A 144,179-nucleotide genomic window follows, 5' to 3' on the forward strand; every position below is an offset into this window, starting at 1 on the left:
CTTAGTTCACAACTTGATGATTTAGTGAAAAACTGCTCTCAATGTATTGAAATGAGAGGTAACTGTAAAGAACCATTTTTAAGGGAAAGTTTACCTGATGGACCGTGGCAACAGGTGGGAGTAGATTTGTTTAAATGTAAAGGTGTATGGTACCTTATTGCCACAGATTACTACTCAAAGTTTTTTGAGATATTTCCGTTGAAACAAATGACAGAAGATGTGATAATCACAAAAATGAAGCAAATGTTTGCTAGATATGGTGTTTGTAATGTAATTAGATCTGATAATGGACCGCAGTTTCAGTACAAATTTCGCTGTTTTGCTAAGGAGTATAACTTTATTCATCAGACAGGTTCGCCATATCATAGTCAGTCTCAAGGACAGGTAGAAGCTACTGTTAAAATTGCTAAACATTTGTTAATGAAGAATGATGACATATATAAAGGTTTGCTTGCCTATAGAAATACTCCATTAGCGAATGGTTATTCTCCTGCAGAATTATTTCTGAACAGGAAATTAAGATCAGATTTACCGATGTTACCTGTAAAATTACTACCTAAAGTGTTGAATCGTAGCCAAATTTTGTACAAGAATAAGAATTTAAAAAACAAACAAGCTGACAATTACAACAAAAGGCACAGAGTTGGACATTTAAGAGACCTAAAGGTAGGTGAGAGGATCTGGGTCAAGGATTTAAAACAATATGGTACAGTTAAAACTAAATTGAAATATCCTAGATCATACTTAATACAAACGAATACAGGTACTTATCGTCGAAACAGATGGCTCCTCATCCCTGCTCCTCAGGTAATGAACAGGGATGATATTACATTTCCTGAAAGGGCTCCGCCCAGAGTAACTCCAACTACACCAGGACGAGATAATAATAAAGATAATAAGTTAGAAGAAGCTGAAAGTTTGGTGTATATGCATCCTCGAAGGGAAAGAAACCCTCCAGGATGGATGAAGGATTACGTAGGTTAAGATATTATTTGTGTTTTTGTTAATAGGTATGGTGGTTATGGATAAAGTTGTTAAATGTGTCATTTTTATGTTTTGGTTAAAACATTACTGTTCGTCAATTTGAGTTAAGAGACAGAAACTTTGTTTAAAATGTTTTGTAATAAGATGTAAGATTTATGTGGCATATGTAAACAAACATAGCTTCAATAAAGAAGGGGGATGTTGTGTAAGGTGCTGCCACCTAGGCAAACAAAGCTGCACTATGCCAGTGCCTGGGGCAGTACGTCCTCCGAGCCTCACCGATATACCTCGCTTATCTCTTGCTCCGGCTAGCACGACTAACACTACACAACCGTCGGTGGATTGAAAGAGGTGGTCCAGTGTCTTGGCCTGCAAGATCGCCAGACTTATTGTAAAATGATTATTACAAACAAGCACCCCGATGGTGAGAGGTGAGGGAACTCACCTGAAACAAGCACCCCGATGGTGAGAGGCGAGGGGACTCACCTACAACAAACACCCTGATGGTGAGAGGCGACAGGACTCACCTTACAAAAGCACCCCGATGGGAACAAAATACTGCTACGTCCACGTCTTTGATCCTGGGTTATGCTAAATGCAGTTTCTTATAAAAATTCAACATGCCTCACATCATTTTACGATTAAAAGTGCATTTTTTACCATTTCGACAATATTTATTTTTTGCGATTACAGCGCCATCTATCACAAATCCTAAAAAAGTTTCAGACAAAACCTACGTATTTTTGTCTGTAGAATCCGAATCTGAAATAAAAAATGGGGGTTCCCACTTGATTTGAAAGTTGCCCCTCGCCCCAGTTTGGCATCATTGGATGAGTCTCTTCGAGACGAACAAATTTCATTCAGAACTTTTTTTTGATCAGATGCGTACTTTGAGATATTTTGTTGTGTCAAGCTAAAAAACTCACCTGGTATATTTAAAAAACCTATTGAAATATGAAGATAACACTCGGAAAGAATCGCCCATTCAAAAAAGCCAACTTTTTTAAAAAAATGTTTATGTCTAGTTATGAATTTCATATTGCAAATTGTATTTTACATTTAGAAATGAGTGTAACTTACAGTAAGGAGATAAACGAAAACCATCGAACAGGAAAAATACTGCCACCTCCTGTATTTTCATTGATTTGACACACTTTTGTGAAAAAATGAAAAAAGCCCAATCAAAAAAGCTGCGAGAAAGAACTCCCTTTTTTTCTTTTTTTTCCCTAAAAAAAGCCGGTTTATTTCCGACCACTTCCAACTCTACGCATCAGTAAATACAGTATCCAAAATTTAATGTTCGAACTCTCTCTCCACTACAGAAATCCCTTGACAGTCTAAGATTTAACACTTTATCAAGGGATTCCTATCTCTCTATTTTAATTTAATACTCAATCCTACCACCAAAATTTCCATGCCAATTTTAGACTTACTGTTGACATAGAAGAGTGGATATTGCCTCCTCCAAAAAATTAATTTCAGTCTCCACACCAGAATTTCCACAACAGTCTAAGACAATAGTAATACACAAAAATTAGAAACCCCCTCAATTTAATGCTCAATCCACCTCTAATCAAAATACGGGCCATAAGACCATGAGTTGCATATTGTCCTCCCCAAACGTTTAATTCAGAACCTCCCCCCCCCCAGAACCCACGTGCCAATTAAGGACTAATATGTAAGAGTTGAATATTTTATCCCCCTCCAATCTTCGATAATACCCTCAAATACTTTCTTTTCTTCATCTAATGGATTAAATATGGTGCATTTAAGGTGTACAATTTTTACACATCTATACTTTGGAAAAATATATAAATATTTAATATTCTATTTGAAGGGAAGAAATACCCTCAAAAATCTCGATGGCCCAGCCTGCACCATAATCCCCCTGGTGTTCTGTATAAATTGTTCTTAATATGCTGAACAGTAACATATGGTAAATTGCTCAGGAAAAGCAGAGAAAGAAATGATGACAAATATAAACTGAAATTTTTATCAAACCACAATTTTAGGTTAATAAGTCTTTATTGCTTAAGTCAAGAAACAAAAGATTCAGAAAAAGACATAATCTTTAGTATTCTTCAATCATGCAAGTACGAATCACCATCAGAATATGCATCTGTAATCACAGAATAGTGGTTCTCAACTGTTCTACACTTTCCAGAAGAAACTCCACTGGAATAAGTGTTCATGTTTTGTTCATGCCCTCAATCAAATACCTAGTGTATCTATGAAATCACACTCCTTTGCAGAAAGGCTGTCAGTCAGTAACTGAAAACATGCTGTACTTTTGAACACTCTATTGCAATGTCAAACACACAACTAATCCCCCCTCATTCCAATAGCTCTTTCTTCTTTTAAAAGGAAACACTGCATTTGTCTGCATACCTTTGCAAAACTCATGTTTAGGTACAGAATTGAAGAACACCAGAAAATAAATTAAAGAAAGTAGTATGCATTTAATACAGGACTCTCCCATTCACAATACAGGCAGAATGAAATTACTATTCATTAATATTAATGATTTGCTTCATAGCTCATGAAGGAATCTCATATACGGAACGGATCGAGGAACTCATGGGTGTATCAGGAAAACAATGGAGGTTTGGATAATGGAATCATGTCCCAGGAATCGGGTAGATGGAATGGATTCAGGGGCTGGTCATGAGGAAGCAAGGGAGAATGGGCATTGAAATTTAATGAGCCTGAAGAATCCATGGAAATCACAGTTATTCCTGGATTATAAGTTAATCAGATTAGCTCATTATGTACGCTAAAGATTGTGAAGTGTGAAATCCAATGAACATTGATATGAACGTTCATGTGACAATGGATATTTGAGCTGAAAACTGTTGATACAGACTTTGGTGGGAAACAGTTGTGATATGTAAGTACACTTTATTATCTTCCATCCAAGTGAAAATCATGAGATTGCACCTGTAATTTGGATAAAGTGATATTTCAACACTTCAATTTATATGCTAGCATCCGTGTGACATTAATCATGGCCATGATTCATGAATTCACCTAACCGCAAAACGAGGCGGAAACATAACGTGTCGCACAGCCATCTTGGGGGAAATTTATTGACTAGTCAAAAATTAATGTAAAAGGACAGTAATTGTAATTTACTGCAAGTATTAATGCACGGTGCATTTGCATTCAATGCATAATTCTGTAAAAGGTATTCAGTATAAAATGAAACCAAGTTAATGTGGAATATTGTGATATGAAAATGTCAGCTTTGTAACGGGGATAAAATTTCTCACCTGCTAAAACCAGTTTTATTTGCCTAATATTTGTGTTACTGAAAGTTCTTTAAGAGTGTCAAAATTGAAATCCTACTAGGTTCTTCTTGGTCTCATGCTCCATTGGTAACCAATGCATGTATGTAGAGTGCACGTCAAATCTCCTGCATATGGCCTTGAACGGCTGAACAGCACCAGCGAATCTCAGACGTGTGGCATTGCCTAGTTCAGAACCTGTTTCACCTCGCTACTAAATAATGTACCTGGCGCTCGGATATAAATAGATTATTTCAAGTGTCAGTAGTTCAACAGATGGAAAGATAATGAATTTGCGAGTATGTACGAAAAACAAGCGTGATTGTAGCTTATACCATTCCTTCTGTAGAAGCAATGTTATTATAAACGTATTTGCATTTATCCTTTATGCTCTCCCTTCGTTCATGTTTTTAAAATAATGTTCGAGTGAAGAATAGAGAAGTAAAATTGACTTTAAGAAGTGCCAGGCTCTAACAGCTCAAGTGTGTGGTGTGAATCAAGCTACCGTTTCTCGGATATGATCGGGGGTAAAACAATGTGGATCGGGGCCTGCTCCAATGTTTCAATCACGTAGAAAGCACATTAACGAACCGAAATGAACAACAAACTTAGATGACTTTGAAAAAGACGTAGTTCGTAGAACTGTTTTGAATTTTACAATCGTGGGGAATTTCCTACTGCCAAAAAGATAACTTACTCTGTGACGTTTTTCCTACGCTTTTGTATTTTCGCGTGGAAAAGCATCACAATTCCTCATTTCTTCGTACGCCTTGCATCTTGTTTGTTTTTGGTTGATTATAATAGTCCCCGCTAGATTGAATATAATAAATTTGTGACTTAAAAAAAAAATCTTCGAAATTTGCATACTATTCTGTGCCTCCCCTTTTTTTGTTTATAAACTTCGCGTAAAGAAAAAAAGGAGAAGGAACAAAATTATTATTGGTAAGGAAAACAAGTGATGAAGTTTATGGAGTGATGTTGATTCTATACATGTATTTATATTGGATTAGTGTGCGTATTTTCTGAGTTGCAGGATCTTTTAACAAATTGGTCAAACCTGAGTGAAATTTTCCACGATATTTTGCGACCACATATTTTGAATATAATTCTTTTTTTTTTTTTTTTTTGATTGTGTGAATAGTGGATTACAACCCCTTTTTTTTTTTTTGAGTTCACATAATAATAATTATTGGTTCTCTTTTGAGACTGAGGCGGCAGCGATAAACGCAGGCCATAACCCTCAACAATTCGAGATTTGTAACTGTTGGTTGTAGCTTGACCTTAAGCACGTACATCAAATTGATCCCGGACCTCTCCACGCTTTCCACGAGGCTATATTGCCCTTTATTCCACGTATGCAACCAGCAGGTTATAAACTTCCTGATAAACTTCCTGATATCAGAGCCGGTTTTATTAATTTATACACCCCTAATATTACAAAAATTTTTTTCCCTTACTCACACTCATATTTTTGGTAGTATTGGTGTTACGATCATTCCGCTTCATAACTTTTTTCTTGTTTAATAACTTCCCCTTTTGTTCTCCCCTTTTTTTGTGTGTGTTTAACAATTTTTTTTTTGATAACCCTTACACCCCCCCTTTTTTTGTGAGACTCCTTCGTACCCGTTTCTTTTTTTTTGACCATTGGATTTTTTGCCTTTCATTATCTTACGGTATATCTTGATGTTGCATTCTTGCAATTATCCCGTACTTTGGTTATTATTGGCCTTTCTTTTGTTTTGGCTATTACCTATTGAACATTCTAGATATCTTCGTCGACGGATAAATATCATGTCGCCTCCCTTTCAAGGCCATTTGCATGGGGTTGGGTCAGCTTCTTTTCCCTTCCCGCCCGTAAATATACAACCTTCACCATTTTTACAGACCCCAAACTTACACACACACCCAGAGAACTTTTGTTGCCTCCAGATTATTCATATATTACAAATTATATTAGATACACAACTGTTGTCGATCTTTTACGGGTATTACAACCGACGGATGGTTCAGATCCTGACAAGTTGTTCCATTTTTTGTTGAACCTCCATAAAATTTTCAAACTAAATCTAATAGATTTAGAATCTTTACTGTTGATGGCATTTACATCCACACAAGGACCCCTCCGGGACACTTGGTACGATTCTCTTCACGAGAAATTCCCATGGCCAATGTTTATACGTGTTATGTGGTATCGCTTCGTTCCTTATTCCACGATGCAAAGGTTGCTAGATAAATATCTTCTTCATCCTCAGCGAAGTGGTGAATTCCTCTCCACTTATTTGAATGACATCTATGAGGCTTATCATGTGTTACCCACCAATTGGCCTGAATCTAGTCTATTGGAATTTATGTTATTGAGTTTACAAGAGAGCACACGTTTGCATTTAATGGGCTTTGATCGACCGACTTCTATCGCTAATTTTATTTGTTTATCTAGGGAGATATGGCCCTTAGAGTTGCGTCGGTATGAACAACAACAGGAAACATGTGCATTACATCCTATTGATTCTCATCTTCCACAACCCTTACCAACCTTACCTGTCTTTTCTTCTTCTTCCTCTTCTTTGACTAATGTAAAGATCTCTGAAGATTTACCTTTTAAGGTCGTCCCACAGCAAAATATTAACTTATCGCACATTGAACCTTCTCCTGTTGACATAGAACGACATTTACCATCAGAGGTTCCAACTATACCTCATATAGAACATCCTTTGACAATTATTGACAAGGTTATGCCTATTATACATGCCACCTTGAATTCTACACCGAGTCGTCTTTTGGTCGACTCTGGCAGCTCTGTGTCATTAATTGCGAGGGGATTTTTAGCCACCTTACGTCCCATACCACCTACTCTTCCAGATAATGTTCGTACGTTGCAAACTGTTAATAATCAGTCTATCCACCTTAATTCACGCGTGATTTTGACGTTGAAATTACAGGGCTTGTCCTGGAAATGGACTTTTTGGATTTCCGAAACTTTACCGTTTCCCGTTATTCTTGGCTCTGATTTCTTTTCCCATTCAAAGGGTACTATTTCCTTTGACCATCTAGTGGTTTCATTTCCTTATTCTCCGGACTCCATTCCGTTCGCCTCTTCTGCACCTCCGACAAAGAAACAAGATCAGGTACGCCTAGTTGACAAAGTTGATTGCTCTCCAGCTAATAACTTGTCGGGAGACGGCTTCATAGTGTGTTGCACGGTTAAGTGTGCAAGTTGCCTCGCGGGCGAGACTTAACCCCTTTCTGACGTCTTTTGCACGCACCTTACGATATATTCTCTCTCCGAGTTTGGACGATTCAACGCAAGGCAGAACTCATTTTTCCCTGATAAACTTTATACGCGTAAATGGAAAGTTGCATTTGACGAATGCGTGAACTTTATCGGCGTCCAGTTAGATTTGGGCATTTTTCTCACAACCCGAATCAGGATCCAGATTTGTGACTGAGGATGAGTCGATGGACGTTTCTAGACGTTATGCCAATGTTCTGATGACGGAACGAGAAGGAAGGCAGGACTTCTTTTGACCAACCCTCCTTAGCAGTGTTGAATTGGTGACTGGAACTCCTTGTGCAGCTTAATGGAGGTATGTACAGTGTCGTCTCCCCTCCTTTATTTCTGCGAAGCCTAAAGATCGTGAACTGTGATAGATTGGCATATCGTTAACGTGATTGAGTCAAAGGTTTAAATGAGTAAAAAAGGACTAAAAGCGCGAACGGCAGAAACACTAGCTATTCTAAGTTGCAACTAACGTACATTATCTAATTAAACAGCAACGAGTAGTCATATTGATTGCGTTTCAATAATATAGCGAATGAACTTGCGACATTTGCGTAATTATTAAAGTTTACCAAGGCGTACGCGAGACACTTGACATGCACCATTGCGACTTCTTAAATGTTGAAATAATAATCACGCGAGGTTGGCACAAATTAAATTAAAATACTGGGAGCATCAAATAGAAGTAGGGACTATAGTATTATTTATTGTCTAAAGAAATGATACGAGGCAAAACTAGATCATTTCTTGATTAATTGTAAATGTTTGAATTCTTGGCACATTAGGTTTTAAAATGTGCAATTAAAAGGGTTAATTGGAACTATGTCCGTGTTCTGGTACTTCGTTAAAAAATTGTAATGTACATATATATACATTTTTGACATGTCAAATGACAAATGGTAGGGCGATTGTAAGAATTGTTAAAGTTGCAATTGAGATGAATTGTTAAATGATACATATACTAGGTTTGTACAAGATAAAACATTCTTCATGTTGTTGCTATTTGAGAAGTTAATTGTTCTTGTTCAAAGATTGAATATAATAAATTTGTGACTCAAAAATCTTCGAAATTTGCATACTATTCTGTGCCTCCCTTTTTTTGTTTATAAACTTCGCGTAAAGAAAAAGGAGAAGCAACAAAATTATTATTGGTAAGGAAAACAAGTGGTGAAGTTTATGGAGTGATGTTGATTCTATACATGTATTTACATTGGATTAGTGTGCGTATTTTCTGAGTTGCAGGATCCTTTAACAAATTGGTCAAACCTGAGTGAAATTTTCCACGATATTTTGTGACCACATATTTTGAATATAATTCCTTCTTTTTTTTGATTGTGTGAATAGTGGATTATAACCACTTTCTTTTCTTTGAGTTCACAGAATAATAACTATTGGTTCTCTTTTGAGACTGAGGTGGAAGCGATAAACGCAGGCCATAACCCTCAACAATTCGAGATTTGTAACTGTTGGTTGTAGCTTAACCTTAAGCGCGTACATTAAATTGATCCCGGACCTTTCCACGCTTTCCACGAGGCTATATTGCCCCTTTTTCCATGTACGCAACCAGCAGGTTACAACTCTTGAAAAAAAAAAAAAAAAGGTAAAGTGCTCCCCTGTGCTTAGCACCATGCCATGAAGGCTTATAGGGGGTGTGGGGGTAATGCCCCACACTTTCTTGATCGGGTCGTGAGTGGGGGTGATGTGATCAGCATCACGCCCCTGACCGCCTTTACCCCCCAGGGTTTCCTCCAGGTACCCATGCAATTCGATGCTGGGTGGGCACTGGAGCCGCTTACGGGATAAAATATCATACAAAGGCTCTTCAACTTCCACGTTGAGAACATTGAAACAATTAGGCTTAAAGTACAGGAAAACCAACGACGGTCATAAATTTCTGATGGAGAGAAGTGACATTGTTACGTCAAGGGTAAAATTCCTTCGTACAATGCACGAAATTCGAGTGTCTGGTGATTCGAGACCAATCTTTTACCTTTACGAGACATGAGTAAAACAGAACCACACATTAAAATGTGTAGTTAACTTGTTAACGAAGAACTTCACAATGTAACATAAGAATAATGGGCCGCTTGTGTTAAACATGCACAACAATTACAGGAAAACGATTTTGTAAGGGAGATAGATCGGGACGAAATTTTGGATCCAATTATAATAAATTTGAAGGACGACACAGAGGGCGAAAGTAGTGCGGTCAGTGATGATGACGACAACGACAGCAGTTGTTGGAGTGAAGAGGCGCCCCTGGCAGTCCCTCTGGCATAATCAAGTATGATCTTTTCTCCCATTAAGTTTAATATATATTATATTATCTAATGTTCCGTGCTCTTCGTGACAAGGCATTTCACTCAACCACTCTGTTGATGCACGTGCAATGTTAAGATAGATCGTTTGCAAGGCAGAAACGGTCTTGGACGAACTGACGAGAACAGCCACGTTGGATTGATCACGCATGTTGGTGCGTGGTGAAGCAGAGTCTACGAGTCAAGCAAAGGTAACCATAATGGAATGAGGTTACTCGTTCCCATTGCATAGCGGCCGCAACGGTCAAATTGGAAGGTGTAATTTGGCCAGGTACCCCTACAATGTCGAGTCAAGCAAGGTAACCATAATGGAAGAGGTTACGAGGTGTCCCAAGATGATTCCAGTATAATAAAGAGAAGAATAGGTGAGTTTCCCCACTGCAGAACCGAGTCTTACCAAAAAGTGCTGTGAACGAGAATGAACAAAGCCGATAACGTGGGATTTGATGTTGAGCCAAAAACACGAGGTATGTAAAGTGAACTCTGATTGAAATTGCACTTATTGAGTGCGCCAGTTGTGTTAGTGCCTACCGTTGGAATGATGCGAAGAAATAAGTTTCTTTGACGAGTAAAATGAAACTAGTAGTGTGATGAAATTTCCATCCACTGTCTGAATGAGCCGATTCCCACTTTCGTAGTACTCCTTATTGGACAGATTTGAATGTGTCAATATTGATAAGAGGTTGCAGGCAATGTGTTCGTGTGTTCTTAAAGAAAATAAGCCACGAGTAATAAATTATTACAGTACAAAAATGAGGTAGCATCAAATTGAATCAGTTATTAATTGAAAGGGATCTATAGAGTAAAGATTTGGCAAGGTTCCAATTTGCGTGACTTTTAATGCTGTTTTGGATTGTCCGTTTTGCATGAATTTGGACTTAAACATCCTTGGACTGTACTTTAAATTATTGAGGCTGTTAGGACCTCATTTGTTGTAAAGCATTATGCTATTCAAATTGTTGTTGTTTTGACGCACATCATCTAAATATATTGTGACTGCAATATGAATTTTGTACTTGTTTGAATTAATGACGGACGATGTCCAATGATAATACATGAACAAAACTTTAAATTTATGTTATCTATTCACACCAAAAAATCAATTTGTTAGTGTGGGAATGAATTGAGTAGGTAAACTTGAGGGATTGTAATATTGTAGACAAGTCAATGGGGCTTATGAGCGTTAGGAATGCATCTTTGGGAGAGAAAAAATAAATAAGTAAATTGAAGATTAAGTTTCTTTTCTTAATTTGATCAGTACTATTTATTACTAGTTTCATGTTTGTCCTACACATATGTGTTAGGCTTGTGGATCCCATTTACGGGACTGAAGTGAGACGAACAACGTTTCAATAACTTCACACTCATTATTTTGAACGTTGGTCGGCACGATATTAAATAATCGATTCCACCCCTTCTGGATCTCCTTCCATTAATTTTGTATATTTGCATTGAGTGCACCGATCACGTTACAAAGAAGAATTATGTATGCAGATAAATGGCTGTAAGCCAAGAAGAATTCATGTATGAAGATAAATGGTTGTAGTCCAAGAAGAACTCATGTATGCAGATAGATGATTGTAATCCAAGAAGAATGAATGTATGCTCATCCAAGAAGAATCTACACATACATATGTAAGCAGAAATCTTCACAAGAAGAAGCATCTAGAAGAAGAAGCCGAGAGGTCCATAGAAGTAAAAGCCTGAGGAATTCCATATAGAAGAAGAAGCCGAGAAGTCCATAGAAGAAGAAGCCTGTGGAATTTCATATTAGAAGAAGCCAATTTGTCTTTAGAAGAAGAAGCCAATCAGTTCATTCTATAGAAGAAGAAGCTGTGTAATTCACCATAGAAGAAGATTATTCATAGAAGAAGCTGATTAATCCATAGAAGTAGAAGTCTGTGGAATTTTACATAGAAGAAGAAGTCCATCAGTCCATTCCATAGAAGAAGAAGCCTGTGGAAACATAAGACATATAGATATACTTAAAAGATGGTGACCTACAGAAGAATTTCCTTACAAGTAGACAGTTGAAGAATTAAAAAGCAGACATTCTCAATCTGAAATTGTATAAAGAAATTTAATCAAGTGTCTGAAATGTATTATGTTAACGTTTTCAGAATATATGTCAGTTCATACCTTCTGTAGTGGGTTAAACGAGTTGTTTCCTTTAATTCCTTGTTATCATTCAGTTTTAGTTGCCCTGAGTATCTCATGTTTTACCCTGGCCTAAGCCAGACTGGTGCTACCCTCTCTGGAATGTAGCAGCTTTTGAAAGAGTTTTCACTGTGATGAATACTTAGGTGTGCATTTCAACACCAATCTTCCATGGTATTCATAATAAAATAAATAATACAGTCAGACATAGTGTTTTATTATAAAAGTTCTGGTTATTACATACAGAGTGCAAAATAGATAAAAAACACAACATACTTTGAAGGTTTTGCCATTCCATATTAACCAGCAAATTAAATGCCAATTTCTCAAGAATTGAAATGTTTGAAATATAATGTATTTTGCTAGTTACAGAATTCTTCAACATGTATATAACCAATATATTCTGATACACAAAGAGTAATTCTACAATTAACCCAAATTTGAACACAAAATACATGGTGATCAAAAGTGTGGAACCATCCATATAATTTCTGCAGACATCAATGAACATATGCAATATGTTCGAGACCAATTGCTTCATCCCTGATGCATGTTATACACCTAATGCAACATACTGATTGATTCAACTTTTCATTCAAATGGGAATAGGAGCAAGTGACACATTAACCTGCTGTTACTCACCGGTGAGCGCTGCGCTTACTTTTGGTTTGAAATGCTTGTAATTCAAGCTTCATGGAAGTGTGAGAGCCAAACTTTTGTCTACCTTCCTTTGCGAGTATCCCCATGCAATAAAATACCACAACCTGAAATATGAGCCATTGATAATGCTTTCTGAGCCATCTCTGTCTTTCATATGTGCCTGAGGTGAGAAAACAAAGGAGCACGAAGCTTGCTTGCAAGTATCTGTATTTTCATGTGGCAATGAGTTACAGTTGATTTTATTTGATTCTTAAATAAAGTAAGTGAAGCATTAAAAAATATATTATTCATAAATAAAATATACATATATTGCATAAACATCCTGATCTGACTCAAATTTGGCAACCAAAATCATTACAAATATGAAACAACTTGGTTGCGTGCCATGCTCACCTGTGAGTGATCTGGCTGCAGGTAGTGCCACATTAAAATTAAGTGAAATTTTCTGCCAAATAGAATAGTGAAATTCATTTTACAATATCTTTAACCATTTTTGAAGTTATTCAATGTTAAGAATAAAGACTGCCATTCTTACTTGCATGCTATTCACAAATGTTAGTTCTTGTTATGTAGTGAAAGAAGATGTCATTGATCAAAGTAGAGAACATTAACACTAGCTTACATTGTGGTGGAGAGAGTGCAAGGATAGTTACAGACCTCAACCGCAGACACCCTGAGAGATGGCCAGCCAATTGTTCACAGCGCAGTGATGAAACTCATCAAGAAATTGAAGCAAAGGGAAAGTCTGTGTGGTCGCTATGATGCACCAACTACTGATGGGAAATGCTTGTGAAAAAACTAACAATGATCACTTGACACTAGGCATAATAAGGTGACCCCAGATAAATCTCCACGTGTCTATCAACGCAATTGGAACCATTATCAACTGCAAATGATACATGATATGAGTGAGGATGATCCAGAACACAGTCTTCGGTTTTGCAAGTGGGTCCAGAAACAACTCAAAAGTGAACCAAGCTTCAATCAACAATTTCATTCAGTGATGAAGTCAAATTCTTTTGGATGGGGAGGACAATCCCCACAACACAATACATGGGATTGGATCAAAATCAATTGATATTGGACTACATTAGAGAAGATTCAAGGTGCACCAAAAGTCATAGTGTGATGCGGAATACAGCATACATTGACAATCGGTTAAGATGTTGTCAATAGTAATTTGCTGATGTAAGATATCAAGAACATGCCAACCAAGTTAAAAGCTGTGCGAGATTTAGCACCTTGTTGGGATTGGCATTGCTGGTAAACAGTGTTCACATGCCAGTGACACAAATTGCTTGCAAGGGGGGGAAGCTCCTTGCACCACTATTGTCAGTAAACAAGAAGAAAATGCTGGAGTGCATTTTTTAGCAAGGCGATCTTGGCATTGGTGGCATTGTAAGAAATAATGTAGTTCAAGACCACACACGACAAAGACCAATAAGGAAATTATCAGATCGGGGGTAGCAACCGCCTTCCCTTCCTCACTTTAAGAACTAATATATATATATATATATATATATACAGGGTGCTCGAAAATTCCCCTTACAAACTCCTAGGGCAAGTAGAGGAGACTGAGTAGACAATATATGGAATAGGAACCCATGTCCGGACACGTACCGTTTCCATGCTACAACCATGACAGTGTGTCGGATGTGCCCGTGTTCGTATGCAACCGGGTAGGCAGTACATGACGTCAGAAGATCACCTGATTACCTAAAGTGTAATCATTTATTACAACCAAGTCAAATGAGGTGTTACGTAAGGTACAGAAGTGAATGACGTGTGACTCAGTCCATAATACAAACAATTTTTTTTGGTAACAATACCAAGGGAACAAAAGAGAAAGGTACTATTCATTGATCAACACCTGTGTCGACAGTGGAACGCAACAATTTGTAGACGTCACGTGCCATCAGGTGATCTTCTGACGTCATATATATATAATATATATATATATATATATATATATATATATATATATATATATATATATATATATACAGGGTGACTGGTAATTAGATGTATTCCCTGAAAGGGGTTAAAGTAGAGACAATTTGCAATAAATTTGACCATATGATACCCCGTCCGAAAATTAGTAGTTTTCGAGATAATCGAATTTCAATTGTTTTTTTTAAAAAATGACAATTTTCCACATAAAAAGATCAATTGAGAAAAAACTGCTCATTGTATGGAACTTATTTCAGCGTTTGCTGATAGCTAACAAATAAGTGGTTCCTTTAAAAAAAAAGTTTTCCAAAATAACAATCACATGTAAGTAACGGGTGGGTCTAAACTTACAAGTGATGATAAAAAAATGCACTCTTAGTTTACTTGGCAACGTATTAATAACAAAAATGGTATGACACGAAGCGTACAAATTACTTAAATTACTTCCTTGAGTCATCAGCTATCCAACAAGGTACAAATGTTGCTAACATTCACATTTGTGTACAAGAAATAATACTTCATTCATCTTCATGTGCATGGAAACAATGAACAATACAATTAAAGAACATTACACGTCTTGCTCAAAGTGGGCACCTACGTTACGAATGCAGGCACGGAGGGTTTTACGGACATTTGGTCTCTTAACTCGTGATGTGATGGTGTCCTTGATGTGTTGACCAGCTGTTGAGATCCCCTCCCTGAGCTCTTCTTACGAGTTTACCGGTGTCTTGTCATGTGGCTCCAAATGTAAAAGTCGCAAGGCGTGAAATCGGGGGATCGAGTCGGCAAGCGAATCGGGCAGCCTCGGTCAATCCATTTCTTTGGGTAATTTTCATCCAGCCATTGTCGCACGCCCAGGCAGAAGTATGGATGGGCGTCATCAACAATCATTTGATCCAGCCATTTTTCCTGTCCCAAATCTTAAATGGCATCACTTATGAACATTTTTTGAGGAACGGGATGGCAATGTTGTTGGAGGATGTGCCTCTAGCTACAAGATGTGACATGATTTATCAGCATGATGACTGCCCAGCTCGATCCAAAGATCGATTTGACGCCTGGCGACTTTTACATTTGGAGCCACATGACAAGACACCGGTAAACTCGTAAGAAGAGCTCAGGGAGAGGATCTCAACAGCTGGTCAACACATCAAGGACACCATCACATCACGAGTTAAGAGACCAAATGTCCGTAAAACCCTCCGTGCCTGCATTCGTAACGTAGGTGCCCACTTTGAGCAAGACGTGTAATGTTCTTTAATTGTATTGTTCATTGTTTCCATGCACATGAAGATGAATGAAGTATTATTTCTTGTACACAAATGTGAATGTTAGCAACATTTGTACCTTGTTGGATAGCTGATGACTCAAGGAAGTAATTTAAGTAATTTGTACGCTTCGTGTCATACCATTCTTGTTATTAATACGTTGCCAAGTAAACTAAGAGTGCATTTTTTTATCATCACTTGTAAGTTTAGACCCACCCGTTACTTACATGTGATTGTTATTTGGGAAAAACTTTTTTTTAAAGGAACCACTTATTTGTTAGCTATCAGAAAACGCTGAAATAAGTTCCATACAATGAGCAGTTTTTTCTCAATTGATCTTTTTATGTGGAAAATTGTCATTTTTTAAAAAAACAATTGAAATTCGATTATCTCGAAAACTACTAATTTTCGGACGGGGTATCATATGGTCAAATTTATTGCAAATTGTCTCCACTTTAACCCCTTTCAGGGAATACATCGAATTACCAGTCACCCTGTATATATGTATATAGTCAAAATTTGTACCCAAAGAGTTGCAGACGACTTTCTGTATGTCGGAACTGCTGCATCTGGGTAGGAACAGAGGTTTGCGCCAAAAAGAATAGGATGTCAAGTCCGTCCATTCTTTTTGGTTTGAGCCAGTGTTGTTTCCTGGAGGATCTTTTCCAGAAACAGGGAATATTGAAGCCGAAAAATTACAAAAAGGTAAAAAGATGAAACACATAAAAATGAGCAAGTAACGGGAAAATCAGAAATACTAATTATTGTTAGATATAACAGTAATATTAGTTATAATAATATTAATGTGCTAAACATTTGCATAAGTGGTGTAAGGGTAAATTTAGTGAAAGAAAATTGAACATTTGTAAAAATAAAATTCTAGGAAGCTGTTTTGAAAATAAAATGGAAGAGGGAAGGTGTCGGAAGAATGGGGATAAATCGCTGACCATGCCTGTCCAAAAATCAGTACAGCAGGCAAGATGCTAGACAGAGGATTATCCAAAATTTGCCAACTGATGGGGTAAAATTTGAATTTGGGGGTAGGGGTAAAATGGTAAATTTAGAGTCAAAATGACCATAAATTAGGCCTCAGTAAAAAAAATTAGGAAATGTGTAGCTAAATCACTGATGCTGGGCTTACAATGTTGGAAGGTGGCACTCCACCATTGGACTTTATGTCTTGTTAAAAAGTCTAATTTTACTGCACTATATTTGAGCAAACTATGAATATGGACTCTATTTGAAAACAAGGAACAAGTATCTACATCAGCTTATTAAATTTTATCAACCTTAAAAAACGTAAAAACAACCCATTAAAACATTTCTGTGCATCAACATTTATAACGTCACAATGACATTTTCCAAGCATCAGTGTGTGAAACCAAGAATACAAACTTAAAATTATGAGTTGTATCTCTTGCAACATAATTATCTACGAAGTTCTATAGCAATGCTGATTTTGTTGATATTTATAGGTGCACTTCAGGAAAACGTCAAAAGATCAAATTTAAGATTACCAATTCTAAATACAAATTAAATTATATAATACTGATTTTTCTCGGTGCATCAGTAGAGGAAGGAAGGAGTACAGCTTGGGTTCTTTGTGGTGAGAGAAATATTGTTTCCAGGAGCTGCATCAGTGGTTTTCGAAATACCATTTTAACATTGTATCTAAAGATATCTGTTTGGCGGTTACGCGGAGATAGGTAATTAACGAAGCCTTCAGATGGATGGCAAAATCGATCGCGAGCGAAAAAAAAACTGCAGAAAAATGAAAAGTACGTTTATCAAAGTAAATTACCATTTTAACATGCTGTATTATGTAATCAGCTCTATGAATCTTGTGTCACATAAGAACTATGACCATCTGTACATAGGAGACAGTACATACAGCACAGGGCCATAACATCCTTGACTACAACAGCCAATATGTACAGGCGAGAGTGCCTGCTGTGGCAGCATCATTGTTTGTTTGGTATCTTGGTTAAAGAATAGGCACAACAAATGGTTTGCAATGTTTAAAAACAAACATGGCTTCTATCCTTCAACTACTGGTGACCTCTTTCAAAGTACAGGTGAGATCACTGCTGGATAATAAAGATATTCCACCCGATGTGTAGACATCAAATTGATTTTGATAAAAACACATGTTGAGATCCTAAAGCAAGTGAGGTGTGTTGAGGGTCAAGAGATGTCCATTTAGAAATCTACTTAGAAACACTAATGGTATGATTTCTAAAATTTCAAGAGATCACTGTTTGGCAAATCACTACTTCCTGCATCCATACAGCCTTAATGACTTCTGTTTGATGTGTAATCTTGTCACGTGCATAATAATTTATATTTACAGACAAAATATTTTATGCAAATTGAACCCTTACAAAGTTTATTTTTGTGCATGTCCTCATATGCACACTGAAGATACCTTTTCAGGGAATTCTTTGTCACAAATTCAACATTTAAGATGTTTCTCTTCCACATGAAACTTCCTCATATGTCTATTCAAGTTAAGTTTCCAGCCAAATATTTGCTGCAAATTGTACAATTGAAAGCTTTTCTTTAGCCTCCTACCTAAGGCCCAGAAAACTTTTTTTATTTTATTTTTGTTTAAATATCGATTTTTTAAATATATTTTGATGCCTTTTGTGATGAAAAAATGAAAAAAAAAAAAAATTGATGTCCACAATCATCAGAAACCACAGTACAGTATGCTGTACTCTGGGACTCTGTTCGGTGAATGCTTCTTATAATTTTCGGTGCACTATGGGGTCAACATTATTTGTCTTATTTATAACTAGACATATTCATTGATTGAATATACCTACTTTTCTCAACAGAATACACTATAATCTACACTCATACAGTATTAGATTACATTAAAATATTACATTTGTTCTATTTTTACTAAACATTTTAATGTGATGTGGTACATACTTTTGACTATACTTTTGAATTCAGGATATGCTGGTCTTCCTTGGTAAAATGTAAAAATCTAAACTACGCCAGGAGGGTTCATGAAAACTTTTACACCAACAGGATTTGATTTATTCAGACAGAATCGTTTAAAGGCACATGCAACGGAAAATGGCTCTATCACCTCATCAACAAGAACATCAGATTCTCTATCTTGATTCAAACATCCTAGTCTTACAATACCAATTAAGTAATGTAGCTCTCACAAACGCTCCAACTGTTGTTCTTCTTCTGTAAAGATATCATAATCGAATACTATTTGTAAAGAAATCTAGATAGCAAAGAAACAATTTCGTGTTATATCACTTATAATGTGTACTCACAGTGGTGTGCCATGATTTTTGAAAGATGTGGTTACGTATATTCTTTTTCCTAGTCAGTCCTAATTTTGCATTTTGCCATCTTTGCCTGTATTTTACGTTCTATTTTTAGGAATAATGGGCCAAAGGGGTGGTATGACCCCCACTAACCACCATTTGAGCACACCACTGTGCACACACCACCATTTATCCCAATAAATTCTTATTATTGGTTACTGTAAACAACTCATTACTAAATGTTTTCAATTCAGGAACGTTCTAAATTTAGTGAATGTGCACTCATCTTCATACTGATCTGGCAAGTTACATCAACTATTTGATATACAGGGTGGCCCAAAATTCACGTAACATAAGCTGGAATACAATAGTTGTTCAATATGTTGTCAACCATTGTCAACAACTGTAGGCAGTCACCAGTCACCCAACCCATCGCTAGCAAAATTTGGGTCACCGAGTCCAGCGAAATAGCATGGCAATCAGAAACTATTCACTCACAAATACGCTGTTCATCCCCGATTCCAACAGTGGTGTGGGCTACTGGCTCTTGATCTGGTTGCCCCCCCCCCCCCCCCCGACCTGTGGGAGTATTTTTCCCATCCACAATGACTTCTACCCACCCACTCTTCAGTAGTCAACATGGTTCACCTGCAAGAAGAAAACACAAATATTTCGCATTCTTCATCATACGCCTTTGGTGCGGGACTTTTGGGCCACCCTGTAGAATTTCATCCTCAATATATTGTGCCAAGTAGTGAAAAGTCAAGTTTGCTACAGGAAGCAATACTAAGAGGTGATTACTGATGGTAATCGGAGTAAACTTTTCTCCTCCCCAATTTTCATCTTGAGTTGACAGTGGGATTCTGTAAATAGAGTGTATATTTGATAACGGATCATAACCCTGTATAGAGTAATAATATTAATTGCATTACATGGAAACAGTATTCTAGAGTGAAAGTCGGCATTGTATAATAAAATGAAATTTAGAAAGTAAACAAAAGATATTCCCAATGTCCCTGACATCCCTTAGATATATTTTAGGCGTGAAGAGCTGTACAAATTTTTAGGCTTACAAATGTTCTTATTAATATTAATACACTTTCTCATTAAATTTGTACAAAATGTTAAGTAAACTAATGAACTGAATGCAGTAGAATGATTTTCAAGCTTGTGCTTGCTGAGTGGCAATGGTAAAGTTGGGTGGATTCGAGACTCAGTTTCAGTGGCTATACCACAAAAAAGTTACGCAAGAAAGAAAGCCCACCCTGTATATCCATGATGATATTAGAATCACGTAAAAGCAGACACTTCTTTTTCATCGTCTACACGAAAATAAAGAACAATTCAATAATCAGTATTGCATTGTCGACCAACAATAGCATTCTAAACTCAGAGTAAACATTCTGTGTACATAAAAAAAAAATTATGTGTAAACAAGAAGATCTTGAGACCCAAGGTACAGAATACTGTACTTCACGAAAACCACAATTCAAATGCAGTGAAAATAAAATTTCTGGAAACAAAACATATGTGAAGCTAAACTTTAGCATTTGATAATAAACTGCAAATAACAAAAATTCAAAAGCAAAAGAAAAGAAAACTATAAATTGTACATACTTTTTAGCCTGTTTGAAGTGCCGCCTTGTGTGGTTGATGCCATGATGTTCTTTTCAAGTTTACAAGTGTATCAATGCATGCAGATGACTACGAAGTCAATAAACTTCACACCAGAGGTCAGAGGCTACCAGAAATGCAAAGATATCACACAACTCCCTGCTGCCATCCAGTGCAGAAATTTATAAACATGAAGTACAGTATACTGTACCGTGGGCCTTAGGAGGATAGTGTGAATGCACATATGTGAATCAAGATGTCCTTTGTTGCAAATTGAACACTTCAAAGATTTATCTTGGCTGTGTAGCTTCGCATGTATAGTGAGTGTATATCTCCAGACAAAACATTTATTGCAAATTGAACATTTGAAAGTTTTTTTTTTTATGTGAACAGTCATAAGTATATTATGGTCAGCTTCATGGGCAAAAATTTTCTTGGAAACTGAACAATTAGAAAGCATCTCTGGTGCATGAGATATTAAATCTCTTTTGTCAAAGAAAGTGGTGTTGGAGATGAGACCAATATATTGCTTTCTCCTGTTATTAGTCTTGGCATGGTCTATATGTGCCTTGCTTGCAAGGGTTTCTGGTGAAAGTTCAGCCTCTAATGTTTCAATACATTCTGCAATTTCTTTTGGCTGCTCTTGTTCTCCTAACTTTCCTGCAGATACTGGCAAATGTGGAATTGACATTGGTACATCTTGGTACATTTTCGATTCTTGCATATAGTCCTTGTTCACGTAGCTGAAAAAAAATATGAGATACAAATGTAGATTCACTTTCTGAGTAAGTAACGAGAATGACATACTTTCAAATCATGGAAAAGAAAGGAAAGTAGAATTGACTGTTAATGGAGACATATGCAAGAAAATGTTAATATATTATTTGTTCAGCAATGAATATTAATACTTTTTTTAATACCACTTAGACCAAATATATTAGGGCCAGTCAATAAATATCCATATTGTTGCTGTAATTTTCATTAGGTTCGCCATAATTCTTTGTACATGTCCATGTCTATAGTGTGACAATTTGACATTCATTATTCATTTTCTTTTCTTGCTGTTGCAGGGTAAAGAAGAGTTATGTTAATATATACAAGTGAGCAGAGATGTCCATTTAACTTAGGCCTGGACTGCCCAAGGTCAGACTCTGGCCTAATGTTGCATAAGCCTCCGAGATCAAGGTCAGCTTCTAGCTTCACATGGCCTCTGCCTCAGACTCAGAGCTCAAGGTCGACCTCTGATCATACATGGCCTCACACTTGTAAGTCTCTTGTAGACTGGGTACCATGTTACTTGGCCAATGGGACCAACTCATGTAAGTGGTTTGCCAAAATGGATTAGAGATAGCAGCACAAGGTGTGCAAGATTGAAGATTAACACAAGATACGCGCAAAGTGATTTGGAAAGATGAAAAATAACAGAATCCATTATAAGAAGATAAAGAAAAGATATAAAAACAATAAATTAATGTAAATACTTAATAAATTGAATTGGTACTCATATGTAATTAGATCAGAAATCTAAAGAAGTGAAAACACCAATACAAATTCGTGTCTTTTAACAGATCTCGAATCTGTTAGCTTGATTTACCATCCGCATAATGGAAATTTTGATTATACCAGTGGCAGAACGTTCCAGTCGCGAACCACATTACCTTGGTTGCGTATCACAGTCGTAGCACCTACTTGGCTGCTCATTTCAGTCCTCTGGCACCAAGTATACACTTTGTTGCACTTATTTAGTGTTGGCACGTTCCAGTCGTCACGTCAAGGGAGGAGTTTAGGATATCGCCCAAAGCTCGAGAGAAGAGAGCAGGGGAAAAAGAATAAAGTAATTCCTCAATCGTTGAAAAACAGAATCGTAACCCTCTAGGACTTGGTGTAAATGAAGAAAAAGTGAGGTGTTACCAGCTTGCAAGAATTGAACTTAGTGAGTGGAATAAAGGATCCACGTTCCAGGGATTACATAGAAGTCCAGAAGGAAGTCCATATACCAATTCCCATAAAGAAAGAAGTCCATATACCAATTCCCATAAAGAAGGAAGTCCAGAAAGAAGTCCACAGGGAAGTCCAGAAGGAACTCCATATACCAATTCCCATAAAGAAGGAAGTCCAGAAGGAAATCCATATACCAATTCCCATAAAGAAGTAAGTCCAGAAAGAATCATAGAAGAAAGAAGATTATATAAATTCGTAAAGCATACATTAAGATGAAAATTGACTGTAAATAAGAATCAGAGAAATATGTAGCTCATTATGTAAATATTAAAATCCATGTATCCTTGTATAGATAATATAATCGTTTAAATGTCTGGTTTCATTCTCTAACAAGAACCCTACCCTGAAGATATTTTAGCTGTGGTCCAATATTAAGATTAATGCACCTTGCACAAATAGCGGTAGCAACCAGTCTCTGGAGGCTGAACATTTGTGTGATAAATTCTTTCACAGGAGTCGGAATGGAGGGATGCCTCAAATAATTAAAAAAATGATTCAGGTGTCATATTTGCATGATATTTTCATCTACACACTATGTCTACTCCAATAAAATTTATTAGGCACAAATGCATAAGACTGTTATTCCTTGTAAGCATGAATGCTAAATGTTGTCTACTCTCAATTTCATATTAATAGTAGGAAACGGATTTTAAGGTGCAAAAATATGGTCAGAAAAGGTTCTGAAAATTCTTTCAAACAGGTGCTGACAAAATGCCTTAATTCAGATCAAAACCAGTTAATTAACATTCTTTTTTCAACACTGTAGCAAATAACATAACTAGTTGCATCAATGCCGGATCTACAAGATGCAAAACCCCACAGTGTGGGAGGGGGCAGACACAGGTAAGCCTTTAAGGAGGCCTCAGCCATTCACATAGAAGAGGGCGTGCATATGTAAAAAATAAATGTAGTTACTCAGGGGTACAGAAACTAATACAATATATACAGGTAAAGGTAAAGTTTAGTGTATGTGGGGGAAGGGCCCCTATATGTTCTCGATGTCGGGCATCTTGGAGGTGATGTGATCAGCACCATGCTCTGTCCACCTTTACCCCTGACCAGGTACCTTCTGATTTGAGGCTGAGTGAGCCCTGGAGCCACTTTATAAGGGGAAAAAGCCAAAAAAAAATCCGGCCTTATATCAAATCATGCTACAATTTCATGAGAAATGCAGTGGTGAAGGTACCTTCAATGTATCTTTATTCAGGAAAAAGTTATGACTGTATGATTGTAAAAAATGTATCATTTTACAGGTATGAGAAAACAGTGACATATATCACATCACCAGGGTACCAAAACTGGGGGGCCCAGGCCCCTCCAGTTCTCGTTTGCCCCCTCCCCATAGGGGGCCCAATATTTAACTTTCAACATATGACATAATTTTTGCACACAGAAACTTTGCACAAAGCAGGTGGGAAATTACACAGGACTCTGATCTAAAATGGGCAGAATCAATAACGTGGGACTATCACTCTGAGTGTCTCTCTTGTGATTGTGCATTTACTATTTCAGTACTTCCTTTTTCAAACCAACAATGAATTAAGGAAAATGCATGGTATATTATCAATGAATATGTGCGAGAATAGAAGAAGAATCAGGGGAATACTGTAGTCCTCATGAGCTCGAACGAGCCAGTCTATTGCAAAATACCTTTGTTTTCCTTTGAAAAAGACAAGCAGAAGTTGAAAATATTCTGTATTCAATATGCCACTGTTTTATACAATCAGGATTAGGTCTCTTTGTTTAACATGAATCCGTAAACATGTGTGTGCTACTTAATGCTGCACTGATGTGGCTGAAAGTTGCAGTGTTACATATTTATACTAATTCTAAACCCCCAACATTCAAAAACATGCCGTGTATGTGTGTGTGGGGTCAGTTTAAGGGACTGGCAACCCAGACAATTCCCAGGGCACTGCCCTCAACGTCGCCAGACCTGGACGTCCCGATTTACAAGAGCCAAATACTTTTCTGATTACATAAATGTAGATATTTGTTTCATAAAGATTGGATTTGTGTAGAGAAAAAATAATTGAAGTTATTTCCTAATGACAAATGTATATTGAAAAATCATGTAGTAACTTAAACTAAGATACTATTGTTATTTTGATATCAACCAACAATATACGTGTTCTTTGACATTAAGGCATTGAAAAAAACAAGGCTAATATTTATCGTCATTAAAACCGTAAATATACAACACGATCATGTTTTTTATTGACCAAAGGTGGAAAGTAGTGGGATCAGGGTAGAAAGTTGAGGCGGGGGTTGACAGGGTGGACAGGACAGGAAGAAGTAAAGGAGTTGCTTGGTGGGGTTTAGGGCCTCTACATTCTGTAAAAATTGTTCTTAATATGATGAATAGTGATGTATGGTAAATTGTTCAGTAAAAGCAGAGAAAGAAATGAAGACAAATAGAAACTGTGAACCTTTTATCAAACAACAATATTATGTTAATCAGTAGGGCCTGCTACTTTATGTTATAACATATTTTTTATTTGGCATCAGATCGAATACTCGAGTGAGATCTTTACATATCTGATGAAAATCAGCCGACATAGACGAACTTGATAAGGCAAGGCACATTCTGACATATTTACCAATTTTGTATTTTTACAACATATTTCTTAAATTTTCTCACATAATTGGTTATTTTGTAATTTATTCTTTGTACTTTTAGCACAATGGATAGGTTATATTATTGATGGCAGGATAAGGAAATTAAGGACGAAGAAATTAAAAGCAGATGCCATCTTTTCTTAACAACTAGTACAGAACAATAATTCCCCTCCCCCTCTTTTCTTTTATGGCACCAAATTGATACCCGTGCAAATATTATTGAGGGAAAATGTTCTCAGTCATTGTTGTGCTGCAGGCAGGAAATAAACAAGTTTCAATTGTTCTCTTTTTTTACCTTTTTTTTTTTTTGCTTCTCACAACAATCAGTCAAAAGTAAAAATATTATTCAGTACCTTACAGCTAATAGTCTATCAGCAAGCGAGTATGAGAGTTTCAAGATCATTATTGTTTGAGCCAGGCACATATCAGTGTGTAACAGTGTGAGTGAATGGAATATCATGAACAGGAACCTCAGCAGCAACATTGTAAGTGCATTGTGAAATGGAAACGTATTTACTGTAACTAGGTCTGACCAAAAGTTTGTAGTCTCTTTTTCAAATTCAAATTCCTTAAAATCCCCCTAAAATGTTGTTTGTGAATTGATTGCTGCCACAAGATGTATTGTGGAACAGAAATAATATTGAGTGTAACATGTTCTGACAAATATTTTGTACGCTGCTCTTCAGATTCTATGTAGTAAAGACTTACTTGACTTATTTCCTGTTACTCCGCTACGGAGCATAGGGCCTCAACGAAGCATCGCCAATGGACTCTGTTTCCAGCCATCTTCCTTATCTCGTTTCAGGTCTTTCCTGCTTCTCATATTTCTTGCTCTATTGATCTTCTCCAACTCATTCTTCGCCTTCCTCTCCTACGTTGTCCTTGTGAGTTCCAGCTCAATGCTTGTCTTTCTATTACCGATGGATCTTTCCTCAATGTGTGGCCAATCCACTTCCACTTTCTTCTCTTGATCTGTATTGCCACCGGTTCCATAGATCTTCATTTGAGATAATATCTGGTCAATATATTCCCTGAAGATTCCTTAGGCATCTATTTATGAATGTCTGTAGGTCTTTAGTAATTTTTTGTTACTTTCCAAGTTTCACATCCATAAAGAAGAACCCACTTCACATTAATTCTAAAAATTCACAGCTTAGTTCTCTGGCTTTTCAAACTTTATATAGCTGAATAAATGCCACATTTACTTTCCTAATTCTCGATATATCATCATCTTCTGTTCCCCCTGTATTTGTCACCAAACTCCCTAGATATGTAAACTCCTTAACTTCTTCAATATTTTCCTCATTCAAGTGGAAATTTTCCTTCTTTGTTTTACATTTGTTCTTAATGATCTCGTCTTTGTACTATTTATCTACAAATAAAGATAGTAAACATATCTGCCTTAAAAAGTTTGTGTATTGATTGACTAGATTTACCAGTGCTGTAGCAAGCTGCTAATTATGATGTGTAAATCTGAGAGTAGTAAATGAAACTTAGGATAATTGAAGTGAACCTCATGATATATTCAGTATTTTCCAACTACATTCTTTGGTTAAAGAGATTCTGACTTCATTTAATACACCACCCTAGACGATCTTCCCTGGAAGATACTGAATTCCTGTCATCATCATCCTTCGCCATCTCCTGCCTCTGGTTGGGTCAGCATGTAAGTCAAGCCTCTCTATTTTTTCCTGGTCTTCCACCATTCCTCTCTTTCCACGGTATTCCAATCTCGTCCTCTACTCCTAACACTCTTTCCACAGATATCTTGGTCTCCCCCTAGGCCTTATTCCCACTCCTTGTGCATTGTAAGCTCTTACTGGTAGCCTTTCTGCATGTGTCCGTACCATCTCAGCTGTGCCTGATCTATCCTGTACTGAAGCTTCACCACACCCACTGTCTGTTGGATCTCCTCATTCCTTATACTATCCCTTCTAGTCTTCCCCAATATACTCCTTAAAAATTTCATCTCCACTGCCTGCATCTTTCTTTTATCTCTCTCTGTCATTGTCCAAGTCTCTGATCCATACGCAATTATTGGTACATAGTATGTGTTACATATTACCTTCTTGCATTTCATAGGTACATCCCTGTTCCATATTAATCTTTGAATGCTTTGATATAGTCCACAACCCCATTGTCCTCTTCTGTTTACCTCCTCGTCTATTCTTCCACTTCTCTCAATTATGCTTGCTAGATATTTGAAACTCTCCACTATCCTCAAATCTTCCATGCCCGTCTTTATTCTTGGTTCATTTCTGACTCTGTTTCTTGTTGTTATTAGCACCTCGCTCTTTCCTGCACTGAATTTCATTCCTGCTCTTCTGATTTCCTCATTCCTACTATCAAGCTGTCTCTGTATTTCTTTTTCCCTGTTCCCCAATATTACTAAGTTATCAGCAAACAACAGGGCCTTCATCTCTTCCTCTCCTACCTTCTTCTCCACCTCTTCGTTAATTGCATCCATTGTAATTATGAAGAGCAGTGGTGAAAGAGCAGTTCCCTGTTTTAGTCCATTACCTATACTGAACCACTCTGGTTTCCCACTGGTGTTTTCACACAGCCTTGTATGTGCTCTGCACTCTACACACTATCTCTTCCTCGACTCCTTTCTTTCTTAGAGGTTTCCAAATTTCTGTTCTGTCTACGCTATTGGATGCCTTTTCAACATCTAGAAATACCATAATCAAATCATTTCTATACTCATAGTGCCATTCCTGCATTTGCCTTATGGTGGATATCAGATCTACTGTTGATTTGCCTCTTCTAAATCCATACTGTTCCCCTCTCATGTTCACCTCTGTTACTTCCCTTACTCTTTTTCTAATATTTTCTCATACATCTTTGCTGAGTGGCACAAAAGTGTTATTCGTCCATAATTTAGACATTCCTTTCTGTCACCCTTCTTGAATATGGGAACTATTAGTCACTTTATCCAATCTCTTGGCACTTCTCTCTCTTGCCACACTGTCTTCAACACTCTGTACAGCCACTGCACACCAATCACTCCTGCTCCTAGTATCATTTCCACTAGCACTTCATCTACTCCAGATGTTCTACCTCTCTTAATTCTATTCAGACCTTCCTCCACTTCTTTCCATGTGAGATCAACTTTTTCCACCACCCATTTGTCCTCATCTGTTTACCTCCTCATCTATACAGTAAGGAAAAAATATACATCTAATATGGGACTTCCCCTTCACAATATAGGCAGAATTAAACTACAACTATTGGCAAAAAAAAAAATCTGCTCGTGCAGATCTCAGTTCAAAAGTGATAAAAGAGGAACTCTACTAGATTGATATACAAGTGGTCATTCTAGGATCATGATAAAGTTCAAGTATAATTCCCAGGTATTCAAGGCACACTATCCAAAAATTTAAGGGTACAAGCAGATGCTCTATTTTAACATTATGTATTATCACTTTTCACCACCCACACACATGTTAACAAAATAAAGGGCCTGTGTGATTCTATTGAATCCAAAAATTTTATTTTAATGGAATGAAACGGTATGGTGTGTATATATACTATCTGATATATTCAATAAGGTGTGGAGTTTACATTTATCATTTCACATACTCAGACTTGTAATACGTCTACAAACAGAAGTAATAAATGTTACGGAATATACTATTCTACGAAGAATTGTTAATTGTATAAGAATTTCAAACTCAAATTTACACAATCAACTTCATGATATCTTGCAATAATCTGCTCTCAGATAGATTGTTCTGGAATGGGCACAAACAAAGTAAAAGTATTGAGAGAGAATTCTGTTATATTTCAATGCAGCTTTCTTTTCTATTCTTCCTCGATAAAAATAAAAGCGAAACTGTGAAAACTTACCTCGGGGCATTTGTAAATGTATGAATTAATTCGAATTTATAATAGTTGCAATTTTTTATGTAGAATTCACACATTATTCCCCAATAATTCCCAGAATAAAATCTATGTTCAAAATTAAACAATTAAAATGCTTCTCCTCGATGTGAAATCTAATATGCAAATAATATGTGGAACTTTATTGTGCGGGATTCAAAAGCGTTCTCATTGTGATGAATACTTACAACTGTGTTTCAACACCAATCTTTTGAAGAATTCACAATTAAATAAATAATACAGTCATATATATATATATATATATATATATATATATACACTAATGATGAAGGAGACAGTAAACACCACACGAAGAGAAATTATTCTATACTTCGCGATCTATGTCGCATTTTCAAGTTGAAGAAGAAAGATCGGCGTTACTAAGAGAAGAGGCACAGAATACTGACCGTAGCGTCTCTACGATCAGTGTTGCCAGAAACAGTTGATAGATGACGAGAAGTACTTTCACCAGTGTTTACTGTAAGGTGGGTGGGTAATTTTGGGGAGGAGAGGAAAGGGTTACTGGTTGGCTAGGTTGAGTCCGGGGGGTATAGTGGCATGCGTGCCTGTTATGTAGGCCCTTTCCCAGCGCCTGCGGAAAAATGTGTCAGAGCGGGGGGGGGGGGGGGGGGGGGTAAAAGATGGATGATGGCAACACGGAAGCAGTTATTGAAGGTGGTGTTATGGCTGTTGGTGTGGATGGCAACTCTTCGTGTGGTAAGTGTTTACTGTCTCCTTCATCATTAGTGTTTATCCGCCCTTCTGGCACCTTTTCGGATCCTATTCCTGTGTTTTTATATATATATATGCCCGACCCTGTGGCCGAGTGGTTAGCACATCGCGCTGTGACGCCAAGGGTCCCAGGTTCGAATCCCGGTCGGGCTTGGTTGTTTGTGAATGTCCATTCATCAATTTCATCATTTCATCACTCATCCCCATCTTCGCAAATTAGCCAAGGGGCACAAAACGCGAAGTAAAATAAACTAAATCAAATCAAATCAATATACATATTTATTTTTAAAAATCGGGATATTACATACATAGTGCAAAATAGAAAACAAAACATAATTTTAAGGTTCTGCCAGCTCACATAGAAGCAGTGAAATTATATGCTGATTTCTCACGAATGGAAATTTTTGAAATATATTACAAGTTATAACTTACAGAATTCTTCAACATGCATAAAACAATATATTCATTCTCATTCACTCAGAGTAACTCTAAAACAAACCCAAACTTGATCACAAATTCAGTGTGATTCAAAAGTATGGAACTATTCATATAATTTCTTCAGATATCTCTGTACATGAATGAAACCACATGAAGTAACTGGAAGACAAATTGCTTCATCCCAGAGGTACGTTACAAAAACAATACAACATCTTGAATTCAACTTAATTTCTTCAAATGGGAATGGGGGCAAGTGACACATCAAAATCATGTGAAATTTTCTGGCAAAGAGAATGGTGAAATACATTTAACAATGTCTTTAAGCATTTTCAATTTACTCAATGTTAAGGATAAAGACTGCCATTGTTATGTGCATGCTATTCATCAATGCTTGTTCCTTGTTATGCAGTGAACCATGATGCCATTGATCAAAGAGCTCATTGACACTAGCTTACATGTGGTGGACAGAATGCAAGGAAAGTTGCAGATCTCTTCAACTGCAGACACACTGAGAGGTGGCCAGCCAATTGTTCGTAGCGCAATGGTGAAACTCATCCAGAAATTGATGCAAAGAGAAAGTGTGTGTGTGCTCACTACGAAGCAGCAACCATGGTTTTGGCAATGCTTGTGAAAAACGTTGTGTAGGAACGTTGATATTGTTGATATTTAGATGCACATCTGGGAAAAAGTCAAAAGACGAAAATTAAATTCATCAATTTTAAGTTCAAATTACGTGTTACAAGATTACAACACAATACTGTTGGATTTCGCATTATTTTTAGTTGTTTAAGAACATTTCTTTAAAAAAAATGTGAAAATGCAAAAGTTTGCATTTTATGCCAAATTCGCATCATTTTGCTATCTCGGATGGGTGAAAAACGTGTCCAGATATTACTGCACATTCATAAACAGGCGTTTGCAGCAATTAACTTATTTCAGTGTTATCGCGTCAAGGTCCCTACTAATCGGAACTTACCTAGATGCCCCTCGTATAAATCAGTAGAGGAAAAGTGAAAATTTATCAGGACTGACAGAGAAATGTCAGTTACTGAAGAAAGTACACTTTTAGGATTGATTGATTCAAGTAATTATTATGTAAAAATATATACCTATTTATTATTATTATTATATTTCAAACATTGAACATTAACTTCACTCAATGGCAGATTAACAATCAACTATCACGAATCAAAATGAACAGGGCAGAGTGGGGAGTGGGGGTGAATTGTAATGCGACTGTAGCAGAAAACTGAGGTTGGGAGCATGCATATGTCAAATTTTGTTAACGTTTACGAATGCAGATATCTGTTCCACTTTGTTCTGATATTATTCAATAGATATATCCCGATTCGCTGGATTCTTGATAAGGAATAACAGTTCAATGTCAATGTAAACGTGTGTTAAGGTGTATTATGTTAAGGGGGTGAAAGAAAACTTTAGTGTGCACTGGTACATTAAATAAGGTAAAGTAAGCCAGAAGAGTAATATAATTCTAGCAGCATATTTGAAGTGGTGCAGCAGTGTAAGGTTCTATTGATGAATTTTATTTTTGTTGGATGTTGCATCCGACAAACATCGTAAACTACAAACATTGTTATTCTGGGACATCCAAGGAACATCGGATTAATAAGAGCGCAATGTATACGATTATTTTTGGATGTTGCATATGACAAATCTATTTATTTAAAAATAATAGCATAAACTATTATTGCATATCATAATGTAACTTGCATGTTTTTACTCAACAGCCTCCTAAAACGTGTCTGATTTTCAAAAATGTCTATTTTGTTTGTTAAATTATTGAAGGGAAGAACTGCTATGTCCAACATGCATAAAAACAAGTTTGTTCAATGAAATGTGGAACCACACCAGACAAACTCAGATGTACAGTCGTGGACACCTCTGGGCTGTAACTATCCCATTAAAAGTCAATGAAATTGTTACAATTCAGAATTGTCCATGACTGTACAAGGCTCCGTATATGCATGCAATTTTTGTCAGATTTCGCAGTCTGAAGACATTGAACAAAAATTCATTCCATAAGTGATTTTTGTCATATGCTGTAGTAAAATATTTTGTCAAAGAACAAAATTTGCATGCATCAATACTTGCTAAATGTTTGTCTGACAAATGCTGTACCACGACATTCAACAAATTTTAGTGTTGCATAGCATCCTTATTTGTTTCCATGCTCCCTCAGAATGTCAGACAAAACTGCATTTCTAACAGACAGGTTTTCTTTGACCTCTCAAATTCCCTGACTTTTCCCGATCTTCCAGGTTCTCCAGGTCTGTCACCACCCTGATCCTAGCAAATTCAACATTGGAAAAGATTCTCCGTAGTGTGAATGCTCACATGTTAGCCCTTATGGGTAAAGCCTTTGTTGCAAATTGAACAATTAAAAGGCTTCTCTTTTGAATGAACACAAACATCTACTTTATGGACAAAACCTTTGTTGCAAATTCAACAATGGAAAGGCTTCTCCTTTGTGTGAATGCTCAAATGCGCATTAAGTTAAAACTTATAGGTAAAACCTTTCTTGCATATTGAACAACTAAAAGGCTTCTCCTTTCAGTGAACACTCATATGTACAGTAAGATCATCTTTACGGGCAAAATTTTTATAGCAAATTGAACAAATAAAAATTCTCTGTTTAGTGTGAACCCTCATATGCTCATTAAGATGAACTTTACGGGCAAAATCTATGTTACAAATTGAACAATTGAAAGGCTTCTCACCAGTGTGAACCCTCATATGCTCATGAAGATAATGTTTATGGGCAACACCTTTGTTGCAAATTGAACAATTGAAAGGCTTCTCTCCAGTGTGACCCCTCACATGTATCCTAAGATCTCCTTTATGGGCAAAATCTTTGTTTCAAATTGAACAATTGAAAGGCTTCTCTTTTGAGTGAACACTCATATGTACAGTAAGATCTCCTTTTCGAGCAAAAGCTTTGTTGCAAATTGAACATTTGAAAGTCTTCTCTTTAGTGTGAACCCTCATATGCTCATTAAGAGAAAACTTACGTGCAAAATCTTTGTTGCAAATTGAACAATTGAAAGGCTTCTCTTTAGTGTGAACCCTCATATGCTCATTAAGAGAAAACTTACGTGCAAAATCTTTGTTACAAATTGAACAATTGAAAGGCTTCTCACCAGTGTGAACCCTCATATGCTCATTAAGATAATGTTTATGGGCAACACCTTTGTTGCAAATTGAACAATTGAAAGGCTTCTCTCAAGTGTGACCCCTCACATGTATCCTAAGATCTCCTTTTAGTGTGAACCTTCATATGCTTATTAAGAGAAAACTTACGTGCAAAATCTTTGTTGCAAATTGAACAATTGAAAGGCTTCTCTTTAGTGTGAACCCTCATATGCTCATTAAGAGAAAACTTACGTGCAAAATCTTTGTTGCAAATTGAACAATTGAAAGGCTTCTCTTTAGTGTGAACCCTCATATGCCTATTAAGAAGAGATTTACTGGCAAAATCTTTGTTGCAAATTGAACAATTGAAAGGCTTCTCACCAGTGTGAAGCCTCATATGCTCATTAAGATTATGTTTACTGGCAAAATATTTATTGCAAATTGAACAATTGAAAGGCTTCTCACCAGTGTGAACCCTCATATGCTCTTTAAGACTATCTTTACGGGCAAAATCTTTGTTGCAAATTGAACAATTGAAAGGCTCTTCTCTGGTGTGACCCCTCATATGTAACCTAAGATCTCCTTTATGGGCAAAATGTCTGTTGCAAATTGAACAATTGAAAGGCTTCTCTTTAGTGTGAACCCTCATATGCTCATTAAGATGACATTTGCGGGCAAAATCTTTGTTGCAAATTGAACAATTGAAAGGCTTCTCTTTAGTGTGAACCATCATATGATCATTAAGATGAAATTTACGGGCAAAATCTTTGTTGCAAATTGAACAATTGAAAGGCTTCTCTTTAGTGTGAACCATCATATGCCCATTAAGATTATGTTTACTGGCAAAATATTTATTGCAAATTGAACAATTGAAAGGCTTCTCTTTGATGCGAGCACTCATAACAATATTACGGCCAGCTTCATGGACAAAAACTTCCTTGGAAACTGAACAATTGAGAGGCATCTCTGGTGTATTAGCTGTGAAATGTCCTTCGTCAGAGAAAATTTTGTTACAGATGGAACCTATATATTGCTTGCTCCTGTTATTAGCCTTGGCACTTGCAATGTACACCTTTCTTGCAAGGGTATTTGGTGAAGGTTCAGCCTCAAAATTTTCTTCTCTACTGATACATTCTGTAACATCTTTTGTCTGCTCTTGTTCTCTTAACATTCCTGCAGACATTAGTAAATCTGGAACTGACCATGGGACATCTTGTACCTGTTCTTCCACGTGGATCTTGATCAGGGTGCTGAAAAATATACGATATAAATGTAGTTTCACTTTCTGAGTAAATAATGAGAATGACTGACATGTGCAAATCATTGAAAAGAAAGGAGTAGAATAGACTGTTGATGAAGACTTACTCATGAAAAGGTAAATACATGTATATTATTCCTTCAAGAATGAATAGTAACATTTATTTTTTACCATTTAGTCACAAAATATTAACTTTTTTGCTGTAATTTTCATTAGGTTGGCCATAAAGCTTGGTGCATATCAATAGTGTGACAATATATTGTGATTCCCTCTCACAGTAACATTCATTCATTCTTCCTTTTCTTCCTCTTTCTGTTGCAGGGCAAACAAGAGTTACTACATCCACATCTACTTGTGACCAGAGATGCCCATTTGACTTATGGCTGTCACTGCACAGTGTCAAATCTCAAGGTCAACCTCCAGCCTTACATGAACTCTGAACTCCTCCTCATCTTCACTCTATGCTCAAGGTTGACCTCTGATCTTAGATGACCTCACACTCATAAGTCCCTTGCAGGTTGGAGGCTGAACATTTGTAAGAGTAATTCATTCATAGTAGTCAGAATTGGGAGATGCCTCAAATAATTCGAAAATGATTTAGGTGTTGTATTTGCATGTCATTTTCTGCTACACACAAATCCACTCCAATAAAATTTATTAGGCACAAATACAAGTTTCAGTTCACCCTTCTCTTTCTTAACAATGTTTTCAAGATTGTAATACCTTGTAAAGATAGAAATTACAAATTGCATCTATAAATATTTTGTACATATTTACAGGTAAAATTTTAAAAAAATCATTTTAAAAGGGCAAAATTCTCTTTAAAAATTTGACAGTTGGAAAATAGAGCTTTACATATTTCAGGGGTTTTTTTTCAACAGTCTGTACATGTTCCTTTATATTGGTGCCCACATCCCTGAGTTCAAAATTCTACTTAAAGTATTCTGATATTTAAAAAAAAAAAAATATGTCACTAATATTAGTGTGACATATTTTTTTGGAAAAGTTCTTAGTTCAGTGAAATGATTATCAATCCATAAGTATCACATGTTTTTCTGAGCAATCTTAAAAATGGCCATCTCCATAAGCTTCAGGATACTCTTTTGTTTTTACCTACCAGGAAATGGATTTGTCTCGCACTGTGGTCATGTGGTCTAAGACATCAGGCCTTGGGCTCAGGGTATGGAAACATGGTGGAACAAGTTTCCTGGGGTTAGTGTAACAACTCTATTCATGAGATTTCGGATAGTGCATGGGACCATGGTCACCCACCATCGTGAGAAAATTGGGGAGCTATGAATGAGTAGCATACAGTAACAAGGCTAATGTTTATGTTCATAAGGAAGTTCATAAACAGAATATTCGATGCTTTTATCTGATAACCCATTCTCGACAGATCAAAGCTGAATGGTTAGTGCTGGTAAGTTAACGGTGTGGCGTGCTTTGTGGAACATGATTGGTTAGTCAATTTTCCATCAACGAAACCTTAAATGCTTACAGCTACTTGGATTTGTTAAATAAACAGGTTTCTTCATCCTTGCTTATGGAAGAAGGTTCTTTTTACAGAGTTTTTTCAATAGGGAGGAACACCAGAACACTATGGAAATGTTGTGAAGCAGTTTCTGTCCAAAGTTAGTTATCAGATAACAAGGGTTGCATATTCTGTTTATGAACTTCCTTATGAACATAAACATTAGCCTTGTCACTGTGAAGGACTTTTAATTCAATGGAAGCATCACAATGTACATTGTTCGCGACAACCATTCATAATGTGCAGTTCTTCATGGATGTATACCATTAAATTCGTGTGCAATGGCATGAGAACTTCTCTCCCTAGACATCACTTTGATCTCGATGTGTTACCGATGCGCTAAACAAATTTTAAGGCATTTTTTCTAACACCTCAAAAAGGAGCAAATTGGTACAAGAATTCAGTCATAACTTTTTACTGGTTAAAGATACGTCGAAAAAACCTTCATCATTTCTCGTGAAATTCTAGCCTGATTTGATATTTCATATCACCCCCTTCCATTTAAAATTCTGATGTTGAATTCAAGATGGCCACCGAACGCGTGGGTGATGTCAATGTGGTTCCCCCTTGGCCTGATAATGATTGGTCATCACCATTTCCATGTTGCACGCTGCAGTGGCCTTGTACCAGGGGTGTTAAGTGACTTTTTGAGCCACCTTTATAACGTACTGAACGTGTATAATTGTTACAGTGTTGTGACATCATGATCAAAAGGGGGAATATTATTGGAAGTAGTCTCACATCTGTCCTGATTATGATATTCAATAAATCTGAGGTTCAAGTAAAGTATTCATTCATTTTGTTGAAATATCTATACAGAAACTACACATGAATGCTATAGGAAGACAAAATTGATAATTTCTGTATCATGCTGTCCTTTCTTCTTGTGCGCAGGTCACATTTTTCAAAGTTGCATAGTCATTTGCTATGAAGTCTTATATGTATATTAAGTTTCTTCATGGGTAAAATCTACAGTATGTTCAAAATTAAACAACTAAAAGTATTTTCATTGATGTGAAACCAAATATGCACATAATATATGGAACCTTAATGTTGGGATTTAAAAGGTTCTTCATAGTGATAAATACTGAGAACTGTGTTTCAACACCAATCTTTTGAAGTATTCACAATAAAATAAATAATACAGTCATATATAGTGTTTTATTATAAAAAGACAGCATATTACATACAGAGTGCAATCAGGGTGGCTACAAACAAGCAGAAATGAAATTCCCTGACTTTTCCAGGTTTTCCAGGACAAAATTTATATTTTTCGCTGACAATTACAAACTAAACTAACTATGATTTGAACTCAAACAGCAAAATAGTGAATTTGGAAAATTATTACAATTCACAAGCTAGGGAAGGATTACGGAATTTTATCATACGCAGTAAGATTAAAATAAAATAGGTTGATTATTTTTAAAGTTGCGACTAAATGAGGTAAGAGTGAAGAGTGATTGATTAAGAAATACAATTTGTTATTTATCAGTCTCCTTATACATTTTCAGTATTATATGTTATTTCCACTGAGGTTTGGAACCCTCTGCTTGCAAGAACCATGAGTGATGACTCCTTTCTCGATGCATAAAGCTACTTCTCTCTTCTTTGTAAAGCAAACAACTTAACTCTTGCATATAAGTAAAACAATTGAATTGTACAAAAGAAAGTGTCATATTTCCTTACACTATCAAAGGGATTTCTGCTTCAGTACAATATATCCAAGTGAAGTACTGTGAAACTGACAACATACAGTTATACCATTATTGCTGACGAAAAGGGTATGTAGGTATTAGAAATTTAACACAAGAAATTTATAGAATTGCATTGTATAGGTACCTTATTTAGCTAACCACATATTAAAACAGGAACATTCTGTTAATAACAGCTCCTGAAAGTTCATATACGAGGGGCATCCTGAAAAAAGCTCCAATGGTGCCAATACGCAGCACTAGTGGTCGGAGAGCGACACACACACACACACATGCAGGCAGGAAGAAGTGGCATGCAGCCGTTTTAGGACAGTTCTAGGTTATAGATTGCAGCTCTCATACAGTCCCCCACCGACTGTGATGTAGCCTACGTGGCGGTGATTGGGTTCCAAAACCAGGGGGGGCAGTGCCAAAACTGGGGAGGCAAAGACAGTTTATATCCCTTTGTAGATAAGGTTTAGCACAGTGTGCCCCCCCTAATCGCCGCCACTGCACGTGTAGTAATCAGATTTTTGAACGGTCAGAATTTGGCACAGAGCCACCGTGTGAGGCGTGCAGATCGCACGTCGTGAGTGATAGTATGGTCAGACGATGGTGCAGACAATTCACGGAAGGCCAATCGAATGTGCACAACCCCATACAGCTGAGCACATGCGGGCCCTTTGCATTACTTCAGGTAAGAGATCTTGGACCACTCCCTGTACAGCCCTTGCCTTGTATGTACAGACTTTCATCTCTTTGTTTAACTGAAGAGGTTTTTTCTGGCAGGACAAAGATATGACAGCTACACTGCGGTAGAGATAGTTCCAGTCTTTGCTGTCAGACACATATGCCATGGGCATACAAAAATTTAGTGCCATACTATGACAAATGACAGACCAACGGTGGTGATATGCTGAAAATTAGGTCAGGACTCACTGTCACTAATGCAATAATTTACAACTGATATTCTTGTTTCATTTATGCCAAATCGGTAGGGACCTTGATTTTTTGTTATTTATTTCAAATTGGTGTATTTTTATTTTTATTTATAATTATTCCGTGTTATTTTTCCCAAAATTCACATTTTCATTTTAGCGTATTTTATGGCAAATATCTGAAATTGTATCTTCATGGTGTTTTTAAACTACTGTTTCAAATTGTAAGTCACAGGACCTACGACTCTTCGTGAGAGTTTGATATCTTGAAAGTTATTTTGGAAAAGTTATTTTCCATACTTCCTTTTTAATTTTAAATTAAGGGTTTTTAGATAATGGAATTTTCCCCCTATATACTGAAGGGTGCATAAGGACCATAAGTGGCGATGCACCAAAAAAAATTAAATCAATCGATCTCACATGACAGATACTGATATATTATGGCACTAAAAATTGGCATTATCCTTTTTTGACTTGTTAGTGTTACGTTTCCCAAAATTCACGTTTTTCTTTTAGAACATTTTTCTGTAAAATACACCAAAACTTAATACTCCATTTTGCTTTTAAACTATTATTTTAAATTGTAGATCACATGGTCTACGTATTTTCGTGACAGTTTGATATGTTGGAACAGAAATTTGAGGAAGTAAAAGTAAAGTGCTCCCCTGTGCTTAGCACCAAGCCATGAAGGCATGTAGGGGGGGTTGAGTTAGAGCCACACACGTTCTTGATCACGGCCAAAGGTGGGGGTGATGTGATCAGCACCACGCTCCTAGCTACCTTTACCCCCAAAGTGTCCTCCAGGTACCCGCTGGGTGGGTGCCGAAGCAGTTTGTACACGTGGAAAAGATACCGGTTCGGCCCCACAGGGTATCGACCCCGGATCTCTGCAATGGTAGTCAGACGCCCTAACAACTGAGCTCCATTATTTCTCACTCGACAAATGCAGGTGGTGCGTACTTAGCTCGGTAATTCAAAACACATCTCGGCGGCGCAAATACTGAAGATATGGCTCCCGTGTGACTCGATCCCTGTTAGAACCCTTACACTTTGCTCTGTGATGCAAATGGTTTTGATAGAAGTTGAAAAAATCGTGGGAAATACATGATTTAATGTGGCTGTCGGAATTATTCCACGTACGTATAACTCTATAGTTTACTCTTGAGTAAAATGTTGGAAAAATTGCATGTTCTATGTACACAAACATGGCCTAGAAAAGACAAGAATGTTGGATTTCATGGAATTGTTCATTGTTTTAGGACATTTCTTTTTAAAAATATCGCTAAAACCGCCAACAATTCACATTTTATGCCAAACTCACATTATTTTGATATTTCGAATGGGCGAAAAATGTGTCCAGACATCACTGCACATTCAGAAACACAACTTCGCAGCAATTACCATTTTTCACGGTTTTCGAGTTTCGAAAAATCAATGTCCCTACTAATCGGAAATTACTTTCTGGCCACACCTCGTATAAATCAATAGATAGAAAGTGAAAATTTAGCAGGGCTGGCAGAGAAAGGTCAATTCTTGAAGAAAGTGATTTGCTTTTATGATTGAATGATTCGAGTAAATATGATATTAAAATATTTACGTATTTATTATTAGTATATTATTTGATAATGTTGGACATTAACTTGACTCAATGAGAGATTACTGACCACCTCTAACGAGTATAAACAGACAGGAAAGAGTGTGGCATTAATTTCATTGCAATACTAGTGTTGCAGTAAACTTGAGGTTGGGAGCATGCACTTGCCAATTTCTATAAAGTTCACCAATGCAGAATTTAGTTTGTGCAAACAAAATTAATTCTGTTCATGATGAGAGTTTGTTTCACTCTTTCATGATAGTATTCATTATATATCCCGTTTTGTTGGATTCTTCTTGATATCTAAGAATAGTGCAATGTCATTATAAACGTATGTTAACTTGTGCGAAACCAGTATTATGTCAGGATGATGAAAGAAAACCTTCATAAGCACTGCTACAGTAAATAAGATGAAGTGAGCCAGAAGAGTAATGAAATGTCAGCAGCATATTTGCAGTCTAAAACTCTTCTTGTTTATGCATGCGATTTTTGTTGGATGTTGCAGTCCGAAAACATCCAACAAAAATCAATTCCATACGAGTGCCATGCATGCAATTTCTGTTGCATGTTATAGTGAGATACTTTGTCGGGTGGCGATATTCGACAAAAATCGTATGTATCAATGGAGCCTATATGTTTCCATGTTCCTTCAGTTTGTCCAAGAAAATGCCTTACTACGATGTCCGACAACTATCGGACGGCGCCATCCACTCCCATCCCCTCCATCTGTTGACAGTTCTGTCCCCTTACTACTCCCATAAGGACAAGAAAAAATGTTAATTCAATGCATTTTCCACGTAATATTTAGAGGCTTAACACATTTTTCTGCCCCTCCAGAAAGTTCTCTCTCTCTCTCTCTCCTCCTGCCATCACTGGTTTCTGGTGCCGTGGTTGTGTTGTGCATAAAAGGGACCTAAAAGTTGAGGCCGAAACTTAGCAACAAGATTTACTGTTCCCGTGCAGAGTTCCATAACGATATCTTAAAAAAAGTCAATCAATACAAAATTCCTTGACATTTCCCCGACTTTTTTTGACACCTCAAATTCCCTGACTTTTCCCGGTTTTCCAGGTCTGTCGCCACCCTGGCAATATAGAAAACAAAACATATTTTTAAGGTTCTGCCAGTTCACATGAAGCAGTGAAACTATATGGCGTTTTCTCAAGAATTGAAATTTTTAAAATATATTACATGTTACAACTTACAGAATTCTTCAACATGCATAAAACAATATATTCATTCTCATTCACTGAGAGTAACTTTAAAACAAACCCAAACTTGATCACAAATTCAGTGTGATTCAAAAGTGTGGAACCACCCATATAATTTCTACACATATCACTGTACATGAATGGAACCATATGAAGTAACTGGAAGACCACTTGCATCATCCCAATCCAACATCTTGAATTCAACTGGGAATAGGGGGCAAGTGAACAAGAAAATCATGTAAAATTTTCTGGCAAAGAGAATGGTGAAATCGATTTAACAACGTATTTAATCATTTTCAATTTATTCAATGTTAAGGATCAAGACTGCCATTGTTACGTGCATGCTATTCATCAATTTTTAGTGCTTGTTATGCAGTGAACCAAGAAGCCATTGATCAAAGAGCACATTGATTCTAGCTTACATTGTGGTGGAAAAAGTGCAAGGAAAGTTGCAGATCTCTTCAGCTGCAGACACACTCAGAGGTGGCCAGCCAATTGTTCGTAGCGCAGTGGAGAAACTTGCCAAAAATTGATGCAAAGGGAAAGGTGAAATTTAGCTCTTTTATGCGTACCAGGTTTGGCCCCACTGACAGGAGACAAGGATAAATGCATAGGGCATATGGGAATATTTTTTGATTTGTTATCTTGGGAATATCAAACGTCCGATGGAATAGAAAATGATATCAACGGAAAGAGGGGAGTTTGAAGAAGTTATTGACCAGTAGAAAAGTCGAAACTCTCATTTGATTAACTGTAACTTGATGTTGAAATTGACTCTTCATAAGGAATACATGGGATTCCAAAAATTCTTATTAGTCATATTTTTTTTTTTCACAGGTCGTACCTAGATTAATAATCAACTTTGAAAAATGCTTCGACCTGCCACAAGTGGAGAAATTCATACTCTCTTGTACCCTCAACGTTTTCCTTCAGTAGCATTGCCCATTCCGACGATATTCAAATAAATGCACACATGGTGCGTAACTGTATCTCCTTGCCTTAAGTTCACATTAAATGTTACAATATTATTTTTTCTCAGTGCACCACCAGCTGGTGAGAGAAAGATATGTTTACGAGCTACATCAGTGGTTTATAAATATCAGTTTAACATGTTGTATTATGTAATCTAATAAAATATGATCATGTGTACATAGGAGACAATATGTACAGCTCAGGCAAATAAAATCCCTCTCCACAATGGTCACAATGTACAGGTGAAAGTGCTGCTATGACAGCTTCCTTCTCTGTTTTGTATTTTGGATAAGGAATAGGCATAAGTATTGGTTTGTCTGTTAAAAATCAAATATCGGTATTATCTTTCAACTACTGGTGGCACTTTTGAAAGCATGGTTGAGATCCCTGATAGATATAGAGACATTCCTCCTGATGTGCAGTCAATTGATTCTGATAATGCAAATGTCAAGATCCTAAAGCATGTGAGATGTGCACAGAGTCAAGAGATTTCTATTTAGAAATACATTTAGAAACACTGATGGTATAATTTCTAAACATTCAATACAGATCACTGTTTGCAATACTTCCTTAATGACTTCTGTTTGGTGTGTAATGTCCTCACATGCAAAATATAATAACTTTATGTTTGCAGACAAAATATTTCATTCAAATTAAACAATTAATACATTTCCGTTTCATGTGTATGTCTCCAGATGTACTTTGAAGTTACCTTTACAGAAAAATCTTGTCACAATTTCAGTTTCTCTTTGAGATGAAACATCCTCATATCTATTAAAGTTATCTTTCCAGACAAAACATTTATTACAAATTGAACAATTGAAAGGCTTCTCTCTAGCATGAATGCACATATGTGAATAAAGACGTCTTTCATTTCTAAAACCCTTGTTGCAAAATTGAACATTTAAAATAGCTCTCTTTACTGTCAAGCTTCATGTGTACATTAAGTGTACACCTCCAGATAAAACATCTTAGCAAATTCAACAATGGAAAAGCTTCTCTATACTGTGAATCCTTACACACGCATTAAGCTGGCCATTACAGCAAAACTTACGTTGTAATTTGAACAATCGAAAGGCATCTCTTTAGTGTGACACCTCACATGATCATTAACTTGAACCTTACAGCCAAATTTTTGTTGCAAATTAACAATTTGAAGGCTTCTCCTTTGAGTGAACATTCATATGTACATTAAGATCTTTCTGGACAAAACTCTACAGTGTGACCCCTCACATGGTCATTAAGATGAACTTTACGGGCAAAACCTTTGTTGCAAAGAGAACAATTGAAAGGCTTCTCACCAGTGTGACCCCTCACATGGTTATTAAGATGACCTTTATGGGCAAAACCTCTGTTGCAAATTGAACAACTGAAAGGCTTCTCTTTTGAGTAAAGCCTCATATGTACATTAAGATCTGCTTTACGGGCAAAATATTTATTGCAAATTGAACAATTGAAAGGCTTCTCCTTTGAGTGAACATTCATATGTTCACTAAGATTTCCTTTCCGAACAAAATTTTTATTGCAAATTGAACAATTGAAAGGCTTCTCCTTTGAGTGAACATTCATATGTTCACTAAGATTTCCTTTCCGAACAAAATTTTTATTGCAAATTGAACAATTGAAAGGCTTCTCACCAGTGTGACCCTTCACATGGTCATTAAGATGAACTTTACGGGCAAAATCTTTGTTGCAAATTGAACATTTGAAAGGCTTCTCTCCAGTGTGAACCCTCATATGCGGATTAAGATCTCCTTTACGGGCAAAATCTTTGTTGCAAATTGAACAATTGAAAGGCTTCTCTTTAGTGTGAACCCTCACATGCTCATTAAGATGATCCTTACGGACAAAATCTTTGTTGCAAATTGAACATTTGAAAGGCTTCTCTTTTGAGTGAACACTCATATATGTATCATCATGGACAAAAGTTTTCTTGGAAACTGAAAAATTAAAAAGCATCTCTGGTTCATGGTCTATCAAATCTCCCTTGTCCGATAAAGTGTTGTTGGAAATGGGACTTATATATTGCTTTCTCCTGTTATTAGCCTTGGGAACATCAACAAATATCTTGCTTGTAAGGGTTTTTGGTGAAGGTTCAGCCTCAAAATTTTCTTCTCTACAGATACATTCTGTAATTTTCGTTTGCTGCTCTTGTTCTCTTATGTTTCCTGCAGACACTGGCAAATATGGAACTGACCTTAGGACATCTTGTGTCTGTTCTTCCACATAGATCTTGATTAAGTAGCTGAAAAAAAATATGATACAAATGTAGTTTCACTTTCTGAGTAAATAATGCAAATGACTGAAATGTGCAAATCAACAAAAAGAAAGGAGAGTAGAATAGACTGTTGATGGGGACATACTCATGAAAAGGTAATTACATGTATAATATTACGTAGAACATTCAACAAAAAATGCAGGCTCGACCAGGACTCAAATCCGGCTCTCTGGCATTCCATGACATTGCTCTATCACTGAGCTAGCAAGCCAACATAGCTTCACCTTATTTTTCGCTTCCGCTGTTTCACCTGTGTGGAATCCATGGAGTCCTGGTCGAGCCTGCCATTTTTCGCTGAAAGTTCTACGTAGTACGTACATCCCATGTGTGTGCCTAATTTAATGTACGAGGATTATTTTTTAAGTAAGGTCCGTTTTGCAATAAAAATGAAGCAAGTAAATGTTTTTCAAAGAAATATTTATTTTCTGAATTTACATACATTTCTCTATTTGTCTACATAATTTCCTTGCTGGTTTAAACATTTATCGTAACAAACTATGAGTTTTTGGATACCCTCCTCATAGAACTCTGCTGCCTGTGATGATAGCCAGTCACTTACGGTCATTTTTCACTTCTCCATGAGTGTCTAAACGCTTGCTGCCCGGAAAGGTCTTCAGATGACGGAAGAGGTGGTAGTCACTAGGCGCAAGGTCCGTTTCTGAATACAGTTTGAAATTGCGCATGGGATGAGTTCGCATGCAAGGTCCTGGCATTCTTTGAGCAGCATCATGGCAACTGTGGACTTCTTGCCGCAAGGACCAACAAGTAACTCTGCTTCCATTAGTGACTGGCTATCATCACAGGCAGGAGAGTTCTATGAAAAGGGTATCCAAAAACTCTTAGTTCATTACGAAAATGTCTAAACCGGCAAGGAAATTATGTAGGAAAATAGAGAAGTGTATTTAAATTCAGAATATATATATATATATATATATATATATATATATATATATATTTTTAAACCTTTATTTCGTTTTTATTGCAAAATGGACCTTACTTAAAAAATAACCCTCATATATTATTTTTTCAAGAATGAATATTAATATTCCTTTACCATTTAGTCAAAAATATTCACATTTTTGTTGTTTTTTCATTAGGTTGGCCATAAAGCTTTGTGCATAGCAATAGTGTAACAATATGTTGTCATTCCCTCTCACATTTACATTCATGCATTCTGTTGCAAGGTAAGTTGGAAGCGGGCCAGGCACCCACCCAGCATCAAATGACATGGGTGCCTGGGGGAAACAATGGGGGTAAAGGTGGTCAAGAGCATGATGCTGATCACATCAGCCCCACTCATGACCAGATCAAGAAAGTGAGGGGCATTGCCCCGACACCCCCTATACACCTTCATGGCATGGTGCTAAGCACAGGGGAGCACTTTACCTTTTTTATATCTACTTGTGACCAGAGATGGCCATTTGACTTAGGGCTACCACTGCACAGTGTCAAAGCTCAAGGTCAACCTCCAGCCTTGCATAGCCTCAGCTTCTCAACTCTATCTAGGCCTCGTTCTCACTCTCAGTGCCAGGAATGCATCGAGGATGCATCCCCAAAAAATCATTCATCAAATTGCCCCACCCCCCCTCCCCAAATGTTCTTCATACCCCCCACATAGATAAATATACTTTGGATAAACATTCAGTAATTGATTTTTGTTTGAATGTCGATAATTTGATTTCATTTATAAAAAATAAATAAAAATATTAAAAAAGCTGACATTATGTTACAATTATCCAGTCAGTCTTAGCACAGGAACATATACAAGCAAAAAAAAAGTGTTTGAAATCATCCAACACTGTAACTGAAGTCCGCCAGTCCGCAAGTCGGAAGTTCCGAGCTGACTCAGAACTACCACAGAGAAACACCAGACAGTTTACCACTGGCCGAGATGCCAACAATTGAAACGCACATGACAATCAAAACCTTTCATTGAAGTTGAAATTGAAAGACTAAAGGAAGAAAAAGTCTGACTCACTTTCATTGATTGGTTGATTTGCTTTATTTTACTTCACTTTTTGTGCCACTTTTGGCTAATTTGCAAAGATGAGGATGACACAAACATTCATGCCCATTGCGGGATTAGAACCCGCAACCTCTGGTGATGTAGCATGATGTGCTAACCACTTTGCCACGAGGGTCTCACTTTCATGTTTGCCAACATAAAACATACAACACTGCTCAGGCTCACTGTCATTTTTAGTGTACTGAACCTAATTCTTATCAGTTTATCTGCTTGACTAACCTTGTATTAATGCAATCAGCACAGCCCCTCCCTTTCAAACATATTTTAAAGGCTTAATTGGTGGTTTTTCATTTCAACCCAATAGCTGCGATCAACTACAGGTAGGAAGAAAAGTTAATAAACACAACTACAAATCAATAAGTCAATCAAACAAAAAGATTTCCCCATTTTTGTGTGAAAATAGGTAGCTAAACTATAAAATTTTGTCCCCCAAAAAATTCCCACGATGCAGATTGACACGTCCTTTCCCTATTTATTGTTATTAATTACCTTCTCTCTTGTACAAATGTTTATTGTTCTTTAATCTTAATTTTTGTAATTACCTATCACTGATAATGTCAGGATAGTGACTAACTTGTATATACTTATCTTGTTAAGAGCTGTTGCCATGGCAATTACGATTGTGTTTTGTCTTGATTTTGAAGTTTGGGCTTGGAGTTGGAATAGAGTGATCAAGTTGAATTATAAGAAGTTTAATTTCTTGGAGTGAAATGGATTTTATGTTAGGTTCATAAGTAACAGTTGGGCTGAAAAGTTCGTAGGCTAACATAGTAAAAAATATTTTTTTGACAAAATTCGATTTTATTATTCAATATAGTTGCCTTTAAGGGCGATACAACGATTATAGCGGTCATACAATTTTTCGATGCCATTTTTATAGTACGATTTCTCTTTAGCCTCGAAATAGGCCTCAGTTTCGGCGATTACCTCTTCATCAGTGCTAAATTTCTTTCCAGCGAGCATTCTTTTAAGGTCTGCAAACAGGAAAAAGTCACTGGGGGCCAGATCTGGAGAATATGGTGGATGGGGAAGCAATTCGTAGTCTAATTCATATAATTTTGCCATCGTTTTCATTGATTTGTGACACGGTGCATTGTCTTGATGAAACAGCACTTTTTTCTTCTTCAAATGGGGCCGTTTTTTCGTGATTTCATCCTTTAAACGCTCCAACAACGCTATGTAATAATCGCTGTTGATGGTCTGGCCCTTTTTGATAATATTACTTTACGATCATTTAAAATTATTTTGTGGACCTTTTTGATTTTTTCATCGGTAACAGCCTCTTTGGGGCGTCCACTGCGTGCATCGTCTTCGATGCTCATTTAGCCTCGTTTAAATTTAGCAAACCACTTCTCAATGGTTGATTTTCCTGGTGCAGAGTCCGAATAATGTTTATCAAGCCAAGCCTTGGCTTCAACAGTATTTTTTTTCGCCAAAAAGCAATGCTTTATTAACACACGAAATTCTTTTTTATCCATTTTTTCACAATAACAAAAGCTGCTTCACTCACAATGCTATATCTCACGAACTAATTATCCGGCAGCTGTGAAATTTATACATGTATCTTTTGAAGGTTAGTACTAAGTAAAAATCACATGGATTTAATTCTAGTAACGCCATCTATGAGTCAGCCTATGAACTTTTCAGCCCAACTGTTATTTAGTTTGTAAAGGAAGTAAAATATACTTTCTTTTCATAGTGAAAAGTAAAATATACTTTCTTTTCATAGTGAAAACTTAACATTGATTTTTATTTGACGAACTAACAGAGAGATATTACCCAATACCCTGAGAGGCATCACATGAATGTGAACTTATTATTTGCTCTTTTAGTTAAATCATGTTCTTTTGACTAAAAGAATGAGTCAAGATGCATCATGAGCCGTGCATGTAGGCACCCCTGCTCAGTGTTCAAGTTTGACCTCTGGTCTTACATGACCTCACACTTGGAAGTCTTTTGCAGGTTGGGAAAAGTAACTCATTCACAGTAGTTGAAACTGGGGGATGCCTCAAATAATTCAGAAAATGATTTAGGTGTTGTATTCGCCTGACATTTTCAGCTACACATTACAAATACATGTTACCATTCACCCTTCTCTTTCTTTACAATGCTTTCAAGACTGTAAATCCTTATAAAGATAAAAGCCATAGAAATTACAAATTGCTTCTATAAATATTCTCTACATATTTACAGGTAAAATTAGAAAAAGTCATTGTAAAAGGGCAAATCTCTTTGAAAACATTGGACAATTGGAAAATAGAGCTTCACATATTTAAGGTTTCCTGAGTTTTGAACATGCCTGCACGTGCTTTTATTTTGAGTCCACACTCCCAGAGTTCAAAATTCTGGGTAAAGTATTCTGATATTTAAAACATTAGTGTGACATTTTTTTTTAATTTCTTTTAAAGTTATCAATTTAGTGAAATGATCATCAATACATAAGTATCACATGTTTTTCCTGGGCAATGTTAAAAATGGCCATCTCCACAAGGATACTCTTTTGTTATTACCTACTAGCAAATGCATTTGTGTGGCAATGTCATCTAAGACATCAGGCTTTGGGCTCAGGGTATGGAAAGCATGGTGCTTCAAGTTTCCTGAGGTAAGTGTAACAACTTTAATCATGAAATTTAGGTGAGTTCATGGGACCATGGCCACCCAACATCGTGAGAAAATTGGGGAGCTATGAATGGGTAGCACAACACAGTCAAGGAGACCTGCAACAACGCTGGGGGTTTGTTGTTCTGACCACACAACATTCCATAGCTGGTTGGATTATTGCCAACCTCTGCGGAGGCATGTGGGAGTGAGGCAGGCAGTCATTACGTAGGCCCTGACCCTTACAGGCTGTTGCACCACAGGTTGAGAAAATAAATTGTTTTTAAAGATATTATCAATGTACATTAATATTTCTATTTGGTGCCTGTTGTTATTGAGAATCTCATATTAATAATAACGGAACCTATTATCTAGTAAGTACAAGTGCTAAGCAATTATTTTTAATATCCACATTGTTGGTTTATTTCTTATGGAAAAGTAGTCAAGCGGCCAGAATCACACAGAACAAAGTGCCTTTTGGAAAATGTATATGTAGCTGTAACAAAGCTACATTCTTGGAAGATTACCTGTAGCTAGTGATCAGAACGCTACATTTTAAAAGTAGCTCGCTACAGCTATCGCTACTAGTCCAAAAATGTAGCTTAGCTACAGCTACATTGAACAAAAAGTAGCTCACTATGCTACTCACTACTTTGATACTTTTACGCTACTTCTGCATAAGAGAAAAAAAAACATGAAACAACCACATGGATATTTAAAAGAAGCCCCTAGTATGGTAATTGTACTTTATGGAAAACAGATCGTTATTTATTACCCTGTAATTTGTTAGATGTTTGCTCTAACATTGCAAATAGCTGGGGGGGGGGTGCTTCTTTGGTACAGCTAAATGAGCAACAGGTGGAGCAATGCTTTACATTAAGTTTCCTGTTGGGAATGCTTCCCTGAAGACACAATGGAAATTTTGTCACCTTGTACTCCATGGGCACCAGTGATTCGGATCCAGTCTCGATTAGATGATCTGTGCATAAAGTGGAATCAAAAGAAAAACTAGGAAAGATGCCGAGTTGGGAGGATGAATCCCCCTGCTCCTGCATTACCCACACTGCTCATCACCACCATAATACATCATTCTTCCTCATTCTCACAATTAGCCAAAAGTGGCAAAAAGTGACTACAGATAAAAGAATAACAAAATAAACCATTCATCCTCATTGTCATTATTAATAAATGTTACAGAAAAGTGACATAAAATTAGAATAAATACATACATTTGGAAACTGTATATTAACTAAAGAAAATTATAGTTTCTGCAGAAAAGTCAATAACTCTTATATTTGTACAATATTATAAAATATATTGAGGAAACTAATGTGTAAACCCAAGTGTTCTAAACTTATTGCAATTTTCAAATTTGGGAACAAATATTATGACAAAAATAATTGTACGGCTATCATTCTTGTAACAATAATTTCTTGCTAGTGACATCCTATGTACTAACAATGGTCAATGCTGTTAACGTACTGAGCCGTTGAATGCTGGCACTACTGCTTTGTCATTGTCCATCCATCGATCGCTCATTTTTACACTGCAAGATGTGTTTTACACAGTAATTTATGACGTTTACCTGTCTCTTACACCACAGAAATCCACAGGATTTGTTCCTGGGGTGGTGCAAATGAGGCATTTTTCTCCCTAAAATAACGATGCAGCTCAAAAAATGTAGCTGTTAGCCAGAATATATTCATATATGCCAGTTCAGTTTAGTTATCTGGATATTAGATTTATTCTGTACTAATGAAATAAATTACGCCGATATCTATAATCTGCGATATCAAGATATTTATAATCTAGATTATTCGTATTTCCATTTAATAGACACTGTCTTCATGAACCACCTGCAAAAGAGTTATTGTTGAATATTTCTTGGACGCTGTAGTCACAATCAAAATTTTCCTCAAAACTCAGAAGATATGTAGTTGTAGCAAATTCGCTACAACTACAGGAATTTTGTAGCTACGCTGCGGCTACATCTACAATTTTCAAAATGTAGCACCTCTACAGCTACCACTACAAATTTTGTACCTACTACAGCAGTGATGCTACAAGTAGCTCGCTGCTTCCGATCATTGGCTGTAGCTATAGAGAAGCTACTTTAAAAGTGGAGCCTTCTGATTACTGATAATATATTTGCTCAATACTGGTGCAGTACCAAAGCAAAAATAGTGACAGAATAAAATTAAATGCTATCTCCCCCAAATTGTATACTAATTAGATACAAATAAATTAGGTATATACAAATTCATAAATATGCAAAGTATGCTGTATTTGATGAAAGAATTAACTTAGATTTATAGCCCAGTGTAGGTGTGAGAACATAGAGCTTTAGCTCTGACAGTCAAAATTGGACAGGCCAGACTCCAGATTTGTTATTGAATGTGAATGCCGATACTAAAAATTCTTGGAATCTTGCCACCTTCTGGTGTGGGGATACTCAACTTTGGGCTAGGAAGATGTAAAGGAGTCGCTTGGTGGGGTTTATTGTCTCTGTGTTCTGTAAAAATTGTTCTTAATATGCTGAACAGTGACATATGATAAATTCCCCAGTAAAAGCAGAGAAAGAAATGAAGACACATAAACTGCAAACCTTTTATCAAACAACAATTTTATGTCTTCATTGTTTAAATCAAGAAACAAAAGATTCATAGAACGACAAAATCTTTAGCAGGGTTCGAAAAATTCTGGTCGCCTGGCGACTGTGATGTCTTTCTGTAATATTGCCGTATTTTCATTAGCCATTGATTTTCTTTCCTGGTGCCTGATTTTCAGAGCTGGCACCTGGCTCCAATGAAGATTTTTCAAGCACTGAACTTTAGTATGTTTCAAAAAGACAAGTATGGATCACCATCAGGATATGCATCTGTAATCACAGAATGCCAGTTCTCCAGTGTTCTACATTTTCCAGAAGGAATTCCACTGGAACAAGTGTTACCTTTTGATTCTTGGCTTCAACCAAAGAACTAGAGTGTCCGTGGACTCACACTTTTTGGTTGACAGGCTGTTAGTCAGTGACTGTGAAAACATGCCGAACTCTTGAACACTATTTTACTGACTGAAAAATGACCCACTCCCACACCCCATTCCATTAGCTATTTTCTTCCTTGAAAAGGAAACTCACTATATTTGTCTGCATTCAACAACAGATCGTTTTGCCTTTGAAAACCCATGCTTAGGGTACAGAATTGAAGAAAATCCTTTATGTAAAAAAGTATGCATCTAATATAGGACTCACAATATATGGAGAATGAAATTACTACTGTTTAATACTAATGATACACTTCAAAGTTCATTGAGCATTTAAAATATCTATCCCTGAACAATGTGAGTAAAAGAAAATTCCAAAAGGTACAGTGCAGCTGGGTAAAAAAAAGTAAAGTGTTCCCCTGTGCATAGCACCACGCCATGAAGGCGTATAGGGGGTGTGGGGGTAATGCCCCACACTTTCTTGATCCGGTCGTGAGTGGGGGTGATGTGATCAGCATCAGACTCCTGACCGCCTTTACCCCCCAGGGTTTTCCCCAGGTACCCATGTTATTCGATGCTGGGTGGGTGCCGGGGCTGCTTCCACCGTTAGAAAAGTTCCCGGATTTGAACCGGCAAGGGATCGAACCCGGGACCTTGAGCATGGTAGTCACACGCGTTACCGACTGAGCCACCGCAGCTGGGTATTGGGGGGGAAAAAAATAATGGTACAGATCTTTGTACAAAAGTGATAAAGAGGAACTCTACTAGATCAACATACAATATGGTCAATGTTGGATCATGATAAATTTCAAGTATAATTCCCAGTTTTCATGGCAAACTTTCCAAAATTTCAAAGGTACAAGTAGATGGGTTATCTATTTCAACCTTATGTATTACCGCCTTTCCCAACAACCACACATATTTAAAAAATAATGGGTCTGTGTGATTCCATTGGATCCAAAAATTATAACTTAATTCAGGGTCATTCCACATCAAATCAATGCAAAAACTAAGATTTTGACACCCATAAATTCTGATTTCGATTAAATTTGGTATACACCCTTTCTTTATGGTTGAAAGAAACCCCCTAAATTATTTTCACTCTATCTCAAACAGTTTTAGGTTTACAGCACTTTGAAATGTCATCAAATCAGTGTTGTCTGTCACTCTTGAGACCCTCAACACAAGATACACTTGCTTATATTTTATTTCTTTTCTCCTTAACCAATCATCAGATCTCTTTGAAATTTTACACAAAGTTCAATGAAATATTGAGGATTTCAGAAAAAAAATACATCAGCACTCAAAAAAATTTACAAATGCCTATAAAAAGACTAATAATGGATTTATAGCCTAATTTTTGTGGTTGGAAAACTAGGTTACGAAAATCTGAATTTTCATCATGTGGGCATGATGGAACCAAAAACTTTTGATGTTGAAAATCATTGCAAAGACATGCTCTTTCTCTACAAAAAATAAAGTTTTTTGTTTTTTATTCCTTCTAACGAAAATTTCATGATTTTTGGAAATTGCCTAAAATTTCAGGGTCAATCCATAGTAAATGGTCCAGCACTGGTCGTTCGACCATTTTTAAAATTTTTCATTTGTCTGTCGTTGTAACCCCTGTACAAGGGTAGTACAAAACAGGCATTATTTTTCTAAAACTAGATTTAGTTTGAAAATGGCGGCCATTTTTGTTTCATGACTTACAACATTTTTGGCCTATGCAGACAGTTGCGATAATTATGATAACTCAGCTAAGAAAAATTATAGAAATCTGGGGTAAAAAACATTGTTTTCAGTACATTTCAGGCTACATTTTATGTTCCGTATCTATTTTCACCACATCTAATGCAAATGGCTGAAATTTAGGGTAAAAACTGACTGATATTCAATTTTCAAGGGAAATCAATGTATAGGATATATTTTTTTTAGTAGGTAAGCAATGAAATATCAGAGCTATAATTTTTTTTAGGGGAAACATGTACAAGATGTGGCTAGAAAAAAACCGGACTGTTGCTACAAAATCTTTTATTGGTAATTTTGTACAATACGAACATTATCCCCTTCAAAGTACTCCCCTGAACTATCGATACACCACTCCATACGAATCTTCCATTTGTGGAAGCAGTGATGTAAATCATTTTCTGAAACCATGTTCATGACTTCAGTCGCTTTTGTTTTCACAGGTTCTACGGTCATAAATCTGTTTTTTTTTCAGTGCTGATATGACCTTTGGGAATAAAAAAAAGTCGCACGGAGTGATACCCGGCGAATAGGGTGGATGTTCTAACACTGGGATCCCATGCTTGGCCAAAAAAGCCTTGACTGACAATGCCGTATGGACAGGAGCATTGTCCTGATGAAGAATCCATGACTTGCTTTTCCACAAATCAGGTCGACGTCTTCTTACTCGCTCACGAAGGGTCGTCAGCACCTTAATGTAATAATGTTGGTTGTTTTGCAATAGCTCGAATACTCAAGCGACAATCCTCTCGAATCAATTCACCGACATTTGTAATGTTTGATTCAGTTTTCGATGTACAAGGCTGTCCAGGACGCGAGTTGTCTGCAATCACTTCTCGTCCCTCTTTAAACCTTTGAAACTACTCAAACACTTGCGCACGTGATAAACACTCATCTCCGAATACTTCCTTCAACAAACCATAAGTTTCTGTGGCAGATTTTCCGAGTTTCATAAGAAACTTCACATTGATACGCTGTTCCACTTTCACACTTAACATTTTGCCGACGGAGCACAGATGTACGGTTCACTTCGTCGACAAGCTATAGCAGAACTGAGCGCCGCGCACCCTGGGAAATCACACAGTCGATAGGCAGGATATCACGTTATACACTCATGCACCGCTTGACCTTGACGCGCTTGCCGTTTGTCGCCAGCAACACCAATCCGTTTTTTTTCTAGCCATACCTCGTACATTCAAAGTTTCAGCAGAAAATATTTGAGCTCTGTTACTGGTTTCCACATTAAGTTAAAACTCTTTGAAAATGCTAATTTTTCTCAATATTTGGGCTCCAAAAATGTGTCTGGTTCGAAAGGTCTTCCCGATGGCATAGTGGTTACATCGACGTTTTGTAACCAAGGGGTCCCTGGTTCGATACCCAGTGGACGCACATACTGGTTCGGATCCCACTTTAATAAACTGTTGGTCTAATCTCAATTAGCCTTCCGTGCATTAAGTTGACATAAAACTGAAATCAAACAAATATCTGGTTGGTCACCTAATAAAATTTTATATTTACTGCATAAAGAGGTACCTGTAAAAAATTTCGAGATTGATATTATATGATAAAGTTACAACAGGGGGAAGCTTGGTAAAAGCAGACAAATTTACGTTATTACTTACAATTATAATTATTTACTTTTAATTAACTATCATGCAATTACAATTATTGTACGTATTAATTAATTGCAACATACGAATGGCATAGAAAGCCCGTTTGTAGCTATTATCAAAGAAAAGGCATGTACGGCTGTCAGTAGCGTACGCAGGATTTCATCAAGGGGGGGGGGGGTTGTTTCTAAAACTTTATCTAAATTCACATTACCATTGTTTTATTATACTTTAATTAAATAATAATACCCCTAATAAAATTATAATGCTCATAATTAATTACTTGAATTACTACTAGTAATATTACTAATACAACTATTAATATTAAGTAGTAGAAGTCTACATAAATATAGTATTTATTTTTTATTTAATAGAACGAAATTACTTTCTAGTCATGCGATTTTTAACAAATTCTAGGGAGCATTTTCTTTGTTTGTTACGAAATAATTGTGTAGTCAACGAGGTGAGACATTTTAAGTGCGAAGAAAATACATAAAAACAAAAAAAATATATTAAAATAAACTGAAATAATCAAAGTATGGAATTCATCCAAAGGGTCTGGCCTGTAGGGCATCTAACAACCACGTGGGAGATCCAGGTTCGATTCCTGGAATTGGTTGTAATTTTTCCAGTTTTGTCCCCGATAATTCACATCTGGATTGTGTCACTGTTCTTACCAACAAAGCATTTTTAAATAGTTAAGCTTATTGTCATCTGAATTCAGAAATTCAAACGTGCCGTGCCGCGATAAACAATGGGAAGGTGACTGGTGACTATTCTTGTCTGCCTAGCCTTTGTCTATGCATTAGCCGCTTATATCGAACCAAGAAATTTATTTAGTTAATGCTCATTGTTCGCACACAAAAAATACATGTTCATTGGACATTGAACATTGTTGCAGCTGAGATACAAGACAACTTTTTTCTCTTTTAAATCATAGTCGCCCTCATATTTTATTTTCAAGAATTCGTGATTATTTTCAAGAAAGACGCGTGTGTTTGGAATGCTGTGATTTTCTCTGTGCTGCATAAGAATAATAATTCAAATTATTATTATTATTATTTGTAGTAGTAGTAGTATTGTCGCAGATTTTTGACTGTGATGCATTGGCCATTTTTAATTTTTTGCACATTTTTCATAACATTTCAAAAGCTCAAGGGGGGGGGGGTTTAAATCCCATAACCACCCCCCTTGCGTACACCACTGACGGCTGTGTATCAAATATTTTCTGCTGAAACTTTGGATGTACATGTTTCCTCTAAAAATATATCCTATACATTGATTTGACTTGAAAATTGAATATCAGTCAGTTTTGACCCTAAATTTCAGCCATTTGCATTGGATGTGGTGAAAAAAGATACGGAACGTAAAATGTAGCCTGAAATGTACTGAAAACAATGTTTTTTACCCCAGATTTCTATAATTTTTCTTAGCTGAGTTATCATAATTATCGCAACTGTCTGCATAGGCCAAAAATGTTGTAAGTCATGAAACAAAAATGGCCGCCATTTTCAAACGAAGTCTAGTTTTAGAAAAATAATGCCTGTTTTGAACTACCCTTGTACAGAGGTTACAATGACAAACAAATGAAAAAAAATTTAAAATGGTCGAGCGACCAGTGCTGGACCATTTGCTATGGATTGACCCTGAAATTTTAGGCAATTTCCAAAAATCATGAAATTTTCGTTAGAAGAAATAAAAAAAACAAACTTAATTTTTTGTAGAGAAAGAGCATGTCTTTGCAATAATTTTCAACATCAAAAGTTTTTGGTTCCATCATACCCACATGATGAAAATTCAGATTTTCGTAACCTAGTTTTCCCACCACAAAAATTAGGCTATAAATCCATTATTAGTCTATTTATAGGCATTTGTATAATTTTTTGAGTGCTGATGTATTTTTTTCTGAAATCCTCAATATTTCATTGAACTTTGTGTAAAATTTCAAAGAGATCTGATGATTGGTTAAGGAGAAAAGAAATAAAATATAAGCAAGGGTATCTTGTGTTGAGGGTCTCAAAGAGTGACAGACAACACTGACTTGACGACATTTCAAAGTGTTGTAAAACTAAAACCGTTTGAGATAGAGTGAAAAAAATTTAGGAGGTTTCTTTCAACCATAAAGGAAGGGTGTATACCAAATTTAATCGAAATCGTAGTTGGTGGGTGTCATGACCTCGTTGAAATGGGTGGAAATACCTCAATGAAACGGTATGGAATATACACTATTTAATATATTCTATTTAAGGTGTGGACTTTACATTTGCCATTTCACATACTCAGGCTTGAAATACATGTACAAACAGAAGTCATAAATGTTACGGAATATAATATTCTACAATAAATTGTTAATTGTGTAAGAATTTCAAACTCAAATTTACACAATCAACTTCATCATGTTTTGATTAATTGATTTGGTGTTTTAAGTCCACTTTATGCACTGTAAAGCTAATCGGAACTGGACCTACAGTTTAAAGACGTCATGATATCTTTCAATAATCTACCTGTCAGATAGATTCTTCTGCAAAGGCAGTAACAAAGTAAATGAATTGAGAGAGAATTTTGTTATATTTTCCACGCAGCATTTCTTTCCTTCCTCGATAAAAATAAAAGATAAACTAAAAAACTTACCTTGAGGCTTGTAAATGTATGAATTCGTTTGGATTTACAATAGTTGCATCTTTTTACACAGAATTCATGCATAATTAGCCACTCTAATTTAGTATAGTTGCTGCAGAAAACATATATTTCAGTATGTATAAATGTTCTTAACGTGTATAATTGTTACTGTCTTGTACCATCATGATCAGGTTGGAGTGGGGGGAGACTATAAGATAATTGGAAGTAGTCTAAACTCTGTCCTAATTATGACATTCAATAAATCTGAGGTTCAGTAAAGTATTAATTCATTTCATTGAAACAACTTTACAGAAACTACACATGAATGCTATAGGAAAACAAAATCAATAATTTTTGTATTATGCTGTTCTTTCTTCCTGTGTGCAGGTCACATTTGTTCCATTTGAATTTTATTTTGCTTTGAAGTCTCACATGAAACAATTAAAAGGCTTCTCCTTGATGTGAAACCTAATATGCAAATAATATGTGGAACTTTAATGTGGGGAATTCAAAAGGGTTTTTTCATTGTGATGAATTCTTAGAACTGTGTTTCAACACCAATCTTCTAAAGTATTCACAACAAAAAAATAATAAGTCATACATTGTGTTTTATTATAAAAAAAAAACAGGATATTACATACAGAGTGCAAAATAAAAAAACAAAACATATTTTTAAGGTTCTGCAAGTTCACATATGAACCAGTGAAATAATATGATGATTTCTCAAGAATGGAAATTTTTTAAATATATTACATGTTATAACTCAAAGAATTCTTCAACATATAAAACTAATTCACTCAGAGTAACTCTAAAACATAACACACAGAATCCTTGAACATGCCTAACTCAATCACTCAAAGTAACTCTAAAACAAGCCCAAATTTGTGTTACATACCCAAATGGCCAGGATCAGTTATACAGTGGATGATAGATGGCAGTGTGTAGCAAAAGGTGAAAGAACGCTGATTATTGGAATAACGTGCAGGGAAAACATATGAAAGTAATTGTAGATACTAAAGTTAATAATGAATGTTTAATCTGTGAATGTGTAATAATAATGAATTGAATGAAGGTGTCAGAAATAAAGGATCATCATGAATATCATAAATGGTTTGGCAGGAAAGGTAAAGAAGCCAAACGACAAGTATGATTCTGGGTCCTTACTGTTTAACAAAAAGGAGCTTTTTTGTTAGACCTTTGGTTGTTTGTCCCGCGGTGGCGCGAAATTCTCTGCACTCTCGTGTGGTGCATATATTGCAGCACAATATTGAGGTTGAGCACGGGATTGGTGGCGATCTTCGATTACCCCTTTTTGGTTGGTTTAGGCAGTGGCGTAGCATGTCAAGCAGCGACCCGAAGGAGGGGCCATAGATATTTGGGGCAGATGCCTAAGGTTGCTACAGAAGAAGAAGCCTGTAGTCAAAGAGGAAGCTTGTAGCCAAAGAAGAAATCCATATATGAATATAGAAGGTTGCTACAGAAGACGAAGCCTTACAGAAGAAGCCTGTAGTCAAAAGAAGAATTTCATAGAAGAAAATTTGGAAACACAAAACTCTAGATTGAAATTGGAAACAATTTATTATGTGTGTGGACAGTATATAAAACACGTCTTTCAGAATATATAACGGTTTACTCCTTCTGTAGTGGGAAAATATGGTGTTTCCTTTCTCAACCTTTAATGTTGTTGTTCAGGTTTAATTGCCCCGAGGTATCTCATGTGCTAAGCTGGCAGGAGTCCATGTACCCGAGGAGAGGGTAGCACTTGATCACAAATTCAGTCTGATTCAAAAGTTTGAACCAGCCATATAATTTCTACACATATCGCTGTACATGAATGGAACCATATGAAGTAACTGGAAGACCAATGACTTCATCCCAGAGGTATGTTACAAACCCAATCAAACATCTTAAATTCAACTTAACTTCAAGCTGGAATAGGGGGAAGTGACACATCAAAATCATGTGAAATTTTCTGGCAAAGAGAATGGTGAAATACATTTAACAATGTCTTCCATCACTTTCAATTTACTCAATGTTAGGAATAAAGACTGCCTCTGTTACGAGCATGATATTCATCAATGTTTGTTCCTTATGGAGTGAACTAAGATCCCATTGATCAAAGAGAACATTGACTCTAGCTTACATTGTGGTGGACAGGGTGCAACATAAGTTGCAGATCTCTTCAACTGCACACACACTGTGAGGTGGACGGCCAATTGCTCATTGCGCAGTCGTGAAACTCGTCCACAAATTGATGTAAAGGGAAAGTGTGTGTGGTCACTATGAAGCTGCAACCATGGTTTTGGCAATGCTTGTGAAAAAAATTCTGTGGGAAAGCTGATATTGTTCATAATTAGGCACATCTGGGAAAAAGTCAAATTCATGAAAATTAATTTCATCAATTTTAAGTTCACATTAAATGTTACAATATTAATTTTTTTCACTGCTGGTGAGAGAAAGATCTTTTTACAAACTACATCAGTGGTTTATAAATATCATTTTAACATGTATTATGTAATCTGCTGAAATATGATAATGTGTACATAGGTGACAAGTGCAGAGATCAGGCCAATAAAATCCCTATCCACAATGCTCACAATGTACAGGGGAAAGTGCCTGCTATGACAGCTTCCTTCTCTGGTTTGTATCTTGGATAAGAAATAGGCATAAGAATTGGTTTGTCTGTTAAAAATCAAATATCAGTATTATCTTTCAACTACTGGTGGCACTTTTGAAAGCATGGTTGAGATCTCTGCTGGATATAGACACATTTCTTCTGATGTGAAGACAATTGATTCTGATAATGCAGATGTCGAGATCGTAAAGCATGTGAGATGTGCACAGAGTCAAGAGATTTCTATTTAGAAATACATTTAGGAACACTGATGGTATGACTTCTAAACATTCAATACAGATCACTGTTTGCACTACTTCCTTAAAGACTTCTGTTTGGTGTGTAATCTCCTGACATGCAAAATATAATAACTTTATGTTTGCAGACAAAACATTTGATTCAAATTAAACAATTAATAGAATTGTGTTTTACTTTTGTGTCCCCATATGTAGTCTGCAGTTATCTTAGCAGGAAAATCTTGTCACAAATTCAGTTTCTCTTTGATATGAAACATCCTCATATGTCTATTAAAGCTATCTTTCCAGCCAAAACATTTGTTACAAATTGAACACTTGAAAGGCTTCTCCTTAGTGTGAACCCTCATATGCTCATTAAGATAAACTTTGCAGGTAAAATCTTTGTTGCAAATAGAACACTTGAAAGGCTTCTCTTTTGAGTGAACAATCATATGTACACTAAGACCTGATTTACGGGCAAAATATTTATTGCAAATTGAACAATTGAAAGACTTCTCTCTTGAGTGAATATTCATATGTACCCTAAGATCGCCTTTACGGGTAAAATATTTACTGCAAATTGAACAATTGAAAGGCTTCTCTTTAGTGTGAATCGTCATATGCGCATTAAAATGAACTTTGAGGTCAAAATCTTTGTTGCAAATGGAACAATTGAAAGGATTCTCTTTTGAGTGAATATTCATATGTACACTAAGATCTCCTTTGCGGGCAAAATATTTATTGCAAATTGAACAATTGAAAGGCTTCTCTCCAGTGTGAACTGTCGCATGCGCATTAAGATGAACTTCACGAGTAAAATATTTATTGCAAATTGAACAATTAAAAGGATTCTCTTTTGAGTGAATATTCATATGTAACCTAAGATCTCCTTTACGGGCAAAATCTTTGTCGCAAATTGAACAATTGAAAGGCTTCTCTTTAGTGTGAACCCTCATATGCTCATTAAGATAAACTTTACGGGCAAAACCTTTGTTGCAAATTGAACAATTGAAAGGCTTCTCCTTTGAGTGAACAATCATATGTACACCAAGATCTCTTTTACGGGCAAAATATTTATTGCATATTGAACAATTGAAAGGCTTGTCTTTAGTGTGAACTCTCACATGCTCATTTAAATTATTTTTACGGGCAAAATTTTTGTTGCAAATTGAACAACTAAAAGGCTTCTCTTTTGTGGGAACACTCATAAGTGTATTACGCTCAGCTTCATGGACAAAAGTTTTCTTGGAATCTGAATAATTAAAAAGTATCTGTGGTTCATGGGTTATCAAGTCTCCTTTGTCAGATAAAGTGTTGTTGTAAATGGGGGCTATACATTGCTTTGTCCTGTTATTAGTCTTGAAACCATCAAGGGTTCTTGGTGAAGGTTCAGCCTCAAAATTGTCTTCTCTACTGATACATTCTGTAATTTCTCTTGGCTGCTCTTGTTCTCTTAAGTTTCCTGCAGACACTGGCAAAAGTGGAACTGACCTTGACACATCTTGTATCTGTTCTTCCACATAGTTCTTGATCAGGTAGCTGAAATAAATATGATACAAATGTAGTTTCACTTTCTGAGTAAATAATGAGAATTACTGACATGTGAAAATCATTGAAAAGAAAGGAGAGTGGAATAGACTCTTGATGGGGACGTAATCATGAAAAGTAAATACCTGTATATTATATCTTCAAGAATGAATATTAATATTCTTTTTTGCCATTTAATCAAAAAATATTCACATTTTTGCTGTAATTTTCATTAGGTTGGCCATAAAGGTTTTTGCATATTAATAGTGTGACATTATGTTGTCATTCCCTCTAACATTTACATTCAGTCATTCTTCTTCTTTCTGTTGCAGGGTAAACAAGAGATACTACATCCATATCTACTTGTGACCAGAGATGTCCATTTTAATAAGGACTGCCACTGCACCGTCAAAGCTCAAGGTCAACCTCAGCCTCTGAACTCCATTTAGGCCTCATCCTCACTGAGTGCTCAAGGTCGACCTCTGGTCTTAAATGACCTCACACTCAGAAGTCTCTTGCAGCGTGGGAACAGGTCTAAGGATTGAACATTTACAAGAATAATTCATTCACAGTAGTCTGAATTGGGGGATGCCTCATGTAATTCAGAAAATGATTTAGGTGTTGTACTCGCCTGACATTTTCAGCTACACACAATGTCCACTCCAATAATATTTATTAGCCACAAATATATGTTACTGTTCACCCTTCTCTTACTTTACAATGCTCTAAAGATTGTAATTCCTTGTAAACATGAATGCCATAGAAATTGTAGCGTTTGCGATCTTATATACAAATTTACGGTGTCTATTTACTAAGGTAAAAGAAATTGAAGTAGATTAACCGAAAACATAGAAATGACTAAGCATCGCCAGTTCACACAGCAACAGCACGCATGTTTTGGCTGAGAACTGCCTGGGCTGGTGCTTGTGGGGTGGGGGGATGCTTGATTGTTTGACTCGGATTGCTTCGTGCGTATTACTTCTAAGGATTTTTTCTCATGCTTTGGAGTATGTTCTTGAAGAAAGCTGCATATAAAAGGATTGCGGCATTCGCATATGAGTCAGTCTACAAATGTTAGCGAAGACCTGTCAGTAATCGCAAGTTTCTGTTCAGGCCTTTGCATATTGTCGGGTAATGGTAAAGTTACTTCTCGATATTTCCACGGTGAATTTTATGCTTGTGGCTTCTGATATAAGATGGGCCGCTGGATGAATTTGGAACGAAAAAGTGCAGATTCCAATGATGAGGGTGTGTCAAGTTCGAAGCAATGTGAACCTACCAGTCTTCTTAGAATGTGTCGCAGTTATAGCAAGGAATATCTGTCCATGGGTTTCACGTGTTCAGGCCCAGAAGACAAGCAACTTCCACAGTGTGTGTTGTTATGACGTATTGTCCAATGAAGCCATGAAACCATCTGCAAAGGCATCTTCAAACTAAACACAAAGAACACATCATAAAGAGCATTGACTTTTTTAGAAGTAAGGAGCAGGAGCTTCTCAGAAGCAAGAAAATTGTGAAAAGATATACAAGTGGGTGCAACAACGAGAATGGCGTGAGGGTGTGACGCTCCAGGAGACCTGAGAACTCCAACCAGTATTTTCCTTAACTTAACCAAGAAGGCACCCTGTAGGCTTAAACAATCCACCTGTCATCTCTATGCGACATCCACTACAATTTCCTTTCAAACCTGAGTTCTCACTGTTATCACCTTATTTTCAGGAAGCTCCCCACAGGTCACACTCGCAGCGCCTGAAAGTGCAGGTGGGAGGAAATTTGCCAGGAGGATCAACTACCCCAAAGAACAATTTGAATTATTATGTGACGTCAGAAACCACAATTTGAGTCTCCAAAGTCTTTAATATTTTCCGAGAAATAGACACATCAAACGCTAGTAAGCAACAACTTTAGTCGCGAACACAACACACTCGAAGCATTCTAGCTCTGTAAGGAACATAAAAACATTAGAACAGAATATCTCACCAAATATACATATCATGACTCGTGTATTTTGGGTTGAAATAGACCTTAGATTTCTTTAAACATATTTATTGATATGAAACTTTACATATCCACCACATTGGAATACGCAAGATACCCCACTACTTTGCGAACTAATATTGCAATTTATATGCAACATGAACAGCTGATTCCTTTTACTTCAAGGAAACTGGATCAAAGCTGTGAATGGCTTGACCCACATGGCAACACCGCATCTAGATACCCGAATTGGTCACTATCAATTACAGAACCACAAGTCAAACATTGAAAGATATATTCAACTTTCATTACTCAACTACTTCCGAGTTGTACGATAAATTGCACGTGATTTCTTTTAGTTTTGTTTTTACTGCAATATATACCCATATATGGTCACGTGACCGCAAGAAAATTTAAATTACCATATTTCCTTAACCATTCATGGTTTTCAATGTACTAACAATTGAGTAAGATACTATACAAAGTTCAACTATTTTTTATAGAAATATATAAGATTCTTGCTTCTTTATATATGTGTACTTGAACCAAATAATGAAAGCGTCACCTGTCAATTATTATCCACCATGGGGTTCAACACGAACTTTGTGAATTAATCCTGAGACACACACTTCACACGAATGCATGCATTTACCGACTATGTCAATTTGGTAGATCTACCTATTTTGCGACGACATGAGCTCATGCAGAAATGTTTAGATAACAGCTTACCTTGTGAAGCCGGGAAAAGATGCCAAGCCACAGTCCTTATGCGAACTGTTTGTGTATGATATTTTCATCATTTAACTTACGCATCATCGTTCTCTATTATCTGCAGACATTCATCGTCCATTAGCGGTATGGAAACAATCCTCACTTTTCGTCCCGCAAATGTGTGACCGCCGAAATTCCACGGAAATCCTTTATTTCCTCTCTTCACCACAATGATCTTTTTGTTACCATTTTTTCCAGACAACTCCCGCTTTTTCTTCCTCTACTCCTTCCACCGTCTTTTTGTGTACAACACAATTAACTCGGATAACTTGTCAATTTACATATTTATATAATATCACAATACTTGCAGATGTATGTGTCAAGGATATTTTTGCAATAAATGTTTGAATAAACTTTCTATCTTTATTTATGCGATAGCATGGAGAATATCACGCTGTAAGTTTTATAATTTATCGCCATCACTGCAAATTGTCCTTGCATGCAGCCACCGTCACATCAAAATGTCCTTGTGCATAAGCGACAGAAAACTTTTTTGGCGGTAAATTTTATGACAATGCGATCTTCAACAACAATAGATCAAAATTTGTTACAAAGGTGCTTATATAAGAATGACTGAGTTTAACTTCAATATAACATTCACGTAAAATGTGATTTAAGAATTTTACAATTTATAATAACTTTCAAATGGTGCCATCTAGCGTTATTTTCTAGAATTGACGTGATTATAAGTATACTTTACCGCAGTTACGCTCCATCTATCGTGAATTCTCTGAAATTCATATTGTACAGGTTTATGGATGTGCGTTGGTTATCTAAATGTTCTTAACATTCATTACATTCTTTTAACCTTATGATGCCATATGACAATAACCGTCATAAGGGTGTCATTTGAAATTTTTCACCTGATAGCAAAAACTGGAAAACCTCACACAATTGCTGAAGAACTTGTATTATCAGCTGCATTGATCAGTGCCAAAGATCTCTCTTTGATACCGTTGTCAAATGATACCATTAAGAAGCGAATCGTCAGTTTGTCCGAAAATATTAAGGAGCAGTTATTAGAAGAGTTTGCATGTAAAGATAGAAAAAAGCTAGAAAATGTAACAAAAACTAAAGTATACAAAGAAAATGTCTTTATTAATAATATGACAAATTGTTTATTCATTATTTAACAGTGCTACAATGCTTTGGATCGGACCAACGGAACGCACTTCCAATATTCTCGCAGGCCGCGTAGTGAGGCGGCAACGCTGTGCAAGTCACCTGCAGCCCACTGAGTCTGAGATTGGCTGCATCTCGCCATATGTCATCCGTGCGTTTTCCATATTAGGAGTAGTCGATATTAATTTATATCTGTGGTCATACTTGAGATACACACGATAAACTTCTGGATTTGGATCACGTGTGTCATATGAAGGGCTTTTTACAATTTCATTGAATTTGCAATTATGCATTTCAAGATTGCACGTTTGCCTAAAATTTCAATTTTTTAAGAATCTAGTGAAGATCCTCATTTGACTTTTTCCAAAGAGATGACAAAATAATCCGTCTTTAAGTACAAAAAACCTCAATTTTATATCAATAGTTGATTATGAACTGTATGATGTTAAGTTCCTCGTTCTTGCAAAATGGAAGAAAAAACTACACTTTTTAGTAAATTTTTCATTATAAAAAGAAAATGCAATGAAGAACAATTTTCAGATGACACTTATTAAAAAATAGACAATTGAAGCTTTCCAATGAGGTATATTTGATTATTTTCCACCTACGGAATACAATTTTACAAGTATGTAAACAGAGGGCTCAATATTTTTGTCACTGACAGTAGGTTTAAACATACCTCTGGGATGAAGTTACTTCATATGGTTCCATTCATGTACCATCTGAAGAAATTATATGGGTGGTTGCACACTTTTGAATCACACTGAATTTGTGATCAAGTTTGGATTTGTTTTAGAGTTACTGTGAGTGAATCAGAATGAATGTATTGTTTTATGCATGTTGAAGAATTCTGTAAGTTATAACATGTAATATAGCTATTTCAAAAATTTCCATTCTTGAGAAATCACCATATGATTTCACTGTCTCATGTGAACTGACAGAACCCTAAAAATATGACTTGTTTTCTATTTTGCACTCTATATGTAATACACTGTCTTTTTATAATAAAACACTATGTATGACTGTATTATTTATTTTATTTTGAATACGAGTTCATAAGATTGTTGTTGAAACACAGTTCTTAGTATTAATTACAATGAGAACCCTTTTAAATCCCAACTTTAGAGTTCCACATATTTTTTGCATATTAGGTTTCACATCAAGGAGAAGTGTTTTAATTGTTTAACTTTGAACATAGATTTTACCCATGAAGATAGTACTTGATATGCATATGAGAGATCATAGCAAAAGACAATGCAAATGGAAAAAATGTGACCTGTACACAAGAAGTAAGGACAGCATGATATAAAAATTAAGTGCCTATGCAAATTATCCTAGTGGTGGGGATGTAATGTGGGAATTCTCTAAACTAGGATAAAGCATCACCCCACCTTTCCTCCACTTGATGTACTGCTGGCCCCCCGCCTGAGAAAAATCTTGTGAGTGGCCTTGATTAAGCAAATAACGTCCAATTATAAGCATGCATTGTATATTGGTAAAAGGGAAGTTCTGCATGTGAGGTTTAAATGAATGGAAACTAGTTACAGCCTACTAAATAGTATTCTGGGAGCTCTTTGCAAACATTTATAAGATTATTAAGAAAATAAACCAACTAAGTTCATCTCCTCTCTAAGTTCATCTTAAAGTTTCCCTCATGACTCTAGTCGCAAGTAGTTCTTAGTTGTAGTAAAATTATGAAAATGCAAACTTTTGTTGCGTAGAAGTTAAAGAAATTTAAATTTTTTACTAAACCATTATCTATGCAGATTGTGCTTTTAAATACCTTGCAGCATTATAAATTGCTCAGTACCATGAACATAGGATTACCCATTAATATTATCACATATTAAAATTATATCTTCTTTATTCTAAAGAAGAAATGTGTTCTTTAATAAATTTACAACCATCTATAATAGCATATTTATTCCTTTTAACGATTCCATTTCGTTTGTATAAGATGATGTGGGGATCACCTGTCTCCCAAGGAGAATGGCTGTGATGATTTTTGTAATGGATAAAAGCATGAATAAAGTTAGCCCCAGCTAGCTGTGCTAGCTAGAATTGTGCTGGAGAATGGGCAATTCAAGGAAATATTGTAAACTATACGAAGAAAATTGAGGTTTTTGCTTTTTAAAAATATATTATTTGTATATTCTTTTAAAAGTTCATGTTTTCATTGTCCAAGAAACATTTTATGAAGCTTTTAGGAAATCCTTTCCCTTGTGTATTCTACTAAGTATTGCAGTTCTGAATAGGTTGTGTGTTCGCACAGTACACATTTAAAAAAAATAAAAAATAAATTGGTGCTTCCCAGCAGCAAACTTAGAATTTAAAGAAAACAATCCATTTTTATAAGAATTAAATATCAGTAATGAAAAAGAGCACTTATTTATTGAACTTTCAGACATTTATCTTTTGGAAAGCAACCTTCAGAAATAAACACAGTCTCATGTGTCCCTCGGTCTATTGGAATACACGAGGAATGCTTGCTTATAGATTGAAGGGGCTGTATCATTTGTCACTTCAGTATGAAATTCCCATGTCTCTTGTCGATTCACAGGTGACAAGCAATATGTGTTGCTTGGAAACGAACCCTTAATAATACATGAAACCTTTCTAACTGTATACTGTCTTGCCTCATTTCGTTATTCGTGGGGTGAGTGCATGCAGCTCGACTGAAGAGTCATTTGTAGTTTCGGCGTGAAACATCTGTGTTGCTTGTTGCCCATCTCTTCAGTATGCACGCTCCATTAAGGGAGAATTTAGATTGAAGTGACAAGCGACACAGGCCCCTTCAGTCTATAAGCAGTCTCGAAAAGTCTTGAAAAGTCGAGACCGAAAAAAATTTCCCATCCCAATCCCGACTTCGGTAAATGACTTCCCAACTTATTGGGATCCTGAGTAGTCAGGAAATACCGAATGGTCATTTTAAAAAGTTGTTAATTCTCTACGTTTTCTGCATTGGAAGTGTCTGGAACTTATAGAAAATTGTTTGTTTTTTATTGCAGAAGTGCAAAACCAATCACTTAAGTTGAAGATGAAGCGTAGAATTCTAGATTTTCAGAGCTTCGGGAAATTTGGGAAATTTCCCGACTTTGTCATGAAATGTCGAATTTTTCCCATCCCGAATGTTGGGATTAAATTTCCATCCCGATCCCTTCCCAACCAAAAATTTTTTGTCCCGCACACCCCTAAAGATTAATGTTCACATACCTGTAGGTGTTGATGAATGGTTTGCAAGCAGTAACCATTTACCACTGCAGAAAATCAGCAACAAAGTACTTGTATCCTCTATCGCTATCACAGATCAAATAAAAGGTCTCCTTGTTTTGAAGCTATCAGCTGAGTGGACCTGTATGTTGCCCCCTAGGCAACTTCATGAAGCAGTCTCCATTTCCAGTATGAGGAAGGTTGATATCTGGAAATCTTTGACAAGACAAGAGACCTGGCCCTGGGAAGGATTAAATTTAGTTGGCATCTGTGCTTTCAGTCAGCCTTGAAATTTGGCTTAAGTGATTCCACGAAAATCTTGAAAGGTGCAAAATTTAGCTCTTCTCCTCCGTCACAAGTATTCCAGATAAAAGTACATGTTGAAACGTTACTTCTGCTGAAAAAAGTAACTCTGTTAGAGTTACAGCTACCTGATTTTGAAAGTAACTGTTACTTGTAACTAGTTACTTCTAAACACTGCTAGTAAATTACACATAATTTACGTAAAAAAAACATAATGAGTCAATTACCTTGCCAACCCTACACACAGATAATCACGCTCATGTTTGTCCATGGTACTTTGACTGCTGCAAATACCTTGTATGTTTCAAAAGATGATCCTCACATGCATCACAAATGAAGCAGGTGATTTCAATGATTGGAACAGAATGATGCAACTCCAAACTACACTGCATTTGCTTGTGCGCAACTTGGGCTGAAAATCCCTGTTCATTTTTTATTGGATGGGAGGTGCTAATTTATTAGCCACTTTGCTCACAGGATTTAACACCAATAAACTTTCTTTGGTGGTAAGGGTTACGTAAAAAGTAAAGTTGGCGTAACTCTGGTAAGAGGTGTGCAGTATGGTATTCTTGTGTGACATCCAGCCTGTTCAAATCAGTTCATATGGACTGGAAATTATGTTTGTAGATAAGTGTAACCGAACAAAAACAGCATGCAAAATTACCTTGTAAAATGATGTTTGTACAGTCATGGACACTTCTGGGTTGTAACAAAACTCACAAAATACCATGAATCTCATGAAAATACACACACTGATAGTAACAACAAGAAACACACCTCGCCACAAAAGGTCCAGGCTCAAGTTCTGGCTTTTTTGGAAGGTGTTTATTTTTGTACATCTAATTAATCATCTTAATCTAAACCACATTCCTCATATTTGCCGCAATTAACCTGAGGAGAAACCAAAGTGACTCAAAAATCATAAATACAGAAAATGCAACACACACTTGCCTATGTATGTTATGTACGCTCTGATGGTTCTTCTTCATACTCTTATCTCAATTCATACGGCTCCACTGCTCTGCAGTAACAGATGAACACCATGCATATTCCAACAAACAAAATCTATTTTCCTGCACTGTTGACATTTTGTAACAGCACTGCACTTGTGCTGCCACCTTGTGTGTGTCACATCCAAACTTGGTGAGTTTGGTGCAATACTTTGAAAAACCTGTAAAATTTTCACTTCAAATTTTCTTTCTCTTCAAATACATTTTTCTACAAATTTACTTCCACCGTTCACATTACTTCAATTAAGAAAATGAATAGTCTAGTGCATTCATTTTTCCCACAGCCATTTAATTTGACTTGAAAAGTAAGAAATTTCTTGAATGCAGTGATCCGGTTGCTAGTAGATGTTTTTTTTTTTTTTTTAAATTTAACTTCAGGTGTACTGACATGTTTGATCGCCTACAAAGCTGGAGTTTAACATAAAGGTGTGTGCCCGTTTATTTGAATTCAAGTGCAGTACCCTTTTATCCCTTAAACTCCTGATGTGACATGTGTGTCAAATTTTGGTCAGGCCGCAAACTCTGACATGTGACACATGGAGCATTTTACACTTTCGGAGCATACTGTAATGTTCAGAAATACAATATTTTGAGTGCTACATAAGTCTTCAGGGGGAAATTGCATTTCCCACAGAAAACAAGCATGGCTTTTACATTAGAAAATATTTCTTTCTACAAAAGTATCAGCAGCAAGTGCAAAATTATTGGCACAAGAATGGAACAAATACATCAGGCAATATGCAGGTATCATTTTGAAGACTCGCTTCCTGCCATTGTCCATGTGAAAACCTGACAAATTTCAAATTTTGTATAAAAAATGTGTATTTACTCTCATCATGTTCTTCTTGGTAAATGATTTTTTTTTTTTTTTTAGCCTAGTCTGCACTGAAGAAAATGTGGTATAATTTGGCTCTAGCATTCATACAGTGCATTTGAAAAGTCCCCGCACTCATACTTTAATTATATTTAGAGCAGTGCCGCTGTTACAGTCCTCGGTGTGAGAAGTACAATCACAGTTTGTCAACAATGCCTTTTAAGCACACAACCCACTGAGATGCGGAGAAACATGGAGTAATGTGGCAACAGGACTTCTGTTGTCTGCTTCTACTGAAATCAAATGTTGTAATGCCCACTACAGGGAAACGTGGTGAACCGAAGCACGAAATTTCCATCACAGAAGTCTGCAGGTTATGTTAAAGGTTATACCGCCCATTGAGATGTGGGAAATGTTCAGTTGCTTTCTGATTCTGCATCTATCTCCGTTTCAATGGGCGTTAAGCTTTACGCGCACACAGTGAATAACATGTTGAAAGCATATTTTGAGAACGTCATATGAAAGATGTGTGGAGACATGGAGAAGTCTAATTCCAGATGATCCAGCACCACGTAAAACTGCAATGGATGATTGTTTCAAATTTAATTTCAATATTCTTTTCGTGTATTTCATCCACGGAAAGTGGTTTGCCATCTTGTCAGTGTGTTACTGACCTCAGAGACTGAGGTATTACTCACATTTAGTCTACAAATTGTTATTTTGTATGTATTCATTAAGTTGACAAGTTCAATGAACTATATGCAAAAAATTCTCAAACTTTGAAGGCAGAGACTTTTTGAACACTCCGTAGTTTGACACATACAATTTTATTAAAGAACCTTGCAGAATTTTACATTTCCCACAGAAATGAAGCATCGCTTTTGTTACGTACCCAATACGACCAAGTAATGTAAATAGTTTGCCAAAGAGGAATAGAGATGGCAGCACCAGGCATGCAAGATTAAGAATTAGCATAATGTATGTGAATAACTTTATAAATAAGAACAAAGCAAATTGGAAAGATGAAAAACAATAGAATCTATTATAAGAAGACAAAGAATAAATATAAAATAAATAAATTAATGTATATACTTGATAAATCAAACTAGTGATCATATGTAAATTGATCAGAAAACTAAAGAAGTCAAAGCACAGCTAGAAATTTGTGTCCTTGGACAGATATTGCATCTGTCTGATTGATTTACCATTCCCATAGCGGAAATTTTGTTTACATCAGTGGCAGCACGTTCCAACCGTAGCACCTACTTGGATGCATGTGTCAGTCGTTTGGCACCAAGTATACACTCTGTTGTACCCAGTTAGTGTTGCCGCGTTCCAATCGCAGCCGCAAGGGAGGATATTAGTATAATTCCCAAAGCTTAAGGGAAAAAGCTGGAGAAAGGATAAAGGAATTCATTACATCATCAAAAACATAAATAAATGGAAATCCAGAGGGAAGTTCACAAAGAAGACAAGAAGGAAGTCCAGATCCAGAAGATCCATTAAGAAGGAAGTCTAGATCCAGAACATCCATTAAGAAGGAAGTCCAGATCCAGAACGTCCATTAAGAAGGAAGTCCAGATCCAGACTGTCCATTGAGAAGGAAGTCCAGATCCAGATCGTACCTTACGAAGGAAGTTCAGAGAGAAGGATATACAAATCAACAAAAGAAATAACAAAAAGCATATTGAAATGAAAATTGACTGTAAATAAGAATTATAGAAGAATGTAACTTATCATGTAAATATTCTGATCCCATGTATCCTGTGTTTAAATAATATATTCGTTTAAACAAGTCCATTGGAAGGCATCCTGTCTGGTTTCGTTTTCTACAAAGAACCCTACCCTGATGATATGCTAGCTGAGGTTTAAAATTGAGCTTTATGTACCTTTGCACAAATGGAGGTAGCACTTTTACACTAGAATACTGCTAGCGTATGTATCATTATTTTTTTAGAGTGGGCTGGGACTGTAAAAGTCTGTTTCACATAACTACTTTCTAGGTAGGGGCAAAATAAATTATAAAATATTTTGCAATCAGCGCTATAAATCTTCCATTTAAAAGCTATCCAAAGACAAAAATGGTAATCAGAGATCATTTTAAGGGGTGTTTGCATTTAACACTTTTTTTTCTTTTTTCTCTAAGAGTTCTTCACTGCTTTCAACCGAAACTCAAAATTTCAAGATGGGATGTAGCCCCCATCAACTCCCTGCCCCCAACCTCCCGTACGCCACTGCTTGAAATAACAAAGCACAACTGATCCTTCACAATGACTGCTTGACAATGAACTGCGCAAAAAAAAATTGTGTCAAAATCTGTAAAGTTATTCGGAATCTTTCTTCTTATACTGAGAAGACAACACTTGCCGTGCTGTGGATCTGGGTAGCACGCTAGAAGACAAGTTTTCTCAAGCTGATTGGCTGAGACCCTAATTCCCCCACACGAACAGAGGTGCTTTCAGATGCACCGCGAGGTGGCGAAAACGTACTATGAAGCCAATAGCCCAGTATTCATTGTAGCTTGTCAGCGTGCGGAAAAAACCTAGCACGCTGCAAATTGTTGAGCTTTTTAATGTGAAAAGTTTCATTTCACTTCAATGTTTTACTTAACTTCTTAAATCTATGAAATTTGTCCCTTTTACTTTTCATTTTAGCAAATCGAGTGATGTGCTACAGCTTGGTAGTACGTATTAAGTAGCCACCACTGCAGACAAGACATGATCCTCTGTTTGCGGTAGTGATATGAGTACTGATGATTGATTGCTTGATGACTTGCCACCCACTACCCCAGATAACCCTGCACTGCAGCCACACTTGGAAATCCTATTCCCTCTTTTCAATCTACACACATCAAACAAGAGACAAAAAAAACATAAGAAACCTCAAATGTCAGACTGTAAATGAACATGACAGTAATAATTTAGGTCAGCTTTTATACATCAACTTAGGAACGGTAGGCTGACATTACGGTGTAAAAATCTTACAAAATGTTGTCTTCCTGGTTTATGATGAAAGGATAATATCCAAAACTTCTCAGTAATGCTGGCTGAGCCTGGAGTGGAAGAATTTGAACAAGAAACACTGTGAAAGAGCGAGAAGGTATTGAGATTTGATGGAAAATTCCTGAACAATCAAAAAGAATATCAACCGGGGATAATTGTGAAAGGTATTTTCACAACTCACATATTATTTTTCTAATGATATCAAACAGTGCTCATTACTTTAAGGAAGGTACACATTTCATGTGATAATTATTGCCAAAATTCTATGATAATTATAATTAGTCTTCCTTCTAGAGAATTTGAAAAAAAAACAAGATAAAACAATCAGAACCATTACCCCTGCATGATCTTGTATGAAATAGCCCACTAACACTGTAGCATTGATGACAATATTCAATAAATTAATTGCATTGCAACTCGTAAGTAATAAGGTCCAATTTTGAACTTTAGTACTGCCATGTTCACTTTCAATCCTTGTACTAAAATTTCCTTCACCTACCTTTCTGCAGGATCTGTCCCTTGGCTTTCCACCTCTTCGGTGATCACTACATTATTCTTCTTGTCTTCATCATCACCTAATACTAATGCATCATTGTCACTATCGTCAGCTGGCACTTTCTCCACAAATTGTTCACAATCATACGGATAAAATCCTTCACTTCCAGAAACATTTTGTCCACTAGGATCTTCCTCACTTGTGCCTTCAAAATGCATCAAATCCTCATCATTCTCACTTTCAACTTTATCAACTAAAGCGCTTTCAACTTTACCAACTAAAGTTTTGCTGTCAACAGAGATGTCAACATCAGGAGGCTCCTTGATTGATTCGGTTTCAGTCTTAACACACGACTCATCTGGAAGCCATACATTCTCCAGAGATAATTGTTCACAAACTAATGCATCCGTACTTTCCACTTCGGATTTTATTGTCCCTTCTGGAGGAGGGAAGCCCATATCAGATACTGGAGCAGGTACTGTTTCTTCACTACCACAAGATGACGATGCAGAATGCTTCTGAAATACAATCATAAGGTACATAAATTTTATGATATTGCCTTTGCATATATAAAACAACCCTTCCCTCTTAATACATATATCACTATCCTAATTGTGCAGCTTAGAAGCAAGGCTGCTTCAGTGTTCCCAGTCACCCCTCAACATTGAATGAAGATAACCACACAACATAAGATTGCATCTGCACTGTTTATTTGTTAGCATTTACTTGGTATGAAGGCTTTCAATAAGTATCATGACTCCTCAGTAGAGTTGGAAGTGGTCGAAAAAAAAACAGCTTTCTTGCAAAAAAAAACAGTTATTTTCTGCTGCTTTTTTGGTTGGGCTTTTTTCACAAAAGTGTCTCAAATCAATTAAAATACAGGAGTGGGCAGCATCTTTCCTGTTCCATGGTTTCGTTTATATCCCTACTGTAAAATAGACACTCCTGTCTAAATATAAAATACAATTTACAATATGAAATTCATAGCTAGACATAAACAATGCTTTTAGATGAGCTGGCTTTTTTTGAATGGGCCGTTCTTTCAGTGTTATCTTCATATTTCGGAAGCCTTATTAGATATATCTATGTAGAATAAACATATTCAAGTAACTACAGTAGTTTTGTATGGGTTTTTAAAAGAACCTAATAATATATGATTTTCAATGTTTGAATTTCTTATACGAACATGCACATCAAGCAAAAAAGAAAATAATGATCTACCTTTTGAAAATCTAGTATCAAATCTCTTCACATTAAATTTTGTGTTCAGTAAAATATATATTTGTATTCTGGCTTTCCAGTACGTCATGTATAATTTGGTTAAATGGCCTCTAAACCTGGTCATAGAGTGATTTATTTTGGCTGCTAGGTGCAGCAATTCTTAACCTTTGTGAGACCACAACCCAGTAAATTTATTTCTTACAAGCCAATGCCCTGATCCCAACTATTTCACTCATATATACGTTTCTGATCTTTAAACTTTATATGGAAATTAATAATAATATATGAGTATGGCATAATAATAGTTCAATTATGTATAGACTTGGTGTCAAGTAAAATTAGATACAAAAATTGTCGTCAAACCCTGACTGCAACAGACCTTTTGCACCATGGCGGTTGAAAAACACTGGCACTAAAACTGAAGTATTGAAGCCAGTGGTGAAGCGTGACATTTTTACGTAGTCATCACAAGACTTGCCAAATGACAGGGTAAATCTTTCAACCGTGGAGAAGGGGTGGGGATTCCTACATTGATAATGATGATAACAGTGTTTGTACAGACGTGTGAAGTAGAGATGGCCAAATCCATTTTTTCTACGGAGTATATGATCGTAAAATAAGAAAGACAAAACATTCTTAATAAATTCTACCCGATAAAATGGAAAAATTGTTAAACCTCTCTCTCCGAAATTCAGATTGCCTCCAAAATCTGGGAAGTACAATTTCCGAATCTAGATTTTTACATTTTCCGATATCCTGATATTTTATGCCATTCCTAGTGTGAATGTGAGATATGTTAGGAAAAAGGTTATGTCTGAGTAACTATGTCTGTCACCTCGAAAACAAAAATCTTGATCAGTCATGTCATTTGTAAGCATAGTAAACACAAAACAACAGGAAGTACTTCGTGTTTTGTAAAGCAAGAACATTTATCTCTAAAATCGATATTTGAACCACAGGATCCAAAAAAAGGAGGAGAAATACTATGAAGGAAATACAATGGATCCAGAACTGCTTTCTTAATTTAAGTTCTTTCTAGCACTAATCGTGGGAAAATTTATGCTTTTGCTTACTTATATTCTTTTTCTAAGCATCATTACTTTCATGTATTCTATGCAAGTTGAAATGCGATGCTCTTCAATATGTGTTTTTCTCTTAAAAACAAGAGTGTTTCATGCTTTATACGAGTAGTGCTGGACATTCTGAGAAGTTTCATCTTGATGATGTCTCAGAAACTCTGCCATGTTTGTAAACAAAAGGGCTGAAAAAAAAAAGGTCTCTTATCCCCAAACCTTCAAGAGTGGGGGGCAAGTGGTCGAAAGACCTTGGATTCGCAGACCTGCTGCGATGACCTGGGCTGCCTGACACCATTGCACTCAACAGGAAACATAACTGGCCGGTTGGACACAGGGGGTAGAAATGGGCTCTCCTTTCGATGCGCTAAACTTAACGAATCTCTGACGTATTTCTAGCTGTTTTATGATGTCGCTTGACTAATTTTGCTCAAATATGCAAATATTCTGACTTATTTTTCACTTCTTCATTAAAATATTTAAAAAGTAATATTTTTATTATTTTGCTTTGTCATCGCCACATCTCCCGATGATTGGACGCCTCGCCTATGATAGAAGCAAATCTGGACTAGACCTACAGTTTGAAATGAAGCACACTGCCTCCACTGAGGATTGAACCTCAGATCTCTTCTGATTACAAGGCAACAGCACTACTTTATTCCACTCCAAAGGGTCATTCATTATTATATGAGGAACCTTCTATAAAAAAAGCCTGCTTTTTCCATAAAGAGTACTTCCAATTTATTGTCTGTGATTTACAGGCTAAATGAAATCTTAATCTCTGATGAAGCAGCTAACAATCTTGTCAAGTATAAAGAACATTTAGACTGAAGGAACACATGACAGGGGAGGGGGGGTGTCACATTGAAGTGACAAGTGACATGGACCCCTTCAGTCTGTAGGCAAGCATCCACCAAGAATGCACAAAGACTGAGGCTACATGATGCGTGCCAATGAAGGAACTTTCAGACTGAAGTCACAGATGACAAGCAACGCAGTCTCCTTCAGTATAAAGCAAAACGTTCACCGTGCATGAAAGAACAACAGACCGAAGCGGCATGATGCACGTCATTGAGAAAACAGTGTAGTCCGGACAACATGCAAGTGACATGTCTAGCTCGTTGTCACGTTTCGGTTCAAAAGGTTAATGGATTACTGAGGGTCTGCTTCCACGTGACACATGTCACTTGTTACTTCGGTTTGAAAGTTCTCTGAGAAAACGGTACAGGCCAAGTGACAAGCGACACTTGCAGCTTATATTGCTTCGGTTCAAAATGTTGCAATTACTTCTAATGGTTGGTTTCCAAGAGACACGTGTCGCTTCCATCTCAAATCTCTGCTAAACAGGATATCCACAAATTCACATAATACATATACTTCTGCATATGTGTTGTGAACAGTAAACATTTTTAATTGTCCCGAAACATCGAATATTATGATATTAACATTTGTTCCATATATTATGACTAGAGCCCGGAACTTCAGGCATTTATTTTCATTAAAATAGGCAGGCAAAAAGGCATTTATAATGTGGTAAATAGGCACTAAAAATGAAAAAAAGGCAAAATAAACCGAAAAAAGGCACATTTAGAAGTCACTTACTTTTATCTATAATTTCTTGCAAAATGTTAAAATCTAAATTGGGAAGAGCATTTCAATTTTCTCCATCTTGATTGCACATAACTACAAGGTGCTTTTTAAGTTCTCAACATTCATTGATAGTCGTCTGTCAGAGAGAATGTTTTCCATAAGAGAAAATGATCTTTCTACTTCGACAGAAGTTACTGGAGCATACATATAACAAGCAAATGGAGCTGGACTCATTTTGGTAACAGCATTTTCACCTTTTAGAATATCACAAATTGTTTTCAATTGTTTCAAGTCTTCATTTGCACTCACTACCCGTTAGCACTTTTCCGCAACAGCTCACCCCTTTTCTCCTGGCACTTCCATCATCTGCTGCATAGATTCCTTGAAGATTTTCATGGATGCTATAATTGTAATTGTCTCTGGCAATGCACCATAATGTGCAAAAGTAAACTTGAATAGCACAGGAGTTTTTTCACTTCACGAATTGAAGCCGCTTCATTTTCTGGAAGAGCATCGATCACCTCACTGATTTTTTGAAGGTTGTTAGCATAATATATAGCTACTGATATCCAGGTTCCCTATCTCGTCAAGACTGGTTGTTGAGGTAAACTAAGCTCAATCGCAACTTCCTGAAATTTTCGGGTTCGAGAGGGAGATTTCAGAAATATTTTCTTTGTGTTCGAAATCAACCTGTCCACTTCAGCAGTCAATCATACACAAGAAATGTTAACTGAATGGCAATATCCTGACTCAGCATGAAATACTTTTTTGTCACACTTTTCTCCTTCAGCAATGTTGAAAGATGCGTGAGTTCAATATTACTTAAATAAGGCGAAAATTATTCACATAATAAACGGAAGAAAAATAAATGACAACAACGTTTTTTGGGAGAAAAATAATTTATATACACATTTTTTTTTAAAAAAAAATGTCAAATTTCATTGAAAAAGGCAAAAAAAGGCATTACAATTAAAAATAGGCAGTGGGGTCCCAAATAGGCAAACTGAAAAGGCTTCCAAAACATTCGAAACAACATAAGAAACATATATCCAGAAAAATTTTATCAATATATGCAGAAGATAAAAAGAGGCATCTTGCCAAACTTCCGGGCTCTAATTATGACATCAACATTTAAATTCAGACACAAACATGTAAAAGCTTGTTTTAAGTCCATTACACGGTCAGATGTGCTCATCAGGACTACATGTTTACAGGGTGGCTACAAACAAGCAGAAATTAAATTCCCAGACTTTTCCAGGTTTTCCAGGACAAAATTTACATTTCTCCCTGACAATTACAAACTAAACTAAATCGATGTTTTTGCAAAATGGAAATAATAAACTCATACAGATCCAGGTATGGTTTTGTTAAGTACCAATATTATCTTCTATGAAATTGACTTAATTTGTCTATTCTCTATGATTTAAATTCAAACTGAAAAATAGTGAATTTGGAAAATTATTGCAATTCACAAGCTAGGGAAGGATTATGGAATTTTGTCATACGCAGTAAGTTTAAAATAAAATACTTGATTATTTTTAAAGTTACTACTAAATAAGATAAGAGTGATTGATTAAGAAATACAATTTGTAATTTATCAGTTTCCATATATATTCTCGGTATTATATGTTGATATTTCCACTGAGGTTTGGAACCCTCTGCTTGCAAGAACCATGAGTGCGGACTCATTTTTCAATGCATAAAGCTACTTCTCTCTTCTCTGTAAAGCAAACAACTTAACTCTTGCATATAAGTGAAACAACTGAATCGAACAAAATAAAGTGTCATATTTCCTTACATTATCAATGGGATTTCTGCTTCAGTACAGTATATCCAAGTGAAGTACTGTGAAACTGACAACATGCAGTTATACCATTAATGCTGGCGAAAAGGTATGTAGGAATTAGAAATTTAACGCAAGTAATTTATAGAATTGCATTGTATAGGTACTTGATTTAGCTAACCACACATTAAAACAGGAACACTCTAATAATAAAAGCTTCTGAAAGTTCATATACGAGGGGTATCCTGAAAAAAGCTCCAATGGTGCCTATACGCAGCACTAGTGGTCGGAGAGCGACACACCACATGCAGGCAGGAAGAAGTGGCATGTAACTGTAATCTGGTACAGTTGCAATGCAGCCGTTTTAGGACTGTTCTAGGTTAAAGATTGCAGCTCTCATACAGTGTCCCACCGACTGCAATGTAGCCTACATTGCACGCTCAGAATTTGGCACAGAGTCACCAGCAATCGTGTGAGGTGTGCAGACCGGATGTCGTGAGTGATAATATGGTCAGACGATGGTGCAGACAATTCACGGAAGGCCAATCGAATGTGCACAACCCCATACAGCTGAGTACACACGGGCTCTTTGCATCTCTTCAGGTGAGAGATTTTGGACCACTTCCTGTACAGCCCTGGCCTTGAATGTACCGACTTTCATCTTATTGTTTAACTGAAGAGGTTTCTGGCAGGGCAAGGATTTGACAGCTACACTGTGGTAGAGATAGTTCCAGTCTTTGCCGTCAGACACATATGCCATGGGTATACAAAATTTAGTGCCACGCTACGACGAATGCTAGAACAACGGTGGTGAATATGCCAAAAATTAGGATAGGACTCACTGTTACTAATGCAATAAATTACAACTGATATTCTTGTTTTATTTATGACTAATCGGTAGGGACATTGATATTTTTTCTTTTTAAATTGGTGTATTTTTTTTATTTTACACTATACGGTGTTATTTTCCCCAAAATTCACATTTTCATTTTAGCACATTTTCTGGCAAATATCTGAAATTATACCTTCACGGTGTATTTAAACTACTGTTTCAAATTGTAAGTCACATGGCTTACGCCTCTCCGTGAGAGTTTAATATCTTGAAAGTTTTTGGGAAAGTTATTTTCCATACCCCCTTTTTAATTTTAAGGTAAGGATTTTAGATAATGGAATTTTCCCCGTATATACGTAAGGGTGCATAATGACCATAACTGGCGATGCACCCAAAAAAATAAAAATCAATCAATCTCACGTGACAGATACCCGTATATTATGGCACCAAAAATTGGCATTATCTTTTTTTGACTTGTTAGTGTTAAGGTTCCCAAAATTCGTATTTTTATTTTAGAACATTTATCTGCCAAATATATATGTGCTTTTAAACTATTATTTTAAATTGTAGGTCACATGGGCTACGTACTTTCGTGACAGTTTGATATGTTGGAACAGATTTTTGAGGAAGTAAAAGTAAAATGCTCCCCTGCACTTTTCCATGGCGGTGTACAGGGGTGTGGAGTTAGGGCCCCTCACTTTCTTGATCACGGCTGAAGGTGGAGGTGATGTGATCAGCACCACACTCCTGGCTACCTTTTTCCCTCAAAGTTTACCTCAAGATAGCAGCTTCATATGATGCTGGGTGGGTGCCGGAGCATTTTGAATAGGTGGAAAACATCGCGGTTCTCTCCTGCAGGGGATCAACCGGGGGTCTCTCGCACAGTAGGTCAGATGCCCTACCGAATGAGCTCCATTATTACTCGCTGGACAAATGCCGATGGTGCGCACTTAGCTTGGTAATTCAAAACAGATCTCGTGCGACAAATACAAAGATGTGGCTCCCGTGTGACGGTAGATACGCACTCGATCTCCTGTTAGAACCCTGCCACTTTGCTCTGTGATGCAAATAGTTTTGATAAAAGTTGAAAAAATCATGCGAAATACATGATTTAATGTAGCTGTCGGAATTATTCCATGTACGTATAACTCTATAATTTAATCTTGAGTAAAATGTTGGAAAACTTGCATGTTCTATGTACACAAACATGGCCTAGAGAAGACAAGTAGATGGAAAGTGAAAATTTGGCAGGGCTGGCAGAGAAAAGTCAATTCTTGAAGAAAGTGATTTTTTTTTATGATTGAACAATTCGAGTAAATACGAGTATGATATTAAAATATTTACGTATTTATTATTAGTATTTTACTTCATAATATTGGACATTAACCTTACTCAGTGAGAGATTAGTGACCATCTCTTACGAGTTTAAAGAGACAGGACAGAGAGTGGCGTTAATTTCATTGCAATACTAGTGTTGCAGTAAATTTGAGGTTGGGGGCATGCACTTGCCAATTTTTATAACGTTCATCAATGCAGATTTATGTTTCACTTTTTCGTGATAGTATTCAATATATGTATATCCCATTTGGTTGGATTCTTCTTGATATCTAAGAATAAGTGAGCCAAAAGAATAATAAAATTCCAGCAGCATGTTTGCAGTCTAAAGCTCTTCTTGTTTATGCAAGCGATTTTTGTTGGATGTTGCAGTCCATGCAATTTCTGTCGCATGTTGTAGTGAGATACTCTGTCGGGTGGCGATATTCGACAAAAATCGTATGTATCAATGAAACCTATTTGTTTCCATGTTCCTTCAGTTTGCCCAACAAAATGCCTTACTACAACGTCCGAAAACTATCGGACGGCCCCACCTGCTCGTATCCCCTCCATCTGTTGACAAGTCGTCCCCTTACTACTCCCATACGGACAAGAAAAAATGATAATTCAATGCATTTTCCACGTAATATTTAGAGGCTTAACCTTTAATCCCCCGATGATACCATATGGTATCATCAGAGTAAGGTCGTACTGGCCCGATGATACCATAAGGTATCATGGTGCTGATTACGAAATGAATGTGCTTTTTGGACCTTCATACTCTTATGTTTGGGTGGAAACTCTGACACAGGTCTGGAACAAGCCTGGGAAATTCATATTGATGACCAACCTCCCCCCTCTCCGCAACATATCCATGCCACATTTCCAAACAGAGTTTCACATTTTGGCTCATTATTCAACTTGTATGGCACCCAGGAATATGAAACATGTTTCAATCTTTTTGGAAACGTCCATTCTTTGAAGAGAATACTAAGGTTTGCACCCTCTTCCCAAAATAGTGGGAGAAAAGGGGGCAAATTCCAGATTTTTTTTTTTTAAATTCGGTGGTCGCGCCCCCAAACCCTCCTTCCTCAGTTCGGCATTCTGAATTGTACACGGTTGCATGCTATGATGTTTTAGCTGAAAAACAAAACTTATTCCAAGTAGATTGCTCCCATAGTGCCAGAGTTATAAAAATTTTCCTCCAAAAATGCAAATTACATATTTTTCATTAAAAAAAAATCACATTTTGGCTTATTATTCAACTTGTATGGCAGCCAAGAACATGAAACATGTTTCATTCTCTTGAGAAATGTCCATTCTTTGAAAAGAATACTAAAGTTCTCGCCTTCTCCCCAAAATAGCGGGAGAAGAGGGAGCAAACTCCAGATTTTTATGTTTTTTCCATTGAAATTCGGGAGACGTTGTCCCCACCACAAGTCCCCCTTCTTCAGTTCGATGTTCTGAATTGTACACGGTTGCATGCGCTGATGTTCTAGCTGCAAAACAAAAGTTATCCGAAGTAGATTGCTCCCATAGTGCCAGAGTTATAACAATTTTCCTCCAAAGAGTTTTCGAATTTAAATTTCCTGCCGAGAACCCCGGGTGAGAGAAATTTCTCTCTCTCTCCTCCTGCCATCACTGGTTTCTGGCGCCGTGGTTGTGTTGTGCATAAAAGGGGCCTAAAAGTTGAGGCCGATACTTACGAACGAGATTTCCTGTTCCCGTGCAGAGTTTCATAACGATATCTTTCATGAAGAAAAAAAAAAGGGCAAATTTCCCTGACTTTTTTTGACACCTCAAATTCCCTGACTTTTCCCGGTTTTCCAGGTCTGTCGCCACCCTGTGTTTAGTTTTAACCCTAGCTTACCCGTGCCATATGAGAAACTTACATACCGGGGGGCAGCTCACAAGCCCATACTTTTTTTATCACTAAAATTCAAGAAAACATTTTATTATTGAATCACTGCTTCCTTTGCTGATTATGTGCAGTTATTTATTAATTATAATAATTACAAACATTACTATCATTAATTAAAAATAATAACCAGCTATTGCATAAGTCTCTCACTAAAACTCAAAAAATTCATCTTTTTTTATTAATGCTTTTTAGTTTGTAAAATTGTGGTTGCTTATTAAATATAATAATCACAGTAATTACCATCATTACTAACCAATTGTACACTGTCACTGGCATGAGTGTCTCCTGATATGCGCATCAAGTGCATTTTGTCTCCTAATTACATTACGTTTGTTTTTGTGAACAAAAGTAATAAATAAATATTGGGAACATCCTAGGAAACAATGTAATTTATTTCAAACAGTTGAAAAATCTAAAAAATAGAGGTGGTGGGCCTGCAAACTCCCCCCCCCCCTCCTATCGGTAAGCTATGATTAAAATTGTATCTGAACAGTTATGCAATATGTGTCCTCTGGGATTGATCAATATCTGTCTCTTGGCTGCTACATCATCATCATATAAATTTCTTTTACCTGGTTGTAAAATATGTCACTACAAACCTGTAAAATCAAGTGAAATAGGTTAGCTGTAAATGGTAAAAAGCCAAAAAAGCCACAATTTCAGTTTTTTTCCCCAAAAAATGCAGCTTTTTATCGGGAAAAAAAGTCCACTCAAAAAAGTTAGCTTTTTGCAACTCTACCCCTCAGTAATATTTTTTCTACTTCAGATGCCAAAATGAACACACACACTGATGTAGAAGTTGATATATTGTCTGTTACAGTACTCTGTGAAAGTATGCTCTATAGCAATTATGGGACTTAGTTAGAAGGCTGCATGGGTTGTTTTTACAGAAATTATAGTTGATTCCCAGTGCGAGTGATCTCAGGTGGGAATTTTCAGGCAACATCCCAGCTCCAGGGTTCACACAATCTAATCTAAGGGGTTCTGGTGAGGCTGGGGGAGGGGGGAGGCACTGGCTAGAGCCTCTTGCTGATGACATCACCTTGACTATGGCTGCATCTGAATCGGCAGCAGATGTTGCCTTGAGCAGCATTCCAGCCTTGAAATCCGCCTACCGATGTTGTCTGAATTGGCAGCATAGGTGGAGTTGGAGGGGAGAGGTGGAAGGTTTGACAGGTGCACGCTTCAACTCACTGTGGCCCTGCACCTGGCAGCCATAATGCCATTCCACTTTGCAGAGGCAATGTTTACAGAATAGATGATGTACAACTCAGTGCTACTTCGATATTTTTTCGAAAACACTGTATGTAGAAAAATATTAAATGAAGAAATCACATGCCACATTTTTAATATGAGTAGCAAATAGGTGGAAATCGTTGTGATTTTGTTTCACGTCTGCCTTCTGCATCTGTAGTGCGTGCCTGCACCCCAAAGCATGGTGGGTAACATTAGAGCTGATACCTGGCAGGAAAAGTGGCAACCGTACTGCAAGGGGACATGTAGATTTGGACGACTTCGACAGCACACGAAAGCAATGGGACGGAGCACTTGCCAATTTGGACATGGCCTATGACAGACTGAAATACCTGGGACCTACCTCTGCAACTTTAATATGCATTCATGGCACAGTGCAGGACACAAGGAATAGCTTTACTTTTTAATGTAACAAAAAAAAAAAGAGAGCACTTTAAAAAAGTGATTAACAAAATGACCCCCCATTTGCCATTGGTAGTAATTTATGAATCATGGAATCAGATAATGACTTCTTCCTGCCTTGACATGTCAAATTTCCTCAGATTGACATTTAGTGGCAGCACTATACTGACTGTAGCCTTATTGTGCACTATTAAACAATGTTCGCATGAAAAGCACTAATTCTGTTCATCAAAATTCAAATTGTATGTGGAAGAAATGCTTGTCACAGAGGACTTGTAGTGATGAAGCACTTCCATATCCAACAGTGGTTCGCGATACTAATTTGCCACAACTGTGGAAGTTTAGACAAGCACCCAGCAACATTTAGGTGGTGCATCTCATTGCCTACAACTACAAGGTCATTTTCCTTTGTCACTGTTAACAGTGGATATTGCAGTAACTTACTGGATATTGATTGATTTATTGAATTGCTTTATTTTACTTTGCTTTTTGTGCCAATTTTTGCTAATTTGCAAAGATGAGGATGAGTGATGATATGATGAATGTTCACTCACAAACATCCATGCCCAGAACAGGATTCGAACCTGGGGCCCCTGGCGAACTTTCTGGATATGTCCAGTGATGTCAGAAATTACAAAAACTTCTAGGTAGGCATGTGATTGTGCTGCACCGTAGCCCAAAGAGCCATGGTACAAATTTAGTGGGCCTACTGCTTCGGAAGTGCTAGAAAATCCACTACAGTGACGTCAATGACACAGTGCACATCATAGACTGGTACTTCAGTGATATATAGAAAAATTAGGGATGAGTTGATATGAAATTTACCGAAACTGATCCCATATAAAATTTTAAATGATCCTTGAAGAATCTAAATGGTTCATTCATCTCCTTAATAAGTGTGTTACCACATGACTGCAATGCAAAAGAAGCTGCATATTTAGAGATTTACTTTCAACAAAAGTAGGGCATGGAGATTATATGTTTATATCCCATAAAAATTATAAGAAAATGGCAGAATATTGCAACATATTATTAGAAATTTATAGATACATTGGATGCGGTAATTTTATCAATAAACCGACATGTCTGTATCAGCTGATACAAACAGTGTACCGATTAATCTGTCCCACCCCTGGAGAAAAATGATTCTGCTGGCAGCATGAGATTATTGCCAGAACTTTTGGCAATATATGCCACATTTAGCTAAAGACTATGCAGTAATTTCATCCCCCACAATAATATAAGTAGTCAGTTACGAGCATGTAATCATTAATTTTTAAAATGATCCTCACATATTTCACAACAGGCAACTTTCTCTGGAACTGTGCAGAGATCCCAATAAAAGCAGCTAGTCGAAATTACATTTACAGATTTAAAGATATCCATTTAATACTTGATTGATTCATTTGATTTATTTTACTTCACTTTTCTGCCACTTTTGGCTAATTGCGAAGATGGGAATGAGTGATGATATTATGACATTGATGCCTATGCCTAAGCCAGGATTCAAACCCGGGGCCCCTGGCATCGTAGTACGATGTGCTAACTACTCAGCCACAGAGGCCAGCTATTCATATAACAGATGTATCAATAGGATAAGAAACAGCATGTGCTGGTACACACACTAATTGGTTAATTACGTCTTTGGTTCATTGTGCCTGTGCTGTATCTGAACTTTTCATGGTGCTCTTTGTCAGAAAATGCATAACAGTTATTGTATTTACAGTGTAACTTAGAATAAATATTCCTCGGGGGACAGGAGTACTGGACTTAAAAGATGTAAAAATAATAAAAATAAGAACTTGAAATTAGGGTTCTACTGTATGCTATCTGATCTTGTTACATAAATTGCAAGACACACTGGGAGCGCATTAAGATTAGTCACACACAGGAGATGTACTACATAGAATTTTCATTACTGTGTATGCCTAATCTTAATGGATTTACATCTCTATGCTGGGAGGAACCAGGCAACGTCGACGTCTACACCGTTTCAAAGACAACAGATCCCGTTGCAGTAGCACTTGCAGAGACGATTCCACACACGCAAAACAACGACAGAGAAAAATGAGGCTGGCTTGGTAGCTCAGTGGTAGAGCAATGGCACGGAATGCCAGAGACCTGGGTTCGTGGCTTGGTTGAGCCGGCATTTTTGCTGAAAATTCTACTTAATACTGGGAGTGGTTCATAAAAAGAAAGTTCAGTGTTTAGATCTTCTACAAAGATCTCTATCAGGAAAGTGTTAACACAAGACTGCTTTAGTCCTTCTCCAAGTTAGCCTTCTAATCTCATATGGCATTTTTATTATCCATTCCAGGTATAACTTTTATTAATATTTTATTATGATGAGTGCAGTGACACTGACATATTAGGTAAAATATTTATGCACGTCATGCAATTTTAGTAACTTCATTGAATTAAATGACATTTTTCAATATTGCAATAATTAGTTCAGGTTATTTATATATACGGAATGTTTCTAAAGTTCACTTCCAATGCGTAGGAGGTGACTATACAAGTGAAAATAAACACAGAAGTTCATGTGATGAAATGCCGAAAATGCCACACATTCAGATTTATTGAAGTGGGAAAAAGTGTGAAAATTATGTTTACAAGGAAATAGTGGCACAAAAGCCAACCATACGACCACAGCAAAGAGCGTCCCACAAAGAAATGCAACATGCTCTATTCAAAAAAGCACGTGGCAGATGTGTGAAGTTGATGCACAAGGGATTCCCCAAAGGAAGCGAATGGGTATGTTGAAGTCATGGGGGTAGGGAAGGTTTTTATGGAGTGATTAGCATGGGTGATCCGGGCGTTGTTTTTGGTTGTGATGTTGTGTTGTCAAAATTTGTATGTGCCCACATGCAGAAAGGCCGAAGCGTGACCTTGACTTTAGTGTTTCCGCTAGGGGTGCTAACATAGTAGTTTTCTTCTGGCAGGGAAGTACCGGTTGCTGCCATTTGTGCTTCACGTACTGGGATATCAGCATCACCGTGCATCAGGTTACCATCACATGTTTGTGGTTGAATACGTACGAGTGGAAGGATGCGAACTTGAAAAATTGGGCAAACCTCGCAATAGGCACTGCTAGGTGTTATCGATAGGCACGACCCATCATGTACCGTGCACTAGTGTTCGTCCTCTACAGGTCGGCAGATATCCAGCAATAGGGATGGATGCATACAAATCGTGGGCTCCTCATAAAGTGTGTGTGCAGTGACTCCATGATCTATGCTTGTGGCTCAACGGAAAGAAGACTGCATTACGCTCTGGAATTCCTATGACATGGAGGGAGCCGAGAAACCACTGTGATGATTGTTACTTTTGTGCCTGCCATGTCCGTGGGTATAACCGAAAAAATCACAAGCTAATCTCTTACCCTGAGAACATTCTATCGGCCATACGGCCCGTTCCTCGTGGACCTGATGTGCCAGTGCCTTTGCCTCCAACTGAATTACCAGTCATCTCTTCAGAGTCTTCAGACTCGGAACATCCAGACGGTCACGGGTCCGATACCGAATATATCCCTCTGGAGGCGATTACCTCAGCCCTTCTCTCAGGTTGAACTTAATGATCTGACTAGAGATCTTGGCCTTTCGAAAGAGGCAGCTGAATTGTTGGGCTCCAGATATAAAGAAAAACATTTATTGGCCAAAGGAACCACGTTTTATTGGTACGGGAATCGAGAAAAGGACTTTGTTCAGTACTTTGAGGAAGCGGAGAACCTGGTCTATTGTTCTGATGTTCCCGGATTGATGAGCAAATTTAGTATCACCTACAATAAAGATGAATGTAGGCTGTTTATAGATTCATCGACAAGGAGCCTGAAAGCTGTCCTTCTTCATCCCGGAAGCCAGTATGCATCTGTACCAGTTGCACACTCGGTACATTTACAAGAATGCTATGAAAACCTGGCTCTCGTCCACAACAAAATAAAATATGCCGACCACGGTTGGACCATTTGTAGTGATTTGAAAGTTATCTCCATGCTTCTTGGTCAACAAGGTGGATATACAAAGTTCCCATGTTTCATATGCGAGTGGGACAGCCGTGCAAAAACTCAACATTGGGTCAAGAAAGAATAGGCTAAAAGACAAAATCTTGAACCAGGCACCAAGAATGTGGTTCGGAACAGCTTAGTTGACAAAAAAAAAGTATTGTTACCCCCGTTGCATATCAAAGTAGGTGTATTGAAGCAATTTGTCAAGGCTATTCCAAAAGATGGCGATTGTTTCAAATACCTGTGCAAAAAGTTTCCAGGTTTATCCGCAGCCAAGTTGACAGAGGCAATCTTTGTTGGTCCAGATATCCGCAAGCTCATGAAGGATAAAGACTTTGAGACTAGCATGACAACAAAGGAGAAAGAAGCTTGGGTTGCCTTCAAAGATGTGGTCGGTAAATTTCTGGGGAATCACAAGGATCCTGACTATAAAGCAATTGTTATGAATATGAGGGACAAACTTCAAGCGTTGGATTGCTCCATGAGTGTCAAACTACATTTCCTTCACTCACATGTGGACTATTTCCCAGAAAATTTAGGAGCAGTCAGGGAAGAACATGGTGAAACGTTCCACCAAGATATTAAAGATATGGAGCGCAAATATCAAGGACGATGGGACAAGAACATGCTTGCCGACTACTGTTGGATGTAAACACGAGAGAGGCCTGAGATTGCACATTAAAGAAGAACGTCAAAAAGAAGTTTCAAAGGCAAAAGGGTATGTACGTAAATATAAACTTTGTTTGTGTTTGGTTTTGTTGTTTGTTCAGTTTACAATTTGTGTCAAACGTTCATGTACACATACATTGCTCCTCGTGGTCAATCGTCTATTTTATGTACGTTACCTTAATAAACACAAATGAACATAATATGTTGGTGATTTTTTCTAGAAACTTCACCATAATGGGATGTTAAAAGTGTACATGCAAGGGAACTTTGTGTTTTTCTCTCGACCAGCGGCGGCTCGTGCGATCTGGCAACAGTGGTTTCCTTCCATTTACACATATAAAAAATAAAATCAATTGCTAAAAAATCAATTTGCATCACCAAGCATCGATTTTACATAGATTTAAATGGATCAAAACCACTGTTGCCAGATAGTGCATGCAAAATTGTTCGCGAAAATTCCTTTTCACATAGGATTTTAGCAAAAATATCGATATCGATTGTACAAAAAATCCTGACGTGATGGAAAAAAATGGAGGACATTTTCGAAATCAGCACACACAATAACATAAAACTCAGATAACACGTCTCTTGTATTTTTCAACAACTTCAATTTCGCAGGGCTGTGTAGTTAGTGCATGATCATTTGATTGGGCCGTACATTTTCCCTGTTCACCTGTGTAGTGGCACATATCATGCATTTTTCGTGATGTTTTGCTGAACTGTTGGAGGACGTGCACTTGGCACTGAGGCACGGACTATGACTCCAACACGATGGTGCACCACCACATATTGACCAAAATATGCATCACTTCTTCAATGGCTTGTATTGGTGTATTGGTAGGGGTGGGCCTGTTCCATGGCCAGCAAGATTGCCAGACATCACTCCCCTGGTCTTCTTTCTATGGGGAGAGATGAAATCCCACTGCAATAAATCTGAATGGGTGCTGTTTTCGGCATTTCATCACATGAACTTCTGTGTTTATTTTCACTTGTAGAATCATATCCTACGCGTTGGAAACGAACTTTAGAAACACCCTGTATATTTCCTTCTGAATGTATTTTGCAATAGTTTACAATGAGGCCCATGTTTCATACAAAAATGAATGAATGATTCATTTTACTTCATGTTTCTGTCACTTTTGGTTAATTGCAAAGATGATGAATGGTGATACGATGAAGTGGATGAAGAACAATCGCAAACACACATGGACGACAACACAATACCTACAAAGGATTATACTGGCTGCAGGTTCACCTGCTAGAGCCTCGTTAGTCTGCTATGCGTAAACGAGGTTGTCATTTGGATGGATTTGGAAAGGGTTGGTCGCCCCTTACATCCATAAAAATGCATACCTATTCAACATTGAGGAGAATACAGTAATAAGAAAATTTTATACACAAGAGCCAAGAAACCCACATACCACTGTCACTATGGGTCTTCACGAAAGAATACATGATTCCATTCTTACTAATAGCAGGTGTACACATTTTAATTTTTAAAAATGCATCTATTATCACGCCATGAACAAATGAAGTTTGACTTGTCTTTTCCACATGGCACCATTTGTTGAAGTATAAAATTATCTTTACCTTAACACTCGACTTCCTCTTGCGCCTCTTTTCTGCAGATGACAGGTATTCCTTGAGAAGGTCTTCAGATTCATGACACATGTTGTGGAAATCCTGGAAATCTTCTAGCTTGTCTACACATGAACAACACACAAACTTTGGCAGACTGTCATCCTCTGTAACCTGAGATGGAGAAAATTGAATTCATAAGTAGGGTTGGGACATGGGTATGTACAAACTGTGTAGGCAAATAAAATTTTTGAGCTTATAATACTCAAAATAATTGGTTTTCTCAGGATACTTTTCTCAAACCATGTAAGAAATGGACTTTTAACAGAAATAATACAAACATACATTCAAGAAACAAAAAAGAAGAAGTGTGCGAAACGTTTTAGATAAAACGTTTGCATTGACTGATGCAGTATACTTGAACAAAGCTGATAATTTTGAAATGGGGTTGCACTTTAGTTATCAGTCACTTCCGTATGTGGGGGAAAAGAGTTTCACCTGTGATGAGCAACTGCTCCAATACATTTTTGCATTACAATGGAGAATTGAGTATATTTTATTGAAATGCTGTGAACATAGAATAAAATTAATTGTGGTGTAATTAAACTGGAACACTTCTTAAACGATTCTTTTCATTTCTCAAATATAGATAATGTGCAAATGTTTTCCATGTTCTGTTTTCTCTCCAATGCCAAGCACTGAGATAATGTCCCCTCCCTCCAGTTCAGAGCATTGAGTGAACATTACGGGTTGCTTGTCTATGTCGAATAAACGTTATTTGTGGTTAGGGGCTCTATACCAATATAAGCAGTGATCAGAACGCTACATTTAAAAAGTAGGTTCGTTGCAGCTACAGCTACTTTTACCAAAAAGTAGTTTGCTATGCTACTCCTGTTTGCTCTAGCTACTTCTGCATAAAAAAAAACTTAAAACCACCATATGTATATTCAAAAGAAGCCCCTAGTATGATAGTTGTACTTAGTGGAAAATAGATTCTGTTATTTATTATCGTGATTCCAGTCATTCGATAATTTTGATAGCAGTGCTTCAGTTATTTATTTTTTACTGTAGTGTTTGAGGACAATGTACCTATGTAAGCGATATATGAATTCAAATTTGACATATCAGGTTGGCCACTCTAGGACCATGATAAAATTCAAGCATAAATCCCGGTTTTCAAGGCAATCATTCCAAAAATTCAAGGTTACAAACACACATATCTCAAATATGTAATTTAAGGTGCAGAGTTTACATTTGCCATTTCACATACTCAGATTCAAAATACATCTACAAAAACATATGTTACAGGATATACTAATTTACAATAAACTGTTAAATTGTATAAAAACTTCAAACTCAAATTTACCTAATCAACTTCAATATATCTTACTATTCAATAATTTTCAGTCTGTTACATAGATTGTTCTGTAAAGGACACTAACAAAGTAAAGGAATTGAGAGGAATTCTGTTTTTTTTCATGTAGCTAGATAAAAAAATAATGGCTAAACTGTGAAAACTTGCCTCAGGGCATTAATAAATATGTATAAAGTCAGTGGGGGTGGTAATAATGCAATTTTTCACATCTACGCGAGACAAATTCACGCAGAATTCCCGGTGAGTAGCCACATTGTATCTTAGTATTACAATTAGGATGATACCCAAATGAATGATTACAAGGAGACAAATAAAATATTATAGTATTATTTACGTTTATATATCACCGTATTTTCCTTGAGAATAAATATTGAGTCGAGTCACACAGTGATTCGGAACCAGTCTCGATTAGCATATTAGCATATCTGTATCCACACTGCTTATCATTTATCATTTTTCTATTTATCGTATGTACTTTTTGCAATATCATAAAATATATTGAGGAAACTGATGACGTATAAATCCGAGTGTTCTAAACATATTGTAATTTTAGAATTTGTGAACATAAAGTATGATGAAAATAATTGTATTCCATTGTATTCTAGTAACAATAATTTGAAAATATACTGACAATGATGAATGCTGTTAACATACTGAGCCGTTGATTGCTGGTTTGTCATTATAGTGGAGAATGAATCGCTAGTTTCTTAACTGCAACATGTGTTTTGCACAGTAATTAATGACATTTTTCTGTCTCTTACACCATGTTTATTCACACGATATGTTCCAGGGGGTAGCGCAAACGAGGTATTTTTTTTTCGAGGGTGCCGCAAACGAGACATGTTTCTCCCCCAAATAGAGATGCAGCTCAAAAACACGTGTCTGTTAGCCGGAATATATTCACATATGCCAGTTAGTTATCTGGTTATTGGAATTACTCAGATACTATAATAACAACCCATGGTGCTACAGCCCTCGAAGGGCCTTGGCCTATCTCCTGAATGCCAGTCTCCATCCCACAATCCTACATAGAGGTGTGGGGTTCTTCAGCCAATAATGGGGTGACGTGTGGTCAGCCCTTCGAACTCCCAGCCATTATAGGAGATATCCGCGACCAGGTTACGCTACTCATTCGTAGCTCCCTAATTTCCATACGATGGTGGGTTGCCACTGGTCCTATATACAGGTCAAGAACCCAGGTGGACTCAAACCCATGCCGTCCCGCAGTCGGAGCTCAAAGCACAGGGCCATAGATTGCACGGCCACGGAGGAGGACTATTCAGATACTAATGAAATAAATTACGCGTATATATCTATAATCTGCGATATCAAGATATTTATAATCTAGATTATCCATATTTCCATGTAATAGACTGTCTTTATAAACCTCCTACAAAAGAAAGCGTTATTGTTGATTATTTTTTTTTTGCTGTTGCCACATTCAAAATTTATCTCAAATTGCTGAGAAGAAATCTAGCTGTGGCTAAATTTTCGCTACAACTACAGGAATTTTGTAGTTTCTCTACCGCTACAAGTACAATTTTCAAAATGTAGCGCCGCTACAGCTACAAATTTTGTGGCACTACTTCCAACCACTGAATATAAGTCATGCATTCTCATAATCTACCACAATTTCATTTTTTAATGGGGTACTCAAGTAAATATAATGCATACAAATACTTTCATATTTTGACCATTTTGACATTTTCAAACTCTTTTTTTATTACAGTTTTGAACTTTGTGCATGAAACTTACAGGAGCATTATTATATTACTTGCACTATACTTTGACATACAATTATCGAACTATAATGCACAATTTAGGAGCATGGGTGGGGTTGATGAGCAAAGGATAAGGAATCTATTTAGTAATCATAACAACATGTTTATGCAGCTAAAAAACTTGATAGACTGCAATGGTATTACATGTGAGTGATATTGAACAATGTGATTTTCCTCACGTTGCATGCTCTATGCCATGCTATCTTCTCTTTACAAAACTGTCTAGAATGCATTTTCGAAGTATAAGGAACTAACCTGTCATTGTAGAGAATTTGTTGGTGTGCAATTTAGCAGTAAAATTTTAAAAAGAGAGGTGTGGTTGTACAATTGCAAACATACATTTTGCCATAAATGTAAAGCTTTTGAGTTGTAATTTATAGAGTTGCAAGATAACTTGAAGGAATGGTGTCATATTGTATTTGAGAAAAATTGTCCCAATGTTCAAACCTTCATGAACTAATAAATGGAAAGCAATGCTTACAAATAATAACATGATTTTACAATACCGGACACATCCCCAATTTCTTTCATATTTCGCACACTCAATAATTCAGGCCTCGTAATCACGTATCTGCAGTTAAAATTTGATCACGTGTAGCACTTGTGGTATAATTACAGAATACCGAGAGTATCTCCAATTGATTTCAAATTTGGTATACTCGCTAATTTTGACCTCAAAATCACGAATCTGCAGTTAAAAATTAGCGGTCACATCTAGAACACGCAAAATACTGTGCATACTTTACTGCTATGATTATCGATACTAATGGTCGCCATGTTTGATGTGAACAAGTCAAGTTCGCTATCCATTCCATGGAGTGTTGCTTTAAATGTGACAATATGGCATCTTCAGTAAATTTGGAAAACATACTTGCCACACGAACCATTCACGTAAGGTTAGGTTAGGCAAGCATAGTTAAAATTCAGGGTATTCATAAACATAGTTTTTGATCACTAATCATTGCAAAAAATTGTTGTTTCCTTCATAAATCACCGGTGTTTACTTTGTTCACAGACCCCCTTATTTCTACTTATTTTGCATTTTCTAGACATGACCGCCAATTTTTAACTGCAGATTCGTGATTAGGACGCCAAAATTAGTGAGTATGTCGAATTTGAAAGCAATTGGAGATACTCCTGGTATTCTGCAATTGCTCCGAACTAGCAAAATAACATGTAGAAGTTGTAAAATAACTTTCTCAATTACCACACAAACCATGCACGGGTAGCCCCACAAACCATTCACAGATAGCCCCACGAACCATGCACGGCTGGTTAGGTTAGGCTAACATAGTTAAAATTTGGGGTCGTAGTAATATCAGGAATATATCTTTCATGGTAACAGTTTCATACATCGGAGACACATTTCTTCATTTTTACAGAAGAAACTACTTATGGAAATGAGTTTCTGCAAGCTTTCCAACGTTCGTCAAGGTATTTTCTTTCATCGTGGAATATATTTGACAGAGAAATCATGTATTTTTCAACAGAAATAACTCACCGACGCACAATTGCCATTGCTTTCGTTATGTGAACTGCATGCTGCGTACGTTTGATGATGTAAGCCCGTCAGTGTTTCCAACCCCATTCTTTTTCACTATGCTTGCCTAACGTAACCGCCTAACCTTATCGGAAATGGTTCGTGGGCTATCAGTCAGCTAACCGTGCATAATGTACAATGTCCACCGGTGACGAACACGATAGTAGGTATTTTTCGGTGAAGAGGGTTGGAAACACTACATACCCACAACAAGAGTCAAGATGTGGCCACTATATTGTGTGTTAAGGAAGCGAACAAATGAATAACAAAAAATTACTCTGTATGTGAAAAATTGTGTTTGTTTTCGTGTAAACGGCATGGTCTCACTGCAGAACATGGGCTGCTTTTTTTCTCTAAATAGAACAAAATTTATATCCCCTGAAAGTACGTACCTTCTACTTCCATTTTCCGGTGTTACTTTTACGATTACTATTATATTATTGCACGTAAAAATGTTTTCCCTGCTACTAAAAGCAATGCATTTCTACATTTGTTCGATATTGTTCCATATTGTTTACGCACAGTTGCTGTCATTTGTTTCGGGGTCTTCCTCTCCGCACAAGAGTTTTGCTACCTTGTGTTCAGACGTCAGACAAGAAATGCCTACGAGGTTAGGTTAGGTTCCATTAGCATAAATACAATGAAAAATTATTCCTTGGGCTAAGAGAACTAAACCAAGCCAGCCTACAATAAAAATGTTTTTCCCCGTGGTGCCAGAACACAAGGTTGCTCAAGTGTTGTGCGAGAAGTGAGACCCTTCGTTTCGCTGAATTAGAGTTGATTTGTCGCTCCAGATTCCACCCACTCACGCACAGTTTCTTTCATTATTTCAGATGAGGAATGCTTACAAGGTTAGGTTAGGCCTGTTAGGTTGGGTTCCAATAGCATTGAAATATGATTTTCCTTCTACTAAAAGCAAGGCATTTCTCTATTCATACGCGTCCATATTGTTTACGCACAATTTCTTTCATTGTTTCGACGAGAAATGCCTACAAGGTTAGGTTAGGTTTCATTACCATAAATACAGACAAATTATTATTCAGGGTGAGAAAACTAAACCTAGCTACCTAACAACGTAGGCATTTTCTGCTTTCACTAGATTTTTGCAGGAATGTGCGCGGTACTAGTTTACTATCCTTCGGACACATTTATTTATTTTTACAGAATAAACTACTTACTGTAATAAGTTCCTGTAGCATAGTCGAACATCGGGAAGGTGTTTAGTGTGATGTGGGAATGTTTCATAGCTGAAATTCATGTTGTTTGTTGAAAATTAATTCTCCGACGGAGAATAGCTAGCCCCACAAACCATTGGCGCGTGGATAGGTTATTTCTGTTAGGTTAGGAAACATAGTTAAAATTTGGTGTCGTGTTTGTATCAGTATCTAGAAATTGGAAATAATTGCGAACCATTGGCGCTAGCCCCACGAACCATTGGCGCGTGGTTAGGTTAGTTCTGTTAGGTTAGGAAACATAGTTCAAATTTCATCAAAACAATGTTGATACACCTTCAGGAATGTTCCGCGAAGCAGATATGTAAGTACGAATGTCAAAAATTGACGAAACGAAAAAATTAGAGGTGTCCGAAGGATAGTAAATTTTTACCAAAAAAAATTCCGCACCTTCAAAGTTCAAACTTACTTTTCCCGATTACTAACTACAAAACATGACCAACAAATTATGAACCGCGTTCCTCCTAAGCAGCACACATTCTGCACATTCTGCAGTCTTACCGTTGGTTGCGATCACAGGCCCGCTTATTCTAAACGTGAGCGCCAAATTTTAACTGCAGATACGTGATTATACGACGTCTCAATTATTGAGTATGCGAAATATGGAAGAGATTGGGGAAGTGTCCGGTATAGTAAAATCGTTCCAATAATAAAATATACTCACAATGAGGGATAGACAATTTAATATCTTCCCTTGAATATTTCGCCGTTGTCCTTCATCTAGGCAGAAGTTCAATTTCGAACTAGTGTTTGTCAAGCAAAGCCTACATAAATTACGGTAATCCTCTCCGATTTCTGTGTGCTGATAAAAATTTCTATTCAGTAATTTGGGTCCCATGATTTCAAACTTTCACAAAAGTATCATATTTCAGTGAAAAATACAAAACAAAGATTGCTTCCTGGAAAGTTCGTATACTTTGACTACAACGTAAAAACTAAAAAACCTTCTGTCAAAAGCATTCGCGCATTTTCCCTGTTGTTGTCGGTGCTCGGTGCAGTGTTGCAAGGTCATACTTGAAAAAAATCAGGAGATTGTTCCTTGAGAAACCAAAAGATCTGTTACAAAATCCAATGATCTAATAGTAGCGGATAAACGACGTTGTTTGGGGGTTTGGCATGGCGTGCGCACTTGGAGGCAAGGGAACGTCCGCAGCTTTTTTTCCAGCGAGGGGGAAACAATGTTTTTTTTATGTTTTGTTTTTATCAGGCGGGTAAACTAGGCATGTTAACCCGTGATAGGGTTGCCCTCTCAGAAAACACCACTTGAGATTGAAATTACCACGTTCCTATAATAATAATGGATGTAAATTACTGTGACTGAAATAGACTCATAGGTATGAAATAATAACATTACAAAGCTCACCTAATGTACAGAAAGAAAACGTGTTGACCAGAAGTCATGTGCAGGCAAGGAGAAGGTACAAATGGAACAAAGCAACGAACCTTAAAAGTGACCATGTTTACTGTTGCAAAATGACAAGAACGGCATCCTAGGCCTGCTTTAATAGCCAATACCAGGATTGGCAAGATTTGTGTTTTTTTTTCTTTAAAAAAAACTATTTTTTGTTTAAAACATGTTTTTGTTTGTTTTAAAAATAGCTTTAAACATGAGTTTAAAAAAACATGTTTTAAACAAAAGAAAGTCAACCTTTTCCCAGTAAATTATTGTTAAAAGTCGTTAAAGATAAAATACTCATTTTTATGAGTACAGTGGCGGTAAGGACAGTTTATTTCCCTTTGGAGATAAGGTTTACCATACTGCTGGGCAGAATTTTTTGGGTCGGGGCGGTATATTCTTTAAATCCCGACATTCGGGACGGGGAAAATTCTTAATTTCACGACGAAATCGGGATATGTTCGAAATTTCCCAAAGCTCTTGAAATCTCGAATTCTACACGTAATTTCCAACTTAAGTGCTTGTTTTTGCACTTCTGGTACAAATACTAACAATTTCCGATAAGTTCCAGACATTTACAGTTCAGAAAACATCGAGAATTGACGACTTTTTAAAATGACCATTCGGCATTTCCCCGATTGCTTGAGATCGCGAAAAATCGGGAAGTCATTTTTTTCCCGATCCCGACTTTTCGAGATCCCGCACACCTCTACTGCAGGGACAAAAGTTGGGGGAATAGCACCCCTTTTTCCGCCACTGCTGAAGTAGGTTAGGATTCATATTCATCTAAATTTCAAGAAACTAAATACAGTAGAGCGTCGATTATCCGAAGTAATTGGGGGACATGGGTGTTCGGAAAACTGGTTTGTTCGGATAATCGAACTGTACATGTTTATTTGCCAAAAAGAAGTACTGTACAGTAAATTTATTCATAAAAACAGGCATCTCTTTAAGTATGTATTACAAAGTAACGTACAAAGGCAACTTTAGTAGGAATATATAGTATGTGGTACAGTTTATTAAACAAAAATACGTACATATTACATACGCATTTTGCATGAACAATACACACAGTACACAATATTAACGTTTAAAAAAATCCTTTATTTTGGTCTGTCTAAGCAAGCCTACACGCTTACGAGCAGCTAAGTCACGTACTTTTTTCATTACAGATATCTGAAAGTGAGCGAGTACACAGTTCGGTTAAGCGGTCGTTCGGTTGACCGACGTTCGGATAATCGACGCTCTACTGTATTATAGAATTACTATCCTCGTTCTGGAAAAATCAGAGTGAAATATTTTTCTCTGCCTGAACAGTTTATATAGCAGAGAACAACCTGCAGTGTCATAATATATTCTCCAGATCAATTTATCTTTCCAAGTACAAAATTATGTTACCAAAAGTAAGCATCTCCACTTCATTCAGTTATACAAACCATTGAATCGTATCGCAAGAGAAAAAAAATTCACGTCCAGATCAAAATCACGAATTGTGTATTCAGATATTAGTTTTCAGCTTCCACCAGTCTCAAATTTATAGGACGGTACGAAACAAAGAACTAAGAAGTTTCGAATTCTACAGTAAAGCACGGGTCTTTCTTGTCGCGCAACAGTTTTGCTACCGTCTTGCCTTATAAGTATTTCTCTCCTAAAATTATCGTCACATTATTGAAGAAGACAAAAACCTAATTTTATCTCGTGTAAACTGAAAAATTTCCTGGGGAAGGGGCTTGAGACACTTGATTCCCACCTTGCATAGGCACTATTGACAATAACAGGGTTATAGAACATTCTCCGTCTCGCGTCGATAATTATATATCTCAAATTATTATCACATTATTCAAGAAGCCAAAAACCTACATAATTTTATCTAGTGTAAACAAAACAATTTCCTAAAGGGTGTAACGTTTATATCCTTACAAGGGGGGGGGGAGGGTTCGAAACCCTGATCCCCACATTGGATACGTGCCATTAACAATAATAGGGTTATAGAACATTCTCCGTCTTGTCTGGATAATTATTCCTCTCCTTAAATTATCGTCACATTATTCAAGAAGTCAAAAACCTAATTTTATCAGTGTAAACTGAAAAAAATCCTTGGGGAGCGGGGGGGGCTCGAGCCACCTGATCCCTACCTTGGATATGCGCTATTAACAATAACAGGCTTATAGAACATTCTCCGTCTTGCCTAGATAATTCTCTCTCTCAAATTATCACCATATTATTCAAGAAGCCAAAAACCTAATTTTATCTAGCGTAAACTGAAAATTTTCTGAAGGGGGGCTTCTTCTCTCCTTAAATTAACGTCACATTATTTTATTTGACACCACAAGAAACGAAAAATCTCATTTTATCTAGTGTAAACCGAAAACTTTTGGGGCGGCTCCAGCCCCCTAAGCCCCCCCCCCTTTGGATACGTGCCTGGGAAGCAGTCACTTTTATTACACCCTTACATTTACATACAATATTAAAAAGTTCTGCTTTTAGATCTCGCACAATGCCTTTTTCACAAAAATGGGAAATCCCGCATTTTTTATATCAATCAAGCTGTGATATTTTAGATTTCTTCCGTTAGTTTTCTGATAATAGTTTTCACAGCTTTCCATAGCATGTAGACATGATTTCAGTTGACAAGAACAAAATAATCTTATTTCAAAACATACAGCAAAAAGAAATCCAACGCGCTTAAGTTAAAACTCCCTTACATTGGAAGCCTGGAGAGAATAAAACAGGGGTTCCTTCGTAACAGGATATCTTGAAAACCATTTTACACATTTGAATCAACTTTGTGATAAATTGATTAGAAAGGATGAATCATAACAGTAAAAGTTGTAACTTTTCCCCTGCTACTATATTTTAGAAGATATTCGTTGTCAAATATCTCATTATTTGCATAAGGAACCAGCCTTTTCCGTGCCGAGCGTTTCGACGATGACGTAATGCATCCACGGACAACTGCGCATACGATCTGCGCCGCCGAACGAGCATCTCTTGAATACGTCACGCCTTAGAGAGAGCTCGTTTGTCGTCTGCTTCGAGTGTCCTGTTTACTGCGGGTAGCCAGCGGTGACCGAACATGTGCAGCAGTTTTACAAATATGTACAGATTTAAATAATGGAAGAAGGAAGGATAGTGGAAAGGAAAGCTATGCTTTGTAATGATCATTCTTCCATGAAATATCCCTGCTGCTCACGTGCAAGATAAATGAAAGGGTTCTGCTGCGTGCGTGCAGGTCATGCGAAAAATATTGCTTGTAAAATTGGTTGCTGACCAAACTGTCAAAAATATATATATTTTAAACTTATATTTATCGAAATTTACCGTAACCTATGTAGTGCAAAATAAGAATTTTCACATTCTTCACTTTATTTATAAAGCCTATTTTACTTTATATTCCATAAAGCAATTCCAGTTTGTGTTTCATTTCTGTTGCGCAAGTTATGATCAAATATAGTATTTGGGCAATTAAGAGAAAATACACTGAGAAGATTACATCAGTTGCACAGTACATATTAATACTTAGTTTATGTATAATTATTACAAGGAAATAATGTGTATAACCAAGGGCGTATTTAAGGGGGGGTTCAACGGGTATACCACCTTTGATTCAGTAAAATTGCCAGAGTTACCTATTCATTCGCTTGTTCATAAAAATTTCTTCGGACTTATTTTATTCTCTTAAACTAGAGACGTAAGACGGAATACGGATGGTAAAGAAATTACGTAATTCCACACACCAGATGGGACTGCAGACCAAATGTCTGCAATTTCCTGATAGTTTCGGAATTTCTGCGATAAGAAACTGCATTGAGACTGTCAAATCAGTTACTTTTTCCCCCCTCGAGTCATCTTAAACATATTTGGTTTTTAAAAACGCAGTGACACAAGATGAACAGAAAAGTATCAATACTAGCGTGACTTCGTGACTACATACACACAACTTTGTCGGTACAGCGCACCCTGCTCCCCAACAAGTTTCCGGCCAACATGTCCTGGATTTTCACTTACGAAATAAAGCAACCCTAATCATACCAAAAGTTGATCCATCCCCCTTCCCACGTGAACTATATATACACCCATGTGCATAACAATATCCCATACTGAAATGGTACGATATATTTTGAATTTTGTACTGGGAAAAAAGCCGCCTCATCTCGTTACCCCGAACGCATTAATTGGTTGGTTCACAACTTCACCACTAAGGATCCTATCGAGACGAGACAAGGCAGCCTTGGTCTCGTTATCGTTGAGAGTTGTAAATGTCTGTCTCGTGTTTATTTGTAAATGTCTCATTGACAGTCTCGTCTCGGTTTGGGAGGACAATTCTCGTTCTCGTCTCAAGTCTCGAAAAATATAGAATTAACTACGTATGCAAAGGCTTATATGTAGGGCTCGGAAGTCGAAGACTTATAAAATTGCCAAAAAAAGACCTATAAAAAGACCTAAAAATACCAAAAAAGGACCTAAAAACGAAATATGAACGTATAAATGTGATCCAAATTAATTAATAACCAGTTTTAATTACATTTTTAATGAATAAAAAAAATCAAAATTTTGGTGGTATGGAACACATAGTGCGAAAAAACTATATGCATGAAATGCATCTTCTTCCAGACATTACATATTTTTTAGATTAACAGTTTGAAAAATCATATTTGAAGGGGGGTGTCCTCCTGCACCCCAACTTCGAATACTGCTTGTAGTCATTCATCTTCATTGTAGCGATTAGCCAAAAGTGGGAATAAATGTGATGTTAGAGAAGATACATACTAAATTAACCATGTGTTCTCATCGTTGCGGTTAAACAAAGTGACGGAAAAGTGACGTAAAAGTAGGATAAATACAAAAATTTGCAATATATATATTAACTGAAGAGAACTGTCATTTACTGAAGGACATATAGAAACACACCGTACCTTTTTTATACTGTATCACCTCTTATATTACAGAAATTGGCGTGTAAACGAGAGTGTTCTAAACGTATTATATTCAAATTTGTGAAGAAAATATTATGACGAAAATAATTGTAATTCCAGAAAAGGCATTCCTATAACATTAAGTTCTTGCCAGTCAGAAGCAACCTATGTATTCGCAATGAACAAGGCTGTTCACGTGTTCAGCCATTGACTGTTACAAGTTTTGCTTTGTCACCCTAATCGGAAAACCCTCTACCGAGTGGCTGAATTATAGTAAATACTGCTATACTGCTAGGGCATAATTCATCTAGAAATGGAGCACAGCTTTTTGCACTGGAAGTTACAAGATACTTGTTTTACACAATAACAAGTGACGTTGCTGTCGGAAGTCAATCAGCTGGTAGTTGTGGTTCTTCCATTGTGTGGAAATGTAAGTAAACAAGTTTTTAAAATACTATGTAATTTTATTTATTGGTTTTATTCATATGTTTGTTGCATTCCTCACTTGTGCTGGCGCTGCAGTCGAAGTGCAGTTCGAAAGCTTTCCGCTTCCAGGCTTCAAGACCGCACTGCGAGTATGCTCTCGAAGTATGCTCGCTTCAAGTATGGTCTTGCAGCTTTCGGACACAGCCATAGGAGGTGAATTTCAGCGGTGTTTGAAGGCGTGTTTCTCGAGAAGCAAAACAAATATCGCCGAGATATTTTGCTCATCTCATGTCTGTGTCATTCTCTGTAAAATGAATGGATTTAAAACTTTTTCATGTCAAAGTGGAAATGTCCATTTTAGGCTAAAAGCCTATGTATTCACAAGGTAGCAAAACTGTTGTGCGACAAGAAAAATCCGTGCTTTACTGTATAATTCGAAACTTCTCAGTTCTTTGTTTCTTACCGTCCTATAAATTGGAGACTGGTGGAAGCTGAAGACTAATATCTGAATACACAATCCGTGATTTTTTTTTCTCTTGCGATACGATTCATTGGTTTGTATAACTTAATGAAGCGCATTTGCTTACTTTTGGTAACATAAACTGTTCAGGCAGCAGGAAATATTTCACCCTGATTTTCCAGGACGAGGATAGTAATTCTATAATATTTAGTTTCTTGATATTTAGGTGAATATGAATCCTGGCCTACTTCAGCAGTGGCGGAAAAAGGGGGGCTATTCCCCCAACTTTTGTCCCTGCAGTAGAGGTGTGCGGGATTTCGAAAAGTCGGGACCGGGATCTGGACAAAAAATTTCCGTCCCGATCCCGACTTCGGGAACCGAAGCAGTCGGGAAATGCCGAATGGTCATTTTAAAAAGTCGTCAATTCTCGATGTTCTCTGCATTGTAAATGTCTGGAACTTATCGGAAATTGTTAGTATTTGCACCAGAAGTGAAAAAACAAGCACTTAAGATAGAATTCGAGATTTCAAGAGCTTTGGGAAATTTTGAACATATCCCGTCCCGAAAATTTCCCGACTTCGTCGTGAAATTGAGAATTTTCCCCGTCCCGAATGTCGGGACTTAAAGAATTTACCGTCCCGACCCAAAATATTCTATCCCGCATACCCCTACCCTGCAGTATGGTAAACCTTATCTCCAAAGGGAAATATACTGTCCTTACCGCCACTGTACTCATAAAAATAAGTATTTTTTCTTTAACGACTTTAGAAAAGGTTGACTTTCTTTTGTTTAAAACATGTTTTTTAACTCATGTTTAAAACTATGTTTAAAACAAAAAAACAAGTTTTAAACAAAAAAAACAGTTTGTTTTGTTCTTTTTTTTTTAAAAAAATGCAAATTTTGCCAAACCTGCTTAAATTTAACTGTGCAGTGTAACTGCAAATTAATACTATTTTCGCTGCCAGGTGGCAGCAGGAACTTAAGCTGTCAAACGGGGGCTGCCATCTCATGGCGGGAAAGATAACTTCATCTATTTAATGGAAGAAGAATGTTCCTTTATTTTACCTGTAACGTTTTTCGAATATTATATAAGGTCGCAAACGCCACAGAATATAAAATTGATAATTTTCGTATCATGCTGTCCTTTCTTCTTGTGTGCAGGTCACATTTTTTCCATTTTAATTTATTTTGCTATGAAGTCTCACATGTATCTTCATGGGTAAAATCTTTCTTCAAAATTAACAATTAAAAGTATTCTCTTGGATGTGAAACCTAATATGCATGGACGTCCGCAGGATTTTTTCCAGGGAGGGCCAAGGAAGGTATTTTTGTCCAGGGGGACAAACATGGCATATTTTCCCAATAATAGTGTTCATCCCTCCAAAAAAAACAACAAAAAACAACATTGCTTAAATTTGAATTGATCATGTTCGTGCAATAATTAACACACATTATTGTGGCTGAAATTCAATTATATGTGAGAAATATGCTATTTTTGGTTGACTTTCGTTTTCCAGGGGGGGCATAGCCCCCCTTCCGGATGCCCATGCTAATAACCACATAATATATGGAACTTCAATGTTGGGATTTAAAAGGTGTTTCATTGTGATGAATACTTAAAACTGTGTTTCAACACCAATCTTCTGAAGTATTCACAATAAAATAAAAATACAGTTATATATAGTGTTTTATTATAAAAATACAGGATATTACATAGACACTGCAAAATAGAAAACAAAACATATTTTGAAGGTTCTTCCAGTTCACATGAACCAGTGAAATTATATGGTGATTTCTCAAGAATGGAAATTTTTAAAATATATTACATGTTATAACTTACAGAATTCTTCAACCTGCATAAAACAATATTTATTCTCATTCACTTAGAGTGTAACTCTAAAACAAACCCAAACTTGATCACAAATTCAGTGCGACCAATATAATTTCTACACATATCACTGTACATGAATGGAACCATATGAAGTAACTGGAAGACCAATTGCTTCATCCCAGAGGTATGTTACAATCCCAATCCAACATCTTGAATTCAACTTAACTTCTTCAAATAGGAATAGGGGGAACTGACACCGCAAAAGCATGTGAAATTTTCTGGCAAAGAAAATGGTGAAATCCATTTAACAATGTCTTTAATCATTTTCAATTTAATCAATGTTAAGGATAAAGACTGCCATTTTTATGTGCGTGCCATTCACCAATGTTTGTTTCTTGTTATGCAGCGAACCAAGATGCCATTGATCAAAGAACACATTGACACTAGCTTACATTGTGGTGGACAGAATGCAAGGAAAGTTACAGATCTCTTCAACTACAGACACACCGAGAGGTGGCTGGCCATTTGTTCGTAGTGCAGTGGTGAAACATTTCATTTGATTTGATTTAGTTTATTTTACTTCGCGTTTTGTGCCTCTTGGCTAATTTGCGAAGATGGGGATGAGTGATGAAATGATGAAATTGATGAATGGACATTCACGAACAACCAAGGATTCGAACCCGGGACCCTTGGCATCGCAGCGCGATATGCTAACCACTCGGCCACAGGGTCGGGCTCAGTGGTGAAATTGATGCAAAGGGAAAGTGTGTGTGGTCAGTATGAAGAAACAACAACCACGGTTTTGGCAATGCTTTGTGAAAAACGTTCTATAGGAATGCTGATATTGTTGATATTTAGAAGCACATCTGGGAGAAAGTCAAAAGATGAAAATTAAATTCATCAATTTTAAGTTCATTAAATTTTACATTCTTATTTTTTCTCAGTGTATCACCAGCTGGTGAGAGAAAGATCTTTTTACGAGCTACATCAGTGGTTTATAAATATCATTTTAACATATTGTATTATGTAATCTGCTGAAATATGATCATGTGTATATAGGTGACAATGTGCACAGCTCAAGCCAATAAAATCACTATCCACAATGGTCACAATGTACAGGTGAAAGTGCCTGCTATGACAGATTCCTTCTCTGTTTCGTATCTTGGATAAGGAATAGACACAAGAAATGATTTCTCTGTTAAAAATCAAGTATCAGTATTATCTTTCAACTACTGGTGGCATGTTTGAAAGCATGGTAGAGACATTCCTCCTGATGTGCAGACAATTGATTCTGAAAATGCAGATGTCAAGATTCTAAAGCATGTGAGATGTGCACAGAATAAAGAGATTTCTATTTAGAAATACATTTAGAAACACTGATGGTATGATTTCTAAACATTAAATGCAGATCACTCTTTGCAATACTTCCTTAATGACTTCCGTTTGGTGTGGAATTTCCTTACATGCATAATAACTTTATGCTGCAGACAAAAATATTTGATTAAATTAAACAATTAATAGATTTTCGTTTGATCTGTGTGTCCCCATATGTACTCTGCAATTATCTTTACAGGAAAATCTTGTCCCAAATTCAGTATCTCTTTGAGATGAAACATCCCCCTATGTCTATTAAAGTTATTTTTCCAGCCAAAACATTTGTTACAAATTGAATGATTAAAAGGCTTCTCTTTACCATGGATGCACATATGCAAATTAAGATGTCTTTCATTTCCAAAACCTCTTTTGCAAATTGAACATTTAAAACATTAATCTTGACTGTCAAGCTTTATGTGTACGATCAATCAATCAGTATGTTTATTCATCATTAAGCATTACAATAATGCAACAAGAATAGTATAAACATAATACAAGAATAGTATAAACATAATACAAGAATAGTATAAACATACAAATATTAGACATACCTAATACAAGAATAGTTTAAACATACAAATATAAGACACAATACAAGACTAGCATATATATCTAAATATAAAACTCAATACAAGAATAGCATAAACAAGCCTATATATATATAGTAAATACATAGGGTGAGTATGGAGAGAATAGTATTGCACATATTAAAAGTTCTAGAGATTTAAATCTTCTTTTGAGTGTAGAATAAATGCATCTATTGAGTAGAAAACCTTTTCTCTTAGCCAGTCTTGCAGAACCTTTCTAAATTTTTCAAGAGGTGCATAGTGGGCTATCCCTGGCAGCTGGTTGAAGAGTTTTTTTCCCATGTGTTTGTCATTATTTTGTACTTTGCTTAGCCTGGTTGGTAGTGTGTCCAACTTATAACTGAATCTTGTGTTGTGTCTGTGTACAGAGTGTCTTATGTTGAATTTATGAATATTTTCTTTGATAAACATTAGGCAGCTAAATATGTATAGGCATGGAACAGTCATTATTTTATATTGTTTGGAAAGAGGTTTGCATGAAACAGATTGGTTGAATATTCCAGCCATATTTTTTACTGCCTTTTTCTGCCAAATGAATACATTGCCAGCAGTTGAGGAGTTACCCCATAATAAAACCCCGTACGTTAAATGGCTATGAAAAAAAGCATAATAAGATTGTACCAATAAATTTTCACTTACACAGGATCTAAGTTTATTTAATAAAAAGATGACTCTGGCCAGTTTGAAGCATAATTTGTTTGTTTGCACATCCCAGGATAATTTTGAATCTATATGTAGACCAAGAAGCTTTACTGAGGTACATTCAATCTCCTTATTTAGGGTGAAGATTATTTTCACTGTTTTGTTTTGATTAATAGTCAATTGATTAGTTTCAAACCAGCGAGTGGACTTCTCTTCTACTTCTTCATCCAGTTCTTCAACTATGTATTTATTATTGCCAATTGTGATGAAAGTAGTATCGTCTGCATACAAAACTGTTTTATGGGGTATGAAGCTGGGTAGATCATTTACATAAATGTTAAAAAAGAAAGGACCAAGAACAGAACCTTGGGGCACTCCGCTTTCAATATTTAGGAGATCTGATTGTTTACTGTTTATACTGACCATCTGCTGTCTATTTGATAGATACGATTTTATGAGAGAGAGAGTTCAGCTTCTAGGATACCATAAGAGTGTACCTTTTTTTATAAGCATTTGATGTGAAACTGAATCAAAAGCCTTACTTAAATCAATAAGTGTTGCACTCATAGAAAGTTTAGATTCAAAAGCATCCAGTACTGTTGCAACAGTGCTTTCATTTGCTTTTGAGGTAGATGAATGAGCTCCAAAACCATACTGAGTATTTGTGAATAAATTATTATTTGAAAAATACTCATCTAGCTGAATATGTATGCAGTGTTCTATAATTTTTGATAGAATAGGCACAAGTGATATTGGACGGTAATTACTTGGATTGGACTTATCTCCCTTTTTATGTATTGGAACAACAACTGAGACTTTAAGACATGTAGGGAAACACCCACAGTCAAACATCCAATTAATAAGAGTAGTAAGTGGGTACTACATAATGTCAATAATTCTTTTTATAACAAAGTTTGATAAACCATAGAAATCCTCAGATTTTGAATTGTTTAACTTTTGTGTTGCTTTAATAATATCCATTGGCTTAACTTCATACCATCTGAATCTAGGCAGATTACTACTATTGTCATGTGATATTGGTACACCATTTACATCACCGTGGATACAATCTTTTCCTAAGTTACAGAATGGGAAATATTACAATAATAAGAAAAAATGCAAGAAAGAATACAAATAATCATTAGGTTAACAGTTATATGTCTGTTAAGTACAGTTAACATAATTTATACAAGATCAGATCACAAATGCTAAATTTGTAAAAAGAAAAATACATTACAAAATTTCAATATTAAAATGTAGTATTTCAATAATCCAGTTTACTACTTTAATTCTTTAAGATTGTTTGGTTTGTTTTGGTTTGATTTGCTTTATTTTTCTTTGCTTTTTGTGCCACTTTTGGTTAATTTGCGAAGATAATATGATGAAATTGATGAGTAGACAAACATCCATGCCCAGGCCAGGATTCGAACCTGGAACTCATTAAGGTTGTATAGTGCTTTGTCTTTTAGATACTGTTTTATTCCTTTCAGTCTCAGTTTGATGTGTGCGGGAGTTTGTTATAAAATGTTATTCCTGCAACAGGTGCTTTGTTCTTGGTGTGTGTTGTACTGATGGACCATCAAATTTTTATCCATTTTACCATGTTTTAGTGCGAAAGCAGTTACTTTATAAATATATAAGGAATATATAGTCATTAGTTTATTTTCTCTAAATGATTCTCTACATGAGCTTCTCATCGGTATTTTAAATTAAACATATACCGTATTGCTCTTTTTTGCAGAATAGGCAATCTTTGAGTGTACTCCTGTGCAGCTCCTCCCCATGCTATTATGCAATATTCTAGGTACGGATATACAAGTCCATAGTACAGACATCTATTTTGCTAGGAGTTATAAAAGGTATAAATTTTCCCCTACTTTTTTGCATACATAGTCAATATGATATGTCCATCTTAATTTATCATCAATAACTAAACCTAAAAAATTTACTGGATTTTCATAATTGATTTCATTGTCATTTATTCGTACATTTATATTACCAACATTGTGTTTGTTTCCAGGTTGAAAACCATATACATTGTTTTTTGATAGTTTATATTCAAGCTATATAAGTTTGGGTATAGAGTTATTATATTTACTGATATGTAGGTTTGTATTTCTAATTGTTCTTGTTTTTGGCACTGCAGGATATGGTTGTGTCATCTGTGTATGTTAAACTTTTTGTGTTGTCTGGGTTGGGTATATCTTTGATGTTCGATTGTTGACTCGAATCCGGGACCCCAGGCACCATAATATGACCAGTAGTGGGCCTAGTATGGAGCCTTGGGGAACTCTCGTTTTTGTATATTCAGGCTGATACAATTTTTTGAGTTTTCAGTGTGTTGTATCTGCGTACACTGTGGTCTATCCGTGAGAAAAGATTTTATCAATTTGTGTGTGTTTCCTCTAATGCCAAGATTGTACAGTTTTTGCATTAGAATAGAGTGGTTTAAGGCCTTTGAAAGATCCAAGAAAATATCACAAGGTATCTCATTATCTTCTAAAGCATCCATAAGTATCTCAATAAATTGTGAAGTAGCTGTACTTGTCGATTTACCTTTTCGAAACCCATCTTGTAGAGGATTTATTTCTGTGAAGCGTATCATGCCAAAGGCATGACTCGAATCCAGGACCCCAGGCGCCATAACCCGATAGTCTAATCATTTCATAAAAAGGGCCCGGTCTCCCAATGGCCTAAAGTTTGAATTTCATTTCAATAGCTCGAGAGAATATTTCTCCCCCCAGTTAATATCTTAAATCTATTGCAAGCACAGTTGGTGCATCAGAATTATACAAGTTGTTGAACTAAGAAAGTTATGGCTTGAATAGTTGCTGCCTCCGACTTAAAGTCAGATTACCGGACGTTACAAAAGGAGTTACAGTGAGGAGTAGTACACTTTTGGAAAGGAGTTTTATTTCAGTAGTGTTTCATCAGTGTTCATCTACGCATCAGCGAGTCGACCATCACTTCGAGTTCTACAGGTAATGAATGATTCCTATATCCTTGTCTATCATTCTCTCACACCCCTGCCAGACCAGTCAATTGAAGTGTTTAAATTTAATCGTGAGTGTAGTTCGTATTCATGGGACAAGCCCCTTGCTTGGTTAAGTGTAGACGTAGCTCCTCAGAGCTATACACCTTTTACGATACACCTCTCGTAGCCAAAAAACATCAAATATTAGGCTTTCACATAGCCTATCAACGATCCTGAAATATAAACAAACTCTTGTTTATAAGGAAGAAATCATATATTTTATTAAACATGATTTTCTCGAGCAATTTAGAGAAAGATGATGTGATCGTTATTGGTCTGTAGATTTTTTATTTCAGTCTCCAGTCCTTTTTTGAGTATTGGTTTAATTATACTTTTCTTCAATACTTTTGGGAATATACCACTTTTTATTGAGGAGTTTATTGCATATTGTAATGGTAATATAATGTACTGTGAACATTTTTTAATTAGATAATTTGACCAACCAACTGGACCTGCTGATTTCTTATTATTTAATTTTCTTTATAGTAGTATCTAGTTCATTTATAGTCATTTCATCTAAAAAAAATGGAGTTCAATACTCTATTTGATTTAAATTCGGTTGTATGGGCACTTTTTGGGGTAATAGGACAGTTTACATATAAGTTTGTGAAATACCTGTTAAAAATATTAGCAATTTGTTTGTAGTTTGTTATTTCTATTTTATTTACAACTAATGTGGTATTTTCATAGCATTTATTGAATATTTTGTCTCTCTGCTCATTTATGATATTCCAAATTGCCTTTGCCTTATTCCTATTATTTCTAATATTATCTGCGAGGTGTTTAAGTTTTTCTCATTTTATTTGTTTTTTATATTAATTTTTCTTTATTTTGTATAACTCACATTTTTTTTTCGTCATATGCATTTCATCATAAATATTTTATTTGTGACCCAAGTTTTTGTTTTCTTATTTGGTTGAACATGCTTTATTTTTATGGGACATACAAGGTTCATGTAGTAAGTTAGCGTGTTCATAAACTTCTCCCATGCATTTTCGGTTCCACATTCTTGAAATACCTGGGACCAATTTTCTGTACATAACAGATGTAAAAAATGGTTTACATTATCTTCCCCAATGTTTCGGCTTTCTATTTGTATGGAACTTTTTATGTACTGACTCAGTAATGTGTGGCTGGGTGACTCAATACGTTTCCCTGCTTTAATTGGTTATGCCATATTAATTTAATGAGTTGGGAATTCTTCTGAATATTTACATAATACTCTTGAATTACTTTACATAATGCATTTGATACTTTTTCTTTACCAAGCATATTTAAATGCATTCCATGTTTTGTGTGGCTATCTCTGCTTAAGTTGCTTACATCTATCATATCTAGATTTCTAAAATTTTTACACAAGTGTTTGATCCTTTTGTTTGTATCCTCTACAGCAATGTTCACACAAGATTTAGGCATGAGATCATGTCTAGCTGGTATGTTTACAACAACAACTTTGCATTGCTTAAGTTCAACAAGTTTTTGTTCGAGTGAACTCACTACATCATGGCCTTCATTACATGCAATATTATTTGTGCCCGCCATTATAACAATGCAGTCATTATTCATATTTTGAGGTACAATGCTCCTCACAACTTCTTGTATCTTTGCACCGGGTATGACAATACTACAGACGGGGACTTTATCTAACTGAATTTTTATTTTTTCTGAAACTAAAAGGTTTCTGTCTTGAATGAACATTCATATGTACACGAAGATCTCTTTTACGTGAAAAATATTCATTGCAAATTGAACAATTGTAAGGGCTTCTCTTTAGTGTGACCCCTCACTTGCTTAATAAGATTTCCTTTATGGGCAAAATATTTATTGCAAATTGAACAATTGAAAGGCTTCTCTTTTGTGTGACCCTCACACGCTTAATAAGATTTCCTTTACGGGCAAAATATTTATTGCAAATTCAACAATTGAAAGGCTTCTCTCCAGTGTGAACCCTCACATGCTCATTAAGATGATATTTTTGTGCAAAATCCTTGTTGCAAATTGAACAATTAAAAGGTTTCTCTTTAGTGTGACCCCTCAAATGCTCATTAAGATAATTTTTACGGGCAAAACCTTTGTTGCAAATTGAACAATTGAAAGGCTTCTCTCCAGTATGAACCCTCACATGCACATTAAGATTAACCTTACGGGCAAAATTCTTGTTGCAAATTGAACAACTGAAAGGCTTCTCTTTTGAGTGAATATTCATATGAACAATAAGATCTGCTTTACGGGCAAAATATTTATGGCATATTGAACAATTGAAAGGCTTCTTTTTAATGTGAACCTTCACATGCTCATTAAGATAAGTTTTATGGGCAAAAACTTTGTTGCAAATTGAACAATTGAAATGCTTCTATCCAGTATGAACCCTCAGATGCACATTAAGATTAACTTTACGGGCAAAATTCTTGTTGCAAATTTAACAACTGAAAGGCTTCTCTTTTGAGTGAACATTAATATGTACACAAAGTTCTCCTTGATTGGCAAAATATTTATTGCAAATTGAACAATTAAAAGGCTTCTCTCCAGTGTGACCCCTCACATGCTCATTAAGATGATATTTACGTGCAAAATCTTTGTTACAAATTGAACAATTGAAAGGCTTGTCACCAGTGTGAACCCTCATATGCTCATTAAGACTATCTTTACGGGAAAAATCTTTGTTGCAAATTGAACAATTGAAAGGCTTCTCTCTGGTGTGACCCCTCATATGTATCCTAAGATCTCCTTTACGGGCAAAATGTCTGTTGCAAATTGAACAATTGAAAGGCTTCTCTTTAGTGTGAATCCTCATATGCTGATTAAGATGAAATTTACGGGCAAAATCTTTGTTGCAAATTGAACAATTGAAAGGCTTCTCTTTAGTGTGAACCATCATATGATCATTAAGATGAAATTTACGGGCAAAATGTTTGTTGCAAATTGAACAAATGAAAGGCTTCTCTCCAGTGTGAACCTTTGCATGTGCATTAAGATGAACTTCACGGGAAAAATTTTTGTTGCAAATTGAACAATTGAAAGGCTTCTCTTTAGTGTGAACTCTCACATGCACATTAAGATGATCTTTTCTGGCAAAATCTTTGTTGCAAATTGAACAATTGAAAGGTTTCTCTCCAGTGTGAACCCTCATATGAGCATTAAGATGAACTTTACGGGTAAAATATTTGTTGCAAATTGAACAAGTGAAAGTCTTCTCTTTTGAGTGAACATTCAAATGTACACTAACATCTCCCTTACGTGCAAAATATTTATTGCAAATTGAACAATTGAAAGGTTTATCTTTTGAGTGAACCCTCATGTGTACACTAAGATCTCCTTTACGGGCAAAATATTTATTGCAAATTGAACAATTGAAAGGTTTCTCTTTAGTGTGAACCCTCACATGCTCATTAAGACGACCCTTGTGAGCAAAATCTTTGTTGCAAATTGAACAACTAAAAGGTTTCCCTTTTGTGGGAACACTCAGTCATAAGTGTATCACACTCAGCTTCATGGACAAAAGTTTTCTCGGAATCTGAATAGCTAAAAAGCATCTGTGGTTCTTGGGTTATCAAATTTCCTTTGTCAGAGAAAGTGTTGTTGGAAATAGGGCCTATACATTGCTTTCTCCCGTTATTAGGCTTTGAACCATCATCATGTGCCTTGCTTGCAAATGTTTTTGGTGCAGGTACAGCCTCAAATTTTTCTTCTCTACTGATACATTCTGTAAATTCTTTTTGCTGCTCTTGTCCTTTTAAGTTTCCTGTAGAGACTGGCAAATGTGGAACTGACATTGGGATATCTTGTAGCTGTGGTTGCACATAGTTCTTGATCAGATAGCTGAAAAAAATATAGTACAAATGTAGTTTCACTTTCTGAGTAAATAATGAGAATGATTGACATGTGCAAATCAATAAAAAGAAAGGAGAGTAGAAGCTGATGGAGACATACTCATGTGAAAAGGTAAATACATGTATATTATTATGTAGAACTTTCAACAAAAATACAGGCTCGACCAGGACTCGAACCCAGGTCTCTGACATTCCATGCTATTGCTCTATCACTAAGCTACCAAGCCAGCATGGCTTTGCCTGATTTTCTGGTTGCGCTGTTTTACCTGTGTGAAATCCAGTCAAGCCTGCATCTTTTGCAGAAAGTTCTAAGTGGTACATCTCCTGTGTGTGCCTAATTTAATGTATATTATTCCTTTAAGAATGAACATTTGTAAGAGTTATTCGTTCACAGTAGTCGGTATTGGGGGATGCCTCTAATCAGTGGCGTGCCCAAGGGGGGGTTGGTGGAGGTTATAACCCCCCCCCCCTTTGGCCCAGTATTCCTAAAAAAAGAACGTCAAAGTTAGGAAAATATGACAAAATTAGAGCTAACTACCAAGAAAAAGTATACATAGCCCCTCCCTTTTGAAAATCCTGGGCACGCCACTGCCTCTAATAATTCAGAAAATTATTTATGTGTTGTATTCGCTAGACATATTCAGCTACACACTATGTCCACTCCAATAAAATTTATTAGGCACAAATACATGCTACTGTTCATCCCTCTCTTTCCTTACAATGCTCTCAAGATTGTAATTCTTTGTAAACATGACTGTCATAGATATTACAAATTGATTCTATAAATATTCTCTACATATTTACAGGTAAAATTAGAAAAAGTTATTGTAAAAGGGCAAAACTCTTTTAAAACATTGGACAATTGGAAAATGAAGCTTCACATACTTCAGGTTCTCTAAGTTTTCAACATGCCTGTACGTGCTCCTTTAATTTGGTAGTAAAGTGGCCAGTATCACATAGAACAAAGTGTCTTTTTGGTAGATGTAGCTGTAACAAAGCTACATTTTTGGAAGATAAGCTGTAGCTGTAGAGAAGCTAAAGTGTAGCCATTTGATTACTGCTAATATATTTGCTCAATTCTGGTGTGGTACCAAAGCAAAATTAGTGACAGGATAAAATTAAATGCTATCTATTAATTAGATAGAAACAAATTTTATAAAAATTCATAAAAAAGAAAACTGTGCTGTATTTGATGAAAGAATGAACCTAGAATTATAGCCCAGTGTAGGTGAGAGAACATACAGCTTTACCTCAGACAGTCAAAATTGGACAGGCCAGACTCCAGACTTATTACTGAACGTGAATGCTGAAACTAAATAGCCTTGGAATCTTGCCACCTTTTGGTGTGGGAATACTCAACTTTGAAATAAAGGAGTTGCTTGGTAAGGTTTATTGCCTCTGTGTTCTATAAAAATTGTTCTTGATATGCTGAACAGTGACATATGCTAAATTACCCAGTAAAAAACAGAGAAAGAAACAATGTCATATAAACTGGGAACCTTTTATCAAATGGCAATTTTATAAGTCTTTATTGCCTAAGTCAAGAAACAAAAGATTCAGAAAACGGCAAAATCTTTAGTATGCTTCAAGCAGACAAGTACAGATCACCATCAGGATATGAGTCTGTAATCACAGAATGTCAGTTTTCGAGTGTTCCACACTTTCCAGAAGGAACTCCCCTGGAACAAGTGTTTCCGTTTGGTTCTTGGACTCACACTCCTTGGTTGAGAAACTGTCAGTCAGTGACTGTGAAAACATGCGGAATTCTTGAACACTATAGCACTGACTGAAACATGACTCACTCCCCACCCCATTCCATTAGCAACCTTGTTCTTTGAAAAGGTAACTCACTGCATTTGTCTGATTTCAAGAACAGACCGTTTTGCCTTTGAAAACCCATGTTTAGGGTACAGAATTGAAGAACAGGAGTGATATTCAGAAATACTTTATGTAAAAAAGTATGCATCTAATATGGGACTCACAATATAGGCAGAATGAAATTACAAGGTGGCTACAACAAGCAGAAATGAAATTCCCTGACTTTTTCAGGTATTCCAGGAAAAAAATTACATATTTCCCTGACAATTACAAACTAAACTAAATTGATGTTTTTGCAAATGGAAATAATAAACTCATACAGTTCCTAGTATGGATTTGTTAAGTACCAATATTACCTTCTATGAAATTGACTTAATTTCTCTATTCTCTATGATTTGAATTCACACTGCAAAATAGTGAATTTGGAAAATTATCACAATTCAGAAGCTATGGAAGGATTACGGAATTTTATCATACGCAGTAAGTTTAAAATCAAATACTTGATTATTTTTAAAGTTATGATTAAATTAGATTATAGTGAAGAGTGATTGATTAAGAAATACGTTTTGTAATTTATCAGTCCCCTTATCGATTCTCGGCATTATATGTTGATATTTCCACTGAGGTTTGGAACACTCTGCTTGCAAGAACCATGAGTGCGGACTCATTTTTCGATGCATAAAGCTACTTCTCTCTTCTCTGTAAAGCAAACAACTTAACTCTTGCATATAAGTAAAACAATTGAATTGTACAAAAGAAAGTGTCATATTTCATTACATTATCAAGGATTTCTGCTTCAGTACAGTATATCCAAGTACTGTGAAACTGGCAACATGCCGTTATACCATTATTGCTGATGAAAAGGGTATGTAGGTATTAGAAATTTAACGCAAGCAATTTATATAATTGCATTGTATAGGTACCTGATTTAGCTAACCAAACACTGAAACAGGAACACTCTGCTAATAACAGCTTCTGAAAGTCCATATATGAGGGGCGTCCTGAAAAAAGCTCCAATGGTGCCTGAACGCAGCACTAGTGGCTGGAGAGCGACACACATATGTGGGCAGGAAGAAGTGGCATGCAGCTGTAATCTGGCACAGTTGCAATGCAGCCGTTTTAGGACAGTTCTAGGTTAAAGATTGCAGCTCTCGTACAGTCTCCCACCGACTGCGATGTAGCCTACGTGTAGGCTACAAATACTGGAGTTGCAGCTTCCGTGTGATGGTAGATACGCCCTCGATCTCCTGTTAGAACCCTGCCACTTAGCTCTGTGATGCAAATTGTTTTGATATAAGTTTAAAAAATCGTGGGAAATACATGATTTAATGTGGCTGATGGAATGATTCCATGTATAACAAGGATTATAGTTTACTCTTGAATAAAATGTTGGAAAACTTGCACGTTCTATGTACACAAATATAGCACATATTGTTGCTTTAAGCCTAGAAAAGACAAGAATGTTGGATTCCACTGAATTTTTCATTGTTTTAGGACATTTTTTAAAAAAAAATCGCTAAAAATGCCAAAAATTTGCATTTTATGCCAAGTTCGTGTTTTTTCGATATTTCGAACGGGCGAAAAATGTGTCCAGACATCACTGCACATGCATAAACACAACTTCGCAGCAATTAACATTTTTCACAATTTTCACTTTTGCGAAAAATCAAGGTCCCTACTAATTGAAATTACTTTCTGGGCACTCCTCGTATAAATCAGTAGATGAAATGTGAAAATTTTACAGGGCTGGCAGAGAAAAGTCAATTCTTAGAAAGTGATATGTTTATATGATTCGAGTAAATACGATATTAAAATCTTTACGTATTTATTATTAGTATTTTATTTCATAATATTGGACATTAGCTTCAATCAGAGAGAGATTAATGCCCATCTCTCACGAGCTTAAACAGACAGGACAGAGAGAGGTGTTAATTTCATTGAAATGCTAATCTTGCAGTAAATTTCAGGTTGGGAGCATGAACTTGCCAAATTTTTATAATGTTCACCAATGCAGATTTATGTCTCACTTTGTCGTGATAGTATTCAATATATATCCCGTTTTGTTGGATTCCTCTTGATATCTAAGAATAGTGCAATGTCATTGAAAACGTATGTTAACTTGTGCGAAACCAGTAATATGTCAGGATGATGAAAGAAACCTTCGTAAGCACTGCTACATTAAATAAGGTGAAGTGAACTAGAAGAGTAATAAAATTTCAGCAGCATATTTGCAGTCTAAAGCTCTTGTTTATGCATGCGATTTTTGTTGGTTGTTGCAGTTCAAAGACATCAAAAAAAAATCAATTCCATAAGAGTGCCATGCATGCTGTCACATGTTGTAGTGAGATACATACTTTGTCAGGTGGCGATATTCGACAAAAATCGTATGTATCAATGGAGCCTATTTGTTTCCATGTTCCTTCAGTTTGTCCAACAAAATTACGACGTCCGGCAACTATCAGACGGTGTGACCTGCTCCCATCCCCTCCATCTGTTGACAGTTCTGCCCCCTTACTACCCTCATACGGACAAGAAAAAATTATAATTCAATGCATTTTCCACGTAATATTTAGAGGTTCAACACATTTTTTTGCCCCTCTGGAAATTTCTCTCCCTCTCTCCTCCTGCAATCACTGGTTTCTGGCGCTGTGGTTGTGTTGTGCATAAAAGGGGCCTAAAAGTTGAGGCCAAAACTTAGCAACAAAGATTTCCTGTTCCCATGCAAAGTTCCATAATGATATCTTAAAAAAAAAGGGCAATCTAGACAAAATTCCCAGACTTTTCCCTGATTTTTTTTGACACCTCAAATTCCATGACTTTTCCCGATTTTCCAGGTCTGTCGCCACCCTGAATTACTATTGATTAATACTAATGATACTCTTAAAAGCTCATGTAGCATTAACAACATTTATCTCTGAACAATATCTGAGTAATAGAAAATTCCAAGAGCTACAGTGCAGCTAGGTATTAGAAAAAATAAAAACTACGGGAAAGATCTTGGTTCAAAAGTGATAAAGAGGAATTCTACTAGATCAATATTCTGGGCGGCCACTGTAGGATCACTATAAAATTCAATATAATTCCCACTTTTCAAGGCAAACTTTCCAAAAATTCAAAGGTACAAGCAGATGCTTTCTCTATTTCAACCTTATGTATTACCACCTTTCACCACCCACACACACATATTAACAAAATAATGGGTCTGTGTGATTCCATTGAATCTAAAATTTCTAATTTAATTTAATATAACGGTATGGTATATACATATACTGTTCAATATATTCAATATAAGGAGTGGAGTTTACATTTGCCACTTCACATACTCAGGCTTGAAATACATCTACAAACAGAAGTCATAAATGTTACAGAATATACTATTCTACGAAAAATTGTTAATTGTATAAGAATTTCCAACTCAAGTTTACACAATCAACTTCATGATATCTTGAAATGATTGACTGTTTTGCAAAGGGCACTAAAAAACTAAACATATTGAGAGAGAATTCTGTTATAATTTCGACGCAGCTTTCATTTCTTTCCTTCCTTGATAAAAATAAAAGTTAAACTGTGAAAAACTTATCTCGGGCATTTGTAAATATATGAATTCAAATGGATTTACAAAGGTTGCAATTTTTTTTACATAGAATTTACGTATAATTATCCACCCTGATTTAGTCTAGTTGCTGCAGAAAACATATATTTCAGTATGTATAAATATTCTGAACATGTGTAATTGTTACAGTATTGTACCATCACGATCAAAGGGGACTCTATAACATTATTGAAAGTAGTCTTAACATTGTCTTAATTATTCAATAAGTCTGAGGTTCAAGTAAAGTATTCATTAATTTTGTTGAAACTTCTTTACAGAAACTACACATGAATGCTATAGGAAGATAAAATTGATAATTTTTGTATCATGCTGCCCTTTTTTCTTGTGTGCGGGTCACATTTTTTCCATTTGAATTTATCTTGCTATGAACTCTCATATGCATATTAAGTATCTTCATGAGTAAAATCTATCTTCAAAATTAAAAGGCTTCTCTTTGATGTGAAACCTAATATGCACATAATATATGGAACTTTAATGTTGGGATTTTAAAGGTTGTTCATTGTGTTGAATATTCAAAACTGTGTTTTAACACCAGTCTTTTGAAGTATTCACAATAAAATAAATAATTCAGTCATATAGAATGTTTATTATAAAAGGACAGTATACATATTACATACAGACTGCAAAATAGAAAACAAAACATACTTTTAAGGTTCTGCCAGTTCACGTCTTGTACACTCACATGCGTGACCTTCGACCACGTTGTGGGCGCAATCATGTTATAGATGGGGTTCTTTATAGATCTTAATGACTTTGAAAATGTCTGAATGTTGTATTGGATGAAGGGGAAAATGTGTATAAGTTCGGTTATATGAAAAGCTTAGAAAGTAACTTTATGTGTGGATGTGCTCTAGTATTGTACAAATATTCAACATATTATTTTTTCTATTTTCATAATAACAAATTGGGTAAATATTGTCCGTTCCAAATAGTTAGATATTTCATATAAACGAATTGAATAGCTATACTATATTGGAATAGTAATATTTATATATTGCAAAAGCAATATTTATGTCTTTTGTCATTTTCACATTTTTAAACGTAATTTAAAAATAATTGTTTTCCGTCATTTCGTCCGCTCACCGATGTGGTTCACAGATTTGGAAAGTTTTGTGTGTACGGGCTCTAATATGGTACTAGCATTCAAAATAGTATTTTCTATTTTCTTAATAATAAACTGGGTAAGCAATATCCACTTCAAGATAGTTAGATAATTTGTATAAACGAATTCAATAGCGACACTAAATCAGAAAAGCAATATTTTATGTCTCTTGTCATTTTCACATTTTTGAATGTAAATGAAATATATTCTTTTCCATCATTCCCCTTAAATTCCTACCTCTCCTCTGTAATAAATTCTGATGCTCATATTTTGAAATTCGAAAAGTGTAGCATAACTCACTTACAGTAGTTTCCGGGGTGAAAATAAACGTTCTTGGACTAAATCTTCTTATGTACATGTCACTCTTGTCTAATGCTTGTTTTCTAACTAGGAATTTAATCATACGTGATATTGATTACCTCGAGGATAATAAAAATGTCCGAAGGCACTAAAAACTCTCAACTAAGAACCGAAGGATACAAAGTGCAAGTTATTTTAATTGTTATTATTTTCTTGGGCACCATGTGTCACCTCAGTCGAATATGACTGTGTACATTTTTAATCTAACACTGCAACATCTGCGCTTTTAATCAGTGCAATTCATAAAAATCGAAACATATGCAGGAGATTTGTTGTTATTTTAGATATCAAGATTAACTATTCTCCAATTTAGTTTGCAATTAAAAAAATATTTAAAGAAGGTATGACAATTTCAAATTTAATTATTGTATGTAGAAGTTGTAAAAGCCATGAGGGAAAAATGACGGATTTGTAGCCCCTGCATGGAAACAGATGTTGCTAGGGAGTATGAAACGGGTATTTTCACTCTTTGAAAAGGCTAAGTGAGCGTCTCATGCTCTCGCTGACGTGGTTCGCTTATTTGAAAAGTTTTCAACGTAATGTTATGTGTGTATAGTCTCTAATATGTTACAAATATTGTCTATTTTCTTAATAATAAACTAAGTAAGTAATAACCGTTTCAAGATAGTTGGTTGGATGTTTTGTATAAACAAATTTAATAGCGACACTAAATCGGAAACATCTCTGTCATTTTCGCATTTTTAAACGTAATTGAAAAATAATTGTTTTCCGTTATTCCCCTCGAATTCCTACCTAATAAATTCTGACGCTCATATTTTAAAGTTCAAAAAGTCTAGCATAATTCAATTACAGTAGTTTTTGGGGTGAAAATAAACTTTCTTTAAGTTCCCTAGCAACATCCATTTCCATGGTCAAAAACTAGCACTCCAAGCTCTAAAGAATTGTTTGTCATTATACCCCTAAACATTTAGTTGAAACAAGCATGATGTAGATATTTTCACATTGAGTATAACAATATATACATAATTGTATCTGGGCTGAATCATCTTCTTATGTAGATGTCACCCTTGATTGAGGCACCTTTTCGAAACCAGGAGTTCATTCATCTGTGTGTGATCTGTGAGAAATATAATGTAGCTAGACAATTAAGAATTAAAGGGAACAATACGTGCTGGAAAAATGCCCATGGAAACAGTTGCTAAGGACATGGAAAAGGGCTAATCGAGCAATTTTTTAATTTTCTGCCTTTTGGAATAATTTCATGGGGGTCATAATCAATCATTTTTCGCCTCCGGGGCTTCCTTCATGGAGACCATTTATGTCAGTGAGTCAGTCAGTCAGTGGTGGGATTGGGGCTTTATATATATTGGATTTATCAAAAATGGAAACTTTTAAAATATATTACATGTTATAACTTACAGAATTCTTCAACATGCATAAAACAATATATTCATTCTCATTCACTCACAGTAACTCTAAAACAAACTTGATCACAAATTCAGTGTGATTCAAAAGTGTGGAAGCACCCATATCATTCCTTCAGATATCACTGTGCATGAATGGAACCACATGAAGTAACTGGAAGACCAATTGCTTCATCCCAGAGGTATGTTACAAACCCAATCCAACATCATGAATTCAACTGAGCTTCTTCAAATGGGAATAGGGGGCAAGTGACACATCAAAATCATGTGAAATTTCCTGGCAAAGAGAATGGTGAAATCCATTTAACAATGTCTTACTCAATGTTAAGGATAAAGACTGCCATTGTTATGTGCATGCTATTCGTCAATGTTTGTTCCTTGTTATGCAGTGAACCAAGATGCCATTGATCAAAGAGCACATTGACACTAGCTTACATTGTGGTGGACAGAATGCAAGGAAAGTTGCAGATCTCTTCAATTGCACACACACTGAGAGGTGGCTGGCCATTTATTTGTAGTGCAGTGGTGAAACTTTTCCAGAAATTGATGCAAAAGGAAAGTGTGTGTGGTCACTATGAAGGAGCAACTATGGTTTTGGCAATGCTTGTGAAAAACGTTCTGTAGGAATGCTGATATTGTTGATATTTAGATTCACATCTGAGAAAAAGACGAAAATTAAATTAATTAATTTTAAGTTCAAATTAAATGTCACAATATTAATTTTTCTCAGTGAGAGCAACATCATTTTACGAGCTACATCAGTGGTTTTTAAATATCATTTTAACATGCTGTATTATGTAATCTGCTATAAAGTGATCATGTGTACATAGGTGACAATGTACACAGCTAAGGCCAATAAAATCCCTATTCACAATGGTCACAATGTACAGGTGAAAGTGCTGCTATGACAGCTTCCTTCTCTGTTTTGTATCTTGGATAAGGAATAGGCATAAGAAATGGTTTGCTCTGTTAAAAATCAAATATCAGTATTATCTTTCAACTACTGGTGGCACTTTTGAAAGCATGGTTGAGATACCTGCTGGATGTAGAGACATTCCTCCTGATGTGCAGACAATTGATTCTGATAATGCAGATGTCAAGATCCTAGAAGATCCTATTTAGAAATCCATTTAGAAACACTGATTGTATGATTTTCAAAAATTCAATACAGATCTGTTTTCAATACGTCCTTAATGACTTCTGTTTGATGTGTAATCTCCTCACATGCATAATAACTTTATGTTTGCAGACAAAATATTGGATTCAAATTAAGCAATTAATAGATTTCTGTTTCATGTGTGTGTCTATATATGTACTCTGAAGTTATTATTAGAAGAAAATCTTCTCACAAATTCAGTTTACATCCTCATATGTCTATTAAAGTTATCTTTCCAGACAAAACATATCTTACATATTGAACAATTGAAAGGCTTCGCTTTAGCATGAATGGACATATGATAATTAAGTTGGCCCTTACACGTAAAACCTCTGTTGCAAATTGAACAACTACAAAGGCTTCTCTTTTGAGTGAACATTCATATCTACACCAAGATCTCTTTTATGGGCAAAATCTTTGTTGCAAATTCAACAATTGAAAGTGTTCTCTTTAGTGTGAACTTTTATATGAACACGAAGATCTCCTTTACGGGCAAAATCTTTGTTGCAAATTGAACAATTAAAAGGCTTCTCTCCAGTGTGACCCCTCACATGCTCATTAAGATCTTTTTTACGGGCAAAACATTTATTGCAAATTGAACAATTGAAGGGCTTCTCTTTAGTGTGAATCAACATATGTGCTTTAAGACCATCTTTACGGGCAAAGTCCTTTTTGCAAATTGAACAATTAAAAGGCTTCTCTTTTGTGTGAACAATAATATGTACACTAAGATCTTTTTTACGGGCAAAATATTTATTACAAATTGAACAATTGAAAGGCTTCTCTCCAGTGTGAACTTTCATATGTGCACTAAGATCTGATTTACGGGCAAAACCTTTATTGCAAATTGAACAATTGAAAGGCTTCTCTTTAGTGTGAATCCTCACATGCTCATTAGCATGATATTTATATGCAAATTTTTTTTTGCAAACTGAACAAGTGAAAGGCTTCTCTCCAGTGTGATCCCTTACATGCTCATTAAGATAATTTTTACGGGCAAAATCTTTGTTGCAAATTAAACACTTGAAAGGCTTCTCTCTAGTGTGAACCCTTGTATGCGCATTAAGATGTACTTTACGGGCAAAACCTTTGTTGCAAATTGAACAATTGAAAGGCTTCTCTCCAGTGTGAACTTTCATATGTGCACTAAGATCTGATTTACGGGCAAAACCTTTATTGCAAATTGAACAATTGAAAGGCTTCTCTTTAGTGTGAATCCTCACATGCTCATTAAAATGATATTTATATGCAAATTTTTTTTTGCAAACTGAACAAGTGAAAGGCTTCTCTCCAGTGTGATCCCTTACATGCTCATTAAGATAATTTTTACGGGCAAAATCTTTGTTGCAAATTGAACAACTGAAAGGTTTCCCTTTTGTGGGAACACTCATAAGTGTATTACGCTCAGCTACATGGACAAAAGTTTTCTTGGAAACTGAAAAATTTAAAAGCATCTGTGTTTCATGTGTTATCAAATATCTTATGTCAGAGAAAGTGTTGTTGTAGACAAGACCTATACATTGCTTTCTATTGTTATTAGCGTTGGAACCATCAACATATGTCTTGCTTGCAAGGGTTTTTGGTGATGGTTCAGCCTCAACTTTTTGCTGTCTACTGATGCATTCTGAAATTTCACTTGGTTGCTCTTGTTCTCCTAAGTTTGCTGCAGACACTGGCAAATGTGGAACTGACCTTGGGACATCTTGAATGTGTTCTTCCAACCAGTTCTTCATCAGGTAGCTGCAAGAAAAAAAATACAAATGTAGTGTCACTTTCTGAGAAAATTATGAGGATGACTGACATGTCCAAATCAATGAAAAGAATGGAGAGTAGACTAGACTGTTGATGGTGATCAGAGAGCTGCACATCGGCCAGATCTCTTACTAGGCCCACCTGGCTGACGAGTGGGCGAGTAAAACTGTATGCCTGGAGTTTGACCCGTCAAGCAGCGAAAGCCCACGGGAAACTGGAAGGCCTTGCAAAATGAAGCTCGCTTATCTTCAGCAAATGCTCATTCCGGTTTTGCACTGTCTCCAGATACCTGGGTCACGCAGTCACCGTTGCCAACTTTTAGATTCTAAACTCATCAAGGAGCACTTCAAATGGTCATAACTTTTATCAATTTGAAATTGCAGACACTTATTCCTTGGTAGAAAACATTTGTATCACTCACACCCACTGGCGGCGATTGGGTTCCAAAACTAGGGAGCCAAGGTTCAAATGTGGGGGGCAAGGACAGTTTAATTTCCCTTGGTACTTGAGGTTAGCATGGAGCAAAAGTGGCAAAAAGTGGGGGGGCAACTGCACCCTCTCGGCCCTACCCCTAATCGCCGCCACTGCTGACACCTGTAAAGGAGTACGAACCAAGTTTCGCAAAAAGTGCCATCGTAAATATATTTGGGAATTGGGGGGGGGGGGGGGTATATTGGCGTAGTGGTAGTGTCATCACCTTGTAATCAATGGGTCCTGAGTTTGATATCCAGTGGAGCACATGGTGGTTCGGATCCCACTTTAAACTATAGGTCCAGTCCCAATTAGCAATATTGTGCATAAATTGATCAAATAAATGAATCAATGAATCAAACAGATTTTCTCTCTGGTGTAATTTTGCCAATTCAATATCCGAATTAGTTGCTCAAGATCCCCCCCGAACATTCAGGCACGATGGTCCATAAAATGGAACATGAAATCAGAATTTGCATTATAAAAGGTTTTTGAATATTGTCATCTCTTTCAACAAATCGTTGTTCGCTCATGTTGTTGCTAGTTATCTAGTTCTACACACCACATTGATAGTAATACGATGCAAAATATAATTCTTAGCTTGTATCATCATACGGGTGCAAATAGCAGGCAATGCTATTTACAGATTTCAAGAAACAAACAATGTAAAAATCAAACCGAGAGAAGATTTACGATTTCAAGACCAGAAAAGTGACATAAAATGAACAAGACACACAAACCTATTTCAAGACCTTCGAAACAAATTTGCAAACTATGTGGTACTTGGTTTGACATAATAATGAAACTAATTTGATAAGTTACAAAATCTTATGTACGGTGGTGTAGCAACATATCGCGAGGCCCTGGGTGAGATTAGAATGCAAGGCCTCATCTGTTCTTTAAGTTTGAAATATCAATGTGAATCGATACACAGTCATCAAGGAAACGTCAGCAAATTATCATATTTATATAATAGCCTATAATAATAATAATTAATTTCTGACGAAAATTATATTTAATAGTACGCGACAGTAACATGCTGCTGGAATTTTCATTAACCAAAGTAGTAGTAATAGTACATTTTTTAAGATGTTCTTTAGGCAGTAAGACAACTGAAATATCCTTAAATGTGCTAAACCTTTTTAAAAAATAATCAGAATACAAACTAAGAATCTTTAAATATAACCTATATATTATTTAATGAGTCGTTCTTTGTTTCCTCATTTCAAAGTCTGTAGGATGTAAATGTCACAAACCATGGCTTAAGTAGAAAATATCGAAGGACGCATATAAAATGTCGGTGCTTAATAGAGCAGGGGGAAGGGGTGCACTAAACCACAATCCTGTCTAGGGGCCCAAAGTATCTACCTACAAGCTCTTCGACACAATCGGTTTCAACATCAACAAATCTTAAAATGATAGTTATTTGCTCCATAAGTGTGAAATCTTTGGTGTTATCAATTAATACAGCTAATTTGACTTTTTTAATTAGCAATTTTGACTTTGTTGCACATTAATTATACCAATTTACTTTGAATAATTGTGAATCTCATTTTGTTGTTACGTCTTAATGTTCTAGCAATATTAAATATTTGTCGCAGTGGCGTAACAAAATCGTAAGTATGCATCTGCAAGAAAAAATTTGGGTCCCTCAATTATTCAGATTCTTCCAGGAAATTTATGTAATTACTTAGAATGGCTGGTTGTGACTACCTCTGAATTTTCACATATTACAACATATCTTTCTTTGACATTTATCTATTCAAAAGAAGAAAATACAAATACTTACTTATCCCCTCCCCCGCCCCTCTTAACAGCTGGGTGGATAAAAATAATGATTTTATAATTTTTGATATTCTTTAATTAAATCGATCTTTTTTTTGGCACCGTACACATAGACATATTTTTTTATATATAGAAAGGCTTTTTCTGATAAACGACCCTGTAAAATATTTGAACAGTTTGATTAAAGCAAATAACAAATTACATGTAAATATGCATTTCTCCGTTTTAGGAACTGAACATAATGAACCTAATATGAAAATGTTTGTTGAGTGTGTTAATGAAACTATTATAATTTCAGTAACTTTTCTTACAATGAAAATAATAAATTCTGGATGTACTTTATAATTTTAACTTAAAATATTTTTACAGCCTTTGTAGGCGAATTTTAGTGTTTTTAATGATAGTTAGTCAAATATCAGCTGCCATATTTATTTACAGTTTAATGAAAATGACACTATTTACGGTTTAACATGATTAGTATTTTGTAAATTATTTTATTTAAAAAAAATGTGCTATTTTTGCTTATAAAAATTATTGAATTTTAAATCAAGGGCAATTTAAGTGGGTTTTTTTTTCAGATGACATATTACATTTACTTTCGTATGAGCTTCACCCCATCAGTGCATATATTTTGTTTCCTTTATTTCCTTTCTTAGAGCATAATAAACACCATTAATTCATTACGAGATTAATATTCTTTCACAAAAAGTGATTCTGATATCTACACATTTCTTACTATTGTGTAATTTAAAGTGATTTCAATAAGTTATTTTTTAAAATAGAATTTCCCAATTTAAATCAACCTGATTTAAATCGAACCACCTTGCTTAACAGAAAGCTGGCCTCTGGGCAGTGAATGAAACTTTTACATTAGATCTTGCACTTTCTTGTTCAAGAGTGAGATTACTGAGCCCGCTAAATTTGGGCTGAATCATACCATTCGACACTACTGTCCAGAAGTTTTTCCTAAGTTTCAATTTTGAGAAAGATAGTTCCTCTTTCGTGGTTGTTACTTGAAGAGTAGTAGGAAACAAACGGAAGGCAGTACAGGATACAGAGAACACTGGAAGCTAGTATAGAGCTATTTAACACAAATTGCTACACAACTTAAGATAAAGATTAAAACTTCAACCTTGGCAAACCAAATAACATGCTCCGGTCATATGACCAATTAAATTATTGTTTCATGAGACATTACAGAACCCTAGCTAAAATATCTTAAGATCAGGGCTGAAATATAATACGATTTCTCTTTCAAAGAACTCCCTCTTCTTGGGGTAAATATAATTATTTTAGTAACTCAACGTAACAATAATTACGTGGATTTTATCTTCAGTGCAAATTGAACTTGTTAAAGTAAAAATTTCCTGTGACAAGAAAAGTTAGAAATGCGAATTCGATATATTTTTGTTCCAAATTAAGCACCTGCTTTAAATTAAACAGTATACCAACACTAAGTATTATATTTTAAGATGTGAGGTTATTAATGAATATCGAGAATATCGCTGATCTTCTAATGCAGCTATAGTATAAATCTTCACTTCCATCTCGGAAAAGCATCAAACACACATTGTTGTAACACATAAATGCAAGTGAAGCGAGTATGAAATTTTTTACATCCATTCCTTTACAGGCTTTCAAGAATATTGATTTAATTGGGTGTCAATACTTTCTTAGGATCCCAAGATATTTTGTCTTTTCCAGTTTTCTCTTTTGGCACGTTCCGGGTTGAAAATGTGTGGATAACGTATCGCTAAATACAGTCTCCAAAATTTAATGTTCGAACTCTCTCTCCACAACAGAAATCCTTTGACAATCAAAGATTTAACACTTTATCAACTATCCTATCTCCCCATTTAAATTTAATACTCAATCCCACCACCAAAATTTCCATGCCAATTTTAGACTTACTGTTGATATTGCCTCCTCCAAAAAAAAATATTTCAGTCTCCACACCACAATTTCCACAACAGTCTAAGACAATAGTAATACACAAGAATTAGATACCCCCTCAATTTAATGCTTAACCCTTTCTAAAAAAAAACACGGGCCATAATATTCAGTTGGATATTGTACCCCCAAACGTTTAATTCAGAACCAATGTGTCAATTAAGGCCTAATATGTAAGAGTTGGATATTACTTCACCCCCACCCCCCACCTTTGATAATGCCCTCAAACACTTTCTTTTCTTCATCTAATGGATTAAATATGGTGCATTTAAATATAAATATTGAATATTATATTATTTGAAAGGAAAAATCCCCCCCAAAAATCTCGATGGTGCAGCCTGTGCCATAATCCCCCCTGTGGGCACCCCTGGTGTTCTGTATAAATTGTTCTTAATATGCTGAACAGTGACATATGGTAAATTGCTCAGGAAAAGCAGACAAAGAAATGATGACAAATGTAAACTGTGAAATTTCTATCAAACCATACTTTTATATTAATAAGTCTTTATTGCTTAAGTCAAGAAACAAAAGATTCAGAAAGACCTTCCAGAAGGAACTCCACTGGAACAAGTGTTCACATTTGGTTCATGCCCTCAACCAAATAACTAGTGTATGTATGAAATCACACTCCTTGGTTGACAGGCTGTCAGTCAGTGACTGAAAACATGCTGAACTTTTGAACACTCTATTGCAATGTCAAAAACACAACTTATCCTCCCCCCCCCCACCTCCATTCCAATAGATCTTTTCTTCTTTGAAAAGGAAACTCACTTCATTTGTCTGCATACAAGAACAGATTACTTTACCGTTGCAAAACTCATATTTAGGCTACAGAATTGAAGAACACCAGAAAATACATTAAAGAAAATAGTATGCATCTAATACAGGACCCCCCCTCCCCCATTCACAATACAGGCAGAATGAAACTACTATTCATTAATACTAATGACTTGCTTCAAAGCTCATGTAGTGATAAGAACATTTATCTATGGACAATATCTGAGTAAAAGTAAATTCCGAAAGGTACAAAAGAAATAGACACTTTCAATGCTTTATAAATCCAAAACTATTTATGTTATGAGGTAACACTTTCCACTGTTTTATAAAGTAATTCTTTAAGTTTTGTTTCTGGAACTGACAGATGTTCAATATGTGCTTCTTCTTCATTACGTTGCTGCATTTCAATGCAGAAATCTCGATGTTTAACCTTGTCATCTTCCTTTAGATGCTGTAATATCTGATCTGTTAGGTGTCATTTCAGTCTCTTCCGTAAAAGTTTCCACACAGTTTGTTGTGACATTTGTAGTTCCAAACTCGCCCTTGCTGTAGACTTTGCTGTAAAACAGCACGGACACGATCCACTTTTTCTTCTGACACGATGGGTCTTCCTGGACTTTGCCTTTACATAAACACCCTGTTGTTTCAAATTTTCTGTACCAATCGTAGATCGACTGTCTACTAGGTGTTGGTTTTCCGAAACATGTTCGAAAATGTCGTTGTACAACAGTAACAGAGTTTGTTTTGGCTAGTTCAAGAACACAATATGATATTTCAACAGCGTTTGCAGCCATCTTAGCAATTGTTGCACCAGAACAACAATCAGTGACAACAAACACCAACAATGTGTCTTAACGAAACTTGCACAGTTCATCAACCTAACAGTGCAAAATTCATGCCGATATTACGAATAGTTTTTGTTTTATACAACATTGAAAGTGTCTATTTCTTTTCAAGTAGCCCTGTACAGTGCAGCTGGGTATTGGCCAAAAAAATCTCCCGGTATGGATATGGATACGAAAGAGACAAAGTGGAACTCGACTAGATCGATATAGTATAGTTACAAAAGAAAACAAATATCTATTTCAGTACTTATAAATATTCTGAATGAATATAATTGTTACTGTGCTGTACTATCAGGATAAACAGAGGCATCTGGGGACAGTAAGGTTGTTGGAAGCAGTCTCAACTTTGTCTTAATTACGATATTCAATAAATCAGAGGTTCAAGTACAATATTTATTCATTTTGTTAAAACATCTACACAGAAACTACACATGAATACTACAGGAAGATAAAATTGATCATTCTGGTATCATGCTTTCCTTTCTTCTTGTAATAGGTCACACTTTTTTCACTTGAATTGTCCTTTGTTATGAATTCTCATATGTGTATTAAGTTTCTTCATGGGTAAAATCTATGTTTAAAATTAAACCATTAAAAGGCTTCTCATTGCTGTGAAATCTCCTATGCACATAATACACTCCTCACAAAAAATTTGCAATATTGTTATATTAGGCACAAGTTTGGAATATTGTTATATTAGGAAATAGATGATAGGCACGGTGGCATATGTTGGCAAGAACACAAGATGTACTATATCTCGTAGCATATTAGATTTCAATGTATTCTTAGCTCTTGAAGAAGATTACTGTACGTGTAATATATTGAAATGTTACTAAATTAAATAATCAAAGGCTTTATCAAAACGAAAGTTCTTATTTTGGTGTAATATTATTTGTTAATCTGTTACATTTAAACAGTTGTGCATTCAAGAGGTATTCAAAATGATAATTCACAATAACTGCAATTTTTAATTTACTTATTTTATATATATACACAGTAGTTGCTTTTAAGACGTTAATCCAAATGAATGTCATGTATTCGAATGAAAAGTTTTGATGACTTACATGTGTTATTACCTTCGAATCAGGGTGTCCTAAATTCGATTCAAAGGTTTATATCCTAATTTAAGCTGTAGGTCGAATACCGATTAAACTATCGAAGAAAAAGGTGAGCTTAAAAGGAGAAGTTGTTATTCAAAAATTACGGAATGAATTGGGAAGTGACTAGGTTCATTTACATGCTTTATTTAAAATTTATTTAATGCACAATGATCTTGTTAATATTTTGTGAATATACTCATCATACAAAATGCCAAAAAACAACACTAATAAAACGACTTTGCTGTCATCAGCGAATGGTCCAGCTTAGCTCTAAGTGCTTCTCCAAATTAAATAATATATAATTAAATAATCCCCCTCCACCAGAACTTAACTTAAAGTTATCAACTATGTCAAAAGGTGTTCGGAAAACTTTGCTTATTGGCCAATGGAGAGTTTGTTGAAATTTGAGATGGTGAGGAGATCAGAGAAATCTGTTTTACCTCAGTCCCATCTCGAATTTTGAGACTAGTTGCAGTTATCTTTTAAAACTTCAGACGAAAATGAGACCAAACCTTTCGAGAGTTTTTGAGAGGAGAACGAAGCCCCCTCCCCCTCCCCTCTAAGAAAATCAGCTTGCATTTCTATCTGAAAATAAGCAATTTCAACCTCCTTGAAGTGAAAACCTCTAAAGATTTTTAGTAATTACGAACCATAAATGAACTGTCACATCAAGATATAAGCATTTCTGTGCTCCATTTCAAATTTTCACTTTGTGCTCTTTTTTTGATATGTGGATAATGCAACACTTTTATGTGAAGTTTCGGAGGTTAGATTCACTTGGTCCCACGATTTGTCATCAGATCGCATGCATTATGAGTAAAGAAGCTTACGACCCAAACTTACAGAATTCTAATAACCTTGTATTTGAAGGCCTACCACTACAGACAAATTACGATTGTATGTGAACTACTGGGCTTCAAGCGTATACCAATGGTTTGCTTGTTTGAGCATTATTCGTTATCTCCATAAACTTCAGGATACTCTTTTGTTTTTCCGTACTAGCAAAAATATTGATCCCACACATGACCATGTTGTGTAAGGCATCAGGATTCGGGCTCGGGCTATGGGACATATGCTGTTTCAAGTCTCCTGGGCAAAGCGTAACAACTATTACCATGAGATTCAACCAGTCCATGGGACCGGTGGTCACCCACAATTGTGAGAAAATTGGGTAGCTAGGAATGAGTAGCATAACCCAGTCATGGAGACCTACAACAATGACTTATTGTGCCCTCACCACATCATCCTGTAACTGGTTGAATGATGGCCCACCTATGCTGAGACATGTGGAGTGAGGCTGGCAATCAGTAGGGAGGTCCTGGGGTTCACAGGCTGTTGCACCAAGGGTTGAAATGAAAGGAAGTGTATTCTCTGCAATTGATTGACAATCTTTTATATAAAACTATAAGCAGCCAAAAGTAAATCATTTTTGAAGATTTTGTCAAATTACATTAATATTTCTATTTGGTGTCTGTTGCCATTACACAAAAAAATGATTTATTTTATTTAATGTGTTTGGTTAGGTTTTTGGTAACCATAAACAATCAAACAAAAAAAATGGTAGCATTTATTAAATTCGGTCATTTTTTACCAACATATTTAGTAATTTTAAACATATGTGTAAGATTACTAAGAGGGTTTGGCTCTGGTTAACAATAATTTATTTGTCGGCATCTCAAAAACTAGCAAAAACAAGTCTTAGATGGTAACACTGCTATCAAAGTATATAAAATGACAAGTCTCAATCTAATAATTAATAATCTATTAATGTGAATGCTCAAACTACAAAGCCTGGGCATCTTGCTACCCTCTGGTGTGCAGAAACTCATCTTTGGGCTAGGAAGAAGTTTGAGTTACTTGGTGGGGTTTATTGCCTCAGTATTTTGTAAAAATTGTTCTTAATTTGCTGAACAGTGGCACATGGAAAATTGCTCAGTAAAAGCAGAGAAAGAGATGATGTCAAATATAAATTGGGAACATTTTATCAAATGACAATTTTATGTTAATCAGTTGTTATTGCTTAGATCAAGAAATAAAAGATTCAGAAAACAGCAAAATCGATCATATACTTCGAACAAACAGGTAAGGATCACCATCAAAATATGAATCTGTAAACACATAATGCCAATTCTCGAGTGTTCTACACCTTTGAGAAGAAACCTCAAAGGAACGAATGTTCCCTTTTAGTTCAAGGCCTCACCAAAGAACAAGAGTGCCCATGTACTCACACTTCTTGGTTGACAGGCCGTCAGGCTGTGACTGTGAGAACATGCTGCTCGTTTGAACACTATATTGCAATGTCCGAAACACAACTCATTCCCCCTCCTCCACTCCAACAGCATTTTTCTGCTTCGAAAAGGAAACTCACTGCATTTGTCTGCATACAGGAACAAATCACCTTACATTTGCGAAACTCATGTTTAGGCTACAGAATTGAAGAACAGAAGTGATGTTCAGAAAATACATTAAAAGAAAAGAAAGCATCTAATTCCGAACCCCCTTTCCCAATAGAGCCAGAATGGAATTAGTATTCATTAATACTAATGATACATTTCAAAGTTCATGTAGCAATAAAAGCATTTACCTCTGAACAATATCTGAGTCAAAGTAAATTCCGGAGTTAAAAATATGTACCAGCTGGGCAATGTAAAAAAAAAATTGGTGGTATAGATCTGGGTACAAAACAAATAAAGTGGCACTCTACTACATCTACATAGTATAGTTGCAACAGAAAACATATAGTTCGGTCAGGGTGGACAAAAATCATGATTTTCATTTTAAAAAATCATTCTTGTTGGTTTTTTTTATATTTAAATCGGATTTATATGATTTTTGTAAATAAAAACATGCTCAAAATTGCTTGTATGATTCATGGCACCATACATATAAATGTATGTTTCTTACAGAAAGGCTTTTTCTAGTGAACAACCCTGTAAAATATTTAAACAGATTGATTAATGAATAATCTGTCAGTACACATTTTTCTGTTTCTGATACTGAACCTATGGAAATGTTTGTTGAGTGTGTTAGTGAAACTAATAATAATTTCAGTAACTATTCTTCAGTGAAAATAAAACTTTCTGGGTGTACTCCATAATTGTAACTTAAAATACTACCTTAAATATTTTTTTTTTAGTCTTTGTAGCTGAATTTTGGAATTTTTTTAATGAACAGTTTAATGATAATGACACTATTTATTGTAGAACATGTGTATATTTCTCTACACAAAATGTTTTCTATTTTTGCTTATAAAAATTATTGAATTTTAAATAATGATAAATGTGTGTTTACATTTTCCTTCGAATGAGCTCACACGATCAGCACATATATTTTATTTCCTTTATTTTCCTATTTTAGAGCCTAATAAACTCCATTAAATGCTTACGAGATTAATCTACTTTCACTAAAAGTGGTTCTTATATCTACAAAATGTACATTATTCTATAAACTATTTATTTAAAGTAGGGCTGAGATTATACCGATGCCGATACTCTTACTGATTCCCACCGATACCGATACTTTGAAAAATGCAATAAACAAATGTTGCTCAAAATATTGATTAATATTAATGCATAAATATTATTTTCAAAGCACACACATCATTTTACCATGAAATTTACTTTAGAGTATTCAAATGAAAAAAGTTTTTCTTATAACCACAACTACTAGTTTTTCATGCAAAATTGACGCAATATAAAAAGAATGTTTGCATTTAGCATAATTTCTAGGATAATTAGACTCTGCGAAGAGTCGAGCAGCATTTTTGCAGACCCTGTGAAAGACCAAAAAGCCAGAAAAGTATCGGCTGGTATCAGTAAATGAATTCCAAACTATACTTTCTGATACCAATACATCAGCATTGGCTCAGCCCTAATTTAAAGTGATTTAAATCAGCAATTGTCTTTTTTAAAAAAACTGATTTAAATCAACCTGATTTCAATCAATCCACCTTGATTACGCTATTTATAAATATTTTGAACAAGTATATTTATTTGTGTTGCACTATCAAGATCAGTGGTGGTGGGGGGGGGGGGGGAGATGCAGTTAGATTGTTGGGAAGTAGTACATTACAAGTGTTCAATGTTGGGCACGATTCGTGATATGGCACATATCCAGCCGGTAGTCCATTTCTTGCCATCTATTGGCAGATTCAGGTCTTTAACAAATTCTTGAGATCATTTACGGAGGTAATAATGTTAAACATATATGATCACAGGAAAAGTGCCTCACTTCCAAGCAGTACACCTTAGACTGCATTTTGAAGACTAGTGAGGCTCTGGGGTCTGGATTCACAGTCAGTATAATCCTCTGTGGGGTTCGTGGTGTCATGCAGATTGTCCCTTCATCCATATCACCATATTGTCATCAGTCCTCGTCTTTGCAATTAGCCAAAAGTGGCAGAAAAAAGACTTCATATAAACTAAAACAAATCAAATTAATCCGAAAAAGCCATAGCCAGAGGCACAAGGGGTCATTTCATAGTTTATATAACACTCTTCACGCTACTTAAAGAAGCAAAGTGCATTGCAAATCAACATATTTCTGAGATATGTTCAATAAATCGTTGGCCTGCTCAAAAGTAGACTCTAATGTAAGTTCAAGCTCTGAGGTGCTGAAAAATCTTTATCTACATTTGGTTCAACTCTGAAAGATAACAGGATGCTGCTGCTCTGTGGCTGCAATACATTAGTATGCTCGATATTTGTCAGAATTTCATTAAAGCCGAGCTTATTGGGAAGTGGGGTTTACATCTTGAATCAGTTACACAAATGTTCCCCTTTTGCTGCATCAGGGGGCAACACCTGGGCTACAAGTGAACATCTCTATGTAGAGGAAATGATGAAATTAAACATGTTCATACCAGGTATCTACGAAAAATTCTGCAATGGACTCTAAGGCAAAGTGACCGGTTTAGATCAGTATTTTAGTACATCATATTAGTTCAATGTATTGACAGGGATTAGGGATGGAGGGAGAAGTCTTTTTGTCCCCACACTATGGTCTCTTAATGCTAAGCCTTGTCTACCAGTGGATTGACCCAAAATCATCTGCCCAAATTTCATTTTCAATACGCTTCTCTCTAATTGCAGTCAGTAGAAAGTAAACTATCCTTGCCCCCCTCCCCCTACTCACCTAATCGCCACCATTGTGTGCATACATCTTAAAAAACAAAAACGACTTGTAAGTTACAAATGCCACGTGAACGAAACACTGCATAAAACAATGTATTACGTTCTCATCAATATCATAATCGCGCTACGATGCCACGGGTCTCTGATTCGAATCCCGGCCTGGGCATGGAAGTTTGTGAGTGTCCATTCATCGATTTCATCATATCATCACTCATTCCCATCTTCGCAAATCAGCCAAAAGTGGTACAAAAGTGAAGTAAAGTAAAGCAAATCAATCAACCAATATCATAGGAAATGGAACACAAAATTTATGGAAACACATGACTCTGCATTAAACTACATATGTCCTCAACCCTTGACTCTAAAGGCACGAAACAAAAACCAATCTCTAGAGGAAATCATAAGCTATGAATCTGGTTCAGTGACTTTAGGATGTAAATTACATAGTTTCTTACATATTTGCTGTTTTTTGAGTCAGAAACCAACTTTTATGCTAATTCTAAAAATTAAGGAAAATATTTGAATCTTTCTAATTCAATTAAGATATATGGTAGCTCTATCAAACAAAAACCATAACATAAGCAAATTTTCTGTTCTTTCATTTTGGTTAACTTCACTTTTTGTGTACAATGCACCGTTTTTGAGATATTATTATTTTTTTTTTAATTTTTAAGTTGAAATTTTGCCACCATTTTCCAAGATGTCGGATTTTCCCCAAACATTTGGATGGTGGATTTTTAATATATTATTCACTATACCATTCCGCAAATCTGGCACTAAAAACATTTATGTTGCAATTATTTCCAGGTGAAACCGTATATTTCCTCTACTATTAGCAAGTCTGGTGTAATCGACTCTACCGCTGCAACAATCCTGCGTCTCAACTCAAGTAGGTTGGCAGGTAGTGGTGGTACATAAACATGATCTTTTACATAGTCCCACAGAAAAAAGCCACAGGGGATGAGGTTAGGGGACCTTGGAGGCCACTGGATAAGATGCAAGAGGCCACTGGAGAAGATGCGAGTCATCTGCACCATGACAACCGATCCAACGATGGGGGAAAACTTCATTTAACCATTCCCGCACTACGTTATGAAAGTGAGGGGAGCTCCATCTTGTTGCTAAATGATGTGTTGTTTATCCCCCAGTTGCAGAAAGAGTCAATGTTGTAGCATGTCTAGATATGAAATTTCAGTAATAGTTTCTTCAATAAAAAAGAACAGCCCATAAACTTGTTCAGATACTGCACGAAAGACATTAACTTTGGGTGAATCCCGTACGTGCTGCAGAGTTTCCCGTGGATTCTGCGACCCCGAGATACGAACATTATGTGTGTTCACTTTTCCACTTAGATGAAATGTGAATTCATCGTGGAAAATCACACAACTAAGAAAATCGTCAACCTCTTGATTAAGAATTTGTGTGCAGAAGTTCCTATGAACCAAATGATCTGCAGGATTTAGGGTCTGTAACAGCTTCACATGGTACAGTCTCATTTGGAGTCTTTTCTTAACACTTTCCACACTGTCATTGTTGGCAATGCTAGTTCTTGATTCACCAGCCGCACAGATTGTCTAGAACTACGAGTGAAAGCAGTTCTGTCGCTTTCCACCTTCTCGTCTGATACACGTGGTCGTCTGTAACTTTTACCTTTACACAAGCATCCTGTCATCTTAAACTAGTTATACCACCTACGAATGTTGTTGAACTGTAACAACTGAATTAGACCTCGCGAGTTCCACCACACGTAAAGACTTATGCTCGGGAGTCGCCATCTTTACGAATGGCTCCGGCAAGCAGCAGAGTTAGGAAACAAATTTTGCGCATGCGTAGGATCGAAACTTGGTGAGTTACTCTTTCATTTCATATATGGTTCATATTTGTAATGTGTATAGTATAGAAAATATACAAGATTAAAACTCCGATATTCATTTGTGTACACCTGGTATATTAAGTTTCTTCATGAGTAATATATATGTTCGAAATTAAACAATTAAAAGGCTTCTCTTTCATGTGAAACCTCATATGCACAGAATATATGGAACTTTAATGTGGGCATTAAAAAGGGTTTTCACTGTGATGAATACTTAGGTGTGAATTTCAGCACCAATCTTCCAAAATATTCATAAGAAAAATAAATAGCACAGTCATACATAGTGTTTTATTATAAAAGGCCAGGTTATTACATACAGAGTGCAAAATATAAAACAACAACATATTTTTAAGGTTTTGCCAGTTCACATTAACCAGTGAAATTAAATGCTGATTTCTCAAAAATGAAAATGTTTTAAATATATTGTAGTTTGTCACTTACAGAATTCTTCAATATGTATAAACCAATATATTCTGACACACAAAGAGTAACTCTACAACAAACCCGATTTTGAACATAAAATACATAGTGATTCAAAAGTGTGGAAACACCCATATAATTTCTGCAGACAACATGGAATCATGAGCAATATCCATGAGACAAATTACTTAATCCCTGATGCATGTTACACAACCAATCCAACATCTTGAAAGTGGTAAGAGGGAAAGTGACAAACATTATTTGAAATTTTCTGCCAAATAGAAAGGTGAAATCCATTTTACATTATCTTGAACCATTATCAAGTAATTTAATATTAAGGATAAAGACTGCCATTGTTACGTTCACGCTATTCATCAATGTTCGTTTCTTGTTATGAAGTGAAACAAGATGCTACTGATCAAAGAAGAGCACATTGACTCTAGCTTACACTGTGGCGGACAGACCTCAACCGCAGACACCCTGAGAGGTGACCGGCCAAGTGTTTGTAGTGCAGTGGTGAAATGATTGTGTAAAAACTAACAATGATCACTTGACGATTGATACATGATGGTGGCCCCAGATAAATCTCCATGTCTATATCACAACACCATTATAAACTGCCAATGCTACATGATATGAGTGAGGATGATCCAGAACATAGTCCTCGGTTTTGCAAGTAGGTCCAGAAACAACTCGAAAGTGATGCAACCTTTGCATCAACAATTCTGTTCAGAGACGAAACCAACTTCATTTGGATGGGGGAACAATCCCCACAATACACGGTACTGAATCAACATCAATCAACATTGGACTAAATT

At 36.2% G+C, this 144,179-nt stretch overlaps 2 protein-coding genes across 2 annotated transcripts in view; both read right to left on the reverse strand.

Moving 5' to 3' along the window:
• Window positions 1-33,385: 33,385 nt before the first annotated feature.
• Window positions 33,386-100,301, reverse strand: LOC145999132 (uncharacterized). Its single transcript, XM_083136066.1, has 6 exons — window positions 99,991-100,301; window positions 93,411-93,572; window positions 75,762-76,276; window positions 44,395-45,062; window positions 43,014-43,134; window positions 33,386-34,874 (listed from the first exon to the last, which is right to left on the reverse strand). The coding sequence occupies exons 1-6, from the start codon at window positions 100,162-100,164 to the stop codon at window positions 33,740-33,742; spliced, it is 2,775 nt and encodes a 924-aa protein (XP_082992192.1). The 5' UTR covers window positions 100,165-100,301; the 3' UTR covers window positions 33,386-33,739.
• Window positions 100,302-127,171: 26,870 nt separating this feature from the next.
• Window positions 127,172-144,179, reverse strand: part of LOC145999404 (uncharacterized) — a 21,224-nt gene continuing 4,216 nt past the window's right edge. The window contains exon 2 of the mRNA XM_083136354.1: window positions 127,172-128,996. Coding sequence (XP_082992480.1) covers window positions 127,685-128,996 — 1,312 coding nt within the window. The 3' untranslated portion in view covers window positions 127,172-127,684. The remainder of the gene's footprint in view (window positions 128,997-144,179) is intronic.

The sequence above is a fragment of the Lepisma saccharinum genome, chromosome 15 (assembly GCF_977018435.1).
Source record: "Lepisma saccharinum chromosome 15, izLepSacc3.1, whole genome shotgun sequence".
NCBI lineage: Eukaryota > Metazoa > Arthropoda > Insecta > Zygentoma > Lepismatidae > Lepisma > Lepisma saccharinum.

Bases quoted from the DNA above. Each gene is read 5' to 3' on its own strand.
- LOC145999132 (XM_083136066.1), bottom strand. From the start codon at position 100,164: ATGGGACCCAAATTACTGAATAGAAATTTTTATCAGCACACAGAAATC. The intron at 76,277-93,410 runs GTAAAGATAATT...ATTGTATTTCAG, and splicing joins AGAGGAAGTCGAGTGTTAAG to AAGCATTCTGCATCGTCATC. The intron at 45,063-75,761 runs GTAGGTGAAGGA...ATTTTTTTTCAG, and splicing joins GGGACAGATCCTGCAGAAAG to CTACTTAATCAAGATCTATG.